The sequence below is a fragment of the Sarcophilus harrisii genome, chromosome 4 (assembly GCF_902635505.1).
Source record: "Sarcophilus harrisii chromosome 4, mSarHar1.11, whole genome shotgun sequence".
Lineage (NCBI taxonomy): Eukaryota > Metazoa > Chordata > Mammalia > Dasyuromorphia > Dasyuridae > Sarcophilus > Sarcophilus harrisii.
In genome coordinates this window covers 40,312,771-40,456,949 of record NC_045429.1, presented here as the reverse complement: position 1 = coordinate 40,456,949, position 144,179 = coordinate 40,312,771, and the positions used below count along the sequence as shown (strand labels likewise).

The 144,179-nt window shown below is 36.6% G+C and overlaps 2 protein-coding genes across 2 annotated transcripts in view; both read right to left on the bottom strand.

Moving 5' to 3' along the window:
- The window catches only part of MCOLN2 (mucolipin 2), a 76,091-nt gene extending 7,630 nt beyond the window's left edge, over positions 1-68,461 (bottom strand). Inside the window, exons 1-12 of the mRNA XM_012547603.3 lie at positions 68,169-68,461; positions 53,664-53,826; positions 41,702-41,875; positions 38,745-38,898; positions 32,645-32,729; positions 31,624-31,720; positions 26,450-26,549; positions 15,603-15,715; positions 14,262-14,411; positions 8,815-8,916; positions 8,608-8,730; positions 877-1,083 (exon numbers count right to left, since the gene is read on the bottom strand). Coding sequence (XP_012403057.2) covers positions 877-1,083; positions 8,608-8,730; positions 8,815-8,916; positions 14,262-14,411; positions 15,603-15,715; positions 26,450-26,549; positions 31,624-31,720; positions 32,645-32,729; positions 38,745-38,898; positions 41,702-41,875; positions 53,664-53,826; positions 68,169-68,266 — 1,566 coding nt within the window. The 5' untranslated portion in view covers positions 68,267-68,461. The remainder of the gene's footprint in view (positions 1-876; positions 1,084-8,607; positions 8,731-8,814; positions 8,917-14,261; positions 14,412-15,602; positions 15,716-26,449; positions 26,550-31,623; positions 31,721-32,644; positions 32,730-38,744; positions 38,899-41,701; positions 41,876-53,663; positions 53,827-68,168) is intronic.
- A 27,091-nt stretch (positions 68,462-95,552) lies between these two features.
- On the bottom strand, positions 95,553-141,927 carry MCOLN3 (mucolipin 3). Its single transcript, XM_003767343.4, has 14 exons — positions 141,563-141,927; positions 136,362-136,591; positions 130,027-130,194; positions 123,939-124,092; positions 118,409-118,493; positions 118,231-118,327; positions 112,180-112,279; positions 110,742-110,854; positions 110,462-110,611; positions 107,797-107,898; positions 107,544-107,666; positions 103,130-103,336; positions 98,982-99,112; positions 95,553-96,966 (listed from the first exon to the last, which is right to left on the bottom strand). The coding sequence occupies exons 1-14, from the start codon at positions 141,915-141,917 to the stop codon at positions 96,960-96,962; spliced, it is 2,022 nt and encodes a 673-aa protein (XP_003767391.3). The 5' UTR covers positions 141,918-141,927; the 3' UTR covers positions 95,553-96,959.
- Positions 141,928-144,179: the final 2,252 nt, after the last annotated feature.

Here is a 144,179-nt window from a genome sequence, read left to right as displayed (position 1 = left end):
GAATTCTGTGATTCTGTCTAAGCACAGAATGTTTTCCATCCTACTGGTCACTCTTCTGGAATAGTTCCTAGCCTGTAAATGTTCTTCCTAAATATCGTATCTAGTGTTGAGCAAATTATTCCAAATAGAAATTGTCTACTCTTCTTACTCTAGGACCATGAACAATAATCAACTAAACTTTGGCATTGTTCCTGGACAGGGTGTGTCAATCTCTGGAAACTCTTACCCAACTCAAAATTAGCTATGAAACACAATGTTACATAATAAATTTTAAGTGTCTTATCTGAATTTTCTTCTCTCCCCTCACCACACCTATTCCCCAACATAGTGCTCTGTATATACACAGGTGCTTAGCAAGCCTTTATTAATTTATCCATTGGGAATTAAATAACAGGAACCTCTTCTCTTACTCAATTTTAACCAAACTTTTAGGACTAAGTACCTCTGGAAGTCCTTTAAGCTTCATGTGAAGAGAAAGAAAATCAGTATCTGGCTAGTCATTTGTCAAAAGATACTCATACAATATTACTGCAAAAATTAATATCCAGTATTTAGCTCACAAGTAACCATATCCAGCCCTATCTGAACTGATTACTGGAATGTTACCATTTTAGTTTGTATTTGTAGTGGGATGAAAATCTAGTTTCCTTTCAGATCTGAACATGAGATTACAAAGTACTGCTGCTTTGAAAATTTACCTCCCTGGAGCTTCCATTATCTAGAAAATAAGGAGGTTGAACAAGATGAGCTTTAAGGGTCTCTCCAACTCTCTGCTTCCACTCCCTAATCATCTTCCAACATCTTCCAAAAGAAAACATATAGCATTTGCTGATAACAAAAGATTGAATAATTGATTAAGATGAAATAACAGTTTACCTTAATGGTGTCATAGGAGTCTGTAATAAGTGCAATGAAGAGACTGAGAATCATATATATAAAAAGGCTGATGAAAGAATATAAATACACACGACTGAAGAGCCACACCAAGATGCTCTTTTGCTGGATTTGGGCAAAGGTTGCGAACATGTCATCACCATTCACCAGAGAAAACAAACATTCGGCCACTGTGCTCAGGTCTTCAAACTTAGTTGGGGTAGAGATGGGAAAGAAGAAGAGAAGAGGTTTTAATTTGCAAATCCATTTACACAGTAGGAAAAGTAGTTCAGGTTTGCTTTTAAAAACCATTAGGAATTCAGAAATCTACCGGCAATGAAAACATATGAGCTTCTGCCCAACTATGCATGTTTCTGATTGGTTATGCTAGCTTGGATCCTTTCCTATGTTAGCAGTAGCTCTTTCTGGTTGTTCAAATAGTTGTTATCGTTGAAAGAAAATCGATGGACCCAAGGGTTAAAACACTAGAAACAAAGTGAAACAGGATCATGCTATTCAGAAAACAAGGTTCCATTAGGTGAGATAATTTAGCTCTTCTTTCAGAACTCTATTAGTCCAAACGAGGTATCTTCCCAAACCACTGAGCTCTTATTGTTATCCTCTCCTACTTAAAAACATGCAATGACTCTCTAATGGTTAATAAACAAATCCAGACTTTTCTGCTTGGCTTTTCAAGACCTTCAATAATCTAGCCCCCATTTACCCACTCAAATTTATTCATTCATTCATTCACTCACTCACTGCCTACTTAAATTTATTTTTTAAAGTTTCATTTTTATTTAAATTATGAACTACATTTAATCAACATCATTATTTCAGCATACATTAAAAAATCAAACATAAAACCCCAAATTTCTGTTTCCCAAAGCTTTTTAAAAAATAGAGATTAAATTTAACAAGAGTAGTAACAAAATTGCCCTGTTTGTGTCCTCCTGACCTTTTTTTTTTGTTGTTCTAATTCACAGATGACTGTACTTCAGTCATGACTATCTCCTTATGACATCCCTTCTCATTCCCGTTGTGAAAGCCCTTCCTCCACACCCCAGCTTTTTGCTCTGGCCATCCAGTTTTAACCATTTTCAAGGCCTTACTCCTTCTACCTCCTCAAGAAAGCATTTCCTGGCTTCCTTCAGTCCATTCTCATCTCTATTTCACTCTTGCTGCATTCAGTCATGTTATGGTGATTAACAGTTTTCTAAATTATTTTTTATCTCGCCGTTGGGATCAGGACTACAACCCATTCTTCTTTGCTTGCTTAAAAAAAAAAAAAAATCCAGCGGGGACTAGCCTCAATACTTACTGATTGATTTAAACTGATTTATTTTTTTTTGCTTAGTGTTAAGATGATTAATATTTAGAGCGAGAAGGAAGCTTGGAAGTCAACTAGTTTAGTCCATTCATTTTATAAAAGTAAGGTGCCCAGGCTGAGTGATTTACCCAAAGTTTCATAAGCAGTGTCTAAACTAGGTCTTGAACCCAGGTCCTCTGGATTCAAACCCCAGTGCTCTTATTCTGCTATCATCACATTATTTTCAAATAAAGAGCCAGAATTCAAATCCAACAGCCAAGTAAAATAGCTGAAAAGCAGGGCTACACTAAGTCTTTTGGAGTGCTAGAGAAAATGGGAAATATGAAAAGGGAATTCTGCTAATAAAATAAGAAGCAGATCTCTTTGACTTGTCCTTCCACGAACAAATACACATTGTCTGGATCCTAGGGTTTTTATACAAATTTTGCATTTTTCTCTATTTTGAATTCTATCACACCTCTGCCTTTTGTAGATAAAGCTAGAGGTCTCTGGCCTTTGAGCTGTAGCAAAGTATCCCTCATGGATCCATATTTACCCAACTACCACTGAACCTAGGCAATGGACTAGGAACCTCAGGGGATACAAAATCCCCCCTATTGTCACCCAGAAGCATTTGTAGCTTGGCTGATAGTCTGACACCATGAAAGGGGAGGAAGTAATTCTTCCACAAAGGAATCAGACCAAAGACATGTACCTCATTAACAACAACTCCAACCAGCCAAGCTAACCAGGACTTCTGTTAACGAGCCAGAGGGCAGTGTTAAAGAAACACATACACACACATGGGAATGCACCAGTAAGCAAGTCATTTAACAATGTGCAAATTTTTATTTAACAGTAAAAAGGTCAGAGCTTACGGAGTAAATCATTTCCATTCCCACCACGGGCCTAGAGCCAGAGAATTTAAAACAGTTCTCTGTAGTTGTCAGTCATTGCTGGACAGCTCCATCAATAAGTCATGTTTATTTCCTGGAACTCCATCGAGCCAATTAGTGTTCCTAATTGCAAAACTCAAGAAAATTCTAGTCTTCATAGAATGTCCAAAATTGCAAGCATCCTAGGCCTGTCTGGTAAATAGCAGTACAAGGACACTGATTGGGTTGGAATGGAGGTCGGCATCAGATTCATTCCTCCTGTTTCTTCCGCATTAATTAAGGCACAGTTAAACTGAAAAGCATTAAAGAGATTTATACTCATGAAGCCTCCCCTCCCCAGTGTGTGTTTAAGACTTAGCTCACCCCACCTATCGGCTGTGGAGAGCAAAGCCCCAATAAGTTACAAACGACTGGCCCCCACTCTCTGTCATTTCATGCACTGTTACCTAGGGATCTCACGCTGACAGCAGAAGGAGCTGGGAGTGGGAGCCAATTTCCGCAGCCAATTTCCTTGTACTGGGTGGGGTGGGGGGGAGGGAGGAGAGAGTCTCATGATAACAAGTAGATTTTTATTTTCTTCTTTTTTTTTTTTTAAATGTACAGAGGTTGGGAGAGGAGACAAGATCCTATCTGATATGCTTTGGGAGTGTGAGAACTACTTCTTAGAATCTATAGGATATTTCCTTAAAGCATGGCCAGTGTATGACACCCTCCACAAGCCTAACATTCTGCCCCCTCCACCTCCCACTACACCCCCAGCTACAGGACAATGAGAAAAACACAAGTAAGTGGGCTAATAAATGACATTGCTTGCACGATTGAGTCAGAATTACCAATTGTTACTATCACAAAAATATCTCCTGGACCTCTCAGGTTCGTTCCAATATTCACATTCAATGGTTCCATGACTCAGACCGGCTCACAGCCAGTGGGCAGAAAAGGAAGACATGCAGGGTAGAGGGAGGATCTTGTTTCTTCCTTCCTTTCTTTTTTTTATTAAAGCTTTTTATTTTTCAAAACATAGGCATGGAAAATTCTTCAACATTAGCCCTTGAAAAACCCTGTGTTCCAATTTTTACCCCCCCTTTCACTACCCCCTTCCCTAAATGGCAAATAGTCCAATATATGTTAAACATGATAGAAATATATGTTAAAATCCAATATATGCATACATATTTATACAATTGTCCTGCTGCACAAGAAAAATCAAATCAAACTAGTAAAAAAAAAAAAAAAAAAAAGAAGCAAAATAAAATGCAAGTAAACAACAACAAAAAGAGTGAAAATGCTATGTTGTGATTCCACAGTCCTCTCTCTGGGTGCAGATGACTCTCTACATTACTGAACAATTGGAACTGGTTTGAATCATCTCACTGTTGAAGGGAGCCACGGAGGATCTTTTTTCTTAACTCAATATTGGTGCCAGTACCAGCCCTGGGGATCTTGAACCACAGTACAGTGTCCATCTAGCAAGCAATTTTATTTTGGTTTATTTTTCTAAAGATTGGTACAAGGCTAGAAAATGGCTTAATTAAAAGGAGTAGAAATCTTTGAGTAGAGAAATCAACTAAATTCAACCACTAACTCTACCCATCACTGGACAAACAGTTCAATTTTCCTGGATCAGCTCTAAAGATGACATGAACCTCTCAAAAACAATCACTTCCATCTGTACCTCAGCACTACCTCATCACCTAGGCTAATAGTGTTAACAATCTTAATAGTATCCTTGCTTCAAATCTTTCCTCCTCCAATACATCCCTTATAGAGCTGCCAAAGTGGTACTCATGAATCACAAGTGTGGGCTATGTCAGTCCCTACTGCTCTTTCAAACTTTCATCTTGACTCCAAATCCCCAGTTCTTCCCATTGTATCAAGGTCTTCCCAGGATAAAATGCAAAATGCTCAAATTAGCATTGGAAACCCTTCACAATATGGCTCTAACCTCCCTTTCTGACCTTATTATCATACTTTATACTACTCTATATACTCTAAGTAGTTTAGTTGTTTTTCCCTGCACATAAGCTTCTCCATCCCTAGAAGACAATTCTTGCTCACTCTGACTCTTAGAAACTCTAGTTTCTTTAGAAGTTCAGCTCAAATAACTTTCCACTCCTTTTATTTTGTATGTTTTTCTATATATCTCATGTTAACTTATATGTGTACTTGTCTTTCCTAGGAGAATATAAGCTTGTTATGGACATGTTCAAGTTCCATTTTTGTCTCCATTCCCAGAACTCCTAGAATGTTTTTTCTCCTAAAAGAATGCAAACTCCTTGTGGACAGCTACAATTTCCATGTTTGGTTACATACCCAAAACACAAGCTCCTTCTGGGCAGGCACAATTTCCATTTTGTCTCTGTATCCAGAGACCTTGGAATACTGCAGGACACATGGCAAGCATGTAAAAAATGCTTGCTGAATAAGTGAATGAATGAAGAAATCACAGGTCCTTTGAGGACAAGAACAGTTTTACTTCTGCCTTTATATTCAGGTTTTTGGGGACAGGGACATTCACAGAGTAGGTGTTTAATAAATAGTCCATAAATTGGACTATTGAGTAATGAGCATGGATCACCCTGAAAATCTAAAGCTAATGAAAACTTAAAGTTGAATAATTCAAGATGCAGTTTCAGAGAACCTCAATCACTTTTCCAGTTTTCTGTGCCCAGACATAAAGATCTTGGAAGGAGTTTGATACCAAAGTACATTAGTTCCAAAGCAAAGAATCTGCAATAAGGAGGGAGTCCATCCTGTCTCTATTCAATTGAATCCCTGATGTTCAGTGACAGTGGAGAGAAGGTCAAGAAATGGATGTAGAATTCCTGTTACTGACTGAATGGGGGCCCAAAAAGATAGTTTTCCCTTTTCCTTTCCTTCTTGCTTGGCAAAAAGACATACTTAAGCATCTACTGTCTGGACTAGAGCTATTTTACATTAATTTATGAAAGGGGCTTTGGGGCTAATCTCTTTAAAGGTTTCTGGAAAATGCTTTGGTTCAAACAGACACTTAGTGATTTTCTCAATTTATATTTGTGGGGGAAGTGTTGAATACTTCATTTTAAGGCTGGCTAACACAGGGCAGAAAGTGGTAACAGTCCAGTGATGCCTACAGGACTGTTCCCAGAAGTCAATGATCAAAAGCAAATTCTTCACTCAAGGGTTTTAACTTCCAAACTGGTATAAACTAAAAGACAAAAACAAGAATCTAAGGGGACTTCAGTGCAATCATGAATACCACCCCTAACTAATCACCTCTCCCTAGACTTCCACAAAGACTACCTAGTAGGAAGAATAGGGAAGAGGCTTAACAACTTAGGTTTTCCTCTTGGGGTATGAAGGGGGACCAGGTACAATCAAGCCTAGGGGGAGACTTAGTTATCACTCCTGGCTAGTGGAAAAGGATGGAAATCATTGAACCAAAACAAATGAATCCCATTCCTATGTCAAAGAGGAGGTCTGGGCAAATACTTAGGGAAAACAAAAACGTTTGGTTATGTGGTTTTATAGCTACTGTTGAAATGTGAAATGGAGATCTTGGGGGATATCAAAGCAAATGAAATTTGGAAACTTCCAGTCCTGAGAGTCTGTGATTCTATTCCAAAATAATTGGAGCAGATTTTCGGGCAGGGGCCAAAAGGAAGGGGAAATGGGCACTAACATCTTAGGGGCAAAAATGGACACTGCAACCCCATCAACCCTCTCCTCCCTTGTCCCTACCCACCCCCACCCCCCAACTACAATTCTGGGGTCTCTGAGCCAGGGACTGCATTGACAACTCCAGAATGCACCAAAACTAAGTTGCAGAGCTCAGTGAGAATTCCATGAAGTGCAACATTGCCCCCTAGTGACACATGGAGCTAGAGGCTCTTATTTTTCTTTTTTAACTGCATTTGTGGGGGCAAAGAGAAAAATCAATGTGAATTTTTCCGATGACTAATATATTGAGTTCTCCAAGTCGGAGAAGACTTACCAGAGACTAATCTAAAAACATCAGTCATCTTTTTAATTTACTTGTACCAAGTCATCTTTCAAAACAAGAGGCATGAAGCTGGAAAAGCAATAGAAAGCATGACTTTGGAAGCCATTTCTTAAAGGCTGTTCAAGCCTGGAGGGCTGCTAACCATCCCAGGACACTTAATAGGGACTAAATGGGACACTTAATAGGGCTAGCAGTCACAGGGTGATAGGTTCCAGGGCTGATTTATTTACAGGACAAGGACCAAATTTGGCTTCTTTGAAAAGGATGCTGAAAGAACTGCAAAACCAAAAAGCTATCCATGTCTTAGGCAATCATTGAATCTGGAGACACACAGGGAGCTCCCCTGCCAACTTTAAGAACACTAGTTCTGGGGTCAAAGGAATTGGATTCAAATCCTGCCTTATGAGCAGGTCCACCTCACCCCTCCAAGTCTCAGTTTCCTCAGTAAAAATGAACTAACCTCTGAGTTGAACCAGCTCAAAACCTCTGAATGTTCTAAACATAGGAAAGAACAATATGGTAAAATAGATAAGAGTGCTAGATTTGGGAGCCAGGGAAGAGTTGGTGTTCAAATCCCACCTGATACTAGTAATATGGCCATGGGCAAGTCATAATATCCCTGAGTCATCCAGAAAATGAGGAAGTTGGCAGTAATGGTCTCTCCAGTTCCTTCCAGCTCTAGTTCTGTGAGTCAAAGACCTTCATCCATGGTTTTGTTTGAGTGAAGCAGAATCCTAAGTAAAGTACACTCTATCAAGCAAAAGTCACACATCTCTTTAGTTTGTGGACAAGAGTAGGAAGGAGACAAAGTCTCATTTCCTGTCTCAAAAGCTGCGAATCATATCTTTAAGGGTTCACACTAGGCAATAAGCTCTGAGCATAGCTATGAAATCTCCACAATCATACAATATTGACTTATGCACTATATCAATTTAAAGTTCAGATACCAATCTTTAATAAGACACCAAAATTAAACTGTGGCCACAAGCACCTATAAAGATAAGGCATATTAGCACTTCATATTCTAAATTTCATACAACCAGGGCAAAGCTGCCATACCACTGACACCTTCCCAGTTTAGCTCAGATGCCAATCCTAAGAGTTAATTAAAAAAATAAATTAAATAAAACATTAAATGCCAATTAAATAGTATAGTATATACATATAGTATAGCATAATTTCTCTCACTGGATTTTACTTTTTACTGTAACAGCTTCTTATCCAAATATCCTTGGCAACAATGTTATTGACTCCTTAAGCTAGCCCCAGACTGCTATGAAAGATCCCTACCCCTACGCCTACCACCATAATCCCCTTTGTAATTCCTATTTCAGTATCTCTCAGTTTCTTCAATATCCTGCAGGGGAAAAAAATAAAGCTTATAATATGAGTGTTTGGAAGATGGAAGTAGAGAAGGGATACTCTAGCATAGCCTCCATCTATCATGTCAACTCTTGCCTAAAGGTGATGGGCTTTTTGTATTGGGACCACTGATGCGAGAGGATAAGGGAGGGGAGGAAGGCAGGGATGGGGCCCTGCTCCCATACCTTCTCATGATAGGGTCCTATGACAATCCAGCCACAGAAAGTGTATCCCAGGTAAATCATCCCAGCACAGGCACAGAAGCGAAGGACTTTGGGTAGTGAAGCTTGCATCGTCAAAATGAGCACCTAAAAAGTCCAGAAGTATCACTGAGTGGGGCTGAAGCTCCATTAACCAACCCAAACCCAGCCAAAGAGGGGTAGGATACTTACATTGTATGCCTGGAAATAACCCAAGTATCTGATGACTCCAACCCAAGCAAACAAAGTGGATGTTCCAAGCAAAATGCTGCAGAGATCATAATTTGTGAGATTCTAACACAGAGAGGAGAAAAACAAAACAGACATGACAACCAAATTCCCTCCTGCCACTTAACAGTATTTTATTTTTTCCAATGACATGTAAAGATAGTTTTTAACATTCAAAAACTTGGGTTTTTTTCTTGTTAAAATTTAATTTTTATTGATTTGATTTTTTGTTCTTTTTTCTCAATAGTATTTTATTTTTCCAACTAGATGTAAAGATGGTCTTTAATATTCACTTTTATTTTTTTCTTGTTAATGTTTACATTTTATTTTCTGGGTTTTTTTTTGGTTTGTTTTTAATTCTCAATAATATTTTATTTTTTCAATTACATGTAAGTTTAGTTTTCAACATTCACTTTGGTAGGATTTGGGGTTCCAATTTTTTTCCCTTCCTCTTTCATCTCCCCCAAAAATAGCAATTTAATATAGGTCATATACAACATCCATTTTTATAAGATTTTGAGTTCCATATTTTTTTTCCTCTCTCCTTTCTTGCTGTACACACACACAATCTAATCTAGTATGTGTGCATATATATATATATATATATATATACTCTGTGTATGTATACACACATACACATATACAAATGATCATTTTAAACATTTCCACACTAGTCATATTATGAAAGAAGAATCAGAACAAAAGGCAAAAGCTATGAAAAAGAAAAAAAGTGAATGTGGTATGCTCTGATCTACATTCAGACTCCATAGTTCTTTTTCTGTATGTGGATAGCATTTTCCATCATGGGTCTTTTGGAATTGTCTTGGATTGAATTGCTGAGAAGAGCTGAGAGGGCAACCAACTTTACTTTGTAGAACCTACAATTTTGAATTGGAAGGAGGTTCAGAGATCACTTTTTTCAACCTACTCCCTCACTAAATGCAGCTAGATTGTGAGTAGAGTACCAGACCTAAAGTCAGGGAGACTCATCATCCTGAGTTTAAATCACCTTAGAATACTTAATCAGTGGTCTGATCCTGGCAAGTCACTTAACCCTGTTTACCTCAGTTTCCTTGTCTGTACATTAAAGCAGAGAAATGGCTGGTATCTTTGCCAAGAAAACTCCAATTGGGGTCATGAAGAGTCAGACATGACTGAAGAGGAACAACTTTCTAAATGCATGGATGAAGAAACAGGCCCCCAAAGTAGAGCTAATAGGGCACAGAGCCAGGATTTGAATACAGGTCTTGACTCCAAATCTAAATTCAGTACTTTCTAAATTACAAAATGAAGTAGATTTACCAAGTAATTAAAAACAGACTTCTTCAAGGGTTTCAGAAATTACTTGCTTCCCTCCAGGCACTGCTGTGATTACGTACAATAAAAAAAGCTCAGTTCTTTAGATTTGGTTTTGTTCTTTAAGTAGTTGTTCCTCACCCCCTAAAATGTTTAAAGAAAATTGCTTGCTTTACTTTTAAGTGATATATCTCAGAGACATTTATGTCAATCTTAGGCCCTTTATTACAAGGGTTTTTGTTTTGTTTTGTTTTGACAACATATTGCAGCCCTAACAGACACAAACAAACACTTATCAAGCATCATTTATGTGCCAGGCAGAGCAATCAGACAACAATGCAACTCCAGTCCCTGCTCTCAAGGAGTTTCCATTCCATTAGAAGAAAAAACATATGCAAAATATACATAGTAAATATGGTGATTTTGGGGGGGCAGAAAGGAGGAAGAAAAAGATGGTGGCACTAGCCCCTTAGAGAAATGAGGAGAAGCTTCTTAAAGGAAGTGGCAGAGATGGAAAGGGATGATGATTTAAGTCTTTTAAGGCAGGATTTCTTTATTGGAGACCAATTTTCTCCTGATAAATTTTTACTTAACCCCAGGTCTATAGGTATATAAAATAGGTATACAAATCAAATATTTACTGATAATAAATCACATAATTTTAGCATTTATTAAAGACAAAAGCAAATTTGCATGCTAATGAGTTGAAGGTGCTAGTTTATTTTTATATAAAGAATTAATTTTTTTTTCTTTTTCTTTTTTTTGCTGAGGCAATTAGGGTTAAGTAACTTGCCCATGATCACACAGCCAAGAAGTGTTGAGTGTCTGCAGTCACATTTGAACTCAGGTCCTCCTGACTTCAGGGCTGGTGCTCTATCCACTGCACTACCTAGCTGCCCCAAGAATTAATCCTTGAAGAAATATCTGATATCTTTTACTGTTGCTAAATTTTTTGCACCCCCTACATTCAGTTATGTAATCCCATATAGAGTCACAACCCATAGCTGAAGAAGCTTTATTTTAAGAGAGGTGGGCACTGGACTATGGAGGAATGTAAATGCTAAAGAGAAATGACTGTATTTGATTATAGAGACAAGAGGAAGCATCTAGAGCTTCGTGGGTGGTATACTCAGACTATAATCAAACTTTTTCTTTAAAAATATCATTTTGTGCCTAAATAATTATTGATTAGAGAAATGCAAATTAAGACAACTCTGAGGTACCACTTCATACCTCTTAGATTGGCTAAGATGACAGAAAAGATAAAGATAAAAGGAAAAGGATGTGGGAAAACTGGGATACTAATACATTATTGGTGGAGTTATAAAATGATTCAATTATTCTGAAGAATAATTTGGAACTATGTCAAAAAGGGCTATAAATAAATCTTTGCATGCCCTTTGGTCCAGAAGTACTGCTACTGGATCTGTATCCCAAAGAAATCATAGAAGAGAAAAAAGGACAAACATATGTAAAAATGCTTGTAGCAGCTCTTTTTATGGTGGCAAAGAAGTAGAAGATGATTGGATACCCATCATTTGGGTAATAGTTAAATAAGTTATGGTGTATGAAAGTAATGGAATATTATTGTTTTACAAAAAAAAATGAACAGGCTGGTTTAAGAAAGACTTATATGAACTTATGCTGAGTGAAGTAAGAAAAGTATATGAAACAATTCTGATAGGCTTAGCTCTTCTTGCAATGCAGTGATCAAAGACAATTCCAATAGACTTGGGATGGAAAATGCCATCCACATCCAGAGAGAGAACCATCAAGACTGAATGTGTATTGAAACATACCATTTTCAGCTTTCTTTTTTGTTTTCTTTCTTTTTGATTTCCCTTTTGTTCTGATTTTTCTTTAACGACATGACTGATATAGAAATATTTAAAAGGATTTGCACACATATAACCTATATCAGATTGCTTGCTGTCTTGGGGAGGTAAGGGGAATATTTTGTAATACAAAATCTTACAAAAATGAATGTTGAAAACTTCCTTTTAATTGTATAATTATGTATGAATATATTGGACTTAATATATATTTTTGCCATGTTTAACATATATTGGATTACTTGCTATGTAGGTGAAGGGGTGGGGAGAAGGGGTAGAAAATGGAACACAGAATGTTGCAAGGGTTAATGTTGAAAAAATTATCAATGAATACCTTTTGAAAATTAAAAAGCTTTAATAAAAAAAGAAAATTATTTTTACATGTAATTCACTGGCTTTAGTTTTAGTCCAAACACAAGTTAAATGCAAAGGATCCTGGAAATAGACTCAAAGGCAAGTAATCCATGTCTATCAGTAGAATAAGTTTTCTTAACAGAAAAGTTCCCACTAGGCAGCTAAGAAACCTTATTTACAAATACTCAAGCCTTGTGGGCACCCAGTAAATGTCTGCCAAGAAGAACAATAAGGCTGAGAAAAAGGGATTTACCGAGAGAGATTACATTGGCTAATAGAACTATAAACACAAACCCTCAGTGATGAATTTTCTATTTGTCCACTTGCCACACTGATCCTACGACTATTCTTCTGGTGGTCACAAGGACTATATCTGTATAATCCATGAGAGAAATCGAGTACTCCCAAGACCCCCTTATGAACTCAGGATTTTTAACTTCTAACATATAAATCTTTACTCCCAATAAGCTTTGAGTTTTGTAGGATAGAAGTTTTGTCGGATTCTTTAGCAATATGTAATTCCTGCTCAAATAATATAGTATTGTAAAGCACAGTGCCTAGATTGTAGTAGGTGCATAATAATTTCTTCCTTCCCTCCTTTTTCCTCCTCTCCTTCCTTCCCCCTTACTCTCCCTTTTTCTCCTTTCTTCTCTCCTTCCTTCCCTTCTCCTTTTTTCTCCTTCCCTCATTCCCCTTTTCCTTCTTTCCCTTCCCTTTTCCCTCATTTCCTTCTTCCTTTCCTTCTTTCTCTTTTACTTCCCCCTTTTCCCTCCTTTCCTCCTTTCTTCCCTCTCTTTTCTTTCCTTCTCCCTCATTCTCTTCTTCCCTTATCCCTTACTTTCTCCTTTCTTCTTTCCTCCTCATTCTCTCCTTTCTTCACTTTTCTCCTTTCCTCTTCCCTCCCTTTCCTTTTGATTCACTTCCTCCTGCCTTCCCTTCTTTCTTCTTCCCTCTTTCCCTTTTTCCTTCCTTCTCTTTTCCTTCATTCTTTCTCCTTCCTTTTCTTCTTATCTCCAGACAAGCTGGAATGACTCTATGAGGTTAAATGAGGTTAAATGGATTCAATGTGCCCGAGCCAAGAACTCAGAACTCCCATTGCCATAAGATGCAATAGAGAAATACCCTAGAATTCCCTCAACAGACTTCACAAGACCTACAAGGGGGCTGGATTTGGAAGCAAAGAACCTGGATCTGACTCTGAGCTCTATTTCTTATTCCTTGTGTAATCCTGAGTACATAATTTCATTTCTCTGACCTTGTCCCCTCACTTACAAAAAATGGATGTTGGACAAGATGGTTTCTGAGTTCCCTCCCAGCCCTAAATGAAGGGAGGCAATACAACATGGCAGCAAAAATGTGGATTTGGAAACCAAGGGATCTCTGTCACCTGTACAACTTTGAATCCTGCCTTAACATCTACAGGTCTCAGTTTCTCCATATACAAACAAGGAAGCTGGCTAAATGACCTCCAAAACACCATCTAGTTCTGTATCTGCAATCCTATGAATTGATGTGCCATCACAAACTACATGAATCTTTGGTTATATAAACTTTGCAACAGAGAACAAAGATTTTAAGGTTAGCTTCTCCCCAATAAAGCAGATAGATCTTTGAAGAGTCACTCTTGCTGGGGGGAAAAATAGACAGCCTTTTCACCGAAAAGCATTTTTCCCACTTCAAGTCTACTCAGCAGATGCTGCCAAGTACTCAGTGTAATCAGGAGAATATTATTTTCCACAGTGTGTCGGCCACTTTATTCTACCTTTCTTAAGAAACCGGAGCCCAGAAGTGATTCATTTGTATGTATGTGAAGGCAGACTAAATAAAAGAAAGTATTCCAGACAAAGCTACAAAGGAGTATCCGTTTTCAAGATAAAAGTTTGTCTGGAATAATAGCTTCAGGCTAGCTCAGAATTCATATATCCTTACCTTTGCTTTGATTTCCATTTTTAATATTGATCCAATGATGGTCATTAGGTCACTGATGATCACAAGAATGTACCATCCGTTGATAAACTCCCAGCGGTCAGCATCACTCACACGTCTTTTATATTTCTCCAGGAAGAACCTTATAAATCTCTGAGGCAAATATTGTTAAAGTGTTTCTTACAATCCTGCCATCTAGGAAGTAGGAGAGAAACTCTGAATGGTGTTCTAACCCAGATGTTACCATCGGTATCACAACACTCCCAAGGGAGACCAAATGAGATTAAAATGTAATTGAGAAATATTTAACAAAATAAATATGAATGCCATGGGACATGGATAGTATTAATATATGGTTTTCTAAATTTTTATGTATGATTTAATGACCCCCATTTCTTGTTGAGTTGGATACCACTTCTCTGGCTTGGAAAAGCATCTGCCACCAAATTTCCCAACTAGAGTGCAAGTACGTTGAGAGCAGGAATTATCTTCACTGAATGTCAATCCCCTGCAGAACCTAACTTTGTCCTAAGCATGACTGATTTCAACCAGTTACTGAATTAAATCAAATTTGAATGTCAAATTGATGACTCTAGTTAATAGATCAACTGTAACAGAAGAAATGCATCATGCTCTGATTAAAAAGATGCTGGTTTTAGATAAAAGAACTGGATTTCAATCTTATCACTGCCGTTTGTGAGTGACATGTCTCTTAATAACCATGCTGGATTTCCTCACATGTAGAATGAAGGGGTTGGATTATATGATTAAAGAATCATTGAACTTGGCTGGGGAAAGGACCTCAACAGCAATTTAGTACAACTTCATCACACAGATGATGATGCTAATGAGCTGCCCAAAGTCACTTAGGTAGTAAGCAGTGAAGATGAGTTTTTAACTCACTTCCTCTGACTCCAAAGTTATTACTCTTTCCCTTTTAAGATTCCTTCCCATTCTAAACCTTATTATAGAGGGAGAACATAATATAGTACAATATAGAGAGAGGTGCTGGAGAGAGTAGAAAAGGAGCAACTATCTAGAAAAGTAGCTCTTCAGATTTGGGACAAAGGAAAGAAGAAACATCTTTTCTGTGGCCTTTTCCCATGAGTTTATTAATTTGGTAAAGGAGCACCAATTATCTGAAAGAGCCTCACTCTTCAAAAATCTTTAGTTACTTCCTACACCCCAGGCTAATTAAATAGTCTGGTGGGGAGGCAATCACTCTCCTCCAGGGATTTAATCCATTGGAGGGACTTCTGAAATAGAAGGATGACACAGCATCAATATTCTGTCCTTTGAGAACACCAAAGGGAGGGAGGTGAGAATCAAAATGCACATACTTACTTTTTGCAATCGGAGGGCCAGCACGATGGATCTGGTGCACAAAATAAGTGAAGAAAAGCAACCCAAAATAACAAACACATCGAACATCAGGATGTATTGGGTATTTTTCTGACCTGGAAAAAGCAAAAACCCAAAATGTCACCTCTAGGCATATTTTACTGAATATTGATTCTCAATATGCCTGCTGTTCTCTGACGAGTTAGTGTGAGACTCTAAAAGTTCTTTGGGATGAAGCTGATAAATTGTTATAGCATTTACAATTTGGTTCTATCCAATAAAAGGCAGGAGGTCACCTGAGGTAACGGTTAAAAGCCCACAAGTGGAGTCAGATGACTGGTCTCTTGAAACATACTGGCTGTGTGATTTTGGGCAAGTTCTTAACCTCCCTCAGTGCCCCCAAGTGAGTCTTCTAGAGAAAGTCAATCATAGATGCAGGCTAAGAAGAGCATATCATATTATATTATATCTACCTCGACATATTCACTCAGTAACCTACAAGTTAATGAAAACATTTCCCCAACTAAGCAGTTCTGCATCTTATTTAAACTCCACTAGAATCTCCTTTTAACTACTTAACAATAAAGTCAAAATTCAATATATGAGGGTCCATCTTGGATGTCACTCAAGGGAAATTTAATTAATGAAATTCTCATAATTCTCATAAGGTACAGGCACAGGGCCATAACACATAATAATGTTTTGGATTTAGCAGATGCTTAATTAATGTGAGTTTTTTTTAATTGAAGCAAGTGACAGGATCAGAGTATTTGAGGTTACTGTCTCACTTAAGAGTATCTCAATTGTGACTGGAAGCTTTTTCCCCCATCCAATCACTTATATTTATCAGTATACTATAACTATTCCTAGGGATCCATTAAGTAAAAAAAAAAAAAAATTAAATTTGGCTTTTTAATTTTTTTCTTCTCTCACGGTTTTTCCTTTTTGCTATTTTTCTCTCCCAACATAATTCACAAAGAAATAGGTATTTTCATAGTTAATATATATGTTAATATACATACCAGAAAAAAAACAATTTTTAAAAATTAAATTTAAAAATATATTTTGCCATCTAACTCTTCCTTGTTTCACATATTCCTACCAGGTGAGGAACTCCCAGTGTACAAATTCCTTTTCAGAATCAGATCAACAATTCAACCAGACTAACTTACTGAAGGAAGCACTCAGGAGTGAAACAGTCTTGGTCTCAAAGCCAAGAAGAGAGAGGAAGAATTTGACTCCAGGGTCCAAAATACAAATTCTGTCCCCCTGTGCCCTATAGCAGAATGCTTCTCTTTATAGTTGGAATTCATAAATTGAATTCTAGTGCTTTCCCTTTGCTTATTATTTCCCTTTTATCCTGTATGTAACTGTTGTTATTTGCATTTAGACAGTAATCTCAAGAGTAGGCATTTTTTTTTTTTTTTTTTTTGCATTTCTTTGAGTCTCCAATGGTTAGTACAATATCTGGCACATAATAGTTGCTTAAGAAATGCTTGCTGAAGGAACTAGAAATTGAGTTGATGCTAATCAATTGGGGAATGGCTGAATAAGTTATTGTATATTAACGTAATGAAATATTACTGTTCTATAAGAAATGAGCAAGCTGCCTTCAGAAAAACCTGGAAAGACTTACATGAACTTATGCTGAGTGAAGTGAGTACATAGCAATTGTACATAGCAATAACAAGATTATGTGATCATCAACTGTGATGGACTTAACTCTCCTCAGTAATGTAATAAAAGACTCATAGTGAAAAATGCCATCCATGTCCATAGAAGAACTATATAGAGTTTAATGCAAACCAAAGCACAGTATTTTTATCTTTTTGTTTTGTTGTTGTTTGCTTATTTTTTTCTCAAGGTATTTTGCCCCTCTTGATCTGATTTTTCTTGTATAACATGGAAATATGGTTTTTAAAATTGCACATATTTAACCCATATCAGATTGTTTGCTATCTTGGAGAAGGTGGAGGGATAGAGGGAGGTAAATTTGGAACACAAAAGTTTTACAAAAATGAATGCTAAAAACTAGAAAAATGATTGCTGACAAACTGAACTTGATTTTTTTTAATATTTGGAGACTATTGGTTTCTTTTAAAATTCTGTATATTTTCTTTTATGCATTTAAAAGAATCATTCTGAGAAGGGATCCATCGGTCTGGTGAAAGGCATCCATGATACAAAAAAGGATTAAGAAGTCCTGCTGTTGGATAACATTTAAGGTGCCATTTTGATCTGCCAAATCAAATGCTATTTTTCAGTCAAACAATAATCACAGCAGGATCTGGTATTTCTTTCTCAGACAACTGTGTATTCAAAAAGGTCAGCTGTGGTATACTACTTGTGAAAACCTGCCTGCTGCCTTCTAGCACCTTTATCAATGGAACCATCATATGTACATAGAGGATTCTCATAAGAATTTTATAGAATGAAAAGCAGACCCATGAGTCAATAGTTACTCTCAATCGCATTTTGTAGTTAACTATATATCTGAGTTTTCCTTCCAAGTCTTTGGTGTTAAGCAATGAATCAACAAATATAACAGTGTGTCACACACTGGGCATACAAATACAAGGAAAGAAATAATCCTTTCACTCAGGGAGTTTATGATCTCTTTTAGATGCCTTGTGAAGTGATACTTTTATACCTTTTTTTTCAGTCATGTCCTTTTCTTCTATAAGGATATCTAGGGCTGTGATTATAGAGTCCAAGGCTTCAGGGTCCACTGTGTTTAGTGTGCTGGGTTTTTTTTTTTAAGTGGAACAAAAACTTTTGTCATTCTTGTCCACCATCTCTTATTTTTCCAGCTTTATGTTAAAATGCTCCCATGATGACTTTGCATTGGGGGTCTCAGCAAGCATTCTTTAAAAAGTGATTTTTTTTCTTCTCTACAACTGAGCAGCACTGTGAAAAGACTGCTGATCTAGGAGTCAAGAATTCTCTCTCAGACTCATTTTCCTCATCTGCAAAATGGAAATAATGAAAGCATCTGCTTCACAGGATTATTCTGAGGATTAAATGAGATAACGCATAGGAAGTTACTCTAATCAATATTATGAAGCAATACAGAACATAATTTTGCATAATCTTTCTCTGTAAGATTTTTATGACTTGATTTGTATTCTAAATCACTTGTTATTACCTGCCACATCTCGCTGAGTAGAAAATCAGGGCTAAGAGAGTTTTAAGTTTCTGTTGTTTGCCCAGTTATAGCAACTGATTTATGATATTTAAATTCCTGTAAGGAATTGCAATGATCAGTATTGTGACCATTCTTCCATTTATTTCCAACTTTTTGACATTAAAAAAAAACATTGTTTAAATAGAACCGATTGGGGCAGCTAGATGGTACAGTGGATAGAGCATCAATCTTGGAGAGAGGAAGACCTGAGTTCAAATCTGATCTCAGATACTTAACAGCTCCTAACTGTGTGACCTTGAGCAAGTCACTTAACATCAACTGCCTGGCCAAATAAATAAATAATAAATGAATGAATAAATCGATAGATTAGGTTGCAATTGATCCAAAAAAATTTGCAATGACTATGCACAGTAAATAGACATTCATTAAACATCAACGAGCTATGTACCAGGAGTTGGTTTAATTCTTTGGACACAAAGACAAAAGATAGTGTCTACTCTCAAGAAGTTTCTAGCCCAGTGGAGATAATAACATACATCTTATACAAACACGATGTAGGAAGGATAACTAGGGATAATCAACAGGAGGAAGGCATTTGAAGTAAGAAGGATCGGGAAAGGCTGCTTGTAGAAGTTGGAATTCGAAAGTACAAGGGAAAGATGAAAAGGAGAGAATTCCATACATGGAAATGGGAGGTGAAATGTCCTCCACAAAGAACATCAGAATAAGAGGAGGTAAAGTGTAAGAAGGAAGACTGAAAAGTTAGGAAGGGGCAGGTGCTGAAGGGCTTTGAAAGTCAAACCGAGGATTTTCTATTTGAAGCTGGAGATGATAGGGAGCCACTGGAGTTTATTATAAGGAAGTGACATAGCTAGATCCATTCTCTGGGAAGAGTATTTTAACAGATGGACCAAAGTGAGATGAGATTCAAGAGAAGGAAATCATCTAGAGGGAGTGTACCAGGGTGCTGCCATATCAGAATAGAAGTGGGAATACGTGTGTGATGTTACAAAGGTAAAATTGATAGGACTTGACAACAGATGGGATAGGAAGACTGAGAGAGAGGAATTGAAGATAATACTTAGGTTTCAATGCAGAGTGACTGACAAAATGACAAAATGACAGGGAAGTTAAGAAGATGGAAGTGTTTGGGGAAAAGATAATGAGTTCAGTTTTGGACCTATCGAGTTTAAAATATCTAGGGAGCTTCCAGTTCAAGATGTCCAATAGCTAGTTAAAGACTATGAGACTGGAGATCAGCAGTGAGGTTAGGGCTGGATAAGTAAATTTAAGAATCATCTACTGATGATATAAGAATTCATAGAAGCTGATGAGACCATCAATTGAAATAGTATAGAGGAAAAAGGGAAAGGGACAGAGGAATCAATGGGGTGGGGGCAAAGGGGGGAAGGTTTTCCTTAGCAATGTATGGGACCATTTTCATGTGAGAAAGATGAAGGAAGAAATTGTTGCAGAAAGCATTTGGGTAATATGAGATGAGGAAAAGGGGAGAAGATGCTCACTGTAAATGTTCTAAATTTTTTTCAGTGAAAAAGTTCAGGTAAAGTTCTAATTGGAGAAGGTTGGGAAAGGGAAAGCCATGAGAGATTTAAGAAGGGATGACAAGGGTTAGAAAAGCCAAGTAGTGAGTGGTATGCAGTCCCTAAGGAGGTTGCCTTGTAGCAGTGAAGGCTCAGTTGAGATTATGTAATATACATTTATAGCGGATCAAGTTAGCAGTTTTCATGATTTTCTCCAGTTTCTAGCAGTAACACTAGAGTGCAGTGGATAGTGGGAGTAACCCAAAATAAAGGCTTGGCAGAGCAAGATCATCAATAGGATCAATAGCAAAGGACCTGAGAAGGTGGAATTGAAGTGGTTCATCAAGGAGTCACAATTGGGGAGGGAATAGCATAACTACTGCAGAGATGATTGCCAAGGAAAGATCTGAGAGAGTCAAGGGATTAGAGGTCACAGGAAAGATAAAGAATGTGGTTGAAGTTGCAAGGCAAAGGAAGAGTTGGAACATCACCATATAATGATCAGACAGAGAAGTTTCAAAATTTACAAACATGAAAAATGGTGCATTTGTGAAAGATAGCAAGGTCTAGGGCTCCACCATTTCTGTGTGTAGCTGAGGTAGAGTGAAGGAGTAGGTGAGAGAAAATAAGTACAGGAAGTTGATGTATAGGGTATTTGACACAGACAACTGAATCGGGAATAACTCTGAAGTCAGTAATAAATAATTTTTTGTTCCTTAAAATACAAATTTTATGTCTTATATAATTTCACATGTGAGGAGAAAAGGAGTCAATCTGGAACTCAAAGTTTTAAAAACAAATGTAAAAAATTGTTTTATATATAACTGGGGAAAATGAAAAAATATGAATTTTAGTGTTCCTAATATTTTTAAGTGTTCACTCTGTCTTGTTTATTCCAAAAGTGTTAGCACAGCTTTAAGTTTTAATAGCTATTAAATAGCCTAAAGTTTTATTAGCGATCAATAGTTTTAAGATATTAAAGCTTGAAATAGGAATAAGACTTTTGGGACATCCCATCAAGTGTGAACTTCTTTTCTCATTCTTTATTCCTGAAATCATGCTTTCCATTGTTTTTCACCCTTCTTATCTACATTCACTCTTTCATTTAAGTTGCTGTGTCACAAAAATACTGATTTCATCTGAAAGATTCTGCCAAATTCACCATAAAATTTCTCTCCCTCTTCTTCATCTTTAACAGATGCTGGTGAATGAGTCACAACTATTTTCATGGTGGTCTTTTTGCAAATACCTATCACATGCAATATGAGATCACCAAAGCTCCCCTTAAATTATATTTCTTGTTATCTTTGTACAGAAGCAACTTTACCAACTTCCATATTTAATGCTCCAATGACTCCAATGACTTCTGTTTAATCTGCAAATTTCTTGTTTTCTGGTTTCATTTATAATGAGAATGATAAGATAAATGATATTTGTTTCTTCAAGTTGTAAGTTCACTAGTTGCTCTCCTTTAGAATACCAGTGGCATTTAGAAAGCCAAGTTAAAATTTATAGGTAATCTAAAAATTACATAAAACTTTATACCTTTGCCCCGTTTCCCACTGCTTCATCATTACTGAAGAAATAGAAGGGTACCAGATGGCACCAAGGGCCATCTTGCATTTATTTTTCTTTATTTCATTGGTTGCCATGGACAAAGAATTCATCTCCCAGAATCTACTAAACACAAGTCTCTCTATACTGCCTTACTCTTCAAAAACCAGACAACTCTGTTACACAACTGGTCTCAATACCTATTGAGTGTGGTTGAGAGCCTGCTTGAGCACAGGCCATTATACTGTCTTTGAGAACTCTGGTTTACCAGCACACCTCAAGGAAGCAATAGATTAGGATTTTGTGGATGTCAGGTCAGCCTATACAGGTGCAATCATGTATCCACTAATTGAATTTGATGTATTAAAATGGATAAAATACCTATGGGGCAAGAGGCATGGCATTCTTTCCATGATACCTTGCCTAATATACCTAACAATGAGATAAATAATATTTTCTGCATTTCCCAAAGTCTTTTCTATGATACAGAAACAGGGCTTGGTATAAGTGTCAGAGCCAACCTGACATAGGCATTTTAATTCAGGTGAAATCTAGATCAAATGAACATCAAGGGTTGATTTGAAAGGAAAAAGAAGTTATAGTCTGAGGTTTACTCAGGGAAGGAAAGGGGGCAGTTTTGCATGATCTGCCTTATTGATGAATGGATAAAGGGGGGAAGATGCTAGGGGCTGATTCTATATATATAGATAATTATAGTGAGGGCAGGTAGCACTTATGAAGAACAGATGGACCACCCACCTTATATATACTGAATCTCCTGACACCACAGATAATTAAATGAGAAGTCCCAAACTTGATGGGATGAACCAATAGTCTGGTGGTTTGGACTGAAATGAAAATCATAAACACAAGCTCATCAGTTTGAATATTCAGTTGTGTCACGTCCAACAAAACTTAACTGAAGCATGTACACATGTATTATGAATGTGAACTTCCACTGGACTTGTTCCTATACCCATTCCTGATTGCTCCCCAAATGCCAAAAGTATGTTTTTGAAGGGGAAAAGGACCCTTAACAGATGGCCTTGATGTGGGGGGGTAGGTGGAACAGGAAACCTGTTGATCTGCCTGGTCCAAGCTTGGGGGTAGAGAGAACAGAAAACAAGGAGGACCAATATTTTAATGAATGGCAAGGGAACAAAAAATAGATAGAAAGAGAAAGGGGAGAGAAGAAAAGGAGATAAGAGGGTAAGAAGAGGGAAGGAAGAAAGAAAAAGGAAGGGAAGGAAAAAGGAAGAGAAAAGGAAGAGAGCAAAAAAAGAAGGGAAAGAAAAAGAAAGGATTGCATCTGGTTTTAAAATACAAGTTGGTCACATTTTAAAAAAATTTTAAATTTTAATTTTAAAGGTTTTTAAAATTCTAGATGTCTAAGAGGTTCTGTTGTCTACCTACCCACAAGAGGGAGCCCAAGTCCCTCTTTTCTTGTACACGTGGGGAGAAGGAAATAAATTACATCCCAAGCCTCTTAGAAAACAAAGGAGAAAAAGAGAGAACGCTGATTTCCCTGATAAACACATTAGATTTTTTAATTTTAACCAATATCTCACCAAATTTGTCCCAAGGTTAATAATCAAAAGTAAAAGCTTCATATATGCCAGTTATAATATTTTTTGCAATAGAAAAGACCTCAGTAGAGTCTGATGCCAAAGGGACATTTTTGACAGTTGGATAATATTCTTGACTATATTTAGGGATTGGCCAAGTAAACTATGGTACATAAATGCAATGGAATACAACAGAAATACAATACAGAAATAATGAATGTGGAGTATTCAGAGAAGCATGAGAAGAATTATATGAACTGATGCAATGCAAAACAAGCAAAATCAGAGAAACAATACACACAATGACTTCAACATTACAAATGGAAAAAAAATAAGAACAACGTAAACTGAATTCTGTGAAATGATAATGGCTACTATTGGCCCTAAAGAAGAAATATGAGAAGCTGTCCACTTTGAATGTCTTTTCCTCTCAATTTCTTTCTCTTCTGTGAACTTAAAAATTTTTTCACTGATCCTTTCTTTTCTCCTTCTGTCCATCACTATTAACCCTTTCTCACCTACAAAGTCTTCACTTATGGGGGAGAAAAAGTCCCTGTGTAAAGATATATGTCTTGTTCTGTACTTCAAGTCTATCACATCTTTTCTTCACTGTATTTGACAAAGAAAGGAGCTTTTTTTCCCTTTTTTTTTTTTTTTTTTTTTGAAGAGGTCTGCATTGGTAAAGGGAATGTCTTTGTTAGCAGTTTCTTACACCAATGAAATAACATATTCAATGCAAAAAATTCAATCAATCAATAAACCTTTATTCGGTACCTACTATGCGCAAGTACCAATTAGATGAGAGAGGAATGTTATTTGGAGTAAAGAAAGCAAAAGACATAGGATAATGCATTAGAAACTGGAAAGGATCACAGAGACTGAAGGCAATCTTTTCATTTTATCAATGAGGAAACACTACAAGGATAGAGACTTAACAAAGAAATAGTCCACAGAAAAAGAACTTGGAAAAAAGAGAATGGCATGACAGATAGAAATTATGAACTCATCATCATTTTTAGGGGAATGCATTTTGCTTTAAACACAATTTGAATTTATGTCTTCCACCCACTGATCTCAGAATTAGAAAGGCTGCCCTTTTGAAGTACTACTCCCCCAGTCAGGGGGCACAGTAGATACAGCAATGGATCTGAAGTCAGGAAGACTTGGATTCAAATCCAACCAGAGACATTTACTAACTATGTGGTTCTAGGATAGCTACTTAATCTCTGTCAGCCTCAGTTTCCTAAAATGGAGCTAATTATAGCACCTTACCTCCTAGGGTTGTTGGGAGGATAAAGTGAGATGATAATTGTAAATTATTTCTCCAACTATAAATTCAAAAATATAAATGCAAGAAAAATTATTATTGTTATTCTTAAATGATCATGGAGCCCTCTTGCATAATATATATACACGTACATAAATACATGTATATAGGTATATGTATGCATATTGTATATTTCCTGAGGCAACATATTAAATTTGGAGTTAATCATTAATAGTCAGAAAGTCTTTCTAAGTTCTCTATCGCAGAGTTACAGCCTCCTTTTTTCCTTCTTTCTTTTTTTTCTTCCTTTTTTCTTTCATTCTTCCTTTTGTCTTTCCTACTACTATATGTATATATGCATGCACATACACATGCACGTGCTCAGACATATTTCTTTAAAGCAGTTTTCAGGACTTCACCAAAATTTAAGTTTGTGAAGTCTTAGAAAGGAACTCTATAATCATAATAACTTATAGCTTAAAAGCAACTGACATGTTCCAAATAAAAGGGAATGCATCGAGAAAGGCAGTAAGACATTTAGAAGAGTAGAAGGCGTAACGTTCTGGACAACTTGCTAATGCACTCTTAGTTTAGCTAAAAGGCCTAATCAGAGAATTACTTAAAGTGGCAAAAGGCACAGTCTGGCAAAGCACCAGAGGAAAACTCAATTCAACAGCAAGAGTACACTAAAATATTAGTCATGTTGAAGTCCATTAGAAGGAAGAAAATGGCAAAGGACATGGAAGAACCCAGACCCTTGAGTCATATAATCAAAAAACCTGCGTCACACACTGTCCATTTCAATGTTCTCCTTTGGAGTGTTTATGTTCTCCCTCGGTTTTGGAGTGACTAATAATCTGAAAAATAATCTTTGAAATATGGGCTTTTGATGTAAAAGAAACTTCATGGAAAGAAGAATGGCCATGAAATCAAGAGAGAGCTGGGTCTGAATCCCACCTTCTACCCTCATATACTACCAGGTGTTTGGCCATAGATTTGTCATGGAAAATTAGCATTTGTTAAGGGATTTTAAAAATGCTAGTTACTACTATTAGTTATCACAAGTTCACAGGACCAGCACTGGAAGAGCCCCCAAGGGTGATCTACTCCAACTCTCATTCTGCCGATAAGATAATAAGAGAGATCAAATTATTTCCTTAAGATTGTCCAAGAATATTTAATTTCTCTGTTCATCAATTTATTCATCTATAATGTAGAGATAACAACACCTGCAGTAATTGTCTCAGAGAACAGCTAGGTGATGCTGTGGATAGAGTGCCAGGGCTAGAGTCAGGAAGATTGGAATTCAAATTTGGTCTCAGATATGTACTAGTTATGTGGCCTTGGGTAAGTCACTTAATCCTATCTGTCTCAGTTTCCCCATCTGTCCAATGAACTGGGGAAGGAAATGACAAACCACTCAGTATCTTTGCCCAGAAAATTCCCAGTGGGGTCATAAAGAGTCAGCCATAACAACCAAGTCATTAAACAACAATAAAGTAACTGTCTCTTAGGATTATCATGAGGATCAAATAAACAAACAAAAAAAAGGCACATAAAATATTTTGCAAACCTTCAGGCTCTTAAAAAATATCAGCTTATTTATAAAACCTGAAACTGGATTTTCTGAGCAAATCTCTTCTCTACACAAATAATACATACATATACATTCTTGCAAAGGAAATACTTCACAAACCTTTAAAGCACTACAAAAAGTTATGATTATCATTATCATTATTAATGAAATTACCCATGATTCATGTGTCTGCCACACTTACTTGATCCAGATATGTGCAGACCTTTGCACTCCTGAATGTTGGCCTCAGTATCAAAATAGATTTTTATTCTACCACTGTGAGCTTTATTGTTAAAGGTAATCTGTAGAGACAAAAATATGGAAAGAATGACTTGAAGAAAAAGAGAAACCCTGGTACAGGGGAATGGAAGGGATGGCAAAGATGAAGGACCACAAGGCTATCTGTCCTGGGTGTAGCCCCTTTGTGGCTTAGGACGGGCTCCAGGTGTGCTTTCTCACAGCCTGGGACTGAAGAAAGGCTACTGGGTTCTATATTTCCAAAAGCCTGGGGCAATCCTGCTCTACCTCAAGAACCTCAGCTCACAGGATTTAATGGCAGGGAAGTAAAGCTTGGAGATTATCCAACCTAATCCTCAGGTAATTATTATTTCATGTATTGTATTTGTGTCTAGGTGGAACAGTGGATACAATGCTAAGGCTAGAGTCAAAAATACCTGAGTTCAAATGTAGCCTCAGACACTTATTAGCTGTGTCACCCCAAGCAAGTCAATTAACACTGTTTATCTCAGTTTCCTCATCTGTCAAGTGAACTGGAGAAGGAAATGGCAAACCACTCCAGCATCTTTGTCAAGAAAATCCCCAAAGATTAAGTCAACAACAAGAGACAAAAATATGGGAAAAATGACTTGTTACCTATAACAATGGTGTCTCCCCTCAAAAAAATTACTTGAAGATCCAGACACTATTATTCTAAGATTATACATTCATAGAGGAGAAAAAATTTTTTTTCATTTGCATTTCTCTGCTTTTTTTTTTTTAGAGCAATTAAATAATTAAAGTCTAAATAAATATAATTCAGGCAACTCAGTACCTTAGGACAGGAATTCTAATCTGAGGGTCTAAGAATTTATTTTTAAAATATTTTGATAATTGATTTCAACAGAATTATTTTCCTTGTAATACTTCGTATTTCATTTTATGCATTTAAAAACATTCTGAAAAGGAATCCATAGATTTCACCAAAGTGTTGAAAAGAGATAAATGACACAACAAAGGTTGCAAACCTTTTTGGGTTTTAAAAGGGCTAGGAGAAAGGGGTCAATATGACCAAAGATCAGGGCTGCCATGCAGGATGTAAAAGGGCTTCCACCTTTGCTCCTTCCTCTTCAAAATCAAATGCTAACCCAAAAGCCAGTTGTTGTACTAAACAGAACTAACAAATATTGACATTATTTAGTTGTGAAAAAAAATTTTTTTTTTCTCACATTGCTCCCTTCTCCTTCACCCTTGCACATGAAGCTCCAAAAACTGCATGGAATCCAAGGATGGCCTAGTCTGTTTTCATGATACCTCCAAAGATTTCAGATGGTGTCACAAAATCCCTTCCAAATTCTTTAAATTTAATACTAAATCACTTTAATTGGAAAAACAAAAGCAGATTATGACATTTTGGGAAAGGTGATGGAAAAGCATGCTTTAAAAAATCAAATAAAATGATAGGATATAATGATTGAGAAATGCTGAATGTTGGTTATACTTTATCTCAAATTGAAACTAGATATTCTGTATTCCCAGTCAAAGAAAAGCTACCTTTCTAAATACGCATTCAGCTTGCTCTCTTTCTTAAACCCACCTTAACTGAAAATTGTATTTTTGGAAATTTGGAAATTGCAAAATTCCTTAAATGTGGGACTTGTGTGTCCATTTCCATCTTTTAATTACTCCTACCTCGCACAATACTTTGCATATAATAGGAGCTTAATAAAAGTTTATTGAATTGAAGATTGAATGTAAGTTGCAATAATCAGAGAGCCCAAATTTACCAAGGGAATAAGGTCAGATCCCAAATATATAGGGCACAAATTGTGACTATATATTCATTTTTGCATCCACAAAGATAAGCCCTAATTGAAAAGCTCCATCTACAACTGAACTACTCTATCCTTAATATTTCATTTAATTCTACTGATCTAGACGATCAAATTTTTTCTGCTTATTCTCTTTCCCACTGCCCCATCTCCAAATGGCTATTCTTCAATTTGTTGAGAATGAGAGCCACATAAAGCAATCACTACTATCTTCCCGACATCTTTTAACACATTTAACATGAATGGTATCAACCAATTTTAAAAATGTAATCAGCTGATTCTAAATAAAAGAAATAAAAGCTTGAATTTAAGGTGGAAAAGTGGCTTCTTTTCATGTTCACGATAAAATGTGTCTCTTCTAAGATTGAGGACAAGAAGAACAAAATATCAGAAATAGTCCCTGAGAAAAATACCACTTTTATATACATAAAAATAGACATTTTGACTAGGTTAGTCTCCCGGAATGTAGCACCCACAGTCTGTAGTTCTTTTAGTCCAAATCCATAATTTTATTAATACAAAGAACTCTCAGGACAGAAACTCCTTCTACTGATGCAAATGGATGATATGTTTGTGACTTGAAGTTTTAGTTATCCAGGAAACTGAAATATTAAATGACTTGCCCATTCTCAAAGATCCAGCCTATATCAAAGGTAGGAATGCAATCTGGTCTTCTTAACTCGAATACTGACCTTCTATTCACTACATCATACTGTCTTTCCTTAAGCAACATTATTGGTTGAAAAACACTGGCTAAATGCTGAAAAAAAGCTTCTGATCCTCAAGTATTTTCACCATAACAAAATTCAACAAATGTTTATTAAACACCTACTATGTGAAAGCATTTAGGCAGTACAGTTTTCTTTGAAAATTTTTCTTTTCAACAGCTTCATTTCCTCTTTCCCTTTTCATTTTCATGTTTGTACCACTAGAAAGGTCATGTTTGCTTTTGAGCAAAGAAAATTACATTTCATGATAAAACACTGCCTTCTGTAATAATAGCTGTCATTTATATAGTGCTTCAAGGTTTGCAAAGTGCTTTAAAAAATATTATCTCATTTTATTTTTACAATAACCCTGTACAGTAGGTGCTATTACTATCCTCACTTTACAGATGAGGAAACTGAAACTGAAGAGATATTTAAGTGATTTTTCCCAGAGCTATACAGTTGGCCTGGGCCAGAATTTGAACTCATATTTTTTTGCATTTGCACTGTGCACACCTATTAATATCTGGTTTAAGTTTAATAGTTTAAGTGTATATAAATACATAAGACATAAATCATAGAGATTAAGGATCCCCCCCCCTCCATATTTACTTCTACATAGAGCTAAAGACTCCCAAAGATCTAAGCTTTGGGGACAAAAAATCATTATTTAACAAAAACTGATAGGTAAAATGGAGAACAATATAACAGAAGCTAGACATTTCACACTGTATTCAATTTAAGGTCAAAATGCGTACATGATTTAGACATAAATGGTGATACCATAAACAAATGGGGAGAACATAGAGTACTTTACTAGTCAAATTTATGGATAAAGGAATAATTTAGGACCAAACAAAATATAGAAAGCAATACAAAATCTAAAATGGATAAATTTGATTATATGCAATTAAAATTTTTTTGCATAAACAAAACCAATGCAACCAAAATTAAAAGGAAAAGATAAAACTGGGGGGAAATTTTATAGCTGATTATCTCTGATAAAGGTCTAATTTCTCAAATATATAGAGAAATGAGTTAAATTTACAAGACTACAAGTCATGCTTTAATTGATAAATATTCAAAGAATATGAACAGGCCATAACAGTTTCCAGACAAAGAAACAAAAACTACCTACAGTCATGTGAAGAAATGCCCTAAATCATTACTGATGGAAGAAATGCAAATTAAAAGAACTCTGAGTACCACCTCATACCTATCAGATTGGCTAATATGATAGAAAAGTAAAATTATAAATTTGAGGTTATGTGGGAAAATTGGGATACTAATATACTATTAATGGAGTTATAAACTTACTCAACCATTCTGGAGAGCAATTTGTTTTTAAAAAAAATTTTAAAAGTTATACACGTACATTCATTTTTTACATATTTCCACACAAGTCATTTGCAAGAGAAAAATCAGGACAAAAGGGAAAAACTACAAGAAAGGAAAAAAAAAAAAAACAGAAGAAAAAAGTTGAAAATAGTATGCTTTGATCTGCATTCAGTCTCCATAGTTCTCTCTCTGGAGTGAATGGCATTTTTCATTTAAAGATTATTGGAAATGCCTTGAATCACTGAATCACTGAGAAGAGCCAAGTCCATCACAGATGAACATCACACAATCTTGCTGTTGCTGTGTACACTATTTTCATGGTTCTGCTTGCATTATTCAGCATGTTCATATATTTCCAGAATTTTCTGAAATCATTCTGTTCATTTCTTATAGGACAATAATATTCCATTACTTTCATAAACCATAACTTATTTAGCCATTCTCCAATTGATGGGCCACCACAAATAGAACTAGTACAAACATTTTTGCATATGTGGGCTGAAGAGCAGTTTGGAAGTACACCCAAAGAACTATAAAACTGTGTATATTCTTAGATCTAGCAATACCATTACTAGGTCTATATCCCAAAAAGATAGAAAAAAAAGGCAAAGAATTTATTTGCACTGAAATATCGATAGCAGTTGTTTTGGTGGTGGCTATAGAACTGGAACCTGAGGGAATGCCCATCAATTAAGAAATGGTTAAACAAGCTGTAGTACTGATTTTAATGGAATATTATTGTGCTATAAGAAATGACCAAAAGGAAAAACCTGGAAAGATTTACATGAACTATACAAAATGAAGTGAGCACAACTAGGAGGACATTGGACACTAATAGCAATACTGTATAATGAATAACTGTTAATGACTTAGCTATTCTCAGCAATATAATGATCCAAGACAAATTCAAAGGACTCATGATAAAGAATGCTATCTACTATCAAAGAATGAACTTGTGTTTTATGAATACAGATCAATGCACTTTTTTTTTCTTTTCTCTTTTCCTTTCTATATCTTTTTCTTTTTTTCCTTCCTTCTTTCTTGAATTTTCCTGTACAAAATTACTAGTATGGAAATGTTTTTACATGATTGTGTGTGTGTATATATAAAATCTATATTAGATTACTTATCATCTTAGGGAAAAGGGAGAGCAAGGAGGGAGGCAGAGAATTTCAAATTCAGATCTTAAAAATAAAATGTTATTTTTTAAAAAAAGATTTGAAAACTACTCTTTTTAGAAACTAGCCTAGAAATATATAGGATAAAATGGAAAACACACTTACAGTGTTATGAAAGGCATAACAGTCTGGTAGTTCCCGAGAATGGATTGTCTGTAGGTCAATGCCTTTGAGGTTAAAGGAGATTTCAACTTGTAAAAGCCTAAATGGAAAACAATATTGATTCGAAATCAGAGGAGAAAAATAACTCACAGGTTCATTCCCTTCCACTCAAGTTAAGATTCTAGAATAATAATACCCCAAAAGAGGTCAAAGAAAGAACTGGTTCATCTAAGATAAAACACTCAAATCAGTAGGTTTGTTCTTTTTTTTTTTTTTGAGAAACAAAATTAGATGCTCACTGATCGGAAAGTGGCTGTGAACCAACTGTGGCATGTGAATACAATGGAATGTTATTTTGCCAAAAGAAATGAAAAAATGAGAAATTTCAAGATTTGAGGCAAAACTTGAAGAAATGAATGCTGGGTCAGAAGAACAATTTGTTCAATGTCTATAATGATACAAATCAAAACAATATTAAAAGACAACTCAATTCAGATAAACTGCAGTGGCCAATCTTGGTCCTGGAAAAAAAGATAATGAAATGGTCTTTTCTTTTGGTAGAGAAGTAGGTGACTATGAGTCCTCAACATTGCATATATCATCTGGGTTTGTTTTTTCTTTTTCTTTCTTTTTTTTTTTTCCTGAGGCAATTGGGATTAAGTGACTTGCCTAGGGTCACACAGCTAGGAAGTATTAAGTGTCTAAGACCAAATTTGAACTCAGGTCCTCCTGACTTCAGGGCTGGTATTCTATCCACTGTGCCACCTAGCTGCCCCTGGGTGTTGGTTTTTAACCAGTTTTCTTTGTCAGAAAGAAAGGCTCATTCAATGTGGGTGCAGGTGTGGTTAAAGAAATGATTGATGGGTAAAATATGTAAGTATGTATGTATGTATATATGTATATAAACACATATCAATAACACTTTTTCTTAAGAACTAATTATGCAATTGTCTTTGCTTTCTCAAATATATCAACAGATTTCCTTTTTTTAAGCTGAAAAAAAAAGATTTTTAAATGTAATTACCGATAAAATTCTAGACTGAAAAATGAAGAATTCATCCAATGTCCTGAATTCTCACTATTAGGAACTTGGTCTAAGTAGATACAATCTGAAACAATGAAAGAAAAAAAAAAAAAACAACATTAAACATTAAACAAAGAAAGGAAAAAAAAAAAAAACCAACCCAATGCATTTTGCTTAATGTCACTATGGTTTTTATTAACATGAAAATACTGCCAGTACATTTTAAAGAAAAGCTGGGAAAATGTCTGTTTGGTCCTTTAATAACTGAGGAAATGTAACTATGAGTTCAATAAATTTGGTACATTTTATCCTTTAAAATCTTTTTAACTATTTTCTATTTCAAATTAATTGTACTGTTTTTTAGATGATGTGTTAATATGGTATAGGGAGAAGGGCTGAATTAGAAATGAGAAGCCCTGGTTTCAAATACCAGTTCTGCTACCTACAACCCATGTGACCTTGGGTCAGCCATTTAATTTACGGGGGCCTCAGTTCCTTATCTGTAAAATTAAAGGGTGACCCCAAAGATCCTCCCACATGGTTCTAAATTCATAATCCCATGACCAGGTTCAAATGCAACCTAACACTTAAACAATTTGTAAGATATTAAGCAAAATCACTTTAGGTCTTTGGACCTCAGGTTCTTCATCTGGCTTTGGAAACCTCTTGAATCTGTAATTCAATGATTCTAATTGCTTATAAAACCAGTACCCAGAGTCCTGATTCATATTCTGAATCCATTATCCATGCCTAAGGCTGACAGATTATATAGTCATGAAAAGACTTTAATAGAGTATTGGACTTGAAGTCAGGAAGCCCTGAGTTCAAAATCAAGCCTTGGACACTTACTAGTTCTGTGACCTTGCACAAGTCAATTAACCTCAAATTGCTTCAGTTTCTTCAATGAGGATGAAAATATGAAGATTATAATAATAGCACCTCGTAAGGACCAAATAAGATATTTGTACAGTGCTTAGCATTGTAGCTAGCATACAGTAGGCACTGTATAAATGCTTGTTCTCTTCTTAAGGATATGGACTGTCAAATTTTTTTTTTTGCATCCCAAAGCCTGCCTGTAAGCATTTAATGAATGCTAATTGACTAATAATAACTCACATTCATATAATAATTACAATAAAAGTTTACAGGGTGACCCTGCGAGGAGAGAATACAAGCAATAGTAGCATACCCGTTTCACAGATGAGGAAACTAAAGCTTGAAGATGAAATGCCTTCCTTGCCTCACAGTGCAAGTAAAGATTCCTACCCAGATTTTCCTTCTGCCTTTAAGTTCCAGATCTTTTCATCGCTCTCTGGGTCTCTTCATGGATACTGACTGTACCTGCTTCAAATTGCAGGAACTTAACAGCCTCATCATTCAAATGTAACTTCTTTTCCAAGGTTAAAGGATGCCCTCAGGCTGAAGAGGCAAATGCTCTTTTATGAAGATAGAAAGGATTGCTTTTGGAGGATTGCCCTTTTTGAAAGGAAGGTGAGGAAAGGAAAGGGACAAAATGTTCCATATTGTAATGTACAGAAAGTGATTTAATGCTGGTCATTTTTGTTTAGGGAAATCAAATATATCAACATTCCCTATTCGGTCATCCAATAAACATTTCTTGTGCACAGCCTGTATGGCAGGCACTGCGCTAGGTACTTTAATACAAATTTATTCATTCATCCATTTTTTAAAAAAATTTGTTCTTTTATTCATTCATTTACTGAGGCAATTAGAGTTAAGTGACTTGTCCAAAGTCACACAGCTAATAAACATCTGAGGGTGGATTTGGAATTTAGGTCTTCTTGACTCCCTGTATCACCCAGCTGCCCCTCTATGAATATATTTAGAATGCTTTACATTCCAGTTAAGCTAGTCAGAAGACCACTTCTGGGAAGAATTCAGGCAGACGCACCATACTGAGAAGATAATTAGTTGGACCACCATAAATCTACCTCATCTGTAACTCATAGTTTTAGAAAGTTGCCTGACACTGAGAGGTAAAAGAGCTTATAGGATGATCAGTTTAAAGGTGAAAGGATCCTTCAACCTTTTCACTTAACAGATGAGAGTCCAAGGTCCAGACAATGTAAATTATTAATCTAAGGTCCCATAGTAAGTAACAAAGACGATTTGAATCCAAGTCCTCTGACCCCAAATCCAGCATTGCTTCCCACTGCCCAAGCTCACACAGAACATATAGATCAGAAACAAGACTTAAATCTAGTTCTTTATGACTTCTGCCTCTTTATCTACTATGCCATGTTAACTCTCTAGTCATACTTCTGTCACTTTTTTTACATGTAAATAATTCAAGTAAATAAATATATATATGAATTTATGTGTATATGTGCATGTATATAACTATGCATCTACGTGCATATATATGCATAAATGTGTCAGTGTGTTGTATGTGCATATATATAGTGCATGTGTATGTATGCATAAATGTGTGTTTTTGTATGCATTGTGTATATACACATATAGAGTATGTGCAAGTTCATGCATGTATATATTTGAGTGTATGTATACATATGTATAATGTATATACATGTCCTATAGTATATACATGTACAAGTGTGTATGTGTAAAGTCTGTATATTTGTGCATGTATATGTATATATGTATATAGATGGGACAATTAGGTGACTTAGTGGATAGAGCCCTGGACTTGGAATCAGGAAGACCCTTTGTCTTGAATTCAAATCTGGACACAGACTGTTATCAGCTGTGTGAGCCTGGGCAAGTCATTTAACCCTGTTTTTCTCAGTTTCCTCATCTGTGAAATGAGCTGAAGAAGGAAATGGCAAACCATTCCAGTATCTCTGCCAAGCAAACCCTAAATGGGGACACAAAGTTACACATAACTGAAAAAAATTGACTCAACAGCAACATATGTATAAATATACAGTGTTACAGGAGATATTATAGGGTAGATAAGAATCATTTTATCTAATGACATTACACAATTCTAGGACAGTAATATTAATTTCAATGTAAAAGTCATGACTATAGGATTTATGTAATAAATTGTACAGCAGTATTCATCGCAATCGACATAATTGCATAGCAGTATTCATTATAATTGACCTAACTTTTAAAATTGAATGAGGCAATGGTATTTTGAAAGCATTATTTTATCATTTGGAAACTTCCCTCTACTCAATCTGAATGGAAATCCACAGGTCTGAAGTCCGGAGAGTAACCACAAGAAAACAAAAATAGGAGTATCAGAAAGAATTCTTTCACACATTATGACTGATTTCAGTGAAGGACATGAGTAGCTCGAGTTGCCAAACTTTGCTTTTTGCACAAGGACATCTAGCTGTTTCATCTCCTAAAAGTTTCTCTTTGCAAAGAAAATACAGATAATCAAGTCCAGCAATGGCCACGTGGTAAAACATTTTATAAAAGCAAAGAAAATAGCTTAGAATTACAGAATTGGCAACTATCATCAAATAGTCCGAATACAAAACCTGTTTTTCCATTAGATATTCATTTAGGCCAGATTAATTTGTTTTTGAGGGGAAAGACTGATAATACTACAGAGCTTTGTGAAACATTAGAAATAGGTTATGAATAAGAGGTCACTCAGAAAATCTTCAGAGTCAGCCTGTATTCCTATCATAGATACTCCTATGTGGAGGAGGAATCTAACAGTCCCTCACAGTTAGGCATGAAGGTCAGGTCTGTGGTGTGCTCCGGGTCTTTTGTAGAATGGGGCTGAGTTTCACCAAACAGGCAGAAATCTGACAAATTCAAGCATCCATCACCACCATGGTGTTTTCTAAGACATCATCACTGACCAATAAAGGGTGCCCCAGCCAAGGTCTTCTTTAGCTCTGAGAGGGCTAGCTCTTCAACTCATGGCTACATGAACAATAGCTGGCTGGCTGGCTAGCTGGCTGGGAAGCACAGAAGTAGGCACAGAGGAGCAGGACGTAGGTTTTATGATTGTGTACCTATGTCAATTTACCAACCCAAGTTAGCCACCAACTTCATGAAGACCTGAATTTGAATCATGCTTCATTTACTAACTGCGATCCTGTTAGAGTCATGTTCACTTCAGCCTGTTTCCTCATCTGTAAAATGAGTATAATAACAGCACTTATTTCATAAGGTGGTGGTAAGAACCAAATGAGAAATCTAGGGAAATCCTCATAGGGAGTAGACAACAGAAGATAGGGTTTGAATCAAGGTTCTCCTGAATCTAAAATGGATGATGCTGTATCCCATAATGTATACAAAGCCCTTTGCCCAATATAATTCAAAGTAAATTTACATTTTAATGCTATACCAATCAAAGGGATTTGATAGAACTTTTAAAACTTGATAAAATAATAACAATTAATTTAGAAGAATAATATCAAGAGAAATTATAAAAAGATGCAGGGATTGAGGGTAAATAATACTTTCAATACCCCAAAATGTGTCATAAAGCAGCAATCATCAAAATAATCTGGAACTAATTAAAAAATAGAAAGGTAGGCTGATAGAAGAGATTAGACAGGGAGAATCAGAAACAAAGAAATTCAATGATGTAATGTTTGATGAAAATTAAGATATAAATTACTTGGGGGAGGAGGACTCCTTATTTCATAAAAACTGTTATGAAAATTGTATAGCAGTCTGGCAGAAATTAGGTTTAGACCAACAACTTACACTACAGGCTACAATATTCTAAATGGATACATGACTTCAACAGTAAAGATAATACTATGGGGAAAAAATTAGAAGAGAAAGAGATCATATACTTCTCATGATTATGATAAGAAATATATTTTTAACCAAACAAGAAATAGAGGCAATTACAAAAGATAAAATAGATAACTTTTACTACACAAAATAACACATAAATAACTTTTACTACACAAAAAATTAAAAGCTTCTGCACAGATAAAATGAATACACATAGGATAATAAGGAAAGTAGTCAAATAAGAAAAATATCTGTGTATCAGATCTCTCTGATAAGGGTTTGGTATTCAATATATATAAATATAAATAAGTGTAAAAGCTTTTCTTCAATAGACAGCTGGCCAAAGGATATGAATAATAATAAAGATAACCAAAATGGCAATAGTCAATATAGAAGTGGTTTTGAAATGTAAGGTATACCAATGCATTATTGATGGAGTTGCAAATTGGTACAATCATTTTGGAAAGCAATTTGGAACTGTGTAAATAAAATGAGTAAGATGTCCATATTCTTTGAACCAGAGGTTTATATTCCAAGTAATCTATAGATAAGAATATTGATAGTAGCATTTTGGGAATGGCCAACCAATTGTGATACATGAATTTAATGGATAACTATGCTGGAAGAAAAGATGTATGTAATAAACAGAGAATCATGGAAAGATCTTTATGAACTAGTTCAGAGTGAAGAAAACAGAGCAAAAAATATATATATATATATAAAATAACTACAATATAAAAGGAAAAAAAACAACCATGCACCAAAAAATCAAAAGCCAAGATAGCAAAACTGTAAAGATCAAATATGACTCAAATGAAGAAATATAAAGACATACCCCTCCTATCCCTTCATGGAGATTGGAGGGTGCATGTGTTACACATTGCTTCAGATTTTAATATATTGATCAGTTCTGAATTTTTCCTCTTTTTTTGTCTGTAAAAAATACTATTTGTTAAATTGGATGGCTCTCTAGGAAAGAAAATGTTGGGCTACTGGGAAAAACTGAGGATATTAAAAAAAGACAAAAACTTTTATAAAAGCTCTTTGAAAATTTTAAAGTATCAATTAAATGCTATTATTGTATGTAAATTATTATGATTGATTACTATTATTGGGGTGAAGATCTGTCTTCAAATTACACCTAAACTATGTGACTTAACTTTGTGTCTGAGGCGGTGGGAGTTCTCATATCTGGTATTCCCTCCACCACCTTGAATTTCCCTCACCAAAGTCCTTTCCATGTGAATAACAAAAAAGATTCTTGTCAGAGAGAATAAGTGCTGCTCCCCTCAGTGATATGCAAAATTATGTGATCACCCCAACAATTCAAAATGGCAGTTTATTATGATTCTTTTATTTTTTAATAACTTTTTATTGACAGATATTATGATTTTTGATACATTACCTATTTCAACTTCACTGTCTATATTGAGGGTATAATTGGATGGGAGCACAATGCCTTTCTTGTAATACTGTTTGCACACTTTCAAGCCCATTGCATCATCTTCATTTTTTTCATAACCAACCATGCCCAAGGATATAGTCTTTAAACGATGATACTGTTTAAAAGAAAGGAGAAAAAACAAACCAGCACCCGTATAAGATGGAAAAAAAATAAAATCCAGAACTTAAAAAAATTTATAAAACGATAAAAGCATTCCCCTTCTTGCCCCTGCCAATTACAAGAGCTCATTTGTGCTTCCTGCCCCTCAATGTTAATAAGTTATGGCAATAGAAATTAAATGAAATGATCTCAAAATGTTTTGCGGACCACCAAATGCCTCATGACAAATATTTGAAAGTAGAATGTGCTTCTCACACAATGGGGGAAAAGGGAAGGCTATAACTGTAAAGGTGATATTTTCTTATACCAATCAATGTATCTTCCTCCCAACTCCCTTTCAATAATTTTTCTCACACTTCTCTAGACAGTCTATTACCAATTAAATATACCAGTACATTTAAAGTACCAAGCACCAATTAAATATACACCTAGGATTTTTCTGCTATGTTAATGCCTAAACTTACATCAATCCAGAGGTCCCAGGGTTTCAGAACAGCATTTTCTTTTGAGAACTGTTTAGGGCTCTAGGTTAGGGGTTCTTAACCCAGAATTCTTGGATTTGCCCAGGAAAATCTTTAACTAATCTCTGACTGAAATTTAGCATGTCCTTCGATTATGGATAGAAGCAACAAAACACAATAATATTAAGTGGTACCTGACCGTTAAAGGGGTTCTTTATCCCAACAGGAGAAGAATGTGATTAGGTAGTCAAAGGAAAAGTAGATTAAAATTTCACCCTGAAATGAAAGTTCTTCTAGAGCTACTATTGTTTCACTTTTGCCTTTGTATTCCTGGAGCCCAGCAGCTGGCACTTAATAAACACTTAACAAGTGCTTGATTGAAAGATCAGAGAGTTGGGGAAGGGATCCAAATTGGAAAACAATGGGTCTAAGGGGGATATAAGGCAGCTAAGTGGATTGCGCACTGAGATCCGGATTCAAATTTTCCCTCAGATACTTCTGTGTGAGCATGGGCAAGTAACTGAATCTCTGATTGCTTTTAATAAAAATGCAGGAAAAAATGGCAAATCATTCCAATATCCTTGCCAAGAAAACCCCATGGAAAGCATTTGCATGTTATGGTTCATGAGGTCACGAATAAGTAAGACTCAATTGAACCACAATAACAAAATAAGAGTTAGGCCAACAATTGAGATAGTACCAAAAAAGCCCTTTCTAATTATTTTAGATATTTTTACATGTTTATTTTGGCAGATGTATAAAAATTCCTGAACATATTCCCCTCTCTCTTCAAAAAAACACATACATATAGAATCAAGCAGAATATTTTAAAACTTTATGGAAAATATGCTACCCCAAAGTCTCCCAAATCCCCAAATTCCAGAATTGCAAACATTCATACTAAAAAGTTTCTCAACAGGTCAGGGAGCACAAATGTAAAGAAGGCATCCATTCCCTTTTCTTTGTCCATTCTGACGGAAATAAATCTTTCTCACTAAAATCCCGGCAGTTTCCAAACTAAGTCTTACATCAGAGAATAAAAAAGTAACTATGACCATGTAATAGTCCTTCAATAAAATGACACCTTGCACAGAACTAAAGGAAATTCAAGAGTTGGTTCTGTCAAATTACCACTTAGGGCTGAGAGATGATGTCCCCAGGGAGAAAAACCTTAAGCCTCTGGGGGTTTTAGGACAAAGTAATTGCACCTATTTCACATCTACAATTGGGCTATTATCCATTTCCTTTTAGCAAAGGATGTAGTGAAGGGATTTGATTGAAGGGAAAATGCACTAAAGTGCTCGTATGCATTAGTAAAGGAGGCAAAGTGGAGCCCAGAATGCATTTCTCCATAGAAACAATGGTATAGGTGTGGGTTAGGCTCCTAAGGGCAGTCCAAAAAACTTGCTTAAAGATAATGTTCCTAACTTATGTGTAGTACAGCACCATAGGACTTGATTACTTTGCTTAACAACATCTCTTTAGGAAAATGGATTCAGAAGCAACAGACTCATGGAATTTCAAGAGTCCAAGGGATCTCCTTTTGCCATGGACAGGCAAGTCCCTGACTGGTGGGCTTGAAGACCATCCTCCAACTCGTAAGCAGCCAATTTTATTACTTTGGGGAGGGTTCTAATAAGACTTTTCCTCCCTTAGAATTGAAGGCAAACTCTTTTCCATAACCTCTACCCCAAATGTTCAGATGGACTATTTGTGTCCAACCTGTAGCAGCACATTCAGAGCTCATATTGATCTGATCAGCCACAACTGGACACACTGTAACTCAACTCTAACACAGGGATGTCATTTTGGTCCCCTTCAAGAATGAGGGATAACAATAAACCACCAATCATATCAGAAACACTTTTCTGTCCCCACCTGTCCCAAGTCCCATGCCAGAGGAGAGAGAATTTTCCCTTCATTCTCATAAACTTTTCTGGTCAAGGGAATAGGAAAATCTACTTTGTAGAAATATAGGGTAATTCTACTTTGGGGTAGAATCTTGGCTTGAGGTGCCAAAGAGCAGGCATCAGTGCTACAAAATTCTAGATGTTAGAAAAAGGGGTTCAGCTATCATCTACTTCAACCTATACACAAAAAGAACCAACATAATGGAGTGACCATGCAGAATAAACCGTTACAGGTGCAAATTGACAATATGGAGATGTTTACAGAAAGAAGAGGAAAAAAAGTTCCAAATGGGAGAATGAAGACAGAAAAAATTCCCATAACCCAGCTAAAGTTATTCCCAGATAACTACTGCATGTAAAGGACATTTCCAGGTGGTCTACAAGGGCTTACTTTTTTTTGTGGACAAATTCCAAGGAGAATACTTACCTGGTTAATGACAAAAAATATGCTTTCATAGACATCTTGCTGGGTATAGACACTGCAACTGTAGTCACCTTCATCTGTACCAGAATATCCCTTTAGAAACAAGTGCTTAAAAGCCTCAGTATTATCCTCTTTGAAAGAGACCACCAGCTGGTTATTCAGACCAAAAAGAACTAGCTGAAAAATACAACATTAGGATAGAAATGCAATCATTAAACTATTTACCAGTGGGAATTTGATTCATTCAATTCAATAAGCATTGGTTTAAGTTCTTGTATTGACTAGGTAAGGAGAGTACTATGACAAAAATTAAACCAGTCTCCCTCCTCACAAAGGAGAAATGGGGGAAGAAAGGCCAGATAAGTAAACAAAACTACACAGATAAGAAAACATAAAACAAATACAAAATAATTTTAAGGGGATTGGGAAGGATCGACAACTGGGATGAACCAGTAAAGGCTTTATGTGTTATTAATCATGATGAAAGATGTTCCTGACTTTACAAAATAAAATACTTTTTAATATGATAGAAAATATGTAACCCAAAACCAAAAGTTAGTATTACTTATAAGGGGAAAATATGAGAACCCTTCCTAATAAATAGAGGAATAAAGCAAAAATGTCCCTTCTCCCCATTATTTAACATAGTGCTAAAGTTGTTACTGACATCTTTATTGACAGCGATAAGACAAAAGAAAAAAAAAAGTAAATGTATACAATGCAAGATTTTGCTTTGCATGGCCATGAATACTTATCACAAGGGTTTGGTTGTTCAATTTTCTTCCAATTTTTTTTTTTTGGGGGGGGGGGGGGGCAGGAGGTAGAAAGAGGAAAATAAATGTTAATAAAAAATAAATTAAGAGAAAAGATTTTCAAAAAGCAATAAAAATAATCAGCATTGGCAAAGAAATAAAACCATTTCCTACTCCCCTGCCATTTCCTGATGGCATGTTATTTGTCTTTCCTTCTTGAAGAGGACCAGGAATCAAGGAGGAGGTACCAAGACCTCAGTATCTTTACCACTCCTTTCCCCAAACTCCCCCAATTCTTTATATAAAGTTTTCCCTTATCAGAATATAAGCTCCTTTAAAGGCAGGGACTGTTATTTGCTAGTATTTTTATTCCAACCACTTATCTTGGTGGTTGAAATAGGATGTTTAATAAATGCTTTTGTTTATTAAAAAAAAAAAAAAAAAAAACCTAGTGAATTAGATTTAAGTGAGGGTAGGCTGTGCAGTGACCAGCCTCATTTTCTCCTCCTGAGACATCTGAGTCTAGTGGCAAGATATAGATCAGGATGATTGGCAGTGGGATACTTTGGCCTTTCTAATTTAAGGTTTAACAGGTTTGTTTGACTGAGGCACTGCCCGTTCATCGATTAAGGCTAGATAAAGAAACACTAGCTTAAACCCAACTTTTGCCCCAGGGCAAGCCTAAAATAATACTTCCATTCATTAAGTCTACAGAAGACAGGACCTAGGTTCCTAATAACACAGTTCTAGGTTCCTAATACAACTGCTCTTTTGATGAGGTTAGTCTTCAGAGCTTCTGGGTTATTTTTTTTTTTTTCCTTCCTTTTGTTACAGATAGTTCTTCCAATTCTTAAAGGTAGACATTTCTTTCTTTTCCCCGTTTTCTTTTTTTAAAAGCACATACAGTAACAAAACTACCCTTCTCATGATGACGGATTTCTTAGGAATTTGTGGATTCTATCAACTATAACTCTGCTGTGTTTTCAAAACTTCAGATCCTAGCTCTCACTAGGTGGGAAATTGGGCAAGTTATTTGGCTTGTCTGATCCTCACTTTGTTATTTGAAAAGTGAGGATAAGCTCAGTAGAAATTTTACCAGGATTTAAATTCCAACTTTGATGGCATGATGGTTTACTTATAAAACTCCAGGAAATCATCAGCAGTGTGGTTTCCTCTTTGTATTCTTCAAAGTACACCAGACTCCAACCTTGTGAATCTGAACTCTGATTAGTCCCCTTTCACCTTACCTTGTCTTATTGAATATCTGCTCCTTTTCCTATCCTTTGCTAAGCCATGTCATTTATACTTTTGCAAGGGGGAAACCCTAGAACTTTTCCTATGAAATCTAGGAGAAAATCTAAGTCTTCTCCTCCTCCTCCTCCTCCTCCTCCTCCTCCTTCTTCTTCTTCTACCAGAACTCCAATCCCAACCACGAGACTCCGGATTATGATTCAGAATCAGAACTCTGATTCAGTTTTGACTTTATTTTGCCTGGTTCTTGTTCCCACCATGGCACTTCTTGGCCATCTCTAAACCATAGGGCGAAACCTAAGTCTCTTCACCAGTCCCTTCCCAAAACTCCCCCCAAATCCTTATGGAAAGTTCTGCCTTAAGAAGTAAGCTTCTTTTAAGGGAAGGGGCTGTTATTGTTATTTGCTAGTATTTTTATTTCAACCACTTATCTTGGTGATAGAAATAGGATGTTTAATAAATGCTTTTGCTCATTTATTTTAAAAAAAAAAAAACCTGAGAAAATTAATAGCTTCAACAATGCAGCAGGATGCAAAATAAATCCACAAAAAATCATCAGCATATGTATAAAGCAATTGTTAGTCCTTCCTTCTTTTTTATAATAGATTTTTATTTTCAAAATACATGTAAAGATAGTTTTTAATATTCAATCTTGCAAAACTCTGTTCTAAATTTTTCTCTCTCCTTTCTCATCACCCCCTCCTCTAAACAGCCAGAAATCCAACATATGTTAAACATGTGCAATTCTTCTATTCATTTTTCCACATTTACCATGTTGCACAAGAAAAATCAAATCAAAAAGGGAAAAAATGAGAAAAGAAAAACAAACAACAAAAAAGGTAAGAATACTATATTGTGATCCACATTCAGTCCCCATAGTCCTTTTTGTGGATGCAGATGGTTCTCTCCATCTATACAAGTTTATTGGAATCGGTCTGAATCACTTCATTGTTGAAGAGTCACATCCATCACAGTTGATCATCATATAATCTTGCTGCTGCTGTGTACAGTGTTCTCTTGAATGTACCACTTAGCATCAGTCCATGTAAGTCTCTCCAGGCCTCTCTAAAATTATTCTCCTGATCATTTCTTACAGAACAATAATATTCCATAATATCCATACACTATAATTTATTCAGCCATTCTCCAACTGATGGGCATCTACTTAGTTTCTAGTTCTTTGCCACTACAAAAAGAGCTGCTACAGAGGTAAGAGATGGAGGGAGAAAAATTTAGAACACAAAAGTTCAAGAAATCATAAATTTAAACTTCCCAGATTTCTTAGGTGAAAAGAGAAAGCGTCTTTTGGTCACCTCCTAAAAGAAATCCTAAAATTAAAACATCTAAGAACATTAAAGCAAAAATTCAGAGCTTTTAAGTTAAATTTAAAAGTCCTACAAGCAGCCAAATAAAAATATTCAAGTTCTAAGGAGCAACAGGAGCAACAGTATTCCATAAGATTTAATAGCTGCAACTCATGGCAAAAGAGGAGAATTTGGAATACAACATTCAAAAGGCAAATGATACAGCCTTAATTTAGCTTAATTTATTCAGAAAAACTGGGTATAATTCTATGGATGGAAAAATGACCTTTAATGAAATAAAGGTTTTCTAAATGTCCAAGATCTAAAGGCCAGAATTGAGAGGAGTTATAAGAGCAGAGCTTTGGAGGAGTGAAAAGATTTTGGCAAAGAATATTGAATAGGACATGAATAGGAGATGAAGTCTACATATTGAGTTGTTAGTAATTAAGTATGACTAGTGCCCCTCCAGAAATGGAGATTAAGCAATTATGGGAGGCATCAATCAGAAGAGCAAAGTTTTGAGGAATAAGGCACTCTACAGAATAATATTTAAAGAAATATTTTTAGGAACAAGTACAATTAATATTTTTATTTTTTTGATTGAAAATAATTGCATAAAATTAACTCACTTTATTTTATATTCAAGCATATTAAAAACTTCTAAATCAATCTGAAAATTTCTTTAGAATTAAACATCATCCCGATTATATAAGATTCTAGCTCTGATGCTCTGGGTCTTCAGGAAATAAATCTTCAAATGTTCAAGAGTCTTTAAGATACTTTCTTTTCAAATTGGAAATTGAGTGGATGGATATCCATCAATTGGAAAATGGCTGAATAAGTTATAGCATATGAATGTAATGGAAAATTATTGTTCTATAAGAAATGATGAACAAGCTGATTTCAGAAAAGGCTGGAAAGATTTATATGAACTGAGACTGAGGGAAGTAAACAGAACCGGAAGAATACTGGATACAGTAACAGCAAGATTATGTGATGATCAACTATGATAGACTTAGCTCTTCTTAGTAATACAGTGATCCAAGATAATTCCAATAGACTTGAGATGGAAAATGCCATCTATATCCAAAGAGAGAACTATGGTGTCTGAATGTGAATTGAAGCACAGCATTTTGACTTCTGTTTGTTACTTCTTTCTCATGCTTTTTTCCCCTTTTGGTCTTATTTTTCTTGTACAACACGATAAATATGGAAATGTTTAAAACTACTGCACATATCTTGCTGTCTTGGGGATGAGGGAGATTAAAAAAAAAGGCAAAAAAAATTGAAATTCAAAATTTTACAAAAATAAATGTTGAAAACTATCTTCATATGTATTTGAAAAAATAAAATATATTGTAAAAAGTTTACATTAAAAAAATTTTTTTAAGATGCTTTCCTTTCAGTACTAGGAAATCTTAATTCAAATTTTAATTTTTTGTTAACAACTTATTAGTGGTGAATCCCTTTCTTAGAACTCCCAAATTGGCTTTCTCTGCATTATCTAGCCCTTCTGACTCTTCCTGAATTCTTTTCCTTTTGGCAAAAACAAAAGAAAGAGGAGAAAATCTTGTTATCTTGAGAAGATCTTTTTTCCCTGAGTAGAGGAGATTTCCAAGATAACTTTATTACCTTATCCCCAATTACTCTTTGACCCACCTAATATCTTTGTCACACCTAAATACAATTGGTCTTTTTAGTAATAGCTGAGGGTGAGTCCAACAGTTTTACAATCTGGTTTTTTTTTCTTTTTTGAAGTTTACTTTTTAAAAAACTATGTTTTTTGTTCTTGAAACAGTTAAAAATGTTTGAAAAGAATATGATAGTTTGTAAGTATAAATATCAAGTTATTTCTTCACAGAAATGTTAATAGTGAAACCCTAAAGAATTGTCTAAGAGGGACTTGTAGAAATCTTTGAGCACAATAACTTCCGGCTAGGGACTTTGAAACTAGATTCATGAAAATTTAGCAAGAGAAGATGAGAGCAGAAAAAGTCAGTGGATGAGTCAGAGAACAGGCAGAAAGATTGTCTTAAGGGAAGAGATATGGAATGAAAAAGTTTGGGTTTAAGATTTTTACTTTTCAGGTGTAACCAGACTCAACAATGACAAAGGCTGGATTTTTCAAAGTTTGGACAACTAGATCAATCCTTAATGTTGATTGGCTGCCAACTTTAGCTCCAGAAAAAAGTTGGAGATAAGAATCTCTTTTCATTGCAAAGGTGGGGAACTATAACTGTGTATGAATATCATATTACTACACATGGCAGATATATGGATTAGTTTGGCTGAATTTCTTCTCTCTCTCTCTTTTAAAAATCTGCTACCACTACTATTATTACTACTATTACTACTAAGATAACTTTTTATATATAGTGCCAACTATGTGCCAGAAACTACATTAAGTGCTTTACAATTATTATTTCACCCTTATAAAAATGTTGAGAGATAAGTGCTATTAGTACTCCATTATTTTATAGTTGAGAAAACTGAGACAGAGTTAAAGCAACTGGTTGAATAGAACTCAGATTTTCCTGACTCCAGACCTGGCGCTCTATTCACTGTACCACCCAGCTAGCTGAAAAGGAGTGGGGGCTGGCTATAGGGTTAGTGAGAAATATATTCAGAAAGGAATGTGATATAAAAGCAAAAGGGTAAGTTTTAAAATAAATACAATTTTTATTTAAATGTTAACTTAGAGATAGCAACAGAATGGTCAGTAAATAACATGTCATATGATTATGAATGTATAAACTCTATTATTAATGGACAAGCTCTGGATAATTATACAGACACTTTAAAAAAGAGAGAGACTTTAACATAACTATGGCTATAAGCATTTTTCACAGATGTGATAGTAATAAAGAATTAGGGTGTACTTTGAGACATTGTATTCACAATATTACAACTATATTAGGAACATCGAAACTAGGAGGAGATAAAAAGGTGTCCAGTTTCCTCAATCCCTTATGTGTTTGCATCTAAAAATAATTTTCTGGTAGCCAAATCTGGATCTAAGGAAGGAACTTAAAAATCTTCCCTTCCAACTGTAGCTAACTAAAAAGAAGGTCAAAGTCTCAACAAAGAAATTTAGAATAAAGGAGTTCAAAGAACATTGCAATCTGATTCCCTATGAGTAATGAAGAAATATTTGCTGCAGATAAGTTTTCAAGGAGCAATTGCATTGAATTATCAAGCACCAGCTTTTTTCTGGCAAATAACATGGAGGGCAATCTCAGATTGTGAAATCCATGGAGGAGAGAGTTTTCTGGTACCAGGAAAAGTAGGGCCCCACTGGGGCTTCTGTAAGGAGAAAAAGGGAGGGGAAAGAGAGGGCCATTCCAAGGAATGCTGCTCCTTCCTTCAAAGAGATACTAAGGCTTAGAGCTGGAGAAAAGTCAAAAATGGGAAATGGAACAATTTCCTTTCTCACTAGCCCTGGACACCAAACCATCAAGGACTGGAGGTGAAAAGGCAGGAGAATGCGACTAAGAAGAGAAAAGACAGCATTTTGTAGTTGGGAGAGCCTCTTTTCCCAATCATTCCCTTCATGGACTAATGGAAAAAGTATGGATTTCTAATTAGTGGCAATGGGCTGTATTCTCACATCTTCCTCTTCCTAACTCAGTGACTTTAACCATGTCACTTAAACTCTTTAGTCCCAAATTTCTCACCTTCAAAATGAGAGTATTGGTCTAGACCCAAGCTTCTTAAACCCCATATGGGGTCATGGAAAAATGTGGGAAAGTTGTGAAATTATGATTTATTATCACTAAATATTTGTTGTATATAACTATTTTATATACCTACATGCCTGGGGTCACGTAAAAATTTTAACAAGAAAAAAGGGGTCGAGAGTGGAAAAAGTTGAAGATGGCCTGACGTGACCTTCTGGCTCTAAACCCATTAATTCTCTGACCAAAGATTTTATCTTGTCCAACCTGAACTTGAACAGGAAGCCCTTCCTATTGAATCCCTGGCAGGCAGGCAGTCACTTAAAAGAAGCCCTTTATCTCAAGCCTGGGCAGTTTTGTCCTGGCACTCAAAGACATTTACATGGTAGCTATGTCCAAGCTACACTAACTATGTCAGGAGTTTCGGCCCTAACAGGAAGTGTATAAAATCTCACGAGCTAAAGGAAACATAAGGCTTTTGCTATTACTGAGTTCTTTCAGTACCCCATTTGGGGTGATATCGGGATATTTCTTGCTGTGGGTGCTACAAATCTTTAATCCAGGATTTCATGGGTGCCTGACCCCTTGCTTAGTTTTGACACAGTATTAGACTCCTACTTTATATTCCCAATCCTAGATATTAAGACTATCTCACCTAGCTTCTGATGATTGCAGCCCTTCTATCTGTGTGGCAGTTTTCATGCATGCTCCAGTGATTAGACTAGTTTAGGAGGATCTACCAGCATCAAGGTCCAAAGAAATCTGGTTGAACTTGACCCTGATGCTGTCTTCCACTGGACAAATAAATCACCTTCTCTCTCAAATGAGGGGGTGTGTAAAGAGCTTACTAAAGTGCCTGGGATGTAGTAGGTGATACATAAATGCTTCCCCACAAGATTAAGTAGAAAGTATAAAGATTCTGGCTTGGGGGTATGCTAGTGAGTAGCAAGAAAAGACTATACTTTGAAGGAAAAATGAAGAAAATCTTTGGAGGGCTGAAAAGTGAAAAAGAAAAATACTAGGGATCTTTAACACCCAAGATAAAAAAGAATTAAAGAGAAGATAGCTACCTTAAAGCAATGCAAAATGAGTAAACCTTAAATCTACTGCATTCCCAGTTTCTGAAAAAAATGATGGATGTCAAAACTGACCCAAGATCAGAAACTTATGAAAGATTTTAGAGGGGCAAGGTCTTTGAGAATGTCCCAATTCCACACCTCTCCACCACTTCCCCACTATCTTCCCATCACCAAAAATAAGGAAGCAAGACTGACAAGACTGACAAGTCTATGAATTTGACCTTTATTTGGATGATTTCTAGAAAACATTATCAACTGAATGCTTAGTGACCATCTAGAAAAGGAAGTGTGATTGCTGTGATCTGATGCAGCGTGACTCTGTTAACATGTCAGATCTTTATTTCCTCTTTTTTTTTTCTTTAAAAACAGAATTTCTTAGACCAGGAGCCTCATACCCGGGACTTTTTCAGATACTTGACTCATCCTGAACTTTTAAAGGACAAAATTATTCAATGTTCTGCAACATAGGGGGAGGGACCACAGCTGGAGACACTGCTTATCAAGTCACATTGTTTTGAAGTTTTCATTGACTTTGCTCATTTTTTTTCCTTCTTCCTATTTTTCTTTTGTTATTAGGAAAGATTTTCTAGGTGAAAGGAAGGAAAATCTAGGCAATATAAAAAAGAAATAAGTAAAAATCCATTTTTAAAATGGCAAAGGTTAAGAATTGAATTCAGTTCTCCTTGCCCCCTCCCCTTAGCTGGTGATGTCTACCTACCAAGTATGTATCATGTGTGTACATGTTGATGTATATATATTGTTCAGTTGTATCCAATTCTTTGTGACCTCATTCGGGGTTTCCTTGGCAAAAATACTGTAGTAGTTTGCCTCTTCCTTCTCCAGTTCATTTTAAAGACAAGGAAACCAAGGCAAATAGGTTAAGTGACTTGTCCAGAGTCACACAGCCAGGAAAATCAGATTTGAACTCAAATGAGCTGTTCTGACTTCAGACCTGGTACTTCATTCACTTTGCCCCCTTGATGTCCCTAATGTATGTTTATGTTGTTATTCCTGTACAATAGTTTTCAATCATGTCTGATCTCAGTTGGGATTTTCTTGGCAAAGAGAATACTGAAGTGATTGGCCATTTTCTTTTTTTACATTCATTTTACAAGTGAGGAAACTGATACAAAAGGGGTTAAGTAATTTTCCCATAATCACATAGCAAGGAAGTATCTGAGATTAGATTTGAATTTAGTTCTAAGTCTGGCACTCTGTCCCTTGTGCCATCTACCTGCCCATGTATGTGTGTGTATTTGTATACATACATATAGAGTATATACTTATATATACAAACATGTGTAAGTTGATATATAAATGTATATGTATATATATGCATATATGTGTATGCATATATATATGCACATCTTACTTAGACACATATAATATATAATTTTATATTATGTATATTATATATGTGAATATTTAAGGTATATATACATATGTATGTATGAAGCTTTGGGAGGCTAACTGATTTGTCCACGTTCACTCAGTGAAATAATGAATGTCCAAGGCCATAGTTTATAAGGAACAAATATAGGAACTAAAGCAAGGTCCATTAGACCCAAATTCAGTGCCCTTAGTGATGGATCCCTGAATTTTTATTTGACATTATGGAACCCAAAAAGATTTTCAAGTAAAAAATCATTCATAGGAAGTGGAGAAGGCCGTTATGACTTCCAGAAGTGTTGACATCCAATTTCTGAGACCATGGGCACATACAAGCTTATTTCTAGTGACACTGAACTGGGACTATTGAAAGCCTGAATATTATTCAGATACTTCTTTGACATCTACAATTTTGCTGTATATATTCCCCAGCCTTACAGATAATTGCTTATACTTTCAGAAGGATCTAAGGAGGACTGGGGAGTAGAATGAGTTACTTAGAATCAAGAGTTGTTCAGTCATTTTGGTCTTGTCTGACTTTTCGTGACCCCTTTTGGAGTTTTCTTGGCAATAATACTGGAATGGTTGGCCATTTCCTTCTCCAGCTCATTTTACAGATTAAGAGACTGAGGTAAATAGGGCTAATGACTTGCTCAGGGTCACACAATTACTAAGTGTCTGAGATTGGATTTGAACTCAGGTATGTCTGATTCCAGATCCAGCAATCTATCCACTTTACCTCGTAGAATACAGAAGCAAAAGTTAAATATCTCCTCACATCTTCAGTTAGCCAGGAAATGCAGGACAAGTCCATTGAACCATGATGATTACTTAATTAGCTATATCAGTATTCCAATGCTTAGAATAGTGATAGCACATAGTAGGCATTAATAAACGGTTGTTGATTGATTGATTGTCATTTAAGGAATGGAGAAGTTAATCACCAGGTGGTCCAGAGACTAATTTACCTTTTTTGGTTTCATCAATTCCTGAAAACCATCAATTAGCTTGTAGCAATTTGCCTTGGTAGCACAGCAAACACTTAATAAATACTGATTGATTAATTGAATACAAGTGCTTATACACAGACAAGTCCATGAATCCTAAAGAAAGTCCTAAAGAAGCTGGGAATATAAATATACACCCTTCTAATGAAAATCCCAAATATCAGTAAGAATTCAGAGTCTTTTTAAAAACAAAACCCAAAACAAACCATTTTTCTGAGAGTAACTATAAAAAAGTGCTCATGCAATTCTCAGCTGAAGAAATTGAAACTATTTCTAGTCATATGAAAAGATGCTCCAAGTCATTATTAATCAGAGAAATGCAAATTAAGACAACTCTAAGATACCACTACACACCTGTCAGATTGGCTAAGATGACAGGAAAAAATAATGATGATTGTCGGAGGGGATGCGGGAAAACGGGGACATTGATGCATTGTTGGTGGAGTTGTGAATGAATCCAACCATTTTGGAGAGTAGTTTGGAACTATGCTCAAAAAGTTATCAAATTGTGCATACCCTTTGATCCAGCAGTGTTACTACTGGGCTTATATCCCAAAGAGATCATAACGAAGGGAAAGGGACTTGTATGTGCACGAATGTTTGTGGCAGCCCTTTTTGTAGTGGCTAGAAACTGGAAACTGAATGGATGTCTATCAGTTGGAGAATGGCTGAATAAATTGTGGTATATGAATATTATGGAATATTACTGTTCTGTAAGAAATGACCAACAGGATGATTTCAGAAAGGCCTGGAGAGACTTACACGAACTGATGCTGAGTGAAATGAGCAGGACCAGGAGAGCATTATATACTTCAACAACAATACTATATGATGACCAGTTCTGATGGACCTGGCCATCCTCAGCAACGAGATCAACCAAATCATTTCCAATGGAGCAGTAATGAACTGAACCAGCTATGCCCAGAGAAAGAACTCTGGGAGATGACTAAAAACCATTACATTGAATTCCCAATCCCTATATTTATGCCCACCTGCATTTTTGATTTCCTTCACAAGCTAATTGTACAATATTTCAGAGTCTGATTCTTTTTGTACAGCAAAATAACGTTTTGGTCATGTATACTTATTGTGTATCTAATTTATATTTTAATGTATTTAACATCTACTGGTCATCCTGCCATCTAGGGGAGGGGGTGGGGGGTAAAGAGGTGAAAAATTGGAACAAGAGGTTTGGCAATTGTTAATGCTGTAAAGTTACCCATGCATATAACCTGTAAATAAAAGGCTATTAAATAAAAAAAAATTGATAACCCATTATCTAAAGAGACTCTGGGAATAATAGTTTTTGCCTTTTAACATGTTTCTGTTATGGACAAATGTGCAATTTAGAATTTTTCTGTATATTGGGCATTTTAAAAGCAAAATGATTTGTGTAATGTTGAACTTGACCATCTACTTAGATATGAAAAATAAACTATGAATGTTTTACTGTGAAAAAAAAAAAGTGCTCATGATGGACAGAAAAAATGTTAATATATTAGAAATTACCTGTGTTGTCACCATTACAATCTTTAAAATCTGCAGTCCCAATTTCCATGGAATCTGGTGTCTGGCTCGATACTTTTCACATGGATTCATGAAGTAAAATCTCAAGTCTTCTTTCAGGCACTCCTCCATCAGATCAGATTCTGGATGGGCCGCCATCATGGTACTGACAAGAAAAGGATTCATTAAGGCCCTTCCAAAAAAATCTGATCTCTATCCACTGTGGTATATGCTCTTCTTGTTCTGCATAAAGTTGGAACATAATAAAAATATTTGTTGATTTGAATCCATCCACTATATCTCAAAATAGCCACTTCACAAACACCAATATTAAAAAAAAAAATTGTAACTCCTAAAGAAAAACACTAAACTTGTAGGTTTTTATTTGCAATTTGCTTTGATAAAAGCTCTATATGTAGTCATGGAAGCCTAAACTACAATGATGGCTATAGAATTGGGGGGAAAAAAACAAACAAACAAACAATGCTAAGAGATAGAACTGATTAATCAGATTTTTGAGGGGGAAGGTAAGAGGAATTGGAAGATAATTGAGATTTTGAGTCTGGATGAAGGGAATAAATTGTGTTGTTATTAATAAAAACAGAAGGGTTCCTTTTTTATCTTTACATAATCCTCAATGGTAATACAATGCCTCATACACAGTAGGCACTTAAATGTTTGTTGGGTTAAATTAACTACTATGAGAACTTGAGAAAGAAAATAGATTCCTAGGGAAAGATAAATTTAGTTTTAAGTACATAAGTTAGCCTTTGAAACTTCACTATGCCTTAATTAAGAAATCATTTGGCTGAAATGAACCCCTACTATTATTATTACTTTTATCTAGATTTCTCCTAATTAAAATATCAACTGATAAAAGTCAGTGACATAATTGTAAAGGAAATAAAAGGAGGCATTTTTGAGTCAAAGATACTGTACCAAATAAATAAAAAAGGAAAAGTTTTGCTTCCTACTACTTATAAGGAGCTGAAAAAATTGTATTAACTTTCTGTAGGTAAATCTAATAGAACTTACATATTCAAAAATTATAACTAATTCTAAACTAGTCATTCAAGTTTTAAAAGTTTTTAGAATTTTGAAATAACTCATTTATAGTTGATCCAAGCAATGTGATATAATAGATAGCCTGCCTCAGAATCCAAAAGAACTGAACTTAAGTACAAATTCTGATACATTCTGGCTATGTGACCCTGAACAAGTCACCTAAAATTTTAGTACCCCATGTAACACATCTCTCAGACTACAGAATAGTTGTTAATCTGCATTGGTAAAAGGAGTTTGATAACTTGAGAGTTGCTCTCCCAATGAAATAATAGGTCCAAACCAAAAAACCTTCAAAAAATGAATCTCTTTATCTGATTTCTACATCATATGACCAGCAAGATGGTGGACTAAATAATCTTGTGGAATCCTCAACTTAGAACTTCCAAAGTGACCCAAAAGAAAAATGAAATCAAGAGCAGGAAAAAAAAAAAAAAAAGGCAGGAAGATGTCAGAAGGTCTGGTGCTCAAGACAATAATAAAAAACTCAATTAGCAGACAAGAAAAAAAAAAAGGAATCCACAGTGTAGAATTTCCCCTAAAGATCAAAAGACATTAATAAATTCAGAATTTTAAAAAATTTTAAAGTAGAGAAAAATCTGACAGAAGAGAGGCAAAAGGAAAATCTATTTTGTTTTGTTTTTAAACAGCAACAATAAACACATCTGCTTTCTGTATAGATCAAAGCCATTAACTTTGAAACCAATTTAACAATCATAGATCTTCCAGAAGAACATGACAAATAAAAATACTTGAAAACAATAATGCAGAACAACACAAAAATATTGCCCAGAATTTTTAAATATTGGGGTAGGGGGAGAGAAATCAAAAGCACTCATAGATTCTCTCCAGAAAAATACAACACAAGAACAACAACAACAAAAATGCTTGAAAGACTAGAATATCTAGTGGCTAAATTTAACAATTCCAATGACAAACAACAAATTTTGCAAGTGCCAAGAGAAAGACCTAGAAAAATAAAGAAAATTTGAATACAAAGTTATTACATAACCACTAGAACTATAGAAAGAGATAGAAGCAAATAGCTGGAAAAGTAAAATAAAGGACCTTAAGTTGCAATGATATATCCTGCAAACCTGAGCCTAATCAATGAAAAAAGATGGACAGTCAACCAAAGAAAGTCAACATTTGAAATATTCCTGGAATAAAAAGATATGAGAAGAAATAACATGTCCACCTCTGGAGTAATTTCTTCCCCCAGGAATATTAAGTTCATATGTTATTGTTAATTATTTTTTAGCCTATATTGCCTACTTCGATGAGTTTAGAAGAAACAAAAAAATAAATGCTACCTTAAGGTTCATAGATTATCCATTATTTTTTATTTCATGAAGTTGTTCAATTAATTTTCTAAATTAATTTTCTAAATTGATTTTATTATGTTAGTCAAGGCACTTAAGAAATAATGTTTCCTCTCAACAAATTAGTTATCTCTTTAGACTTTCAATGTACATAATAATAATCCACTTGCTGATTATCTGAAGCCAGTTTTTAGTCCCTGAACAATTTCATTTTATTAATACTATCCATTATGTTGCATAGGATATATGTGTATATATGTATATGTATATGGGTGAGTGTATGTGTGAACAAACAATTATTAAGTACTTATACGATAGGTGAGCAACTGGGTGGCAAAATCAATTAAGTGTCAGGTCTGGAGTCAGGAAGACCTAAATTCAAATCTAGCCTCAGACACTTATTAGCTATGTGACCCCTCCACAGGCCTGCTTGACTCAGTTTCCCCATCTATAAAATGAGTTGAAGAAGAAAATGGCAAATCACTCCAGAATCTTTATCAAGAAAATCTTATATGGGATCATGAATAATTGGATGCAGCAAAAGAACAACAATTTTTTTTTGTTTCTTCTAAACTCATTAAAATAGACAATACTAGCTAAAAATAATTAACAGTAACATGAATTTAATATTCCTGAGGGAAGAAACTGCTCCAGAGTTGGACATGTCAGTTCTTCTCATGTCTGTTTTTATTCTAGGAATGTTTCAAATGTCTTTCTTTTGTTGACTGTCCACCTTTTTCATTGATTAGGCTCAGATTTGCAGGATATATCACTGTGTTGCAACTTTAGGTTCTTTAAAGGGCTCACATCAATTACTAGTCATTTAAGGTAAAGGGGGAAAAAAGGGAAACACATTTGTTTCAAAATGCTGATTACCTATTACAAATAGTGTAAACTGAAGTTTTCCCAATTCTTCCGTCTGCTCTAGCTTCCTAATAATCAAGTGCTAAGGGCAGTGATTAGCCCTCCATCTCTACTGTTAAAAAAGAATTGGGAAGAAAGAGAAGAGATAATTAATTTACAGTTACATTATGCTTCTCAGTTTTAAGAACTTCCTCATAATTATCACGTGAGGTTGGTAGTACTAGCATTGTTATCTCCACTTTGTAGACGGGGAATCTGGAATTTACAAATTGAATGCTTCAGGATCAAAAATTATACATTTAAAGTTGAAAGTGTCCTTGAAAATCACTTTGTCCAATCCTATCATTTTTAAACAGAAGAAACAAAAGGGGTTAAATTACTTGCTCAAGGTCAGTACTCAGTACTTGTCTGACTCCAAATCCAGCATACTTTTCAATGTGCCATGTCCAAGTTCACAAATACAGAACTATTGGAACCCAGTCAAACCCAAGTTTTTTCTACTATATCATTCTGAAGGAGCACAGCGTAGTGAAGACATCACCAGACTCCAGGACAGGAGGACTCAGGTTAGCAGCGAGGTTACTCGCTGGATTTGGGTGTAAGACCTGAATTCAAATCTGACTAAGACCAGTCACTGTGACTGGAAAATGATAAACAGAAATAGGGATACAACTATACACACCCATAGAGGTCTTAAACCCAAATCGAGCATTATCTTGAAAGTGAGAACTCTAATACCATCACTAAACCTTAACATACCCTAGAAAGAAAAAAATACCTTAGAAAACTAAAAATTAGTTGTCTCAAAATAAAAGGAGACCCAAGAACTGAAGCGTACCCATAGATCTGTAAGGAAATACAGAAGTAGAAACTGAACAAATGGAAGTCATTCTGTATCTTTTAACCACAGAAGGATGAGAAAGAAGAAAATGGTGGAACAGTGGGCTAGTCACAAACTCAAGGTGGAAGGAACAAGGGGAAAGGAAAATCTAAAAGTATAGACCCAGCAATGAGTCGATGACATTTAAGATCTCTTCATTGCAATGCGCTCAGCGGAAATGAATAGAAATAACTATGCACCTTATGAATTATTTACTTTTCTTTATAAACTAGAAGGAGCAAAAACGAAGACCTTGGGGCTTTATAAGTTCAATCCATCCCAGGCTGCTAGAAGGAAAATCTACTTTGAAACTCTAAAACAAAGCTTACCATGGTCAGGCTGACCACCCACACAGTTGACTTAGAGTTGGAGGAAGGCTGACTTTGAAAGGGCCCATAAAACAAAAACCCTGAGGTTAGAAGTGGTGGGAGTAGAAGAAGCAACTCAACAGTGACTCTGAAATCAGGTTATTTTTTTTTAAAGGAAGGTAGGAAGAGAGAAAGAGAAAGAGAGAATGGAAGGAAGGAAGGGAAGAAGGAAGGGAGGGAAAGAAAAGGAAGAAGAAAGAAAGGAAAGAAAAGAAGGAAGGAGGAAAGAAGAAAAGGAGGTAAAGAGGCAAAAAGGAAAGAGAAAGGGAGGAAAGAAGGAAAGGGAGAAAAGGAGGAAAAGAAGGAGGAAGTTAGGGAGACAGGGAGGGAAAGGGAATAGGAGAGAGGGAGGGAGTTAGGGAGAGAGGGATGGAGGAAAGGAGGGAGGGAAAGGAGAATGAAAGAAGGAAGGAAAGAAGGAAAGAAGGAGGGAAGGAAGGACGGAAGGAGGGGAAGGAAATGAAAAAAGGAAAGAAAAGAGGGAGAAGGGAGGGAGAGAGGAAGGAATACAAACAAATCCAACATGGTTACTCAAACTGCCTTATGGTAGTTAATGAAAAATTAACCTAGCTAATTGAGCCTTCTAATCTTAGCAAATCAGTTACTTCTTGGTTTATACATAAAGATACTGAGTTCAGTTCTGAACATTTGAAGACAGACAAACACAAGCACATCTTTTTATTTTGTTGTTTAGTAATTTTTCAGTTGTGTCCGACTCTTCATGCCTCCATTTGGGGTTTTCTTAGCAAAGACACTCAGGTGGTTGGCCATTTCCTTCCCCAACATGCATTTTTTACAGTGGGGAAACTGAGGCAGTCAGGATGAAGTGACTTGCCCAGGTTCACACAGCTGATAAGTATTTGAACCTAAATTTGAATTCAGGTCTTCCTCACTACAGTCCCTAGTAGTCTATCATTGGGTTAAGGAACTGAAGAGATACATTAAAGAAAAAGGCACAAAGACCTCAATACTGGAAATCTATGGCCTCTCAGAGAAAGGATGGATACTATCCAGCAATACAAGGTAGCTACTTTCATGTCCTGGCTAATTGTTTCTCAGCCTTCCAACTGAGCTTCTAGCTCGGCTGTTTCCCTCTTTCTAGAGGCATAGTTAATGATCAGGCAAGCCAGGCAGCTTACCGGCCAGTCCACACACTTTGGGCTGCTGTAGAAATATTCTCATAGTCTTTCTGGAAACCTGGGCAATATCCAATTGTTATTTAAAGCAGGTGTGTCCAACTCAAATTGAAATAAGGCCGCAGATCCATACCAAAAATCCCTATGGTTCGTATAATGACAGTTTAAAAATGTGATATTATCTACAGTTGGTTGTATTTTTATTTATTTTGCTAAATATTTCTCAATTATATTTTAATCTGGCTGAGGTACCAGCTATACATTTGATATTTTCTACTTTAAAGTTTTACCCATTTGCTGACATAGATCATGTTTTATCTATGGAATCTTATTATCAAGACTTCCCTCAATAAATAAATAGATAATAGACCCCGGCCAGTCACTAAGGAAGGAGGAAGCCAAAAGTCCAAATGGGATTCTCCCCTTTGGCCAAACTTAATTTTCTGAGTGTTCCGAGGATGGCAGCAGCAAATTGTAAGGAGCAGAAGGTCTGTGATAAGCTTTGGGTAGATAGGGAACCTCCTTAGTTTATGCACCTCAATTCAGCTGTCACATCCTGAAGAGAAATTAGACTTTTTCAGCTTGCTCTCAGAGGGCAGAAAAAGAAGTAATGGTTTTGATGCCAGAGAGGTAGATTCTGGTGTGATTGTTCATAACCACAGCTGTCTAAAGGGAGAATGGACTGCTTTGAGAGGCAGTAGGCTCCCTATCACCGAAAGACTTCAAGCCAATTGCTATAAACACAAGACAGGAAAGTTAAAAGGAGAATTCCTATTTAAAAATGAGGTGAATTTCTGAAATTCAATTCAAATTCTTTAATTTTCCCTACTAGAAGTTTTTAAGAACATAAGAAAATCTTCTGAAAAGAAATATGAATAATATGATTTTTTTTGCACTTTGAACCATAATCTAATTGGGGTATTTCTTTTGGCTCTTTTTACAGAGACTCCAATGAAATTAATGCAAATTTCCTCCCAAGTTTGAATTTTATTGTATGAGAAAGCAAAGCTAAGAATGGTATCTTTAGGAAGAAGTAAAACATTAGGACAATTAGTTTTAATTTTGATTTAAAAGTCAAAGGGTTTAACAAAAAAAAGTCTTTTTAATTAGATTCTCTATTTGATGAATATTCCTAGATAACCATGGGTAGAGAGAATGCCTCTCTATAGCCTATGATACCATCTGAGTCAGGGTTGCAAGATTCTTCATGATGAAGTCTGTAAGCTTCTTAAAGACAGGAACTGTCTTTTGTCTCTTTCTACATCCCAGGTCTCTTAATAAGTATTTTTGGATCAGATTATTGGATTGTCAAATTCTGTCAACTTTATTATATGTTATCTCTAAAGCAGGGTTTCTTAAACATTTTCCACTTGCAACCCCTGGGTATATAAAAGTGTACAAATCAAATACTTACTGATAATAAATCATAAAGAAATTTATTTTAAAACAATCTGTTTGTATACACATAATATTATCATTTAGTAATGATGAAGGCAAGTTTGCATCCTAATGAGATGGATGAGCTTATTTTTACATGAGGAATTAAAGCTGGGTGGAATATTTGATACCTTTTACTCTTGCCAAATTTTTCATGACCCCCCCAAACTCAGTTATGCAATCCCATATGGGAGTCTTTAATATATTATTTACTAATTCCACGCCCATTAACTCTCCCTAAAATAAGCCAAACTTAAGTAGTCACTAACACCCACTTTTGTCCTGCCTTTGTTTGTCTACCTTTGTTTACACGGTCTCCCATTTAGGGAATGAAGTATTCCTGGACTGTGCTACATATCTTCCTCACATGTCATATCCATCAATCAAGCATTTAATGTCCCTCTCGGTGCCAAGGACTGGATGAGCTGAAGGTACAATGACAGAAATGAAAAGTCTTTGTTCTCAAGAAGTTTAAAATTATCATGTGACACAACACAGACACACGTATAAAGTATAAGCATAAAAAAATACCCCAAAAATACAAGTTGGCTGGGAAAAGATGGCATGAGCAGCTGATAGGATTAAGAGAAGTCTCATGAGAAGGGAGCACTTGAGATGAGCCTGAAAGAAAACTAGGGATTCAGAATGGCAGAGAGTGAGGAAAAAATGAATTTCTGGCATGAGGAATAGCTAGGGCAAAGGCACAGACGTGGGAAATGGAAGGCTGTAAATGAGGAATAGCAAGAAAGCTGATATGATGGTTCTCTGGGTAAATACGGGGAAGCCACAAATAAGGCTGGAAAGCCCTCCAAGGGCTTTAAATGTCAAACAGGGAAATTTGTATTTGAGCTTGGAAGTAATAAGGAATCACAGTGTAGTCTGATAGGAAGGGGGTTATGTGAAGGATGGAATGGAGTGGAAAGGGACTTGAGCCAGGGAAAACAATTATAAGGCTATTCTAAATAGTCCAGGCAAATAGGGATGATTGCCAGTCAAATCTAACTCTCCTGAGAGAACAAGAATAATTAAAGATCTGGAGGAGGTAGAAATGATAAGTTTTAGCAACTCATTGGATATGTGATTTTCAACAGACTTAATAAACTTAAATAATGGATTAATTTTCCACGAAATGTAAAAAACAAACAAAAAAAGAAAAAAAAATTAGAGACAAGGGCTCTAGTTTTTCAGGGGATAGAGTGCCATAGCTAATCAAGAAGACTCTGGTTCACATTTGAACTCATTACTACACTCATACTCTAAGTATAAGCTTCAGCAAGTCAACTCACCTTTATCTGTCGGTATTTGGAAAATTTAAAGAAATTCAGGCAAATACCACAGGATATGTAAGGGTTGCAATTCCTATCTCTGTAGGAACCACCCAAATGGATGCCTTCACAGATTTCACTACAGCAGTTTTAACAAAGTTTCAAATGTGATAGCTCAACTCGACCAATAACTTGCCTTTTCATTAAATATAGAAAACCCTGACCTGTGATAATTTTATTCTTAATAGCAAAGGTTAAGCATTTTACAAAAAAAAAAAAAAAAAAAGAAAGAAAGAAAGAAAGAAAGAAAGAAAAAAAGAAAGAAAGAAAGAAAGAAAAAGAAAGAAAAAAAGAAAGAAGGAAGAAATTTGTAAAGGTCTTTCCTCCTTCCTTCCTTCTCTGATTGTAGTTTTTATTTTGTGGATGAAGATGCTCAGGGAATACTGGCTGTGCATCTCATTAGCTTGTGGGGTTTATTTGGAGCTATCTAGTTTGAAAGGCCTTTTTTTCTCCCCGGACTAGATCTTGATGTCAAAATGAGGAAATTCTCTCTACAATTGGAGGTTGGTTCTTACAGGGATTTTCTGGAGAATTGAAGGGTTTAGTGACAGCCAGCATGTGTTGGAGATGACATCTGACCAAGTCTTGCTAGTTCTCTCCACCACATCATACTACCCCTCATTTAAGGGCTATCTCCTTCCCGAAAAACTTGTTTTTCAATTATAGTTAAAAAATTCTGAAAATCAAATTTCTAAAACTAATAAAGCCCCTGGCCCCTTTTGAATAAGTTAGTATCTGACCAAGCGTATTTATTTGATCGTCACAATTAGTTTGTGAGTCAACAAATATATTTTTTTAAGTGCTGGAGATAATAAGTCAAAAATATGGTCCCTGACCTCAAAGAGCACAATTCTAACAAGAGAGAAAGCACAATATACCTACCTTGTCACACATAAAAGCAAAAAAAAAATCAGATTATATACAATGTAAATGGGAGATAATATCAACGAAAGGTATTTCTCATTCATCTCACTTTGAAAAACAGCTAGGTGGTGGATGGGAGAGTGCTGGTCTGGAGGCAGGAAGATCAGAGGTCAAATCTAGGCATACTTCTTACTCAAGGCAAATCATTTAATCTCAGTTTGCCTCAACTATAAAATGGGTATAACAACAGTACCTACCCAGAAAAATTTTGTGAGGATCAAATGAAGTAATCTTTGGCTCTCTATAAAAGCATAGTCCCTCCCTCCTTTCCAAATAGAATTGAAAAAGAAAAAGAAAAAAGAAAGACTAAAAGAACAGGAATTTCCCTAAAAGAGAATTCTCATTACTATCTCTGACCACCCATTGTCCAGAAAGCAGAACTCCAGTTATGAGGTAACAAAGGTCATGTCACAAAAAAGAGTACCCTCCTAACGGAAATATCCAACTAATAGGAAAAAGGGTAGATTAATTCAGCAAGGGAAACTCCATTCTCAAGCAATACTGGATGGAGTAAATCTTGACATAAATCAGCTGACTTGATAGCTGGGATTTTTCTCCTCCCCTAAACTTTTTTTTTTTAATTTCTTTTGATATATTTTGTTTTGACTTCACAATAATTTCTGAAAATACAATTCCTCTCCCTTCTTTCAGAACAAGCCCCTCCCTTTTAACCAAGAATCGCCCCCCCCAAATACTTCTGTTGACCTAGTCTCCCCACCTCTGCCCAAGAATGACAGCCCTGAAACTTTTTAACAATTACCCAGAAATGTTTTCAGTGATTCTCTACAGAAATACTTAATGGGGAAAAAATAGCTATACTATACCCCTGAAAGCCCCAAGAAGGAATGAAGAATTATAATTAACCCCTTTATGGAAGTACTCAGCATTATTTCAGAATGAATTCTATCTATATAGATTTTGATATGTTGGTGATCCTCCAGGAATAGCCCCCCATGTTTTATCTAGGCTTCAAGAAGCTTTCCATTTTCATGAAAGCCTACTTAAGGAGCTGAAAACATTAGAGAGATCATAATTAAACAGGATTGAATTATTTTTCTTGTATACATTTTGTGCGTACATGTTCAGTCTTTTTTCCCCCACTCATGCTCGACTCTTTGTGACCCCATTTGGGTTTTTTGTTTTTCGTTTTTTTGCAAAACAGCAGACACATCCTCTTACAGGACCACAAACCAGAACCATGAAGGAGTCAGAACATATAGATTAAAAAAAAAAAATCTCCCCAGATTAGATCAGAGCAGGAAGGGGTAGGAGATGGCAGCAGCAGGACAGAAAAGAACAAATTAACCTAGAGAAGAATGAGAAAAGTGAGAGAGGCATAGCGGCACTTATCTCAAGTCCCACTTAAAACCCCACTTTACTGGAAGCCTTTCCCTTCTTAATTCTAGTCCCTTCCATGGGTTTGTTGTTTAGTTGTTTCAGTCATGTCCAACTTTTCTTGCAGAAATACTGGAACATTTACCATTTTCTCCTCCAGCTTATATGACAGATGAGGAAATTAGACAGGGCCAAGTGACTTTTCCAGGGTCACACAGTTTATTTCCCTTTTTCCTAGGTTGATTATTTTCAACTTATTCTGTACCTTACTTGTTTATACTTAATGGTTGACCTGTTATCTCCCCATTAAATTGTAAGCTGCAGGAGTTTCTCTTTCTTAGCATTCCCAGTTTTTCTAAGAGTGTCTAAAGGTAAGAGGTGCTGAAATGTCCCTTGATTGTTTGCAAGTACAGTGGGGAAAATGCAGGAGTGGTGTTCTGATAATTACTGCCCAAGTGACCTACTGCAAGCCACTTAACCTCCATTGGTCTCAGTTTTCCTCATTTGTAATAACAAGTATATTGGGCTCCACCCAAAGTCATTTATGTTCAAATTCATCTTGTTAAAAAGGAGGGAATTACAGCAATTCTCAAAGTATGGTCCAGAGAATCCTGGGAGTGGGAGGGGCATCTCTGAAATTTTTAACTCAAAATTAGCTTTTATTTCTAACAAGATAAATATCTATTAATATAGCCCACATAAACAAAAACTCTTTGTCAGAGTCTCCATAAGTTTTAATAGACTGAGAACCAAAGTTTGAGAACCACTGACCCAGATGATGCTGAGACTGGGGCTTAAAAAACTTCTCTCTGGAAGGGATGAGGTTAAATTTAGGAAAACTACTCTTACTTCAGTGTTCTTTCCAGAAGAGAAGAAACAGGTCTCCCCCTTTGTTTCTTCACCCTCAGTTTAACTTTTGCTGGCCAGAGATTAGTTCAGATGTAGTTTTTATTTTTTTAATTTGGGAAGCTTTTCTTTGGGAGGGAAATGGTCTTTTTTTTATCTTTTTTCACTGTTTACATGTTAAATTTTATAAATTTAAAGTTGTTACATTTCCTGTGGTTCTCAAGCAAGAAGGAGGAAGCTGGGGGAGGGAAAGGCTGAGGACTCGAGGCAAAGCAGAATGAAACACTTGCCTGATTTCAGATAGTGAACAGGGAAGAAAAATCCATACCTAGGCCATTGGCTATCGGGGTGAAAGTCTGGAGAGCTTGGGAAAAGAAGTCAGTTTTGGAAGGAGTTCCATTTGAATGACCTGGTTTATATCAAAAGCAAAGGGTGTGGCTTTTGCAGGTTCATTATAACAAGTTTTTGAGGCAGGGATAATTTTTGCATGTTTTTGTGCTTTTTAAGTAAAAATTGCTGCAAAGGTCTTAAAAAAGGATTACATACCTAGGAAGGCCCTATTTCCGTTGCCACCAAGCTCAAATCAAATCAAATAAGGTCATTCCCTTGAGATTGGGAGCAGCTATCCTGGGTCCAGAAGGGGAAAATCATGGACGCTAACTAATTTACCCCCCCCCCCCTTCTCTATTTTACAGAATAGGAAACTGAGGTCAAGAGAGCAGGATCTCACTGTTCTAAAGGACAGAAGCCAAATTGGAATTCTGGTCCTGTGTCTGTGTCAGTTAAAATAACATTTTTAAAATTTAAACAAAGTGTAGGGCACCGTCCTCGGAGCAAGGTAAACAAACAAACAAAGGCAAAAATTAGACCTTCCTTTCAAGGAACATATTAAAGAAACCTGACTTTCCAGAATTTCAGCCATCTGGTAAGAAAATTCTCATGGTGGCCAGAGAGCTGTTGAAGTAAATCATCTTGGTCAATTCCTGGCTCGGTGCCAGATCAGACAAAGGTGGAACTACTTTGTATTTGAGGGCTTCTACCCAAAGTCATTTATGTTCAAATCCATCTTGTTTTTTAGGAGGAGGTTACCTAAAGCCTTTTCTGTAAACACAGAGAAAAATTACTAGTATTTAAATAATTATTTGTGTTGAGGCAAAGATACTTAAGGCTAATATATGGAGCTAACCTTATAAGGATTTAATTAAATTAACTTCATCATAAATGAGCATCAATATTTTCAGGCCATTTCAATCTACCAACAACTCTGAAGCACTTATTCTGGATGACAGGCCCTGCCTTCAAAGAGCCCACAGCTCTAAGGAAAAAATGGATCCCAAACAATTCTGTTCAACTAGCATTTATAAAGCAACTATTATGCACCTGGTTCTACCAATGGGCTTAGAGCTTTTTTCATGTCTATCCTGTAGAGTCAATAATCATTTAAGGGCACTAGTGCCAGGCACAATGCCATACAAAGAAAGGCCAAAAGGGCCACTATCAATTATCTCGGCCCATAGCCATGTGCAAACAATTTTGTGCAGAGCAACAGAAGGAAGGCACTAGTTTTTAGGGAATATGAAATGTTTATTTCTCCCTCCCTGGTACTTCTTTCCTTACTGGTGGACGTTAAACATCTGTAATACAGCGACTCTGTTCTGGAGGGAAACAGGAAAATCTCCAAATATTATTTAAAGTAAGTCTAACAACCGAGCACTGTATTTGCTTTGGAGGAAGGAGAGAGAACGTATGCGTGTTTATATACACTAACCTTCTGTCAGCTAAGCTGCTAATAGAGCTCTTTTATAGGTCTGAACTACGTACTCTCTCATAAAGAACAGGAGGAAGGGGGTGGGCTTGGGCAGAACCAGCCTGGTGGCACAGAGAGGGAATTGGGGTTAACCAAATCAAAATTCACCAACCTAAGTGAAAGACCAGTTTGTTCCAATGGGGACAGTTAGGATTTGGTTGTCTGATCGAGTGTGATATATTTAGCGGAGCCTCCAGAAGAATGAAGGTCAACTTTGGGGAAAAAAATAATAAATAAAAGCAGCAGAGGCCTGCCAGAGGAGCCCAGGAAAGGAGGCTCACCTGATGGCCAGCCAGGAAAAATTCTATCTGTGCCCCTTGCCTGAACGATAAGATAAGGCTTCCTTTGGCTTTCAAAACTTTCCAAGGCTTCCTCATTCAGAAAAGAGGGCTAATCGGGATGGACCGACACACGGACGGACACGAGATTTACTCGAAAGCTCCCAAAAAGTCAAACACCCAGAAGGGAGGGAGGGAGGATCCCATCCTTCTGGGCTCACTTTTTACCCGCGGCCCCGGGGCTGACCCCTTGGAGGGAAGCCATCTGAGTAGAGGGGTGAGGGGCGGCCCGGAGCTTGGGAGCCCGGAGGCCCAAGTATCCCGACCGAACCCCACTCTCAAAGGCTTCTCTGTGCCCTTAGCCGCAGGGTAGGGAGCTTAATACCGGTTTCCGCCCCCGGCTGTAAATTACCACCTCACTCCCCAGGCTGCAGCTGCAGGCGTGGGGAGCCTCAGGGGGAGGACCCGGGCCGGTCGTGAGCTTGAGGAGAGACTTTGAAAGTTTCTCCACTTCGCGCGGCAGGCCAGCCAGGGTCCGAGATGCATAAGGGAAAAGCCGGATAGAGGTGGGAAGGACCGAGGGAGTAGTGAAAAGGGGATTAAGGGAGTCTTCAGCTGGCCGGAGGAAACCCGGGCGCTGGGGAGAAATGGCCAGAAAGGAGATGGGGAAACCAAGTAGGAGAAACCAGGCGAGAAGTTCAAGAGCCAAAGGATTACTCTCCGTCTGAGGGCTGGGGGAGATGGAAAGGGGAGGGAGGGATTTCTAGCCCTTCAAACTCTTCATCCAGTGCTGAGCTCGCCCAAGTGACTCCCCTCCCCGCTTAGTCCGAAGGATCCTGGGGCGGGAGGGCCACGCTCTCCCTCGGTCCCCTCCCCATCCCACCCCGCGCCCCTAAGCCCGGGGCTCCGCCGAGCGCCACTGACCTGTTGCTGGCTCTCCAGGAGTTGCTTTTAGGAGGGAATCTCACGGGCAAGTCCATCGCGTCCGGCCGGCTGGGCAGCGGGCGGCAGTACTGAGACATGGGGGGCTGGAGGTAAAGGTAGGGGAGGAGGAGGAACTACAGGAAGAGGAAGGCACACCCGGGTTTAAGCGGGCTATTAACCCAGCAGGTGTCACGTGAAGGCCCCTCCAGCGAAGGAGAAAGCCTGAGGCAGCACCTCTTTCTCCTGCTCTCCCCGCCGCTCCCCGGGTCTCTGCGGGGGGTGAAACCTAGCTTAGGACTGTCGGACTTGGAGGAGGAGAGGAGAGGGGAAGGACGGAAAGGGGTGAGCAGGGGCAGAGATGGGCGGGACGTCTGTCCAGCAGCTTTCCAAAGTTTCTCTGGAAGTGAAGTTTCGCAAAAGCGCTTTGGGACTTTGGAAAAGTGCCTGGGCTGTCTTCAGTCTCGGTGAGTACGTCTAGTCCTGGCCCGCCCAGTCCATGAGCAGTTTACGCTCCTGATTTCTAGCCCCCGCCCCAGGATTCACCCTGACACCCTAGTTGGGAGGGCCATTACCCTCAGGAACAGTTTCAAATCACCGGATCTCGTCCCTAGAGGGGCACAATCCGAACAAACTAGAGCGATTTCCTTTATCTCAGAGGGACTAGAATATCTTCCTGAGAAAAGACTAACACGTTCCTCCCCCGATTATTCCTTCTTCCAAATAGTCGGAAGTGGAAAGAATCCTAGGCAAAGAGATCTAGAGATCTAGAGGATCGAGATTCAAATTCTACCCTCTCCACTTGTGTGCCTGTGATAAAGCACTGAGCCCACTCGCTCTTCTGTAAAGTGAGGGGTTACTGGATGGGAGATGACACACACTCACCTTCATCCTCCCACACTACTAAGAGCAGGCAAAATCAGATTAAAATGTAACGGGGAAATAGTAAACTAACTAAATAAAAATGCAATGCAATGGATAAAATGCGTGGTTTTCTAAGTAAATATCTAGCCTGCTTTTAACTTGAGTTTAGCACCACTTCACTTTTCAAAGTGTAAGGAAACTTATCACTATTTTAATCTGACAGGTTGTGATGATTTGGGTCTCTAAGGAAGCATGAAGAGAATTTGGGGATAGATTGTTGAGGTCAGGAACAAGAGCTATTCAATCATTTATTTATTATTCACTCAGTTATTTTCAATCTTATCCAACTCTTTCTGACCCCATTTAGGGTATTCTTGTCAAAAATAATGGAGTTGTTTGCCATTTCCTTTTCCAGCTCATTTGACAGATGAAGAAATTGAGGTAGAGTTAAGTGACTTGCCCCATGTCACACAGTAAGTGTCTGAAGTCGAATTTGAATTCAGGATGAGGAGTCCTCTTCACTACAGTCTCAGCACTCTATGCACTGTGAACCCTGAAACTGTCCTCCTTGACTTTTGAGGTGAGTCCTAAAACTCTCCTCTGACAAGGACCCTCCTTGGGGCAGTTAAGTGGTTTCATTAAGATTAGCCCAGGACCACTCTCTACTTAGCTGGAACTTAAGTAGTTTTATTCAGCTGGACTTCTGGACCTGATATAACTTCAGTGGTCTCATTCAACTGGAAATCTAGGCCTGGGGGCAGTGACAACATTGAAGGAATCTCATTCAATAGAAACCCCAGTCTCAGATTTCCTATAAAAGACAGTTTTAAATTCCAAATCCTTGCAGAAGTCCAAAGTAGGAATTATGCTTTGCCAAGGGACTTCTCCTCTTGGCACAGCTACCTATCAGGACTCTTGCCCACTGTGAAGGGACCTTCTTCTCTGCGATAACCTCTTGTTATTTCTCTGCCAGGACCTCTTGCAACTGAGGAATCTCCGTCTTCCTAGCAAAGCTGGCTTCTCAGCCAATAATAAACTTCCCTTTTGGAGACCTGTGTCTCCAATCAAAGAGGGGATTTCCACAATTCTGCACGGCCACTAACCCAATCAGCATCTCTTAGCTGTTCTTATTTATTATTAATATTTAATAAGTGGTCATCTGTCTCTTCTGAAAACCTCTAGTGAAGAGGAAGTCATCAACAATTGTAGGTAATCAGCCCTCTCTTTTAAGTAGTTCTGAGTTTAAATCCCTCTTCAAATACTTAGTAGGTGTGTGACTCTGAACAAGTCATTTAACCTTTATCTCCTTCAGAATAATAGCACTCCACTGGCTGGTTAGGGGATAAAATGAGGTATCTGTAAAGTCCTCTGCAAATATTAAATTGTTAAATAAATGATAACTATTATTCTTCTAATTGGCAGAACCACAGAATTTCCCCAGAAGGAAATGGCAAAGTACTCTAGTATCTTTGCCAAGAAAACTCCAAATGAGATCTTGAAGAATTGGACACAACTGAGAAATGATAAAACAAAACAATTACTGATGACTTCCTCTTCACTAGGAGACTTCAGATAAAGGTGGATTGACCACATCTCTAGTCAATCAAAATTTGTTAAGTGCCTACTATGCACCAGGGACCATGTTGAAGGCATATTCTTGTTCAGATTTGTGTTGGAATAAAGAGCCTTTAAGGTCTCTTTCTACTCAATTTTTGTAAATTTACATGTGTAATGTTAAATGGCAGTCCCCAGATGAGATGGTCTTCCTTAACATATTGTAAAAGTCAGGCTTGAGCACACAGAATGTTGCCTTTATAGAAGGCAAATGAACCCCTGTTACACAATTAGAGTCAAACAGCATGGAAAGTTATGACTGTTCTCAATAGTAAAAAGTTCAAAGGTTTCTGGTCATTTAACCCAAGTCTCGGTTTCTTATCTGTAAAATGTTGGAGCTGTATGAAATGATCTCTAAAGTCTCTCATCAAACCACTAAATCTTGTGATTTAGAAACAAGTTTATTCAGGCTTGATGTGGGAGAAAAAAACTTCCTAATAATTAGAACTATTCAAAAGTAAAATGGAGCAGCTAGGTGGTACAGTGGCTAGTGTTGGGCCCAGAATCAAGAAGATTCATCTGTTTAAGTTTAAATCCAACCTCAAACATTTACCACACTTATCAACTTTGTGATACTGGATAAGTTACTTAATACTGTTTGCCTCAGTTTCCTTCTCTGTAAAATGAGCAGGAGAAGACAAAGGAGCTTGGATTACAATCAAGAATCAACTACCCAGTAAAACTGAGCACAGTCTTTCAGGGGAAGAGATGGATTTTCAATGAAGTAGGGGACTTTCAGTCATTTCTAATCTAAACAGAAAATTTGGTCTCCAAATACAAGATTCAAGAGAAGCATTAAAAAATTAAACAGGAAAGAAAAACATATATATACCATGTTGTTTAAAGACTAAACTGTTTACCTCCTTACTTGGGAGGCCTTTCCCCTATGAGAGGCCTTTCCTGATCCTTCCAGTTGTTAATTTCTAACCCCTTTCCCTCAATCTCATCCTTTCCATTGCCTAAAATGACTATATTTATTCAGTTTTTCTTTACCTGAGTATAGAGCAAATACATAGTACAGGCAATGGAGTGCCAGGCCTGAAGTCAGGAATAGCTGACTTCAAATTCAGCCTCGGATATTTTACTAGGTATTTACCTTATTTGCCTCAGTTTCTTCACCTGTAAAATGAGCTGGAGAGGGAAATGGCAAACTACTTCAGTATCTCTGCCCAGAAAGCCGCAAATAGAGTTCAAAGAGCCAGATATGAGTGAAATGACTGAACAACAACAACCTGAGTACATGCCATTTGCCCCAGGAATAATAATAACAGCAACATTTATAGAGAACCTTAAAATTTTAAAAATGTTTTCCGTATGTTAGCTTATTACAGCCTCACAAGAACCCTGTAAGGTAGTTGCTAATATTTCTGTTTTACCGATGGAAAACAAGAGATAAATCAATGGTTCTCAAACTTTTGTTCTCAGTGTCTTTATACTTTTAAAATTAAATTAAGCATATGTTCAAAGGGTTTTTGTTTGTGGGGCATATATTTACCACATTCAAAAGAAAAGCTAATTTTGAATCTGTAGACCTTCTAAAAGGTTTCATAGACCACAGGATTCTGTGGACCATACTGTGAGAACCACTGTATTAAATGACTTGTGACAGAGGTTAATAAGCATCTATGTCAGGATTTGAACTCAGGTTTTCATGCTTCTAACTCCTAACTCTCCCTACTGAACCACTATTCTCAGTAGAATGGAACATTTTTGAGGGAAGGGCTATTTCATCTTTGTTTTTTCTGTCTTAACTATATATACCCCATCCTCTCCCAAAAAAGGCAAGAAAAATTAAGTGAAAATAATATGTTTTGATCTGTATTCATATTTCATCAGTTCTCTCTCTGCAGGTGGATAGCATTTTTCATCATGAGTCCTTTAGAATTGATTTAGGATCATTGTATTGATTAGAATATTTAAGTCTTTCAGAGTTGATCATTGTTACAGTATTGCTCTTGTAGTATATAACTTTATGTGGGTTCCACTCACTTCACTCATAAATCTTTCAGGATTTTTCCCTGCTCATCACTTTTTATAGTATTCTGTCGCAAATATATCTCATAGATCATAAAGGAGAGAAACGGACCCACATGTGCAAAAATGTTTGCCGCAGCCCTTGTTGTGGTGGCAAGGAACTGGAACCTGAGTAGATGTCCATCAGTTGGACAATGGCTGAATAAGTTGTGGTATATGAGTGTTATGGGGATATTATTGTTCTGTGAGAAATGATCAGCAGGATTTCAGAGAGACCTGGAGAGACTTACATGAACTGATGCTGAGTGAAATGAGCAGAACCAAGAGATCATTATACCCACCAACAAGAAGATTATACAATGATCAGTTCTGAAGGGCGTGGCTCTCTTCAACAATGAGATGATTCAGTCCAGTTCCCATGATCTTATGATGAACAAGAGCCCAGAAAGAGGGCTGCGGGAACTGAGTGTGGACCACAACATACTATTTTCACTTTTTTGTTTTTGTTTGCTTGCATTTTGTTTTCTTTCTTATTTTTCTCTTTTTGATCTGATATTTCTTGTGCAGCATGATAATTGTGAAAAAATATGTAGAAGAATTGTACGTGTTCAATAAATATATTGAATTATTTGCCATGTAGGGGAGGGGATGGGGGAAAAGGAAGGAAAAAAATTGGAACACAAGGTTATTCAAGGGTGAATGTTGAAAATTATCCATGTATCTGCTTTGAAAATAAAAAGTTAAAATAAAAAACAAATATATCTGATATACACACATATATACATGTATGTGTGTATGTATATATGCATCTATAGCTTTAATAGCTTAAAAACACATTACGACTTTTGGAACACTGTGTATGTATATGTAACTGTATATTATATCTATGTGTGTATATATGCTACATCTGTATGCTATATATTGTATAATACTCTATACTGTATAACATGTATATGTTTATATTTATACCAGACCTATGATTTTTATTGTTAATGTAATGACTAATTGGGAATCCCATCCATCTCATCCTCCACCCTCCTGTTATTGCAGATAAGTCCTTGCTCTACAACCCAGAAAGTTTTCTTGAACATTGAGATTATGTGCTTTGCCCGGGGGTCACAGAGTTAATTTTTTTTAAAATCTTCCTTACTTTGAGATTACCTGTCTCTGAACTGTGCCAAATGGATTCATTGCTATCTGTCACAGAGAAGGGACTTCATAAAAGTCTGTGATTATTAGCTAGTGGAAAATTTGGGAAGAAGACCTTTATCTTTTCATCCTGAACCTAGAGTCCTTTTCTCTATAGATAATGCTTAAGGACATAAGTCTCCAAAAGGCATTTCTTCATTGGAACATTTCATTGATGTCTTCACTAATGACATTATCTTATAAGCTCCCAAGGATCTTCCCTTCAGAACTCCCAATATCAACACTGTGGACACGTCAGGCAAAAATGTCCCTGTCTCTCCTAGGTGCTCACATCAGATAGCACTAGATTTATGAAGTGCCTAGAAAGAGGCCAAGCATCCTTCTCAAGTTCCATTGTTAAAATTTTAATAAACAAGAGCCACTCTTCTACTACTGTTGCTTTTGAGAGGATATAGCAAAGAGGGGAAAAGAGATGGACGAAAGGGGTCCAGAATGTAGGTTGATTTAAATGGAGTTTGGAGAGAATGTAAGACAAGAAGAGGGGGGAAATAATATCAAGTAACAAAAGCTTTTTCCTGTTTCAGAAAAAAACAATTTTTTGGACAAATCCATTAGCTCCAAATGCTGAGACTTCATGAAGTGCCAAAAACACAGCTAAAAAAGATGATAAATTAGAAGACTTTTTAAAATAAGAGATTTTCACAGAATATTTCTTAAAATTGTCCAATATAGAGCAGAAAACTTTGTAGTGAGAAAAAAAAACCTTGCTACCTTGAAGAATTTTGAAGCCTGATCTTTACATCTATACACATTTAAGAACTAAATAGATGCTCAAGGGATATAGAGTTTATATAAGACATAGTTCCTATCCTCATGGAGTTTACAGTCTGAAAGATAAGAACAGTGTGTACATACTAAAGTATATTCATGTAATAAGATAGGGACCCATATATGTAAGGGTCCACCTCTAGGAAAGGAGGGCAGAAGAGACAACTTTAGCCTTTTCTCCTTATACCTTTCTTCAAGGGAGACTTTCATTCTTGCCTGGAGGGGAATCAGGAGTAAACCCGCCACTCTGCTCTCTTCAGAGAGAGGAAGTCCCAAGCTAGAAACTCTCTTAAATAGTATTGATACAGCCTTTACTCCACCATCTTGGCTCCATCTCCCCAAATATTGTTTATCCAAAGGATGTAACTGAGTTCCAACTAACTTAGATTGCTTTGTCACTTCTTGGGGGGAAGGGGTCCCAAATTCTATGTCTAAGCCTTTACCCCTTTCCCACCAAATACAATTCCACAATGAACATACACAAGAAATAGTATAAAAGGGTAAGACTTTCATCATCAATGAGGAGATAATCCAATAGACTTTGAAATGGGAGTTGTATACATTATGGGATTTTATTTTTGGTCTGTTCCTGTGATTTTATCAATATTGTAGAATAAAAAATATTCATTCAGTGAGATTTTGATATCCTTTAAAAATGGATATCTTTACAGTACACTCCGTTGTAATGGGGGAGAAGGAAGACCAGTAAAATCAGTTAAGACAACAACTACAGAGCATGTAACATTCAGCACAAATAGTCTGCCACTTCTCTACTGAGATCCAACATTGTTCTTCTGGAACCAATTTTCATCACTTGAGTTAAGTGAAGTATGTTGTCTTGTACTGCCTTCATTATAATGTTATTAGTTATTGGATACATTGTTCTTCTGGCTCTGTTCTTATTTTTTATCACTTCAAGAGTTTCCATGTTTCCTTTAATTCATCATATTTATATCTCTAAAGATTTTTAGGTAGAAGGGTAGAGAATAAGCATTTATTAAGTATAAAGGCACTACACTAAGTGTTTTACAAATATCTCAATTCATGGAGTGAAGTAGCTAGTTGTCTGTCTATGGAAGATTGCATTGGAAGAGGGAGAGAGAGGATGCTAGAAAATTTATCAGGAAATTATTAACAAGATCCTGGCATATAGTAATGAGGGGCTGTGTTAGAACAGCAAAACCAGAACAGGAAATGGATACAAAGATGTTTCTGAGAAGTAATTAATAAGATTTGGAATAAATTGGAAATGGAAAGAGAAGCAGAGAGAAGAGTCTAAGGTCCCAAATGTGAAAGAGTTTCTTCCTCTCTTCTTCCTTCTTTTCTTTTGTCTCTCCTCTCCCTCCTTCCCTCTCTCCTTTTCCCCTCCCGTTCCTTCCTTCCTTCCTTCTCTCCTTCCTTCCTTCCTTCCTTCCTTCCTTCCTTCCTTCCTTCCTTCTTTCTTTCATTCTTTTCTTCCAGCTGAACAGTCTGCCCAGCAGAGAGCCCCAGAGAGAGCAGAGAGCAAGGGCAGCTGCAAGAAGAAAATGACTTCCAGTACCAGGAGGTGTGAGTTACCCTTTGCCACATGTAAAACTTACATGTGGGAGAATTCTGGGAAGATGGGGAAATAGGTCAGTAAATTTCAAGTTCTCAATTTCCCCCACAATCAGAACAAATTTGCACCTCAGGATAAACATAAACTGGTGAAAAATCAGAAAAACTTGGGGCAGAATAGGGGTCCACCCAGGACAACATGGAAAACTTGAAGAAAGACCCCAGACTGGTGATTAGCCAGTGTGCAGTGTAAACACCTCCAGGCTAGCTCTATAGAAACACCAAGTGGGGACTCCTGGGGGCTAGCTGGATTTAAAGAGAACCTCAGCAGGAACCACAGGAACTTGCACCTCCTTGACAGCTTACGGAGTCTGGGTCTGAGTCCCGAGTCCCAGCAGACTGAGTTGAGTGAACCTGGGCTGATCAGAATCACCAAGCCCATATATGCTGCAGAGATGCAGCCGGGGCAAGAAGGAACCAGCATACTGGGAGTGCAAGAACAGCAAAGCAAGAACACTGCTGGGTGTGGGCACTCATAGGAGAGGAAGCTCTTGGTTTGGGATTCCAGGTTGGGAAGGAGAGCTGAAGTGAAGCTAGAGATAACATCCTCCCCCACACACAAATTAGAGGTAATACTTCCCATTAAAAAGAAATGAGGCAGCAAAGAAGAAAGAACCCCACCACAGAAACTTTCCATGGGAATACAGAAGACAGATTCATCTTTAGAGGAAGACACTGAAATTAAAAAAAAAAAAGCTTCTTCTATTCCAAAGAGTAATGTGAAATGACTCCTTGCCTAGAGAGAATTTGTAGAACTCAAGAAAAATTAAAAATCAAATGAGAGGCATTGAGAAAAAACTCAAAAAGAAAAAGAAAAACCATACAAGAAAAAGAAAAAGAATAGGGAAAAACGTTAACCAACTAGAAGAGGAAATACAGAGTCTTAAAGATGAAAATAACTATTTGAAAATTAAAATTGTGGAAGGGAAAGTCAGTGAAGCTATAAGAGACTAAGAAAGAATATAAAGAATGAAGAAATAGAAAAGAATGTGAAGCATGAGAAAAACAATAGATCTGGAGAATAGATCAAGAAGAGAAAATATAAGAAAAATTGGACTACCTGAAAGCTGTTACCAAAATAAGAACTTTGATACAATATTGTAAGAAATAATCCAAGAAACTTTCCTGGAGTGATAGAATATGTGGAGAAAATAGAAATAGAAAAAAAAAAATGCACCAATCACCATCTTAAAGAGATCCTTTGTGGAAAATACATAGGAACATTATTGCCAAATTTGGAAAACCCTAGATCAGAGAAAATCTTCCAAGAAACAAGAAAAAAAAATTCAAATATCCTGGAGCTACAATTAGAATTGTACAGGACTTAGCAGCAGCCACAATAATAGACCACAGGTCCTGGAATCATATATATATATATATATATTGGCAATCAAAAGAACTGTAGCCAAAAATATCATATCCAGCAAAATTATCTATAATATTGAATAAAAAAAGGATATTCAACAAACTTGCAGATTTTCAGAACTTTCTTTCAACCAAACCCAAACTCAATAGAAAATTTAACACATAAGAGCCAATATCAAAGATCAACTTCAAGTTATTTAACAAGGAAAAATTGTTTATGTTTTTACATGGAAATATATACCATATGTCTAACACCAACAGCAATTGGGTAACTCAAGAGAAAGATTGAGGCAAAGTTAAGGTAAAAATATTAATTATGTTATACAGATGAAGAAGAATAGACATAGAGGCTGGTGGGGAAGAGGGATTGTAGTTTTGAAAACCTACTCATATCAGGAATGGGTTAAATATGCAACACTTTATACATACTATGAAGGGTATAGCACCCTCCAAAATCTGTAAAGAAATAAGGGGAAGAATAGACAGAAAGGGTAAAAAAAGAATAAAGTAAAAAAATAAATGTGCAGCAGAAAACGAAAGAACTATCTATATATGGAAGAAAAGATAGAAACTCAAATATAATTTCTTCTAGATTATATATCCTTTCTTGAACCAGCAATTTATTGTTATATATTTTGAATCATCCCTGGTGTTCTGCTAGACAAATGACAATGTTCTGTTTTGTCTTGCCTTGTTTTGTTTTGTTTTCCTTTTTTCTTTTTCTTTTTTTAATAAAATAAATATAAATTTTAAAAGATGAGGGATATTTTTTAAAAGTTCTGTTTTGTTTTGTTTGGTTTGGTTTGGTCTTCCTTTTCTGTTTTCTTTTTTTATTGTTTTTTAAATAAAATGAATAAAAATTTTAAAAAGAGAAAAAAACCTTACATGTGTGTCCCCCCTACCATTGTATTCTAATTCTGAATCCTTTCTTCCAATGAACACAATGTTCTCCTTTTTTTGTAGGAGAACATGCACCAGATTGGAGGAGGGGAGGACATGTTTTTCACTAACTGTTCTTACATTTTAGTATTTCCCCCACTGAGAATCCTGACTCATTAATTTTGCGGAAGTATATCAACTGGGGGGATCTAATGAGCAATAAGTATTAGAATTAGTCATTTAACCAAGGTGGCCCTAGAACCTAAAGTAGCAGTCACCTTCTGAGGGCCCAATGCATAATTATGAATGCAAGCTGGGGGAATTATATATCAAAGGGGTGATACACATGAAGGCATAGAGAAGGGGTAAAGAATATTGGGTTTGGAGAATAGCTAGGAGATGTAGAATATACAGAGTAGGAAAATTAGACATGTACATAAATAATTGTCAAACAAAATAGAGCATGATTAGCACATGATGGAAGTTGCAGAGTATTACAGGAGTTCAAAAAAAGGGAGTTTCTTTGCAGTTTGAGTACAAAGGGGACAAAGAGTACATTCAAGATGAGTGTCTCAGAACGAAGAGGTAAAATGGATCTGAGCCATGAAAAACTTACTGGTTTTCAGTGGTAAAGTTAGATAATATGAGCAAAACCATAGAGGCAGAAAGCATGGAGCATAGAAAGGGAATTAAGAATAGCCAAATCCAATTACAGCACAGAGAATTTGAAGGATAGCAGAATGAGATAAACTTTGAAATGGCAGGAGCATCCAGATTGCTAAGAGCCCTTAGTTCCATGTGAACATGTTTGGATATTATTTGATAAGCTACTGGGAGACTTTTAAGGCTCAATGAAAAGTAGAGTTAACATTAGCACACCTGTGCGTTAGACAAAATTAAATCTGTAGAGGTTGGACTGGATGAGAGAAGAAGCTATAGGTTGGCTCTGGAGGGAGAGTCAAAAACCAAGAGCAGTTCTCAGCTACTTTTCCACCAAGTTTGGGAGGTGTATAGAAGAGTAGCTTGAAGGGTTAGTAGTATCAAGGGAAGGCTTTTCTTAGAATAGGGGGGTGATGTAGGCAGAAGGGCAGTAATCCATAGAGGGAGAAAGATTTAAAAAGGAGGATGATTGATGCACTGTGGCCAAGGAGTTGACAGGAAGAGATGGTATCAAAGGCAGAGGGGGAAGGTTAACTTTGGAAAGGAGAGTCACCTATTTTTCTCTTCTAAGAGGAAGGGTAAATGTGAGAAGTTTCTGACATATGTGAAAGTAAATTAGAGAGGTCTAGTGGAATGACTTCTATCTGCTCAGGAAAAGAGAAGATAAAGTTATCAGCTCAGAATGGTTAAAAGTGAGGTTAGATATTGAGAACAGAAAGTTTGGAACTGAATTTTTCAGTATCTCCCTCTCAAATCTATTTTTCTTTCTCCAACTTTACCATTTCAGTCAGTGGTGCCATTACTCACCTAATCAATTAACAAGTATTTTAAAAATAAATTTATTAATGTTTTACATTTACAATCTGTGCATCTCAGCACTTCCCCTGCCCCCAACTGAGAAACAACAAAAGAAAAATAAAACCTCCACCATAAGCATGCAAAGTCCAACAAAATAAATTCCCACATTGGCCAAAATGTCTCTGCATTTTATCACCTCTCTGGCATGAAGTGGGTATTGTGATTTATTTTCACTTTTCTGGACTCATGGTTTATTATTACATGGACATGATTTTCTCTATGATGTAACCAGTGTATAAATTATTCACTTAGTTCTGCTTATGTAATTCTTCCTGTTGAATTACTACACATCTTTTAAAATCAAATTTCACATCCTCTACGAAGTCTTGATTCCCATCTCACAAAGAATACCTCTCTTGTGTACTCATATTTAGTCTTTTGTATATATGCTACATACCATTCCCTCCCCTATATAAATTCCAAGAAAGCAGGATATATTTTCTAAATTTTTTTAAAGTTGATTTTCTCTATGATGTATAAATTATTCACTTAATTCTGCTTATGTAATTCTGCATCAGTTCATAGAGGTAGGTATTTCAAATTTTCTTTGAACTTGTCCATTTTTCACTTCAAATGGCACAAAAATATTTCATTACATTCTATTTGTTTAGTGGTTTCCCAAACGGAGGATACTCTCTTAGTTTCCAATTTGGGGCTACTTGAAAGAAATGATGAGTTTGTTGATTTTAGAAAAACACAGGAAAACTTATACAAAATAATAAAGAACAAAATGAGCAGAACCAAGAGAATGCTGTACACAGTAATTGTTATGATTCTTACAAGGCACTAAGACAGTAGAATTGATCTGATCCTACAAGGAGATGTTATGGGCCAGAACTTGAAACAAGGCACTAAGTGGAATTGAGGAGACAATGGTTAAATCTAATTTAGCAATGATTTAATCCTACAACAAATAATGGTTTCCTAGTGATATAATGATTGATGTATACTCAGTGTACAGCATATAAGCAAGAAGCTCTCAGGGCCAGACACAGAAGCCTAGTAGAAGCTCTCAGAGGAAGAGACAGATTCATTCCAATTTCTACCTTTCTGCTGGCTGGAGGCTTTGGATTCAGGGAGAGCTAGAGGCTGAAGCTGGAAGAGACAAAGGACTAGTGGCAAGAGTTCTCGGAACCAAAGAGAGAGATAGGCCTCTAAGAAAGCTAACGGGGCTATTTTGGAAGAAACAATAAAGGATCTGAACTTTCAACAGCTGGCTGCATTTGGGGTGATTATTACACAGAACTGAAACTAAGGCTGCCTCCAGAAGCTCCCCAAAAAACCTGCTCCCAGAGAACGATTACATTTTAGAGAAGAGAATATTACAAGTAATAGCAATATTGCTTTAAGAATAACTGAGCAACTAAGTCATTTTAACTATTATAAATACTCAAATTAACAACAAAGGACATATGAAGGAAGATAATTTTGCATCTAGATTGTTAGAAATTATATAGAATCATTCTATATATATACATCTATATACATATAGACTTTTTCTAATAGTAGCAATGGGGGGAGAAAAAAGGGAAAATTTTACATAATATTATATATTTAAAATGAATAACAAGTGGTACATAATAAGTTTGCAGTTTCATGTCCAATCATCTTTTTAAAAATTCTGCTACATAATGGAAATGTTTGTTTTAGTTCATACATTTTAAAAATAAAAGAAACCAAAATTTTAAAAATAATATATAAGCAAGTAATTTTTTTTTTAAAAAGGGCTACGCTAAGTATTATTTATATATGGAATATTTTCTCTTTCTTTGATCTCTTTGAGGTATATGCCTAGTAGTAATATAGTTGAGTCAAAGGGTATGTATAAGTTTAGTAACTTTGGAAGCAAAATTCCAATTCCATTGCTTTCCAGAATGGCTGAAGTTATTCACAATTCCACCATCAGAATACTTATAGGATTATTTTTGCTATCAACATCTATATAAACTATACAAATATTATTCCCCACTTTGACAGCTGTTGAAAGAGATACAAAACTTAGAAGATACACTCTGCTTTCTTGGAATTTATATAAGGGAGGGAACAGTATGTAGTATATATACAAAAGATTAAATATGAATATACAAGAGAGGTATTCTTTGTGACTTCTTTGTGAGATGGGAATCAAAACTTCCTGGAGGATATGAAATTTTAGTTTAAAGGATGTATAGTAATTCAACAAGAAGAGGACATTCTAGGGCTATTTGTTGGGAGCAAAGCAAAGCAAAGAGGGCAAGAAAATGGGGACCATATCGAGGGGCAGCAAGTAACCCAATATGGCTATTGCATAAAATATGAGAAAAGTAGTATGAAATGACTTTGGAGGAGATATGTTAATCCCCTGTTAGAGAGGAGTTTGAGTGCTGGGGAAATGAGCTTGAGTTTGGCTCTGTAAACAGTGGAGAGTCCTGGAAAGTTTTGAGCAGAGAGGTAACTTGACCAGATTAGACTGGTAAGAACATGAAAAGATGAATGGAGGCAAGAAGATCCATCAGGATGTTGTTGTGACAGTCCAAATGTAAAACAATGAGAGCCCACATTGAAGAAATGATGGCAAGAAGAGAGAAGAGGTCATGGAGGAGGGAGAAATTCTGAGGTGGAATCAATAGGAGCTGGCAACTTCCTGGATGTGGGAAAGCAAAGTTTGGAACATGGGAGACTGGAGTATGTTCCCTCCTCATATCTAGAATTTCTCTTTTCCTTCAAGAAAAATCTCAAATTCTTCCTTCTACAATGAAGCCTTCTTTGACCCACCACATACTAATTCCCTTCCCCACAACTACTAGATAGATATATGTATTTATGTTTGTAGATGTATGTCTGTATTTATATATGTGAAGATATATGCAGATATAAGATATGAAAATGCATGATGAATCATATATGTATAAATATATTTTAATGGGCTCATTTGTTAAAAATCAGATTAAAACTCAAAGATTAGAGAAACTTTGAACTGAAAACTCCAATGGGTCACCTAAATTGACCGCTTTGATTTGATTAACATAAATCATTTCCTTTAAATCTATTCGTCTAAGTGATCACACAAGGAATTAAACCCATGGCAAGAGCTCCCCTGAGCTGTTACCAAGAGAACAGTACCAGTGTTTCCACATTTATCCAGGTCTCTTTTCTGTTCTCATGGGCTCAGCAGATTTTGCAACCACTCCATTTGCCATCATTCTCATTCCCACGATGCCTACTCTTGTGCACTTCTAACAGATTCCTGCAGTCTAATGAGTGATAAAATCCCATCATGGTCCTCCTCTCCCTAACCACAATCCCTCTTTCTCCCCAGAGCTTTAACTACATGGAATAAAAAGGAGTGTTTATCTCAAGGTGTTGAGAGGCAAGGGAGCACGCTGCCCCCCAGCAATAGCAACCTCTGCAAACCTCATCAGTGGTTCTACCCTGTTTTATACCATGGTGAAACTCCAAGGGTTCTGTCACCATAGGGTCCCTTTTGCACCCAGTCAGGTATTCTCTATCCTGCTGGTCCTCTCTGGATTATCACTGGTTTTTCTCTGGGTTATTGCCAATCCTTCTTCCTTTTTTACCCCAAAGGTGAAAAAACAACTTTTATGGCTCTACCCCCCTTCCTTGGAGGTCATATGTGACAACTTTCCCAATATAAATTATTAGACTTATTCTACTTGCACCAGAAGGAAAAATAGAATCAGTGGGCAAAGCAGAGAAGATTTATTTCAGCTCAGTATAGGAAAGAATTCAATAATGAGAATTGTTCAAAAATGGAAAGGGTAGTTTGAATAGTAGTGAGTTCCCTGTCACTGAGAGTTCTCACTGGAAGATTGAATGACTACTTGTTGGAGTTATTTAGATTAGATCACTTCCAATCCAGCTCTATTATATGATCCCAAAATAAAAAAATATGCCTAATATTTATGGACAATTTACTTTATTGGTTAAAAAATACTTTGTACACACTCACTTGAATTTTACAATGATGCAAGCAAAGTTTACATACCTAGAGTAATCTTGAAAGTTAGGTTTGAATCAATGTCTTTTTTTTCCTTTTATGTATTTTGAATTTTTAAAATTTAAATTTAGTTCAATTTTATTTTATTTTAAATTTCAAATCTTCTCTTTCCATTCTTTTCTCCCACTCATTGAGAAGGCAAGAAAAATCCCATTACAAAAGGTGTATTCATACAAAATAAATCTCCATACTAATTATATTCATTCTCCTATATAAGAAAGAGTAAAAAGAACTGAAATAAAGGAAGGAGGAGGAGGAGGAGGAAGAAGAAGAGAAAGAGGAAGAGGGAAAAAGGAGGAGGAAGAGGAGAAAGGAAAGGAGAGAAAAAGGAAGAAGATATGATTCAATTTGCCCTCTGAATCCATACACTCTCTATCTGGAAGTGGATAAATCATTATGAGTCCTTTGGAATCGTGATTTATTATTGTTATATTATTATTAATCAGGATTTTTAAATCTTTCAAGGTTGATTTTCTTTACAACACTGCTGTAATAAATTGTTCTTCTGGTTCCACTCACTTCATTTTGCATCTGTTTATACATGTAGTCCCAGCTTTTTCTGAAATCATTCTTTTCATCATATCTTATAGAACAATTGTATTCTATTACATTCCTCTGTGTATGTGTATGTGTATGTGGGTGTGTGTATTAACTTGTTCAGTCATTGTCCAATTGATGGGGGTCCCCTCAGTTTCCAATTCTTTGCCACCACAAAAATTGCTATAAATATTTTTGTATATTTGGGGCCTTTTCCTCTTTTTTTTATCTCTTTGGAGCATAAACCTAGTAGTGTAGCTGGTGAGTCAAAGTGTATGCATAGGCTAATAGCTTTTTAGTCATAATTCTAAATTGTTTTTCAGAATGATTACATACATTTGAACTACACCAAAAATACATTAGTACACCTCTTTTCCCACAGAGCCTTTAGCATTTGTCATTTTCCTTTTTTTTGTCATCTTAGCCAATCTGATGGGTTTGAGTTTGGTACCTTAAAGTTGGTTTAATTTGAACTTCTCTAGTTAATGATATGGAACATTTTTTCATATAGCTATTGATAGTTTGGATTTCTTCCTCTGAAAATTTCCTATTCTTGTTCTTTGACCACTTGTCAACTGGGGAATAGCTTTTATTCTTCTCAATTTGATTCAGTTCCCTGTATGTTACAAAAGAGACCTTTATCAGAAAAAATTGTTTCTGAGACCATCCCCCTTTCCCAATTTACTGTTTTTTTTTCTCATTTTAGCTGCCTATCTCTTCTAAGTCCAAATGTAGCACTCTTTTCATTATTAAAAACACAGTGAGATTTCAATTCAAAATTCATTTGTTATTGCTAAAATCTCATAATTCATAAGGAATTCTGTTTGAAGACCAGGTATTTGGTCTTCAAAGTCAGGAAAGCATTTATTAAGCTTTTACTGCATTCCAGGTACTGTGGGCCAAGTCCTGGGGATAAAAGTATTAAAACAAAACCACCCTTGTCCTCAAGGAGAGACAATTCAAATGGAATAGTGGAGGACTAGGAAGAACATTTTGTTCTGGGAAGATACAAAGATAGTGACTGGAACAATAGGACAGTGTATTGACATGCTCTTTTCAGAGACATGAGTAATAATTGACGATTTTATTCCAGGGAAAGAGGGTAAATTCAAGGTAACTTCTTGGAGAAGGGATTGGAGCTTAGTCTTTTTATTTATTTATTTGAACTTAGTCTTGAAGGAAATCAGGGAAGCCAGTTAGAAGAGATGAAGGGGGAAAATTGCATTTTGGGGGGATTTGTATAAGAAAAAAAAAACAATGTGATTGCCTGAATCATTACCATATCTTCCTAATTATTGTCTGTTCCTAGATTCATCTGTATTGCATCTAAGCAATAAAACACTACTCAACTTGGCATTTAAAGTCTTTCATAATCTGCTCCAATCTATCTTTCTAGATCCATTTCTCATTACTTCCTGTCCTTTACTCTTTCTTCCAGCCAAAATGACCTGCTTACTTACTATTCCAGGATTCCAGAATTGGAACCGAGTTCAAATTCTCCTTTAGACACTTCCTGGCTATGTGACCCTAAACCCTTCACTTACCTCTATCTTTCAGTTACTTTACCTATAAAGATGAAGAGATTGGATTCAATGGCTTCTTTTCCACCTCTAATCTGGGATTCTAGGATTCTCTTCTCCCTACTTTAAGATTAAGAATGCCTTCTTTCTCATCTCCATTTAGAATCCTTGGCTTCCCTTGGGGCTAATTTCAGGCACATGTTATTTCCTCAGTCCTGTTTTTGCTCTTAGTCCTTTAGGGCTTTCTCAGTTTTTAAATTATGTTGTATTTATTTAGTAGGGGGAAAGAATGTTAGACTTGGAGTCAGAAAACCTGACTTCAAATTTCACTTCCACCACTTGCTACCTGAGTGATCTTGGACAAGTCACTTACACTCTGAGTTTCATATCCCCATATGTAAAATGAGGGGTCGAAGTGGACAATTTCCAAGGTCTCTGAGCTCGAAATAGAGAGTGTATCTTACACCAGGCACTGTGTGAAGGGTTTAACAATATCTCATTTGATCCTCACAGCCCCAGCTTTTAGGTGCTATTATGATTCCCATTTTATAGCTGAGGAAACTGAGACTGACAAAGGCTGACTTGCCCATCGTCATACAGTGACTGTAGCAAAATGCAAGCAAGCTCCTTGAGGGGAGGAAGAACTACTTAGTCTTTATCTAGTTTTCACCCCAGTGCCTAGCCCAGCACCTAGCATTTAGAAAGTACTTAATTATTGTTTGTAGAATTAAATGTAACAGTAAGATCTTGCTTTATTTTAAACCTGAAATATGCTTAATATTTTTATTTTTGTTTTGCATGTGTTTTTTTTCCAAGAGAAAAGTATGTCATAAAAGCAATTTCCTTCCAGGATAATTGCACCATTATTATCCACTGTGTCATAATAATGGTCTCGGTTTTCAGCAATTTGGCTTGAAGACACCCAAGGGGCTGGCCAAATGCACCCAAGTTAGTTAATACTGAGGAAGTTAATGGAGAGACCCTGCAACTAGGTTGCTTTCATTAGCTGAACTTTGAAACATCTATTTCAATTCAACTCAACAAATATTTGTTATGTGGCTGTAGTCCCAAAGGGTTTCCAACATGTGTGGCTTACATAAGCCAGCAGATCATTAGTGTAGACAATGCAATTCTGCTGTTTTTCCATACTCGAGCAAATTCAATTCAAACGACCACTCATTATGTGGTGATTGTGAGCTAGGATAGAGATGAAAAAAACAAACAGTTTCTGTCCTCAAGAAACTTACCTTCTACTGGAAATAGGTGGTGCAGTGGCTAGAGTCCAGAGTCTGGAGTCAGGAAGACCTTAAATTCAGCCTCAGACACTGTGTTATCCTTTGTTGCCTCAGTTTCCTCATCCATCAAATGGGGATGAAAATAATATCTACTTACCAGGGTTGTGATGAACACCAAGGAGATAAGTATAAGGCACTCAGTACATTGTGTGACATATTGTAAGCAAGTAAGTAAGTAATCTATGTAGGTAAATGTTAGTTATAATTATTCCATGGTATTGATGGTAATAGGCTATGGTGGCAGTGTAGGTGATTTAGTAAGAGATATGGTAGAAAAACACAGTTGTTGATAGAGAGAAAAAAGGTATTTCATTAATGAGCCCATTATTTGATTCCATATTTTAAACTTAAACATTAAAGATAATTTTAACAGGTAGCATTTCCTAGTTTCCACCATCCTCTCCTTCTACTTGTCTTGTATCTATTTGTTTCTCTCTTTCTCTCTCCTATCTCTCTTACTTTTTCTTGCTCTCTCTCTCTCTTCCTGACTTTCTCTATATTTCTCTCTTTCCATTATTTATCATCTCTCTATCCATCCATCCATTTGTTTATCTGTCGAATGCCCAAATGCGGCTGCTTCCCCCCAAAAAAAATCCCCATCACTTTAATATTTCTTTTATCTACTCATTATTGTATTGATATGATAAGAGCAAAAAAAGGCTTCTATTCTTGTTAAGAATAAAGAACATGGTATAAATGTAAAAGTAACTCCACCTTAAATGAGAGATGGAATGATGTAGCCCAATGGTTCTCAGACTTTTGATTAGGATCTCTTTACATTCTTTAAAATTATTGAGAATCCCCCAAAGCTTTTGCTTATAGGAGTGATTATCTATTTATATTAATCATATTAGAAATTAAAACATCATTATTAAAAACAGTTGTGACATCACAGATCTTCAGAAGGCTCTTGGGGGCTCCCAGAAGTTCCTGGACCACACTGAGAAGCACTGGTGTAATGGGAACTTTCTGGCCTTAAAAATGGGAAAAACCTAGGTCAAGTCATCTCTCTTTATACTTACTAGCTGTGTGACTATGGGTAAATCACTTGACATCCCAGAGGTAACTAAAGAATATGACTACTTTTTAAGGATTAGCAGCTAATTTCCCTACTGGTGAGTTTCCCTCCTGGGAGTGACCCAAGCCAATGTAATCTCAGGTCTAAAGCCAAAACAAAAAACTCCCAAACAAAATATTTTCAGCTGATAGCTGAGCCCTCTTGTTATTAAATACTTACAAAAAAGAAAAATAATTGGAAAATTAAAAGGGGAATTCCTTCTACCACCTTCTCTAGATGGCCTTCCTCAATTTGGCAAAGGGGAGTTTCAGATTCAAAACCAAACTTCATTCAAGTAGTACACTTCCTCTTTGTACTATGAATGAAGCTGAAAAATCACAGAGCATTTGGTAATTTTAAGTAGGTTTATTTCTGAGGACTATTTACTTAGAACTACTAGGAGATAAAGCCACCTAATACACTCTCCCTCCCATTTTATAGATGAAGAAACTGAGATTCAGAGTAGCCAAGAGTGCCATGGATAGGAAACAGAAAAGCCAGGATTTGAAGCTGTGTCTTCTGACTTCAAATCCACCTTGTACCACACTGTTTCTCATTGGTCGTTTGTTTGAGTGACTTCCAAAGAATGAGTGACAGATGTTCTAGTTCCGTGCTCCATTAGAGTTACTTCTCATAGCACGGCGGTGTATTATCTAAGCATCATTAAGCTTGCATTAGAACTTTACAGCTTAGATATGAGTCCCTTCCTCCCAAAAACCCAGCCTGAAGTAAAAGCTCCTTTTACCACATCCTTGGGACAAATCTGTCAGGATGAAATATTCCGTTCAAGTGAACAAATATTATGTGTCAAGCGCTGAGCTGTAGATACAAAGCTAAATAAAAATAAAAAACAAAGCAATCTATGATCCTAAGGAATTTATAAAATTTGACTGGCCATTTCCAAACTCTGCAGGACAACTTTCTGCATATTCAGGTCTCAAGCACCTAAATCCTTGTATCGCTTGGAGAAAGTGCCATGTTCCATGACCCTTAATAATGAAGGAACAAATGAATGATAAAGCATTTATAAGGGGAAAAGGAAATAAGCATTTATTAAATGCTTACTGTGTGTCAGGCAGAAACTGTTGTCAGTACTTGATGGAGTCAACAAATATTTATTAATCACTACTGTGTGTCTGGCATTGCAAAGCACTAGGGAATATAAAGAAAGGTACAATAATCTCTTTCTTCAAGGAGCTTACAATCTAATGGTGGAAGACAACACATAAACAGAAGCTGGAAGGGGAGAGAAGCAGGGGAATGAAATCTTCCAGTTAGCTTAGGACATGACCTAAGGAGGTATGAATTGCAAGTTGAATTCATCTTGCAGGATGATGAGTCTCTGGAGATCATGAAGCCAGGGAGAGTTTCTTTTAATCCTCACAACAACCCAGAGAAGTAGGTGCTATTATTATTATTCCCATTGTGCAGTTAAAGAAACTGAGGTAAATTGAGATTAAGCAAATTGCTCAGACCAAATAGTTGATATATGTCTGAGGTTGGATTTGAAGTCAAGTCTCCTAGATACAGTCCTCACTAGCACTTCTTGTTTGTTAGACTTTGTACAAGTGCTAGAAATATAAATATAAAAGAGGAATAGACCCTGCCCTTAAGTATCTTACCTTCTAATGGGGAGAGACAACACATGTGTACTAATGAGTGTTTAACAATCAGATCTCCATCCCTATCCCCCCCAAAAGTTCTCATGATACAACTTTTAAGTTTAATCTGTGATGTTAACATTTTTTCCATCACTTTTTAAGCAATCAATAAAATAATAAATAAATCAAGCTCTGACTTATAGTTTGTTGATTTCCAAGATACAAATATTCACATTGAAAATTTTACATTCAGCTCATGTCTTAGCTACCTGGAAGGACATCCTTGCAAACAGAGAGTGAGACATAGAGAAGGGTGAAGTTACAGGGATGGTACACTTAAATATTAGTGGGATTGTGCTTTGTAACAAGGGAATTCACATTACACAGTAAGGATAATCTCATTCTATCAGTTATAAGGTTGAAAGTAGAACTTCATCCAGCTTACAACTAGGAAAACTAAAAAGAGAGGGGTATAATTTACTATGAGGAAATTTATTAAAGCTTACAGATGAAACTTTAAAAATGGAGATTGACATGATTAATTATTGTGTGATTTCTCCCTCTTCTTCCCCTCAAATAACTCCAACATGACTCAGGTTTATCAAATTTCCACTGCATGAAAAACATTTTTCATTTTGCAGCAGGATAATAGTGCCATTACCACTCTTTATTAATTAGGAAATCAAATAACATACCTCCTTTTCAAACAATTAGTCACCGGAAAATTAAGCATAAAATGAAGAGTACTTATCAGTTTTGCAGTTCTAGTCTTCATGCAATATTATCTGCTTTGGAATATGAAACTTTAGAATGATTAAAATGTGTGGGCTGTAATATTAGCCCATGGTATGTCCTATGACCTATCACAAAAACAAAAAACACCACATTATTCAGCTAGGTTAAAATATTGCACTGATTTAGTTCATAAAACTGTGCCAACAGAGAAATTATGAAGATGTCACATGTTTTAAAGCATTTTAATGTTTTATTACCAGTGGAAGGTTAAATTAATTCAGAGGCAGGAGAATGGGGTGGGGTGAGAGTGTCAGGGGATCAGGAAAAGGGCATAAAATGACATGAAGAAAGTGGGAGTTCTCCAAAATAGCCTTAAAAGTCACATATAAGAATGGGTACATTATAATTTTAAAGAAGTATTTGTTGTTCATGACAAATAAGGAAATATGTTTAAAAGGATTGTATATATTCATCCTATGTTGAATTGCTTGCTGTCTGGGGGAATGGGAAACTAAGGGAGAGAGGAAGAAAAATTTGGAACACAAAGTCTTACAAAAATGGTTGTTGAAAACCATCTTTACATGTATTTGGAAAAAGAAAGCACTAATGAGGAAAAATAGAAGTATTTGTTGTCAATTTTGTTACTATAAAGGAATATGAATAAATTTTACAAATTCATGAACATATAATGCTATTTTAAAATTAAATTTTATATTATTTTTAGTTATAAATTCTCTTATTCTCACCGGCTTGCAAGAAAAACAAAACCCAGTATAAATATGTATAGTCAAGAGAAACCCAAATTCTTACATAATCCATGTCCAAAATCCAAATATAGTTCAATCTTCATGCTGAATCCATCCCCTTACTATCTGGAGATGGATAGCATGTTTCATCACAAATGCTTTGATTCCATTGTGTTAATCAAAGTTCTTAAGCCTTTCGAAGTCAGCTTTCTTTACAGAATTGTTATTGTAAAAATTGTTCTCTTGGTCCTGCTTACTTCAGTTTGCATCAATTGATACAAGTCTTTCCAGGTTTTTCTAAAACCATACCCTTCATCATTTTTTTAGAACAGCATTCCATCAAACACATATACCAAAATGTGTTTAGTCATTTCCTAATTTATGGAAATCTCATTCATTACCAATTCTTGACACCACCAAAAATGCCACTTTCAATATTTTTGTATACACAGATCATGCCCTTTCTTTAACCTCTTTGGGGTATAGATCTTGTAGTGCTATTGCTGGCCCAAAGGATTTGTATAGTTTGCAGATTTTTAGACATAGTTCTGAATTGATTTCCAGAATAGTTAGCCTAGTTAATAATTCTACCAACAAAGCACTGATGTGTCTATTTTCTCACAGCCCCATTGGCAATTATCCATTTCTCTTTTTTTGTCATCTTAGACAATCTTATAGACATCCCAGAACTATTTTAAATAGAATTTCTCTAGTTATTAGTGATTTAATACATTTTTTTTACACAACTATTGACAACTGGAATTTCTCTAATTTGAAAATTGCCTATTCATGTCCTTTGACAATTTATCAATTATGAATTTGAATTTGTTTTCTATATCTCTTAGAAATGAGACCTTTATCACAGAAATACTTAAAAGGTTTTCTTTCCCAATTTTCCGCTTCTCTAATTTTAGTTGCATTGATTGTTTTTGTACAAAAAACTTTAATTTTGCGTAATCAAAATTATCCATTTTACCTTCTTTAAACCTGTTTCCTTTTTGGTCATGAATTCTTCCTCTATCTGTCTATCTATCTATATTTGATAGGTAATTTCTTCAATACTTCTAATATGTAAATCATTCTTTATGTCTGAATCATTGTCTTGGTGTATGATGTGAGTTATTGGTCTATAGCTAGTTTCTGCCAGACTGTTTTTCAGTGAGTTCTGGCTCCAATGCCTGAGATCTTTGGGTTTGTCCAACATTAGGCTACTGTGATCATTTACTTCTATATATTGTGTACCTACCCTGTGGTATTGATCAATCTATTTTTTACCTACCACTGAGTTGTTTTAATTTTTATGGCTTTATATAATTAATTAAAGTTAGAGACTATACTGCTAGCCCCTTTTGTTTCCACTTTTTTCATTAATTCCTTTTGTAATTGACTTTTTGTTCTACTGGATAAATTTTGCTATTTTTCCTTCCTACTCTGTAAAGTAATCCCTTGGAATTTGTTGAGTATAGCACTGAATAAATAATTGAGGTAGTATTGTCATTTTTATAATATTGGCTCTGCCTACCTATATTTAATTAATATTCTCTAATTATATAGATGTCTATTTTATAATTGTGTTTATATAGTTTCTCTGTGGTTTTTAGCAAGTAGAATCCCAAGTATTTTATACTATCTGTGGTTATATTAATTGAATTTCTTTTTTTTTTCTTCTTGTTGGCAATATATAGAAATACTGATAATTTGTGGATATATTTTGTATCCTACAACTCTGCAAAAGTTAATTGTTTCCATTAGTTTTTTAGTTAATTTTCTCAGGTTCTCTAATTCAACTGCAAAAGGTAATTATTTGGTCTTCTCCTTGCTGATGTTAATTCTTTCAATTTCTTTTTCTTGTATTATTACAATAGCTAGCCTATCTAGAACAGTATCAAACAGTAATGATAATAACAGACATCCTTCCTTACCCTTGATCTTACTGAAAAGGCAAGCAACTTAGCCTCATTACAAATAATACTGGCTCTTTGTTTTAAATAGATACTATTTATCATCTGGAAAAAAGCTCCACTTATTCCTAAGCATAATAGTTATTTTAACAGGAGAGGGTGTTGTATCCTGTCAAATCTTTTTCTGCATCAATTGATGTGGTCATATGATTTTAATTGTTTTTGTCATTAATATGGTCAATTATATTTACAATTTTTCTAATATTAAGTTAGCCATGCATTCCTGGTATGAATGTGATATGTTACCATAGTCACTTTATTAATATTTTATTTAAAATTTTTACATCAATATATTTTCTTTCTCTGTTTTGATTTCTCCTTGGTTTAAGTATCAATACCATATTTTGTCATACAAGAAATTTGGTAGGATCACTTCTTTTTCTTTTTAAAAAAATAGTTTATATTAAAGATTAAATGTTTAATAGAATTTGTTTGTAAATCTCTTTGCTTCTGGGAACTTTTTCTTTAAAAGTTCACTTATGGCTAATTCAATTTCTTTTACTAAGATAAGATTAATATGGGCAATTTATACCTTGGTAAATATGCATCCATTTCATTTATATTGTCAGTTTTACTGGCATATAGTTGGGCAAAGCAGTCCCAAATAATTGTCTTTATTTCTTCTTTATTGGTTATGAATTTATTTTTTTTATTTTTGATACTGTTGATTTGGGTCTTCTAAAAATCATGTTAGCTAATAACATCTATCTTATTATGGCTTTTAATATTAGCTCTCTCCTAATTATATTAATAATTCCATGTTTTGTTTTGTTTTTTGCTTTGAATTTTGTTTACTTCTCCTTTGATTTACAGTATATTTTAATATTTAACAGATGGGATCACTCTTAATTATATTCTGAACTAGTTTTAATATTCTTAGCCCATATGCACAGCCTTTTTTTCTAAGAATTAAAGTCGATGTGATATTTGCAGGAAGGAAGTATGCAAATTTGGCTACTGGATAGAGAAACTATGGCTATCTTTCGAATCAAGAATATCTGTGTTCAGGTTCTGCCCCAGACTCATAATGATCATGGATTAGTCACATACTATCTTAATCCCCAGGCAACCTTTTAAAGTTATAGAAGAATTGCCAATCTATATTGAGAAAGGAAGTTTCTTCAGCAGGAACTTCCTGCACTATTAAAATCACATGTTTGAGACAACAACAATAAAACCAAGTGCATGATTTACAGCAGGACAGACCTGAACTTCTCTTTTTTCCAACCTTAGGTCAAGAAACTCTAGTTTCCCTTAGATTAACTTGACATGGACTCTGCATATGTGGACAAGGATGTCAGTGGAAGTGGGAAGGAAGGAAGGGAATAATTGCATTTTGTTCCAGGTATTGTACTAAATGCTTTACAAATATTATCTCATTTGAGAGGCCAGTTTAGATTCAGGTGAATCTGCCCAAACTCTCACTCACCAGTATGAATCCATTGGCTCAAACCTTTACATTTATAATGAAATATAAAGCAAAATGAGGCAGTTCTAAGTGCTGAATATTTCCCTGGGGTTTTAATTTGTTGTTGCTGCTGCCGTTCAGTTATAAGCAGTTCTTTGTGACTCCATTTGGGGTTTTCTTTGCAAAGATACTGGAATGGTTTGCCATTTCCCTCTCAAGCTTATTTTACAGATAAGGAAACTGAGACAAAAGGGTTAAAAGCCTTTCCCAGGGTCACATAGCTAGTAAGTGTCTGAGGCCAGATTTGAACTCAGGAAGATGAATTTTTCTGACTCCAATTATTCTAAAGCAATTACAGCTTCCCTTTCCTGCCTTTGCTGGTACAGCAGACCTACCTAACCCTGCTCAAACTTACTCTGCTCATGGTCTCCCAGATTGGAGGATGAACTGATCTTAGAAAACTCCAAATCTATTTCCCCTCTCCAGAAACCCGTCTTCTCTACCATTTGGCAAAGATGGCAACATTCTCACTGGGCTGATCACCCTGTTGTTTCCTTGAAACTGTTGCCTGAGCAAAAGATGGCATTATTTCACAGTCCTAGGGGATGACAATGTCACCTCTCTCATATATTCAGCCCAACCAAATGGGATATTTGTAAAGCTTTTAACACAGTTAAAATAATAACTAGCATTTAAGTAGCACCTTTATGCTGTTTAAATGTTAGTTATTATTATTATAAATAGTGCAAAGGTGCTATTTAAATGCTAGTTATTATTATTATTTATCTGTCATTCATACCAGAACATTTCAGTTTGAATCCAAGTCTAAAAGCATATTTAATGATCACTTCCACAGTTCCTAGACAGAATCTCAGTCTATAAGAGGCCATCACCTCTCTTGGCAATGGACATTACTATTGAAATTTATTATTCTCTCCTCATCATGGACTTCTATCATCTTAAGGAAGCTAAGCATGTGGAGAAGGGGGTGAATAGAATAGAGAAAAAATAAACCCAGCAAGGTAACATGATCCCCAACCAGCAGCTCAAGCCCAGAAGGGTAATTCAAACTCCAAATTTATAATCCAATTAAATTATATTCAAAAACATTTATTAAATGCCATCTATGTGCCAGATGAGATATGATCTGGATAAAGAATAGGCTTCAAGCCAAGTTCAAGTTGGCTCAAATCTGACTTTTGATAATTAATTGATCCTGGGCAAGTCACATAACTCTCATTATAGGACAGTTTTCTAAGACTTTCCATTTTAAAGAAGGTACTAATCTACATTAGGTAGGAGGAGTTTCTTCATCTTGGAGTTCTCTACCATAATAAAATCACAGGACCATTCACTGTTCCTGTTCCCTATGTACCAAGGAACTTTTCTAGGCCTTGGGGATCCAAAGACAAAAACCTAGTCCTAGCCCTCTAAAGTCAGTGTTTTCTGTTTGAATCTATTCCATCTAAACACCATGGACATTTCTGTAGTATTGCTCCTTCTCCAGAAGACCCAGGGGGATAAAAAGAGAGTAGAGATGAACTAATCAAATGATTTTTATCTTCCCATTGATATGGTTTCTCACTGTGGAAATGTCCTTCAATAGCACAGGTTGTAATTTGTGATCTTGCTATACATATTTATAATGTTTTCACTTTTTCTTGCCTTCTCAATGGATGGGGGAGTTAAAGGGAGAGGAAAAGATTTGAAACTGAAAATAAAAACGGAATTCTAAAAAAATTGTACTCTTGGTTAAGGAGTTTCCTGGGACACTGAGAAATTAAATGAAATGCCTATGATCATATAATGGCAATATTTCAGAGGTAGGCCTTCCTGGACATCATCCCCTATGTCAAGCTGCCTCTCCAGCAATCTGAACCACACAATTTCAACATATTTACTCCATCTCTGTGCAATTTAATAATGATTATAATACAAATACCATAACTTATAGGCCTAGGAAGATGTAACCTGAAGAACATAACATTTATTTTCTACTTTTCTGGGTTTGTTTAAACACATACACATATGTAAAATATTCTATATTCACTTTTCTTTAAAACCTTCCATTTCAAACACATTCAGTCATTATTGCTGATCATGAAACTTGATAATATCAGGGAGATTTCAGAGCTTCAAGGATTTCATCATTAAGACCTTCAAAGATAAAACATAGAGAGAACTTATCAATTTCCTCTTGAAAAATAACAGTCACTTTAATACAAATATCAGAAGTTTTAGACCTAGGAAGATGTAACCTGAAGAAAATAACATATTTATTTTCTACTTTTCTGGGTTTGTTTTTAAAAAATGCACACATGCATGTAAAATATCCTATGTTCACTTTTCTTTAAAACCTTTCATTTCAAACACACTCAGTCATTATTGCTGTTCAATACTTGATAATAGCAGGGAGATTTCACAGCTTCAAGGATTTCCTCATTAAGACCTTCAAAGATAAACTATACATGGAGCTTGTCAATTTTCTCTTGAAAAAATAATAATCACTTTGCTGCTTAATAAACTCCTTATTTCACTATTTGAAAGTCATTCAAATTAGTTTCTACTTTAATAAATGGCATCCTGTCACTTAAGAAATGTTCCACCTTAAGTCAACAAATTATAAAAGAACCAAAAATCAAATTATTTTCATGTCTTTATATTTTTCCCGAGACATGTATTTTCAGGAATCTCAGAAATGGGAAGACAATTTTTTTTTAGTTTCAAAAGGTAAAGTCCCTGTAAAATAACTCTGACAATTTATCTTTTAAAACATATCTGGTATACTCAAATACCAATAACCATAGAATCTCTATCCTATCCCCAGTATATCCTAACCACAGGAACAATTCTTACTTGTAAAAATTTTATCTTAATAAATTTTCAGTTTAATGTGCAATCACTTTTTTTAAAATTATATTGTGGGGGCAGCTATATGGTGCAGTGCATAGAGCATTGACCCTGAAGTCAGGAGGACCTGAAAGTTCAAATCTGACCTTAGACACTTAGTACTTACTAATGTGTTATTCTAGGCAAATTTCTTAGCCCCAATTGTCTCACCAAGAAAAAAAATATACTGTGTTGGAATTTATATATTGGTTAGAAATATATATTAGAATTGGTAGTTTTATAACATAAATCAAAAAGAAAAAAAATTTTAAAAATTTTAAAAATCTTATGTTACTATTTACCTTGAAACTGAAATTCTAAGAAATCCTTTTATATGATAAGATCATTAATTATACAATTTTCACAACCCATAGGCCCAGATAAAAAAGGTTTTAAGTCACTTCCCATTTCTTGGCCTCTGTTTCCCCATCTTTCAAAAGGAGGTTTCATTTATTGTTTCTAATATTTCTGATGCTATGAATTTTTCTATTTCCTAGCTATCACAGAACTGAGAGCAGAGATGAATAATAGCTAGCTTTCAGGTTCAGATCAAATACTAATAGTTGTTTCTGTCTTTTTCCCCCCCAGATCACATTTCTGATCTCAAAGTCTATTTATAGGAGAAAATTAACCTAAACTTTCATCGGGGACTTGTGCTTTTCCTGTTAGTCACCTTTTCATTTACATTTTGTATTTGCATTGTATTTGGGGGGGATGCTTCATCAAGGAGCAATGACATTTATAGGAAGCAAGACAGAAGTAACAACTAGACAAAAAATGAGCCTAAATATGGCAGAAAAGGCAAACTTTAAAATAAGACTCTTTAATTGTTAAAAAGAAACTGTTCCTGTCTTTCAAAGAGCATCCTATCAAAACACTCATACAAACCCAAAGCATTCTAAGCCAACATACATGTTCTAAATGAACATGTGCTGATTGTACATGCTTAGTTGATATTGGATTGCTTGCTATCTGGGAGAGGGGGAAAGGGATGAGGGAAAGGGAAGGGGGGAAAGGGAAGAGGGAGAGGGAAAGAAAAGAGGAAGAAAAATTTGGAATTCAGAACTTTACAAAAATGAATGTTGAAAACTGTCTTTCCATGTAATTGGAAAAATAAAATAAAATATTATTTTGGGGGGGGAAATATGGGGGGGAAAGGAGCATGTATAATCCAACAAGTGAGTATCTTCTCAAAGAACAGGGATCTCACTTCCACCACAGGTTTGTGATTTCTAAATTACCTGTCCCTTTGTACTTGTGGTAATTAGGAGTTTGAGACTTACGATTTACAGCAACAAAAGAGAGACTTCCTGGTTTCTTCTTCCAACCCGTATCTACCAGAGTTGGGCAGATCTTTACATTCAGACATAAATGTGTGCAGTTCAGTCTCTGGAAAGCCATCTTGTTGGTAATGCTAGAGAGAAAAGGGAAAGGACTCATACTTTTAACACTCCCTAGAAAATAACTCTAAATCCACTCTAAGAAAGATTGCTGAAGAGATTTCCTCCAAGTAGGTATCCATGATTCATTGGAAAGAGTAGTGTTATGTTAAGGGACCTGGTTCTGCTACTACCTACTTGTGGGACCATAGGTAACAAGTCCCCTTACTTAATTTCCTCTTCTGTTAAATAAAAGGATTGGATTACATGCTAACACTACAACGACTAGAAGTAGCATTTATGTAGCACCTACTATGTGCCTGCCACTTTACAAATATTATCTTATCCTCACAACTCTGAATGACAGATGCTACACCCACACCCACATTTTTTAAAATAGATCAAAAAATGGAGGCAAAAAGAGTTTAAATGACTTTAGCCTTAAGACCTAAGTCTCAATGACCCTGATCTGAAAAATGAAGGGGAAGGGCTAGACAAATGATTTTTTGGTAAATCTCTTGCAGACATTTTAGCTCTGTGGTCTAATCTTCCTGGGTATTAATTATAAAGAGTTTTGGTCAGATTAGAGTGAAACTGGGAGAAAAGTTCATTTTGCAACAGGGCATTTCTTCTGGATGCAGGGAATCCTTCAATGAGTGGTGCTATCTTAACTTTCCATGTAGGGGAGAGAGGATGAAGAGTTTGTGGGTTGGAATGATAACAACAAAAGTAACAATAAATGATCCATACAAACTTTCAAATTCTCAAAGCACTTCACATACATTATTTCACTTAAATGAGAAAGATAGTAAATAGTGTCCCATTACAAATCCAAAGGGGTGGGGAAGCTGGAAATGAGTAAGGGGAGAGGAGGAAAACTACATCTTTTAACAAAAGCTGTTAAATTTCTAGTGTGAACATTTACACCTCAGAAATCAGCAAATGCCACAAATCAGTTTGATTTATTGCTTTGTTGATTGTCTTATCTTAAGAAAGTGACAGACAACATGTAAATAATGTAGATTAAACAGAAAGCTGTATTGTGTATATATTCTCCCAGAGAGCCAGCTGTGGAAAATATTGACCAGCACATTACTATCCTAGCAATCTATCCTTGGAAATTCTTCCTGATTTCCCCATCAGCTTGAAGGAAACTGCCCATAAGCCATTTGGTTACCAGGATTCTAGCTAGTTTAGTGCAGAGGAATCAAACTCAAAACCTGCAAAACTCCCCAAATGCCACTGGAAACAGATTAAAATATAATTGGGAAATGTTTAACAAAATAAGCAAAAAAAATAAAATAAAATAAAATGAATCATGGGTAATGTAAATTTGTGGTTTTCTAAATCAATAGGCAGTGAGGATTTCTAGGTATGTTTCTATTTGAGTTTGATATCACTGATGACCTTCTGCCAAACAGCATAATTCACTGACTATAAGACTGTAAGATTGGGAATCAAGAAAACCTGGGTTCAGGTTCAAATACCTCCATCCCCACTTGACCCACTTGATAGGGGGTTGATGGTGAACAAGACATTCCATTTCTTATTCACTTAGTTATTCCTCAATCTTGAAGTTAGCTTCAATTGTCAAGTGTGTGAATGCAAGGGCAGAATCTAAGGCTCACAGGCAGATTGTAGGACACATTGGAATAAACATGGTGTCAAGAACAAGAGAAATGACTATTCCACCATACCCTGCTTTGGTCAGAACCCCATCTGAAGGCTCCAATCCTATCCATTGTTACCAGGATCTCAGTTTTCTTGTTTGTAACCTGAAAAGGGCTGAATTATGGGGTCTCCTCCCAAGAGGAGTATCATATGACCAAGAATTACTTCCCAGTAGATCAAAGAATATGGACGATATTCAAAAATTGCAAACTATAAGCAATTGTATGAAAATGTATTCTAAATCAACCTTTACAAAACAAAATGCAAATTAAAATTATAGATATAGACACCACCAAACAAGCAAACTGAGAAACTAGAGAGAGTTCAGGATGGTCAATGGTCTTGCTCATAAGATCATGCTATTTATGGATGGGGAAACTATAGATGTTTATACTGGAGGAAAGGTTTTTTTTGGGGGGGGGAGGAAAGTGGAATTGGGAATTCAAAGGCAATGATTTGGGATGTCAAATTCTAAAGTATTACTAAGTAGAAAAGGAATTAGGTATAGATAAGGTATAGTCTACCTGGCTTCACAGGGGCAGAAATAGGGACAAGAGACAGAATTTTTAACATGACAAATTTAGACCTAAAGGGAAAATTTCCTAAAAATCAGAGCTATCCCACACTGGAAAGGCCTTTATTGGAAGGGAATTGAGTTCTCCCCATAATGAAGGTCTTTAATCAAAGGTAAGAGGGAAATATCTGAATGTTCATGTAGAGACTGGACTAAATGGCCTCTAGGGTCCCTTCCTATGAATAATGAAAGGCTTTTAAAGTCTCTTTTCTATAGGATAGCCTCACAAATATCTCTAAATAGCTCAGTATTATAATTATGAAGAATATTTATTGAATCAAATCATACCTAGTTGTATTTTATTTTAACATGTGCATCAAGACAAGTCTTCGATATTACTGTCAAGTAATAGATTTAGGGTTGGAAAGGGCCCATAAGGTAACTTCACTTCACAAAATCGAAAACTAGAGAGTTTAATGAGTTATTCAAGATCACTTGCATAGTAGGAGAGCTGGGATTCAGACTCAAATTCTCTGCCTTCCTAAACTGGAACTTTCTAATTTGGCAACAATCAATTGTAATCAATTTCTTGATTGAGCAGCTAGGATTGAGAGAGAGCAGCACTCTCGTGCATAGAGCACTACACCTGGAGCCATGAAGCTTCATCTTCTGAGTTCAAATGTGGCTTCCTAGCTGTGTGATTCTGGGCAAGTCCTGTTACCCAGTTGCCTCAATTATCTCACATATAACATGATCTGAAGAAGAAAATGGCAAATCATTCTAGTATCTTTGCCAAACAGAGTCACAAAGAATCAGATACAACTGGAAAATAACTAAAACAATTTGCCACCATTATACCTTCCTACAGTCAATTAGTCACTCTTATATTTATATTATATTTATTAACTCTGGGTCCAAACACATTTTATACAACATGATTTAAGAAATTTAAAGTCTGAGTCACCATGCCATCTTCAAATCTCTTCTACCCATCTTTAGGCATGGAAGGTGATCTATGGACACATAACCATATAATAAAGTGTTTTCTAGTCTGGTTTTCAAGTAACTGAATGTAACTGAAAGCTTTCCCACTACAAAGGATGAGAGCACAGTTGACCACATGAAAGACTGGATTAGACTTTTCTGATCTTCCAGATTTTATATCTGATGATCTCCACTCTCTACAATACCTTTTAGAACAGAGGGCCTCAAACTACAGCCCGAGGGCCAGATGCAGCAGCTGAGGACGTTTATCCCCCTCACCCAGGGCTATGAAGTTTCTTTATTTAAAGGCCCACAAAACAAAGTTTTTGTTTTTACTATAGTCCAGCCTTCCAACAGTCTGAGGGATAGTGAACTGACCCCTTATTTAAAAAGTTTGAGGACCCCTGTTTTAGAAAGTTAGAAAGTATGTCAGAAAGGAAATGGCTGGCAAAGCTCTTTGCTCAAAATAGGCTTGTGAGATAGGTGTTATAATTATCCCCATTTTACAGATGAAGAAACTGAGTATCCTGCTCAGAGTCACCCACCTACCAAGTATCAAGTGACTAAGAGGGGGTTTTGAATCCAGGTCTTTTTGATTCCCAATTTTTCATTCTGTGAGCTGTACCATGTGGCAGAGGCTTTGAGGTAAAACTCTGAACATGTCAGAAGCTCAGGGTTTTTTCCTCCTTCACTACTCTATTTCATTATTTTTGAGATGGCAGTTTTTGTTCTTTCCAGTGAGGACTGATCGTTTCATGCTTTCCCCCTGCCCTCCAGTCCCACTTCTAAAATTCTAAGTCCCATAGCCAAGTAGCATTCTTCTGAGACTTCCCCTTCATTGAATACCCTTCTCAATCTGGAATTGTGGGCTAGTCAGACTTACCTTAATTGTTTCATAGGTGTCAGTAATCAAGGCAATGAAGAGACTTAAAACCATGTAGATAAAGAGGCTGATGAAAGAGTAGAGGTAGATCCGACTAAACAACCAAACCAAGTAACTTTTTTGCTGCATTTTTGCAAATGTGGCAAACATGTCATCTCCATTTATGAGAGAAAAAAGGCACTCGGAAACCATATTCAGCGACCGAAACTGAAAAGACCAAACAGACAACATACTCTTTAAAATCCACAATCTTGGGTGAGGAAGATGAAGGGAAGGGAGGGAGAGAAATTTGGAACACAAACTGCACATACCCTTTGATCCAGTAATAAGTCCCAAAGAGATCGTAAAAAAGGGAGAAAATGTTTGTAGCAGCCCTTTTTGTAGTGGCAAGGAACTGGAAATTGAGTGGATGCCCATCAGTTGGAGAATGGCTGAATAAGTTACGGCTTATTCTTATGCAATATTATCGTTCTAGAAAAAATGATGAGCAGGCTAATTTCAGAAAAACCTGGAAAGACTTACATGAACCAATGCTGAATGAAGTGAGTAGATCCAAGAGAACACTGCACACAGTAACACAAGATTACGTGATGATCTACTGTGATAGACAGCTCTTTTCAACAATGGGGTGATTCTAGGCAATTCCAATAGATTTGTGATGGAAAGTGCTATCCAGATCCAGAGAGAGAATTATGGTGACTGAATGTGGATCAAAGCATAGCATTTTCACTGTTTTGTTGTTTGTTTGCTTGTTTTTTCTTTCTTTCTCATTTTTTCCCTTTTGATCTGACTTTTCTTGCATAGCACAATGAATATAAAAATATGTTTAGAAGAATTGCACATATTTAACCTAAACTGAATTATTTCCTTCTTGGGGTGGGGGAAGGAGCGAGCAAGAGAGAAAAAATTGGAATACAAGGTTTTGCAAAGGTGAATGTTGAATTTGGAAAAATAAAATATTATTAAAATAAAATTTAAAAAAAAAGAAGGAAATAACAACTCATTCCAGTATCTTTGCCAAGAGAACACCAAATGAGGACAAGAAGAGTTGTTAATATTATTGAAATGATTGCACAACAACACAGTTTATCTAGGCCAATGGTGCTAAGTTCACTGAGGTCAGCAAAACTCCTAAATGCTTTCCAAACAGTGTAAAATATTTAACAAAGCAAAAACACAATAAATATAGATATTACATTTTAAAACTAAGTTAACATGGGACCTGTGGGGATCCTTAGGCATGAATTAGTGTCCTCCATTTATATTTGGGTTTGATACCACTGGTCTAGGCCAACATCTTCAGTTTACAGAAATCAACAACCAGCAATTTAAATACCTTGCCCAAGATCACACACCAAAGCTAGGGTGCAAATTCACTGACTCCAAATCCAGTGCAACATGTTTGTCCTAATACTAATAGCTCACCTACTAGATTATATTTATATAATGCTTTTAAAAGTTTTCAAAATACCTTAAAAATATTATCTCATTTTATCCTCACAACTACTCTGATATGGAAAATGCTATTATATTCCTGTTTTACAGATGAAAAACTGAGGTAGAGAGAGGTTAACTAACTTGGTCTCCTATTAAAGTGTTTGAGGTGAGATTTGAATATAGGTTTTCCTGACTTGGGCAGCGAGGTGGTGCTATACTGCATAGAGTACAGGGCCTGAAGTCAGAAAAACTCTTATTCTTGAGTTCAAATCTGGCTTCAGACATTTATTAGCTGTGTGACCCTGGACAATTCATTTAACCCTGTTTGCCTCAGTTTCCTCATCTGTAAAATGAACTTGAGAAGGAAATGACAAACCCATTTCTGTCAAGAAAACCCCAAATGGGGACATGAAGATCAGATATGACTGAACAACAACTTCCTGACTTAGGGCCAGATATATACCAGATATCATTCTATCTAATAGACATGGAAGTGAATTGGTTTAAAGAAATTTTAATTAAATTTAAAAATTAATCTGGAATCTGTGGATTTATATACATATATATGTATATTTTAAAATAATTGGTTTCTTTTATAAACCTGTATTTTATGCATTCAAAAACCATTATTTTCAGAAGGAGTCCACTGGTTTCATCAGACTGTGAAAGGAGTCCAATACCAAAAAATAGTGAAGAATCCCTAGTTTAAATCATGATAAGAGGGACAGGGCCAATGCTTACTGCATCAATCACGTCATATGTACAAGTTTATTCTATCATTTCCCCAAGACAAGCTGTTTCTTTTTCATGCCCCATTTAACAGAAGCCTGAACTAGGCCAGGCCGTAACCAATCTCATCATGCTGCCAGTCCAAGCCTTGTTCCTACTTTTTCAAAGAGTGATATTTGGATCTATTTCAGAAATGATTCATGAACCGGAGGAGTTATAAATCCAACTAAATCAATCAATCAAGAAGCATTTACATACCAGCTACATGTGCCAGGTATTGTGCTAGGCATTAGGGACACAAAAATGGGTTTTAATAGTCACTACCCTCACAGAATTCACATAGAAAAGACAACTTGTTAAAAAAAAAAAAAACTAGGTTTATACAACTCACATAGAGAGGAGATAGAAGGTAATATGAGAGGAAAAAGTCATTGCAAATTGGAGAAATGTGGTAAGATTTCCTTAAAAAAATAAATAAATAAATAAGATTTGAACTGAAATTTAAAGGAAATCAGATGAAAAGACTAGTGATTCAAATGAATGAATTTTCAAAATCTGCAACTTAAATTTTTAGCTAATATCTACATGATTGTTTTTGTACATTTTAAAAAGAGAATAGAATGATTTAACTAGCATCTACTATGTACCATGTCTATGTTAAGTTTTTTTTTTAAACAAATATTATCTCATTTGGTTTTCAAAACAACCTAGGGAGATTGATAGTCCTTTTATAGTAGGGGAAACTGAGGCAAACAGAAGTGAAGTGGCCTGCCTGGTAGCTAAGAAATATCTGAGGCTGGATTTGAGTTCAAGAAGATGGGTCTTCCCCATTGAAAGCCCACTGCTTGCTGTGCCATGGCACCACCTAGATGCCCTGACACATAGTAAGAGCTTAATGAATATTTACTCTTGGCAAGTGATCTAGGAATACATTGAAAGCAGAAAAGGAACATTAGTGGTTCAACTAGTCCAACTCCCTCTCTTTCCAGAGAAGTAAACTGAGATCCAGACGCTTTGCCAGGGTGACATGGGTAGGACATGCTATAGAGCCAAAATTCAGACTAACTTCTTTTTTTTAAACTTTCCTCCATTTTACCAGGCTGTGATCTCAAGACCTGTGAAATGGTGATGATAAGTGAAGTATAAAATGAAATGATGAGTTGTAAAGTGCTGGCCAAACTTTGAGGCTGAGAGCTCTTATCCTCAGTTTTTTCAGCTATGAAATGGAATAAGTACATCATCAAATAAGATAATGGGTTGTAAAGGACTTTGTAAACCTTACATAAAGGCCAGCAGTAACTAGTTGTATATACAACTATTTATATTCTTTCTTGATTCTGAGAACAACCATTCAATGTTTCTCAACCTGGTCATAAATTAAATTTTGAATTGCAAATGTTACTTCTTAAAAAGTTCTTATTGCTATGTCTTGCTTATACATTATTTAATTTTTCCATCTGACCATCAGCGGATATTTAATGACTTGGTTTGGGGGGGAAATTGTACATATGGCATAATTTTAAGCTTAATTTAATAAAATTAAGTTTAATTTAAAGAGAATTAAAGTTTAATTTGGATTGAGCTCTGGGTTAGGAGTTAGGAAGACCTGAACTGGTCTTAGGTTATAGCTGTGTAACCCCAAGTCTTTTAATCCTTATTTCCCTCAATTTCTTCACCTGGAAACTCAACACAGCATCTACCTGGTAGAGATGTTGTGAAAACTAAATAAGATAGTATTTTGTAAAGCATAGTTTCTGACACATAGTAAGAGCTGGCTGGGGTAAATATTTCTTTCTTTCTCCTACCCTCCCCTAATTTGCATTATTAACAGTTTTCCATTACTTTCTTAAGCCTAAACAATCAACAAAACAATAAATTAAGCCTTGACTTGTATTGCTCACAAATTTTCAAGATTCACACTGACAAATGAGCAACTGACTGGGAAAGCAGATTGGAGCTGGCTCCAGCATGCCTCCATCTGTTCCTCCTCCCAAGAGTCATCCCTTTTAACAAGGATTTTCTTTTTTAAAGAAGTAAAGACGAAAATTTAAAAAGTTAGCAAATGAGATCACTACATTGAAAAAAAATAAAAATTCATGCAATATTGTCCACCCTTGGAGCCCTCAAATCCACAAAGGAGGGACTAATAAGATTTTCTAAACTGTTATGTTTGCTTGTTTTTTGCCTCAGGAGTCTTAAGCGACTGGCATTCAGGCATGATTTAAGAAATGTGACTATTTCTCCACACCTTCACATGATAAGGTCCCAAGACGATCCAGCCGCAGAAACAGTAGCCGAGATAGATCATGGCAGCACAGCAGCAGAATCTAATGACATTCGGTAATGCTGCCTGAAGAGTCAGAATGAGGAGCTATGGAGAGAAATAACCATTGGTGAGTTCTTTACCACCTGTTCTTAGGCTCCTATAGTTCAATGAATAAGACCAAAAAAAAAAAAAAAAAATGCCAACCTCCCCGGAGATCCTGAGAAAAAAACCTTACATTGTACTTCTGGAAGAAACCAAGATAGCGAATGGCTCCGAGCCACGCAAGCATCGTTGAGGTCCCCAGAAGGATGCTACAAACATCGTAACTGCTGAGGCTCTAGACAGAGAGACCCAGAGACATTGTAAGCACGGGGTCCTACCTCTTACATGCTGTACCTTAGGTTCATTCATAAAGCTATAGAGAGAGTTCTTTTTTTTTTTAATTTATTTAATAGCCTTTTATTTATAGGTTATATGCATGGGTAACTTTACAGCGTTAACAATTGCCAAACCTCTTGTTCCAATTTTTCACCTCTTACCCCCCACCCCCTCCCCCAGATGGCAGGATGACCAGTAGATGTTAAATATATTAAAATATAAATTAGATACACAATAAGTATACATGACCAAACTGTTATTTTGATGTACAAAAAGAATCAGACCCTGAAATATTGTACAATTAGCTTGTGAAGGAAATCAAAAATGCAGGTGGGCATAAATATAGGGATTGGGAATTCAATGTAATGGTTTGTAGTCATCATCCAGAGTTCTTTCTCTGGGCGTAGCTGGTTCAGTTCATTAGTGCTCCATTGGAAATGATTTGGTTGATCTATGGAGAGAGTTCTGAGGAGAGGACTCAAGATTGTTGAGGGCCATCAGACCAGGCCATATTTGGATATATATTATATGTAATAATCATTTGTGTGTTATATATGTATATCATATATGTGTACATATATATTATACACATGTCATATACACATGTGTGCATATTATACATGTGCTATGTGTATATGTTATATATAATAATGATATGTAATAAATGTGCTATATTTATTGTTATATATAATAATTATGTATAATAAAATACTATGCATTATAAAATATACCATAATTCTACACTATATAAAATATTACATATAACATCTAATGTTTTATTTTATAGATATGACACAATACTATATTTAAATGTGCTATTATACCATAAATTTTTATAAATTATAAAATACAAGACATAATATTTTGCAGAATTTATATAATATACACATGCATGATTTGTAGTATTCAAAGTCTTTTTACAACTTATGCTCACCATAACCCTGGGAATTTAATAGGACAAATGGCATTATTCTCATCCAACCAATAAGGAAACTGAGTCAGTTGCCTAAGGTCACATGGCTAATATATGGAAGAAGTGAAACATAAATCCAGGTCTTCCAACCTACAATTCTGAATGAATAAATTTTCCTGGATTATAGAATCAAGCAAATTGTTACTGTTTTTGTCATTTGGTAACTTTCAGTTACATCTGACTTTTCATGACTCCATTTGGGGTTTTCTTGGCAAAGCTACTGGAATGGTTTGCCATTTCCTTCTCCAGGTCATTTTACAGATGAGGAAACTGAGGCAAATAGGGGTTAAGTGACTTGGCCAGGATCATACAGCTAATCCAAGTCTGAAGTCATATTTGAACTAAAGTCTCCTTGACTCCAATCTGGGGGTGCTCTATTCACCAAATCCCCTATCTGCCTCTTATACCAAGAAAATGATCATTTTACAAATGGGAAAAAAGAAGCACAGGGCAGTCAAATAACAACTCAGAGATCAAACACTTCTCATGCTTACTATTGCTTGATATTTGTATTGTATAGGAGATGAGCTTCTAGACATAGAAAGATATATATATAAAGCACACAATTTTGCAGTCGATGTTAAGAACCCCTCTGCTGAGTTCTGCCATTATTTTTTTCAGGCTCAGTCAATGCTACTCAACAGTGGGACACTTAGATGACACAATAACTAGGGCATCAGACCTGGAGAAAGGAAAACCTGGATTCAAATCCTGTCTTAGACAATTACTAGCGGTTTAAACCTGGACAAGGCAGAATTTGCCTCTGTCTACCTCAGTTTCCTTATTTGTAAAATGAGGGAAATAACAGCAGTAATCTTATAGCGTGATTATGCAGATTAAACGAGATAATATTTGTAAGGTACTTTGTAGTTCTAGAAATACTTATCATTACTGACACAACAGGTAACTCTAAAGGATATTAATAGAAACAATAAGCCACTAGAAACATTCTGATCTTAAGGGGGAAAGGTACAAATTACACATTAAAGAATTGCATCATTTAGCATCTTAATGTTGAATTGAGCTTTTTTGGAAGACAAATGAAGCAGAGAGAAAAAAAAATGTTTGATATACATTCTCCTTTGAGATCCCTGAGCAAGGAGAGGAACAGATATTTATTGGGTACCTACAATGATTAGAATTTTGGGCCGAGTTCTTTTACAAACATCTCTGAGCTATAACTCTGCTATTACCATTCTTGACTCAATTTGAGGTTTCCTTGGCAATTTACTGGAGTGGTTTGTAATTTCCTTCTCCAGCTCATTTTACAGATAAAGAAACTGAGGCAAACAGTGTTAAGTGATTTGCCCAGCTGGTAAGTGTCTGAGATCAGATTTGTATTCACAAAAATAAATCTTCTTGACTCCAGGTCTGGGGCCCTATTCACTATGCCACTGAGCTATTCCACAATGGAACTATCACTTTATTCTCCCAAGCTGTGCCTTTCAATAGAGGTCCAGATCACATTTCAATGGTTACGCATATTTTTGGACAACAGTGAATACAAGTCCTATACTGAAGCTCTTTGTGAACAGCAAAAGTGTCTTACCTTAGCTTGAATTTCCATTTTCAGGACCGAGCCAACAATAGTCAACATGTCACTGACAATAATCAAAATGTACCATCCATTAACAAATGCCATTTGATCAGTAATGGAAACTTCCTTCTTAAAACGGAGGAGGAAGAAGTTGACATATTCCTTTAGAGGAGAATTGAAGATGTCAAAAAGGGAGCGAGGAGGAAATAATAGTCAATATAAATTTTTTAAAATCTTTATACCTAGAGTGTCATTTTTAGAAAGGAACAAACATCTAATACCCAGTACACACCCGCTGGAGTTGAATTCCTTTAACCACCGACCGGGTGCAGAGAATTAACGAAGTTAAGCAAGTCAGGATGACAAAGGCGTCGAAAATCATCATGTAATGAGTATTCTTCTGTACTGCAAGAGATTAGCATCACACACTTACAGAATTGGTCCATGAAGTTACAGAGGCAACACTCAGTTTGATGGGGATGTCAACATGGGCTCCCTTTGTTTGATGCCAGATAGAAGATACAAATTTGATTGGGCACTCTTCCCAGGCATGGGGAGTTATGTGCTCAAAGTAGAGAGGTGGTAAAGAGGTCCCCATGGCTAGAACTTCCTCAATATCATTACGCAAACTATTAATCTAAAACACAGTAGCTGAAGTGGGGAGGGGTACAAGGGTCTTTTGTTTTTAATATAATTATCCCTCCTGAGTCATCTAACAAGATTCTTATTTATTCATTTGTATGTAGCAGACTCTGGGAAGCTTTCATAAGTGTTTAAAAGCACTTATGAATACTAGAATCAAATACTTGAAATGAATTTCAAAATGCTAAACAAAATTACATTTTTCCGTTCACCCCCCAACGCCCCCAGTGTTTCATACAGTGCCTGGAACATAATAGACCCTTTGTAAATGCCTGTTGAATTGAATTACCCACCCAAATGTCAAGTAGATTCTAATAAAGATGATAAAGATGGCTTAGTGGATGCAGAGAGGGAACAAGAAGACCCAGATTCAAATCTTGCCTCTAACATGTAAAAGTTGCATTACTCTAGGCAAGGGCCTCAAGTAATTCCCATGTCCCAGGCAATTCTCAAAGACTAAATTGCAGTTGAGATGCCAATCTGTATGCCCCATATTGGGAAAAAAGAATAAAAAAGCATTTATTAAGTGCTATGTGTGAAAGGGACAGAGAACAAGCCTCAAAATTAGGAAGATTTGGGTTCAAATCACCCTGCTGCATAAAATCATTTAATGTTTTAGATTATAAATTATTGGAAAGATTCTGATCTGCCTTGGTGGAAGGTATTTCCTCACCTGGGAGTTCCCTATACCTATGAAATCACAGGTCTAGGACTGATCTCTAGCCAATCCCTTATTATGTGCCTGGCATGTTTTAGGCCTTCAATGTTTTCATGTCCTTAGTCCCTGAGAGTTCCCTAGTGATTAAATCACATCCACTTACACCATTTTTCAGCCAAACTATAATATCCCTGACCACATTTCTTCTCAAATCCAAATTACTGCCATCCTACCTTGGGGAGGTGAGGATAGGAATGGTGAAAAGATAGGCCATCCAAATGATCAGCGATGGCCTGCCTCCCTAACCTTCCAGACTTCTATCTGCATTTGGTATCTAGAGACATTTCTTACATGGTACCCTAGAGATCTTGAGAGTGGTAATAGAGAAGATTTTCTACTCAGAAATTTATCTTAAAAGCTTAACACTCACTTGATCCAGATACGTGCCAATCTTTACATTCCCTGATGGCAATATCATTGTCAAGACTGATTTTAATTCTTCCACTATGAGCTTCATTGTCAAAAATTATCTGTGAAAAACAGGGGGAAAAAGAGGGTCAGAGAGATACCAGCAGGTTTTGAAGAAAACAAAAAGTCACTCACATGAAAAGTTAAAATCACATTTTTATTTAAAAAAAAAACAGTCTATCATTGCTTTAAAAATTCTCTTGAAACAAAAGAACATAAAACTTATCTAATCCCTCATGCAGAGAAGTGGGGTATTACAGAGGCAGAATCTCATGAACAAGGTGGAATACTGTACACATTACCTGGTAAAATTTACACAATAATAGCCAGCATCTACAGAGAGCTTTAAGGTTTGCTAAACACTTTTTATGGATTATGTAATCTTCACAACAACCCTGGGAAGTTAGTACTCTTGATCCTTCTTTACAATTGAGGAAACTGAGTTTGGAAGAGATTAAGCGGTTTGTTCAGGGTCATATAGCTAACAAGTGTCCAAAGCAACTTTAGAAGTCAGCTCTTCATGATTTCAAGTCTAGTCCTGTACCTACCATGCCACCTGGTCCCCTCAAAAGAGGATTCAAGCAGGAATGAAGGTAGTAAATGACTATTATGATAATGACAAAAGGCATCAATAAAACATAAATTTTGAAAGCTTTTAACAATGTCTACTCAAATCCTGCTGTAATGCTACATAATAATAAATAATTTGGCTCCTGGTTCCTGGGGGTGTTACTGTATTCTTTTTTTTTTTTTTTTATTTAATAGCCTTTTATTTACAGGATATATACATAGGTAACTTTACAGCATTAACAATTGCCAAACCTCTTGTTCCAATTTTTCACCTCTTACCCCCCCACCCCCTCCCCTAAATGTCAGGATGACCAGTAGATGTTAAAATATATTAAAATATAACTTAGATACACAATAAGTATACATGACCAAAACATTATTTTGCTGTACAAAAAGAATCAGACTCTGAATTATTGTACAATTAGCTTGTGAAGGAAATCAAAAATGCAGGTGTGCATAACTATAGGGATTGATTGGGAATTCAATGTAATGGTTTTTAGTCATCTCCCAGAGTTCTTTTTCTGGGTATAACTAGTTCAGTTCATTACTGCTCCATTAGAAATGATTTGGTTGATCTCATTGCTGAGGATGGCCTGATCCATCAGAACTGGTCATCATCTAGTATTGTTGTAGAAGTATATAATGATCTCCTGGTCCTGCTCATTTCACTCAGCATCAGTTCGTGTAAGTCTCTCCAGGCCTTTCTGAAATCATCCTGTTGGTCATTTCTTACAGAACAGTAATATTCCATAATTTTCATATACCACAATTTATTCAGCCATTCTCCAACTGATGGACATCCATTCAGTTTCCAGTTTCTAGCCACTACAAAAAGGGCTGCCACAAACATTCGTGCACATACAGGTCCCTTTCCCTTCTTTATAATCTCTTTGGGATATAATCCCAGTAGTAGGTGTTACTGTATTCTCAAGGGAGTATGAAACCCAAATGGAAAAGTTTTGAGCACAGACCCCTACAATGAACTGTGTGTCTTACTATGAAGAAATATAGTACAGTTAAATCTAGAGAGATTGACAATCCGTTATTCATAGGTTGATCAACCTTTTGGTCACAACAAGTCTCAGAGAGCACCTTTTAAGAGTAGATTCAATGTATAACAGTGAGAGTACCATATCTGCCATAGGAGTGAACCCTACGACAAAAGCTATTATTATAGCTTATATTATAAGCTATATATATATATATATATATATATATATATATATAAGCTATTATATTATAAGAATATCAATTCTGGACTGAACCAACAATGATCTGTTTTGGTCTTCAGAAGTAAAAAGTCTTCCTTAATTATTTGATTGCAGACTATGAAAGACAAACATTTCTTTTCCTTTGAAAGGTTGGGGACTACCATAGAGAATGTCATGTGCTTTATTGCTTGATTTTGTTGGACTATTTTCCTTTGTTACAAGGGAGAGTTCAACTGGACAGAGGAATTTATTGGGAAATCATTGGTATAAAAATGGCTCAGTGAGAACTTATATATTTAGGCTATTGTAATATTGTAGTATTTAGATCACATGAGATATTTGTAAAAAGCTTAGTACAGTGGCTGGCACATAGAAAGTACCATATGGATGCTTATTCCCTTCCTCTCATTAGAAATAAGGCTTAAATCCAAATACTGCTGTAAAAAGGTAATTCCGGGCTTCAATTCTTCTCAATACATACATAACTGATGTCAGATTCTTTCCTGAAAGTAGGTTTTGCCATCCGGTGGGAAAAATGACCATCATAACAAGAAATGATGATTGGGAAAAAATCCCAGAGATCATTTAGACCCAGGATTCTTAACCTGGGGTCAGTGATTTTTGGATTTTAAAAAAATCTTCAATATTGTTTTTCAGCATAACTCGTTTCCTTTGTTATACTATATGTTTTCTTTTATGCAGTTAAAAAATTCTGAAAAAAAGGATCTTTGACAGAAAAAAAAAGATTAAGAATTCCAGTGGCATTAGTTCAATGTTTTAATTTTAAGGAAGGAGAAAACTGTGGTCCAGATAATTTAAATGATTTGTTCAAAGTCACCTACCTCAACAAAGCTAACACATGGTAGAGCTGAGATTAAAAAGCACGTTCCTTCAATGTTCAACTCTCAAGGCCAGGGTTATTAAATGGAAACAAATTGAAAGGAACTTGATTCCAGACTATAAAAGACAAATAACTCATACACTCCCTTCTTAGAAAGGTTGAGAACCATCACAAGGAATGTCAAATGCTTTATTGCTTGATTTTGCTTGACTGTTTTCCTTTATTACAAAGGAAGATTCAACTGAGCAGAGAAATTGATTAGGGAATCACTAGAGTAAAAACATAAGGCATTGGTGATTCAGTGTAGAGAGAACTGACCTCAGAATCAGGAAGCCCTACATTCAAGTCTTTCTAACATATGATGGATGGATAACTTCAGGGAAGTCATTTAATGTCTATAGGAATTTTTAAAAATGCTAATGCTAGACTGAACTAATAATGCTCTTCAGAAGTAAAAGGTCTTCCCTAATTACTAAGATTCTCAAAGACTAAAAATGACAGAGAAGTCTCCTGCATAGGACCTGCAGGGGCAGAGGAAATTCCCCAAATCAAAGAAATCACACATCTGGTTCAAACAAAAAAAAAAAAAATTAATAAGAAATTACTTTGAATGTTCTCCTACTATACACAGATGAAAAAATGTATTCCCTGGATATCCTACTGAGATCTCCCTATTTATCTCATAATTATAAGTAATTCAATAAACAATTTGGTTCTGTGATTTCTTAACTGTTATTCATTTTATTTTCTATAAATAAGAATTGTGAAATACCCTGCTTATTATTAAAGCTATTAAAGCTTTAAACTGCATTAAGATTTTGGAGACCCTCTGTGATTTTGTCTTTCTTCTGCTGTCACTCAATATTTCCTGCATGAATTCAGCTATTGAATTGTGTGGTGTGTATAAATTGAGAATTATATATTTGTTATTCAGTTGCTTTCTTTCTGAATTTTATCTTATTAAATGTCACCATTCTTCCTTTTTTAAAATCTCCCAGCTGGCATAATATGTTTTAGATCAGTCTCTTCCTTGTAATCTAACTATATCTTTTTGCATTGTATGTGCTTCTTATAAATGAAAAAAAAAGATAAGGAAAGGAAGGAAAGAAGCAAGCAAGGAAGGAAGGCAGGGAGAGAAATAGTGAAGGGAAGGGAGAGAGGGAGGAAGAGAGGAAGCAAGGGAGGGAAGGATGGAGGGAGGAAGAAAGGGAAGAAGGAAGGAAGGAGGGGGGAGGAAGAGAGGGAGGAAGAGAGAGGAAAAAAGGAAGGAGGGAGGAAGGAAGGGAGGGAGGGAAGAAGGGAAGGAAAGGAAGGAAGGAAGAAAGGAGGGAGGGAGGAAGGAAGGAAGGAAGGAAGGAAGGAAGGAAGGAAGGGAAGGAAGGAGGAAGGAAGGAAGGAAGGAAGGAAGAAAGGGAGGGAGGGAGGAAGGAAGAAGGAAGGAAGGAAGGAAGGAAGGAAGGAAGGAAGGAAGGAAGGAAGGAAGGAAGGGAAGGAAGGAAGGAAGGAAGGGAAGGAAGGAAGGAAGTTAGGAAGGAAGGAAGGAAGGAAGGAAGGAAGGAAGGAAGGAAGTTAGGAAGGAAGGAAGGAAGGAAGGAAGGAAAGGAAGGGAGAGAGATGGAGACAGAGACAGAGAGACTGAGAGAGACAGAGACAGGAAGAAAGGGAGGATGAAAGGAATAGAGACAGAAGTTTAAGAACTCATGCTCCAAAGAGAGGAAACAGTAGAAGCCTCTTAGAGAAGAGAAGAATGTACATAAGGCTCTGGAGATGGAGAAACAGGGACTAGGCTATGATATGAAGGTGCAAAAGCTTAGACTTGGTACTCTGTTTCCATTTTGAGTTATTCAGATGATTCCTACATGATTGTAAGGGAGTTTCTCTCTAGCGACCCCACATTTATTTCCTTCCTGAGGGAGGGGGAGAGGAGAGTCCAAGTCCTAAAAACTAGAGGTCTATATAGCTTCTTGATTGGGACTCAATGAGCTATTGAAGAAGACAGATCATTTCTTTAGCAACCCTAATTTCATTTAACTTCTGAGGTGAATCCAAGAGGATGACACTATAAGACCATGTAAGATTCTGATGGGAAGGCAGGACTTAGCAGAGAGGGAGGAGATTTGTATCAGTTGTTACCAGGCTATTAAGATGTCTTTGTTTTTTCTGCATTCTGTACTGTATATAAAGGCATCCTGAACCCAATATAAATTATTGCTTTGAATGCTTTCATGGAACTTAAGCCCTTTTACCCAAATTCATAGAGACCTAGACAGAAGCTATATTCTGATAGAAAATGCATCAAAGATATATATCATTTTTTGAAAACTTCCAATATCAAATTCAATTAGTATAAATATAGAGTTGGGATGCTGATGGAATGTATCTGTTACAGATTATAAAGACTATTGTTCCAAGCATATGCTATATTTTTCTCCTCAACCTAGTGTGCATTAAACTTGACTCCAATCTCCATTTAGTGTCATGCTTTGTTTTATATTTATATATTTTTCTATAAAACTAGATTCCATTTAAAATTATACCTTTTATTTAGACCATTAAAGTCATATTAAGGAGCTGAAGCAAGAGAACTCAGGATGGCATAGAAGTTGTGAGACTTTGAACAAGTAGCTTTTATCTGCAAGGATGTTATTTTCATCTGAAAGGCGGAGTTGGACCAAATGGCCAGTGAGGTTCCTTTCATCTCTAAGTTTAAAACCTATGCTAAATGGATGGATGCTAGATGGAAAATGGATGGAAAATACCATTCGCATCCAGAGAGAGAACTATGGAGACTGAATATAGATTAAATAAAAATATTTTCACTTTTTTTGTTTGTTTTTTTCTTTCTTGTGTTTTTTTTTTCTTTTTGATCTGATTTTTCTTACACATAACAAATAGGGAAATACGTGTAAAAGAATTGCACATATTTAACCTCTATCAGATTACTTGCTGTTTTGGGGATGGGGGAGGTAAAGAAGTAAGAGAGAAAAATTTGGAACACAAAATCTTACAAAAATGAATGTTGAAAACTATTTTATGTGTATTTAGAAAAACAAAATATTATGGAAAATAAAATAAAACCTGTCCTAAGAAGTAATAATAAAAAAACACTCTGAAACAAAATAAAGCCATATAACGATAAGGACGGGGAAGGTGCAGTTTGAAAGTTAATTAAAAACCAAACTTGGTTCTGGCTATTTTACAAGGTAGAAAACAACAAGCCCTTAAGAACAAGCTAACAATACCAGACGTCCTAAAATGGCAGCCTATCAGTCTTTGGGGGCCAATGATCATTTACTCTGCCCTTTTGAAGGACATTGTCCCCCATAAGCTACATAATTACCCCATCTGGTTCTGATCCACAAAAAACAAGTTGAACCTAGCTCATACTCACAGTCAGGGTGAAATCATAACAGTCAGGGAGCTCATGGTGACGGACAGTCTGAAGATTGATGGCCTTCAGCTTAAACCGCAGCTCTATAGTCAGGAGCCTGGAAGGCATGATGAATTACTTTTAATGACTGGAAACTCAGTCTACCAAAGGGAGAGGGAATTGGATTGGTCTCCCTCACCTGTGGAAGTCCAGAGTTAAGTTGAGTTTCATTTCTTCTAATGTTCCTATATCAAAGGGCTGCATAGGATCTACATAAAAACAATCTGACATGAAAGAACAAAGAGAGAAAGTATTACTAGAAGCCAGTGAACTGCTGATGAAATGACCTAGCATATATAAAGTGCTTGGTAAAACTGCTTTGTAAATATTAGTTGTTATTTTCAAACATTTTTTGAGTTATTTCAGTCATGTCTGACTTTTTGTGACCTCATTTTGAGTTTCTGGAAGAGATTTGCTAACTTTTGGTTTTCTAGACAGAGATTTCCCAGTTTCCTTCTCCAACCAACCCATTTTACAGATGAGGAAGTAAGGCAAAGAAGGTTAAGTAAATGCCCAGGGTCACACAGCTACTAAGTATCTGAGGCTGGATTTGATACTCATGAAGACAAGTCTTCCTGATTCCAAACCCACTGCTTTATCCACTGCACTATGTAACTGCCTATTAAATATTTTAAAATATATTGTTATTATTCATAATGACCAAAATCACCTTAGGTTTATTTTATAGGTTTATATAGGTGTATATCTCTCCCGCCTTCATTCCACTAAATGTAAGCTTTTTGAGGGCAGTATATATATATATATTTTTTTTTTTTGCCTTGTATCTCCAACACCTAACACAGAACCAGGTACGTAGTACTTATTAAATGCTGGAAAACTGAATGTTTAAGAAACACAAACCTAAAAATCTCAACCTCTTGAGCATTTATAAAGATACAGTTAAATCTAGACAAATACAAAGTGACTCAATCTTTAAAATCTTAAATTCTTATTTCTTGTCCTGAAAAAGAAAAAAAGAAATTCAGAGAAAAGCTGCTTCAGTTTTCTACCTGATCACAGGTAAAACTTGGGGCACGACAGAAAGAATGGCTTGCCCATTTTATTATTTTCTCAAATAGAGAGTATGATTTTCTACCTGACAAAATGAACACACCTGTCTAGGAAACAAATTCAAATGCAAAATAATTTGAAAAGGACTTCAAGAGGGGATTTGTTAAGTAGCTCATTAAGAGATACCTTCACTCTTTTGATGTTTTCTGTTGAGGATTTGTTCATGACTAACCACTCAGCGGAGTTCGATGTGGAGCAAAATTAAGGATGATGCTAAAGATGGGACTTTTCTCTAATTTCTTGCCACAAATGAAGGAGCTAAGAACTAATGCTGAAGACAAAGCTTAGTTAATTGATGATAGAATCCTCATTCTTGAACTCTGAATCTTCCTTTGCCATTAAACTTTTAATGAGGCTTCGAATGAACCAAAATTGAATATTCATCTGAATATATTAGGAGAAACACTCCAGGGTATCTACCCATAGAGATTCCAGATATTGTGTATCTATTTAAACATACAGACTTGTTTTGTATGACTCTACATGTATAATTTCTATCAAGTTGCTTGCCTCCCCAAGGAGAGGGAGGGAAAGAATATGGAACTCAAAAATGTTTTTTAAATGAGTGTTTAAAATTTTTGTTTACATGTAATTGGGAAAAAATGAAAATAAAATTAAATATAAAAAAATACACAGACTTGTCTTATCAAAATAAAGTGCTAATCTTATTAGTAGTTTTAAAAAAATATTATTTTTTGCTCTGTAATTCCATTGGTACAGACAATTCCTGGCGAGGAAGTAACTACCACCATATAGAAGCAAATATTTACAACTGATGGTTGTAAAGAAGTACCTAGGACAATAAGAAATGACTTGCTCAAAGTTACATAACCAGTATGTGGTAGGACTAGAGTCCAGATCTCCTTATTCCTGTAGCTAACTCTCTACTATACTCTGCTTCCTTTCCCATTCTTATTTTTCAGGCCAACTTCTCTCTAGCCAGGCCTTCTCCAGATTATAATTTGTGAAAGTTCCCTTCTTAATCTTAAATGTAGAATTCAACATTTGTCCCTAGTGAATGACATCTTAGATTTGCCCATTATTCTGACCTATTGGTAGAATTTTGGATCCATCATATTACGTTAGCTATTTGTCATGATTTGAGTTTCCTACAAACCTTATTACCACGGAAGCTAAGTCTGCAAACCAAGCCACTGGCAAAACAAACAAACAAATAAATAGATAAGTAAATAAATAAATATAGAGAGATAAATAAACCATCTCTACATAGAAAATCTAACAGAATTATCATATTATTTCTGTCCCTCAGGCAATAAACATTATAAAGCACCTGCTAAATAATGAGGATACAAATTTGCATACTAGGGATTCAAGGATAAGGACATAAGTGTAAATTACTCTATTTTCTGTCCAAAATACACTTAGTAAGTGTAAGATTATACTGGTTTATGAACTACTTTCAGTAATGCTTCAAAAATTACAAATAACGAAAAAAAAAAATTAGGACTGGAGAAGGACAAAAATTGTACCAATATGCAAAAAAAGGGAAATTAAGTAAATTTGATTTCTACTCTGGAAAATTCTAAGATGCAGCATTAAAGTTGGTTAGTGAGCGCCTCAAAAGTAAACTGTGATCATTAAGAAACGGGTAGGATGGGGTTGGGGGAGGACTTCAGCAAGTACAGATCATGTCAGACTTTGTTCCTCTCATTGACAAGATTACCAGATTAGCAATTTGGCCGGGGCCACCAGGTGGCACCCTCGTGTGTAGAGCCCCAAGTCTGGAGTCCAGGAGACTTCTGAGTTGAAAAGTGGCTTCAGACATTTATTACTACCTCTGTGAACCTTGGAAAACTAACCTCAGCTTCTTCATCTTTAAAATCATCCGGAGAAAGAAATGGCAAAGTACTTTGGTACCTTTACTAAAACCCTAACTGGGGTCAAAGAATCAGAAGTGACTAAAAATGATTGATATTCAGTAAGATTTTAGTTGAGGTTTTGATAAATCTCTTGTGCTATTTTGGGGGAAAAGATGGGTTGATATTGACAAGGCAACAGTATACATTTAGGTGTCTAATGTCCAGACTCTACAATTCAATATCAACTTAGTAGATATCAAATAATAGTTGGAATACTTTAATATCAACTTAGAAGATTTCCAGTGAATTTTCCCCAAAATCTCTGCTTGATTCTCTCTTTGGTTAACATTTCTTTATTTGGTAACGAATAGAGCCACGAAAAAATTCTTATTAAATTTTCAGATGATCTAAAACTAGGAAGGATCACTAAAAGAATAGATATGCTTCAATATTAAGTTAGAAAGAGATTTCCAGGGAAGTTCTCCAAAGATCTATGCTTTATTCTCTATTTGGTTAATTTTTATCAATAACTTGAATAAAGGCATGAAAGCCTTTCTTATTAAATTTTCAGATGATCGAAAGCTAGGAAGAACCACTTACAGAATAGATAACCCAAAAGAAATCTTTGCAGGTTATAAGACAAGTAAGAAACCACGTCAAATTTAATGAGGATGAATGTAAATCCATCCATTTGGACACAAAAAATTTAACTTTAAGAGGACAAAATGAGAGAGATGTGACTTAGCTGACATTTTCCCAAAAAAGTTCTGGGAATCTTAGAGGACTGCAAGCTTAAAGTGGGTCAACAATGAGATACAGCAGTCAAGAAGTAGTCTTGTAAATTAAAAAAGAGAACATGGAACATGATGGCCCTGGTGGGCTGTACTCTAGCTAGCACATATATGGAATATCATATTCAGTTCTAAGCACCTCATTTTAAAGAAAAATACAAATAAACTGGAAAATATCTAAAGGACAGCAACCTGCTGCCTTCAAAACTGCTCCTGTTTCTCCTAACAATAAAAATAACTTCTCATTTGATCCTATCCTACTCTCTAGTTACTGTCCCATATCAATCTTCCCCTTCTTGGTCAAACTCCTTGAAAAAGTCATCAATTTCTTCTCATCTTACTGGTTTCTGAATCCTGTGCAATCTGGCTTCCATTATTCAACTAACCAGCTTTCTCCAAATTTACCTCTAAGAAAAGTTGCCAAATCTAATGGATTTTTCTCAATTCTTATCCTTCTTAAACTTTCTGTAACCCCTGATACTGGTGATCATCCTTTCTTCCTAGATATTCTCTCATCTAGGTTTTCAAGATGCTGTTTACTCTTAATTTGTTCCCCCATGACTGCTTTTTTTTTTAGTCTCCTTTGTTGACTGTTTATCTACATGATATCCATGAGTCATGAGTCTTCCTCAAGGCTTTATCCAGGGTTCCCTTCTCTTTTTCTTTGATAGTAGCTTACCTGGTAATCTCATTAAGCTCTCATAGGTTCAATTACCATACTCTATGCAGATAATCCTGGATCTGTATATCCAGCCCTAGTCCTTTTATTCAGCTCTAGTCCCACATTACCAAAAGCCTTTTGGATATCTCAAATTAGGTGTTCTATGGTATCTCAGATTCAATGTATACAAAACAGAGTTCATTATCTCTCCCTCTAAACTTTTCCTCTTTCTAAGTTCCCTCTTATTGTCAAGGGAACCATCATCCTTCCAAACATGCAGACTCTCTACATTAATGTCATTCTTGAATCTTCACTTAAACTCATCCCACATGCTCAATTTATCTATTACCCCATCTTGTCATTGCTATCTTTACAACAATCCTTATACTCACACAGTCACCACCATCGAGGTCCTCATTGCCTCCTACCAGACTACTAAAACATCTTTGTAATTAGTATCCATGCTTCATGTTGCTCCTGATTGATAACTCATTTTCTGCTCAACTGCCAAAGTAATTTTCCTAAAATATAAGTCTGACTATATTACCATCCCTCCCTCAACTCATTAAACTCCAATGGCTCCTTATTACCTCCAGAATCCAATTCTGTTTGTTATTTAAAGTTCTTTACTATCTGGTCTCTTTCCAGTCTTCTCATATTTTAATCCCTGGCACATGAGACTTCATTTCCAGCCTCCATATCTTTGAACTGGCTGTCCTTCTCCATGCCTGAAACACTCCCCATCCTCACCTCCACCTATTAATTTTTTCCAGATTCTTTCAAGTGTCAGCTCAATTTCCACATCCCAAAGGGAGTTTTCCCTTCAGAGATGAGTCTTTCTTAGCATCTCTAGTGCTTAATACAGTACCTGATGCAGAATCCACATTTACTAAAAATGTATTTTGATTGGATGACTTCTAGTTCATATTATATGATTGACTGATTCATTTGGGGTGGTTTACCCTGAATATGAGAAGGCTAGTGGGTAACATGATATGTGTCTTCAAGTTCACTTGAAGGAAAGTCATTAAAAAGAGAATGCACTTGGTCTGCTCATCCCTAGATGTGGAACACGAGGGAGAAAATGGGCAATGGATAGACATTGTCAAAAGGCAAATTCAGGTGTAATGTTAGGAAAAACTGAGCTAAAAGTTTCCCTTTTACCGGATCCATCTTCAAGAAAAGGCTTGAAAGCCATTTGTCAAATATATTTTAGAGGGTATTCTCGATCAGGCACAGATTGGATGAGACTAAGATCCTGTCATTTTTAAAGTCCAATACAAAACTTGAAAAAAATTAAAGTGTCGGCTTATGGGAAATGGTCACCAGTTTCAATTTCTGGGTCAATATCAAAGGTGTCGTTTCCAGGATAGATGCTGCCTCGCCTGTAGAACTGTTGACAGATTGCCATAGTGGATTGTTTAGCTCCCCTGTTTTCATAGGCGTGATTTCCAACCGAAATGTTTTGGAGTTGTACATACTAGAACCAAAAAGAAAAAGGAAAGATGAAAGATGTGAGGTGAGTTACAACAACAACAACAAAAGACCATGATCTCCTTAAGTAGTCAAGGTTTTTATCCCTCTGCCATAACCCTTGAACATTCTCCCACTGATAAATCACTGGACTAGACCAAATTAGGAGTCAAGCTGGTGAAGTCTGAATTGAGACATGACTATAATAAGGAGGAATAGAGCTGGACTTGTGCTATTGCAGCAATGAGTTCAGACAGGGAAAAGGTCTGATGGGAAAGTGGTTGCCCTTCCAGAAACCTGAATTTTGTTTCCTTTCCAAAGGGAATCTAGAATGGTGCTTTGAGTCTGTTCATCTCTAGAGCAATCTATCAGAAGGGAAAGCACAACATGAATTTCCTAGACAAGAATCATGATTATTTAGGGAGTGTGAATCCTTGATGTATCTTCTGCATATTCTGTGAGGTGAAATAAAAGCTGTGCTGCACTAAATATACCTTTATTAACTGGAGTATAGATCTGGGTATCCTTGACTATCTATGGATATTTACATATAAAGTACATTCCTGCTATATTCTGAGATTTCTTAGAGGTAACCCTTCGTAGGAATAAAAATCAAATAAAGAGATGGTTGTCCTCCTTCATGCTTAACGAAGATCAAAATGACATTACAGTGCTGGGGTCAAGGTACAATGTGTCTGACTGTGGCTGGTCAGACCAATATGAGCTCAGAAGGCTGCACCATGGTTTGGGTACAAATAGCCTGTGTGAACATTAGGAGTGGAGATGTCTCTCAATTTGCACATCTCACATTTCTTTTGAGCTACTGCACCTTGTCTGATGCAGACACACCATGCTGAATGATCCTTGTCGGTGTCTCCCATTTCTCACAACTACTCCAAAGTTCTTCAAAGAAACCCTAAAATTATATTTGTATTGATTCTTCTGACCTTCATGTAAGCACTTGCCTTATGTAAGTTCTCTATAAAACAGTCTTATAGGCAAATATATGTTTGACATTCTAGCAATGTGGCCAGTCCAGTAGAGCTTTGCTCTTTACGGTAGTTTGTATGTTTAGCAGTTCAGTCCAAAGAAAGATCTCAGTGTCCAGTACCTTATCTTGCCAAAAGATCTTCAGAATCCTCCTAAGACAATTCAAATAGATCGGATTCGTTTTCCTAGCATGGTGCTGGTATACTGTCCAGATTTCACGCGCATACAATATTGAGATCAGCACAAAGTCTCTATAGACTTTCAATTTGTTAGACAGTCTAAAACTTCTCTCTTACACTTTCCTTCACAGCCTCTCCAAACTGAGCTAGCTCTGGCAATGTGCCCATTAACCTCATCATCTCTGTGTACATTCTTCTAAAGTGTACTTCCAAAGTAAGTGAACTTATCATAGCATTCAAAATTTCTCCATTTGCTGTAAATGATGGTTTCACATATGGATGTCATGATGCCAGCCGGTGGAGAACCTCTATTTTCTTGGTGTTATCAGCTCAAATTGAGCACAAATGGCAGAGTATCGATCCACACTCTGTCCTGCCTCAGCCACAGAGACTGTATTGAGTATATAATTATCTGCAAACAAAAATTCACATACCAACCAACTCTCCCTCCACTTTAGTCTTGATTTGTAGCCTTTTCAAGTTAAACAATTATTGTTAGTGCAATAGCTGACTTTGATACCATTTTCATACTCGTTAAAGGCATCTGACAGGATTGCTGAAAACATCATCTTAAAAAGCATGGGAACAAACACACAGTCCTGCTTCACTCCAGTGGTGACTGGAAAAACATGAGGGCATCATCCATTATCCAGAATCATGCAAGCATGACATCATGGAACTGGTGCATAATACAGAGCAAACAAATTTTGCCACAATTTTCCACTAATCCAAATAATTAACAGTATCAAAGGCTTTGGTCAGTGAACTTTGTGTACAGATTTCTGTTCTGTTTCTCGAATTTCTCCTGGAGTTGTTACAATGTTGATTCTTCTTGATCCCTTTCTGAAGCCATAGTGATATTCTCAGGTAGATGACCATCTTCCAAGTGAAGGATCAGACTATTAAAAGGGACTCTATCAAGAATCTTTCCAACAATGCTTAAGAGAAAGACCTCTCTGATTATCACAGGACAGTCTATTTTTCTTTCCTTTATAGAGATGTATGATGGAAGCATCCTTAAATTTTGGGAGGATAACTTCTTGCATACAACCCCAAAGACTTCAGTCAATTTTTGTATGAGCAATGGAAACAATCCCCCCCCAACACACACATACTTTGTAAATCTTAACTGAAATAGAATAAGCACCAGGTGCTTTACTATATGAGAGGAGTCTAATGGCATTCAAAACCTCTTCTTCAGTTGTAAGTTTGGCTAGAGAGGTATCAACTTCAGTCTGAGGTATATGGTAAATGGCTTCAGAAATGAGTGATGATGGTCTGTTGAGAACACTATGAAATGTTCAATCCATTTTTCCAGGATCATATCCTTATCACTAATCAATGTGATTCCATCAGTGCTGAGTAATTGAGATGCACCATAGGTCTTTGGCCCTTAGAATGCTAGATAGCATTCAAGGTATCATATAAGTACTTTGGATTATTACTATCAGCATAAAACTGAATTTCATCTACCTTCCTACTGAGAAAGAATGCTACATCTCTCTAAGCTTTTGCTTGCACTTTACTTTTGATGGAGTTAAACACAATACTGAGCACACTATCCTCCTGGTAAACCTTGTGGAATTCTTGTTTTTAATTTAGCAGCTTCTGAATCCCTCCATTATTTTTGTTAAATCAGTTTTGATGTTTATGACTGTTCTGGCCTAAATGAGTATAAATGTTCACCAAATCTCTGAAAGCTGCTCATTCCTTTTCTGCTCCACTGTTACCAAAAGTGTATTGGCTCAGCTCTCTCTAAGTTAGCAACTAACTGTTTACACATGGAGAAGCAATCTAATCCACTGACATTAAGAATTCTTGTAGCTGTGTTGTCTTGAGGGCACTCCTTTTGCTGAATGCGATTGTTTAGCTTAGAGAGGCTAAGTCTATGATTGGTCCAGTATTCTGTGCCGTTTATCACCTACATCACTCTCACATCCTATCTGCCTCTTCTTACAATGACATAATTGATTAAATGTCAATGTTTGCTTCAAAGATACATCCACAAAGTGTTATTGCTTTTAGGCAAATAGAGGAATTGTTAGTGGTGAGAAGGTCAAGGGATGCTCAAGTCTTCAATAGTAAGTGATTGTTGCTATTGCTGTTTCTGACACCATTCCTCCCAAAGACTCCCTGACATGTTTATCAGTCTATGTCCATTCTGGCATTAAAGTAACTTAGAATTTCTAGCTTGTCCTCTTTCAGCATATTGATGACAAGGGTTTCCAGGTCTTCATAAAATTCTTCTTTGACCTCATCAGGGTTTGTCATGGTGGGAGCATAAACTGATAACGACGGCACTTTTCTGCAAGTGGCAATTGTATTATTGTTAGCCTATTGTTCACTCCTTTGGGGAGGCATACAAGTTTCTTGACTAATTAATTTTGATTACAAAACCTACACCAGCTTCTTATACTCCCCTTCATTGTAGCCACTCTAGAAAATCCAGAACTCATTTGCCAGCCTTAATTCACTTAAGGCTGTTATTTGAATGTGATACCTGCTGAGTTCTCTCTCAACAAGAGTGGTTTATTTTCCAGTTCTATTAGATTTTATCTTCATAAGCAGTGTACATCTCACGTACTGATGGTGAGTGGAATCATCTTTGAAAAAAATTTTGTACATTTCTTTGTGTTTCGGCCACAGGTGGGATCCCTGAATGCCAAGATAAGCAGGACAGAGTTAGGCTGAGTGAAGCAGATAATTTCTAGAGCACCTTTTCTAGTCCCTTCCTCAAACAAGAAGTGAACAGTTGTGTCCTTTAAAAAGACACCCACAGAGCTGCTGAAACCTACCGCTGCTTCGGTCAGGTGAGAAGGTGACCCCATAGCCCGAGCTGCTTGTGTGCAAGGTTGTGAACCTGGGGGACTGGGAAGAGGATGTTGGTGCCTTTTTCAGAAACACACTTTTTATACCATTTTCCCTCCTGGTTTTAGTTCATTTCTCTCAGTCATTGCATTATTATCATTATTTTTCAGGACAAATTAGGAAAGAAGAAGTATGTACAGAATTTCAAATAATTTATAAAGTACTAGAAGAGACTTCATTTACTGTCCTAGTCAAAATCTAATCTAAAGGTTGTATGTTTCAGATAAAAACAAATGAAAGAACGATTCCCTAAATTATTGATCCGAGAAGTCAGTTTCAATTGGGACCAACATAGTAAGACCCATGCTTGAGGAGTATCATTTTGGTGGTTCTGAATGGTTATCTGTTCCATTCTGTGAAATCTGTGAATGTATTAAAAAAAAAAAAACATTCAATATTTGCTAGGCTAAGCAAAGCTAGGCTAAGTACCTAAGACAGGGCATAATTTAAGCATATCTACAGTAGAACATAGTATCAAAATGTGAAATTTGATAGAGCATCAAGTAAGCCTCTAACTTCAGATCGAAACTATCAAGAATAGCTGCTTGATTTTTTCATTGAGTATGGATAGAAATGATTATTAATAAACAATGATTTGAGGAGAACCAGAGCTCCCCTTTTTTTCAAGTTTCCCTCTTTTCAAAAGTGCAGTATCTGAAGCACATGTTGATAATGAGATTGGGTTAATGTTTTTTTTTTTTTTTTTTTTTTACAATCTTTCTATCTTAAAGTAGTAAAAGATTACTATTTTATGCCTTTAAGAAGGATAATTCTGAGAAGAATCCCATAGCTTATCAAGGCTGACAAAAAGCTCCACAATACCAAAATAAAATAAAGAACCATGCACTGAGATAAAAACAATACATTCATCTCCTTAAAGGGGAGAAGCTCAAAAGTCTGGAAAAATTTCTTGACACATACTGCTATGGGCCTTTTTCTGTAGGGTCCAAGTTACTTTACCAACCCACAAGTATTCAGATTTGTTTTCTTTTTCACTTTGCAAAAAAGTGGTGCTGGGGGAAAAGCATCCAAGATGGTACCAAAGAGGCCCTTGCCTTCATTGGCAGCTTGACATCTTAAGTCCAAGTAGATTAACTCTAATCAACTATGGACTGTTACTGCAGTGACTTATTGATGACCATCTGTGAAAGTTTCTAAATCTGTACTGCAGCACTAACTCCAGGTGGGGCCAATCTGGCTTCAAGAACACTTTCAGGGTGACTGAGAGAGTAAATCATTAATTTGGAGGCTTTGGGAGAAGTGGTACCATGGAATAGCATGGATCCCAAGAAGTATCCAGGGTGCCTAATTCAGCTTTCAATTACAGACCATATGAGAAGCCAACTACGAGAACTATGAGAACTATGAGAAGCCAGCTGTGCTTGGCAATTAGATTTAATGTCTTAGGGTAAAATTATTTATAAAATCATAGCTTTAAAGCTGGAAGGAATCTTAGAGGTCATTTCGTCCAGTTCTGACAGTTTACGTCACTTAGCACAGTCCTGGAAGTTAGGAGCTAATTAATACTGATTGGTTGGTTGATTGATTGGTTGGTTAACACAGATATAGGAGTTGAGTCCCAGAGATCAAGGTCATAGTTAGGGGTACTAGTGAGAAAGAAGCAGAGCTGAGATGTGAACCCAAGTTCCCTAATTCCAAATGCAGCAAGTTTCAATGATACCATCACACTGGTGCTATTATACTATAGGGCTCTCTCTCTGTTATCAGAGGAAGTAGCCATCCCAAAGAAATCCCAGATGTCTTGAAACAACGGAGTAGACAAAGTAGGCAATATTAACAGCTCTAAGCTGAGATGGCAGTTCTTCTACAATTGAAAGAAAGCTTTATATTCCATTAGCAACTCTCCAGACCACTTGCCCCAAGATCATTGCTCTGCCACTGACCTGTTGAATAGCAAAGAAAATCTGGTCGTAGACATCCATTTGTGTGTACACAGCATAAGTATCGTCCATTCGGTCTGTGTACCCTTTCAAGAAGAGGTGTTTGAAGGCTACTGTGTTCTCTTCCTTGAAGGCAACGACCATCTGATTGCTCAGCCCAAAAACAACCAGCTTTTAAAGAAGGAAAACAAACAGGTGCTGTTAAAAGAAGCTTACTGCTTCCAAGGCAACCTTCCTATCTCAAGGTAGGTACATGCAATAAACTTTTAACTTTGCTTTACAGGTGTTCATCGAGGACTTAAGGTGACACAGTACATAAAGCACCTCGATCAGGAAAACCTGAGTTCAAATCTTAACCTCTTAAGTTAACTTATGTTCTGTCTGCCTTAGTTTCCACATCTGAAAAATGGGAGTAACTATAGCACCTATCTCCCAGAGTCATGCGGACAGAATGAAATAAAAATTGTAGAGTGCTTTGCAAATCTAAATCATTATATAAATGCTAAATATTTAGTTTTGATGAATATGAATGGCAGATTTCCAAGAACAAGGCTTTGTCTAGGTTGAATGCAATATAGCAGGCATTCTAACATTTGAGAAGGAGCAAGGCCCTGGGTTCAAGCCCTGTTTCTGACACTTACCAGTTGGGTAATCAGGGGCAAGCCACTTGACTTTTTAGGGCCTCAGACAATCTCTCAGAAATATCTACAAGCTTGTAATCTGAATTTGTATTTTATCAATGAAATTACAGATCCTAAAAATATTAAGGGACTTTTTGAGGGAGCTGAATATTTGTTAATCGTGACTGAGAAGTGGAGTGGGGGAATAGCACCAGTATACAAAAGTAGCATAAATATAAGGTTTTGGTTTTTAAGGGTCTGGTGATTTTATTGGTCAACTATGGACTGATTACGCATTAATACAAATTAGAATATCAATCAACAAGCATTTATTGAGCACTACTATGTGTGGAGACATTCCCTAGAATTTATCAAACACTTACTATGTTTTGGAGAATATCCCCAAGGGACTGGGGATGTAGACAAAAATGAAACATTTCTGCCCTCAAAATGTTTACATTCTGTGATGAGGGGAGGAAAGGAGGAATAACATGTATGTACATAAAAATAAAGGAACAAAAGGTACTTGGGATAAAGACATATAAGAAAGAAATTTGAAGGAATCCCAAAAGGCTTCAGGTAAAGAAGTATTTGATCTGAGTTTTGAATGAAATAATGGATTTTAAGAGACAGGGGTGAGGAGGGATGGAGAACAGTCAGCACAAAGACATATTGATAGAAGATGGAACATCATACAGGAATGGCAGACTTTAAAAGGTGTGAAGGGTAGGTGTGTAGAACATAAGCTAAATTCATGCCAGATTGTAAAAGGCTTTAAATGACCAAAAGAGCTTATGTTTGATCCTAGAGGTCATAGAATTATAGTCTTGCAACTAGAGAGAAACATTGAGACATCTAGTTCTACCTCTCAATCTTTAGATGAAGCAATCAGAGTGCAGAGAATGTAAGGATGTCCAAAGACACAGAGCAAGTAAGTATCTAAGGCAGGTTTTTCTGACTCTAATTCCAATGCCTTACACATCATACCACCCTGCTCTCTCCAATAGGAAGCCAATGAGGTTTGTTGAGCATGTAAATGATAGGGTCAAAACTATACTTTAAGATCACTTTAGGACCTGTGTGGAAGATGGATTGGAGAAAGGGAAGCTTTGAAGCCAGGAGAAGCTACAGTGATAGATTAGGCAAGAAGTGTTGAGTGTCTGGGTGGAGAGAAGGAAATGGATGCTTCTCAAACTGGTGGTAGATTCAACAAAACTTGGAAACTGACTAAATGGTAGTGATGAAGGTGAATAAGAAATCATGGATGACCCCAAAATTGCAAAGTAGAGTGGACTGGAAGAATGATGGTACTCTCAACAGAAAGAGAAAAATTTGGGAGAAATGATGCATTTTGGGGAAAAGATAATGAGTTCTGTTTTAGACAATCTGGGTTTGTGATTCCTAATGGGTATCTAGTTCAAAATGTTCAATAAGAATTGATCATTTTGTATTAGAATTCAGCAGAGAAAGTAGGGATGAATAATGAATTGGAGTCATCTGCATAGGAATATTGAACCAATGGGGATTGATGAGGTCAATAAAGGAGAGTTAATAGAGAGAAATAAAAGGAGCCCAGGCTTAGCATATGCCCACAGTTAAGGAGAGTGATCTGACAAAGGAAACTAAGGTGCTCTGACAGGAAGGGGGAGAAACTAGAGAGTAATGTCACAAAAACCTAGAAAGGACAGTGTCCAGAAGAATAAGTTGGTCAACGATGTCAAAGACTGCAAAAAGGTTAAGATGACTGAGAACATATCATCAAATTTGGTAATTAAGAAATACTGATAACTTGGAGGGGGAGCAGCTTCAGTTGAGAGGTGAAGAAGTGGAAGCAATGAGTGCAACCAGGTTTTTCTTGAGTTTGCTTGAAAAAGAGAGAGCTAAATAGACGAAAACTTGCTTAGCTAGTTGGATCAGTGAGAGCTTTTTAAGAATGGAAAAGACTGAAATATGAATAAAATTCAGTGCTGAAGTAAATGGTAGACACATAAGAAACATCATTAACAACACCTGAAAGTGCTTTAAGGTTTACAAAATGCTTAGGAAACATATAGACAATGAATAGGAGAGGATCATTTTGGTTTTGGAACTTGCCCACGTTGGACCAGGACTTCTGTTTTCAGTTTCACTCGGGACTCACCGAAACAAGAACAATACCAGTTGGTTTCTTTCCAAAAGGGGGGCCAGCTACTTGATCCCCAAAGAGAGGGTTGGGGTGTTTTACATTAAGAGAATGTTTTCACTCCACTGCCAGACTACATTGCCTTTCAGTAAGCTAAGACGCTTGCCCCAGCATTAAAGACATCTGATACAAAGACGCAAATTATGTCTAAACATCGGATCATGTCTATGCTCTTTGATTGCAATAACCCTACCATGGAGTCTTTCTGGCACTTTTAAACTACATTCAGGTCACTTGCCTGATGCTGCTAAAATGCACATAATGCAAAATTTGAAGATGTATTTGCTAAATAACTAACTGCTCTTAGTTTTCCTTGTAAACACCCTGGGAAGAACAGGGGAATTAAATTAATTTCCTGAAATTGGGTCACTTCTTTGAACTTTCAGCTCTAGACTTCTCAAGCTGTTCTTTAATCTACTAAGTAAGACTGCCTAAGAAAAAGGCATGTGTAGAATGGTATTAATTATTAGGAACCATTTTATTTCCCCCAGGACTTCAAGGCATTTATAGGATCAAAGGCCTTACAGTCAATCAATAAACAAGCATTTATGAAGTGTACTGTTCTCAGGACTTGAAATAGAGATACAAACAGAAAGTCCCTGCCCTCAAAAAGCTTACATATTTATATAAAGAATTTCATTTAAAGCTAAAAGAGATTTCAGAGATCATGTAGTTCAAAGGTTCTTAACCTGGTGTCCATAATTTTGTCTTTTTGATATCTTGATAATATTTTTCAGTATCATTGATTTCTTTTGAAATACTACATATTTCATTGTATGCATTTTAAAATATTATTCTCAGAAGGGCTACACCAGATTTCCAAAGTGCATTTAAAACGTTAAAAATTTATTTTGAATCACTTTCTCATTTTATCAGGGAGGAACCTCAACCTGAGAGCACTGAAGTGACTTACTTGCCTCAAATCATGAAAAAATTATAAATATCAGGAGTAAGGTTCAAACCCAGACTATCTGACTCCAGAGTCCGTGCTCTCACTTCTATACATCTTATTCGATGTAAAGTTGAGTCATCAGAATTTATGGTGAGCTAAACAGGAAGGATCCCTCTACTAAATTGAATATTAGTTATCTTAAAATGAAAACACAACAAAGTGGATCCATTTGAGTATGCTTGAAATCAATGGGGCATCAAATATTACAGGTCTATTTTAAAAATTGTTTGAACAACTGAAAATTGTTCAGTTTCAGAAAATTATAATATTTAGGAGTTGGAGTTCCATGGCCATTTACTCCAACCTAGATGTGAATGAAATACTCATTAGAACATAGCCAACAAGACATCTGATGTACTTCAAGACTTCCAATGGTGGGCCCCACTACTTCTTGATATTATGACACTTTTGGACAAGTTCTTCCAAATTTTTTACTGATACTAGCTCTTATCTGGCTTTTATACTGCTCTCGTTTCTATCCGTTAGAGCCGAGGAGACCAAATACAATCCCTCCATCACATAATAGCCTGTCCAATACTTGAAAGCCATTATCATGTCTATTTTCTTCCCCCCTTCTCTTCTCCTTTTCTTTTATAGGATTAACCATGTCCACTTCATTCAACAGATCCTCAAATGACATGGACTCAAAATTCTTCAACGTCCTGGTTGCCCCTGGACACTCTCTAGTTTGTTGATATCCTTTTTAAACCGTGACACCCAAATATGAACTCAATATCTTTTTATCAAGAGAAAAAAGATCAAAAGTAAAAGGAAGCCTGATATTATGAGAAAGAATACTAAATTTGGACTCTGTTCAAATCCTATTTCTATCATTTAGAAACATTAACATGTTTGGTCTCAGCTTCCTAGCTTGTAAAATGAGAGCTTAATACTAGATGACCTCCAAGGTTCCTTCCAGCTCATAAACCTATATTTTAAAATTTTAAATTAATACAACTTCTACTTTTTTCCATTGAGAAGCATCTTTTTTGTTTTCCTCTGTTTGCACTTAACTCTAATCCCTACCTTATTAAGGAGAAAAAAATACAACTACATCTCCCAATCAATTTTATAAAGAAATTTTCCAATAATACTTAGAAGTTCAGAGTACTAAATTCTATTTGAACTGCACAAGTTGGTGTCCATCTGAAAATGGATCTAGACAGAATATTTTAGGTGGCTATCTTTATTTATAACATATTCAAAATTATTGGTAATTTGAATGAAGACATGGATGGCACGTCAATATGGAGGTAATATGGATGAAGAGGGATTGCTAATAGTTTGCATAGAAGAATCAGAATTCCAGAAGATCTCAATAGTCTAGAATGATGGGCCATATCTATGGAAGGAGTTGGCAAGGAATCAGGAAAAACTTCCTACAAAAGATGAGACTTAAGGGAATTCTTAAAGAAAGCTAGGAAATACAGGAGAGCATCTCAGGCATGAGACACAACTAGTGAAAAAGTACAAAAATGGCAGATGGAATATCATGCTTGAGAAATGGCAAGTAGATCCATATGCTGGATTGTAGAATGTATGTAAGAGAGTAAAGTCTAAAATGAGAGCAAAAAGTAACACAGCCAAAGATAGGATGATGACTCAAAACCATGTTGGATAAAGATGTTGCAGGGATGCGACATAAAGACAAAAAAAGCATCCACAAATTGCATTTTTTTAGGTCACTAGGCTAAATCTGCCTGTACGATATTCTCTACAAACACAGGTGGCTAGGAAATTCAACCACACAGGAACAGAAAGGAGAATCCATGATGACTAAACCTCTCCCTGGGCTTGGAGTAGATTGGTCAGTGACAGTTTCTTCTGCTGATTTGGAAACTTTCAGATAAACTTGGTTAAAAATGAAAAGAGAAGTATGTTACACCATTAACTGAATTTGTAGTCAGAGTTGTTGGTTTGGGATACTTCCTTTGCCAATTAATACCCTTTTTGAGCCTCAGTTTCTTCATGAGTCAAATGTGGAAATGGATAAGATTTCTTCTAAGGACATCAGAGTTCTAAATCTGACATTCCCCTTCCAAAGTCAATATCTTGCATGAAAACTATGTAAATAACAAAAACAAAAATCATGACAAAAATGAAAGATATGAAAAAAGTCATTTTTCAAAAGTATTTAGGACAATGCTAATAATTGACATTTATAAGGTTTTTTAAGGTTTACAAAGCATTTTCTATATATACTATATATATTTATATAGTATATATACTTATAAAATATACATAAAATATATATTTCTATATACTGTATTTCATTTGAACCTCAGAACAAGCCAGGAACAAGGTGGGTACTACAGATATCCTCATCCTCATACTCGCTCCTGAGCTTACCTCTAACTAAGTATCAGAAGCAGTATTTGAACCCAGGTCTTCCTGACTTATCATCCAGGTCCCTCCATCCACTATCCCAGATGCTTCTCAGGATTTCTATTACCCAGATATTCTTTATCTTCCTACTATAACATCTGCCCAGTTTATATATGTAAAACTCTGAGTGGTGGCTCATTTTTACAACCCCATCCTTCTGTTAATAGCTCCTATCATCTCTAATCCTCGAAGAGCCTACCTGGATTGTCACCATCGCAATTTTTAAAATCTGTATGACAAGTTTCCATGGCTTTCTACCCCGAGCCCAGAATTTCTCACAAGGGTTCATGAAGAAAAATTTGAGTTTTCTTCTCATCTCATCTTCTAAAAGCAGCTCCTGAGAGATTGATGTGCGTTGCTTAGTATTGTAGCGACTGTCATCCTCTTGAGAGATACAGCTACTTATAACTATTCCCGAATTTTCCATTTCTAGAATGAAAAGTGTTCATTGTGGAAGTCAGGTAGTTAAAAAAAAAAAAAAGCAAAAGAAAACCCATCTTCTAGCTTCAACAAGAGGTTTGATTTCTGCAATCAATTACTGTCTTTTCAAAACCTATTTCATACATCTGCACACATCCAATAAGTGATGTCCTCTAATATAAAAGACGTGCTTTTCTAACCTGACTCAGATATTGAACTGAGCACTGGGTTAAATGAATTTTCTCCCTACAAAAAAGTTACTAAATGCAAGGGATATTTCTACTTTAAAAAGCAGCTTTTAGTTAAAATAAGAGAATAGCTATGCTCCCAAAAAGAGTCCCCTCCAGAGCTGTGACCAGGAATTCTGCCACTTGGGACTAATTACTTTGGAGGGAGGAGGGTGAAAGGGAAAGAGAAGGAAAGAAAAAAGAATAGTATTTATATAATACCTACTATGTGTCAGCATGTTGGGTGTAGTTTTGCAGGGCATTTCCCAAGAACAGGCAATGGTGGGTACACAGTGATGGACCAGGACACTTATGGAAGTTGAGCTCAGTAAGGGGGCTATCGGGCATAGGAAAGGGATGAAGTGCATGTCCCAAATGATGGATGAGGCCTTGAGACAGAGTTCCAGGTATCCTACCCTAATTATATCTCTAGGTACTTTATAAACTGTTCCTAAAGTACTGCAGGAAAGAAAAAGTACCCATTCCTCAGTTGCTAATTAAGGCATTTTACTCATTGTACTTGTATAAGGGCCTTTATATAGAAAGGCTTGCTAGCTTATCTGTGCCAAATGTAAGGCACAATTTAGAGTTCTAAAACTGGGGACTCTATTGTTCTGTGGTGGAAATAAATCTCAACTTTAACCTCAGATCTAGGAGATGAATTGACTTCCCCTCTGGTCAATATATCAAGGAGATAGACACTGGTCTGGGACAGACTGAAACCCATCTATAGCTAAAACTTAATGGACAGCCGTTTAGGAGGTGCCCATGGCTCACAGAATGATTTGCTCGGGGTCCCATAGTTAGCCTCAGAGGAAAGCTATGAATCTGGGTTGAATAACTCCATGTCTGTCACTCTTCCAGCTCCGACAAGCTTTCTCTCTCTCCAATATGTGGTGCTTGGGGCTTTAAAATCAGAGATTTAACTCTGGAAGATCCCTTATAGGGCAGATAGTGCAACCCCCTCATTTTACAGATGAGAACCTGGGACCCAGGGAGATTAAAAACCCCTTGCCTAGGTCGCAGTAATAAAGAAAAGTAGCATTTCTTCTGAGTCCCAATCCACTGCCCCATACTTTCAAGACTAGTGGTACCATAGTACATAGAGCTTAAAGTGAGGAAGACCCATCTTTCTGAGTTTAAATTGGACCTCAGATACTTATTAGGAAAGTGATCCTGAGCAAGTCACTTAACCCCAGTTGCCTCAGTTCCCTCTTCTGTAAAATGAGCCAGAGAAGGGAATGGCAAACCATTTCAGTGTCTTAGCCAAGAAAACACTGAAACAACAAGAAGTCTAAAATATTGGATCAAGATTTGGACTCTAAGATTTTATTAATCACCTACTATACCAGGTTCTGGTCAAAGAATGAAACAATCTTTTCTCCCAAGGAACTTAAATACAAATAGGCACTTTTTCCTCTAGAGCCATTAAGGTCCAATGGCAAGAAAAAGACTTAATTTAATAAGCACATATTTGTAATGGGCTGAGGTTTGAGTTGATGCACTGAGGTCCCAAGTACGTGAGGCTAAATAGTAATTGGGCTATACTCTATTAATATACATGATTGGACAAAGAATGGCCCCCACCCACTCTCCGTGCAAGTCCTGATGTGTTGTATAGGAAATGACGATTTTGGTGGGTGGAGGCAGAGAGAGACAGGAAGAGAAGCTGGGAGAGATTGGGCCTGGGTTCCATTCTCCTAGCTGCTGGTCGTGTGGCTGCTGATCTAGCTAGCTTCTTGACTCAGCTGCACACATTGCTATCGCCGATTCCCTTCCACCTCTGATCTTTCTTCACTGAGAATAAAGACTGACGATTTTCCCCTAACCTGAATTCCTGACTCCAGCTGATTTTAAAATACTCGATCTTCACACATATTAAGGATCTACTATGTGCAAGGTATTGTCCTAAGTCTTGGAAAAGGAAACAGTATAGGAGCTTACAATCTAGTAGGAGGTACACCTTCTAGAAAAGTTAAGTACAACACAAAGTATAATCTAAGAAGAAATTGAGACAATTAGGTAACGTATTGGATGTCTTGCCTCAGACATTAACTAGCTGTGTAGCCCTAAACAAATCACTTAATCTCTATCTGCCTCAGTTTCCTCAGGTGTAAAATGGGAATAATAGCATCTATCTCTCAAGGTGATTGTGAAGATCAAATGAGATCATATTTGTAAGGTACTTGGCAAAGTACCTGGCACATAGTAGGTGTTTAATAAGCTTTTGTTTCCGCAACACTCCTTCTAAGGTACTGAGAAAGTGGTGAGGGGGAGAGAAATCAAGAAAGATTTCCTGAAGCTGATGGCCTCTGACCATTTTGTTATCGTTTTTAGAATTTCTCTTCCTTTCTCCGTCCTTTTCTAAAAGCTTACCTACGAATCTTAAAGGTGATTCTGTGATGAACAATTCTGGCCTAAACACAAAATTACATAATGACGTTCTTGTCCATTATGCTAAGGGTCACAGGTTTTAATTCATACCCTCTATACTCCCTACCACACTTTTTTAAAGGAAGAAAAAGAAAATTAAGCTTTAAAAAAACCCTACCACACAGCATGTAACTTTAATCCACAGGAGCGAGGAGAAAATGAGCTAGCCACAATTAATTAATTACATTCAGTTCATCTCATCAGGTTATCCCAGAGGAAAGACACAAAGCACTCTTTACAAGGGCTGAGGACTGAAGACCTGGCCGTAAACATTAGATCTAGCAAGCTGTGAGCCCTTGAAAACCACAAACTCTCTAGATACCTATTAGCTGTGCAAGAGTGCACATGAAGCCTGTCAAACACCCACTCCGAGCAGAACCAGACTTGAGAGATGCTGAGTTGGACCACAAGCGGGAGTGGGAGGATGCATTTCAGAGATCAGGTACACTTGAAAACTGCCAAACCAACACACATTACTGGACAATGGAATTTCACCTCCAATGTCAGTAGTTTGGTTGAGATGAAGAAGGACGAAAGAGGACACAATCACAATCACTTGTTTCCCATATAGGGCTTTTATAAATGGTAGAAGTCACATACTAGAGCCCCCGGGTCCAAGGTCACTCTTTCTATAGCTCTTTTGCAAAAGCATTGGTCTCACTTAACCAGCAATATAATTCTGGCTTCCTTTTGTTTTGTTTTTTGCAAATATCCAGACTAACTTAACCAAAGGTATTCCAAAGCAAGCCAGCTAAGGCCAAACAAGCAGAAATTCTGTAAAATTATAGCCAAAAAAAAAAAAAAAAAAAAAAAAAACAACTTTATTCATTTTAAAAGCCAACCCATTGAAGTCAAAGGTAGGTTTTCCTTGAAATTTTTCAAAGACCTCAGAGGATTTCAGGCATAACCAGGACCCTGAGAGGACCTTAGATTTAAAGTTGGAAAGATCCTTGGAAGGCAGCCAGTAGTCCAACTCCACATGTTAGTGACACGAAAGCTGAAATCCAGAAGGTTGTGACAGATTGGCAGGATCACAAAGAAGTAAGTGAAGGAAGCAAGATTTGAATGGGATCCTCTGACTCAGGGGTCGATGATCTTTCCATGGAATTTAAGTTGCCTTGAAGACAGGTAAGGTCGGACAAGTTAGGGGATTTGCCCAATGACACCCAATTATGGTGGTCAGGATCACAGAGTCCATACCTATTGGGAACTAGAGGCAGGATGGAATGAAAAATAAGTATCGGATTTGGAATCAAAGGCTCTGCTATTGAACCCCAGCTCTGGTGCTCACTATCTTCAGTGTCTTGACTTTTCTGGTTATGGACTCTCTCATTAATCTTTTTATACCTGCCCTAGCTTTGGGCAAGGCACCTTCCAAAGGCCTTTCCAGCTTTAAATCTCCAACACTATAGAATTTTGAATCTTCCAATTTGGGGATTTTACCATAACTCCTTTTGTGGGTGGGTAATGACCTCAATCTCCCCAGGTCTCAGTTTCCTCAGTGGCGAAATGAGGGGCACAGATGGACTAAATGGCCTCTGAGGTCTTTTCCAGCTCTGGAACCATGATCTCTGTGAGCTTTAGTTTTCTCATCTGTAAAATGAATCTAGTTGATTTCTGAGGTTTCAATCAGCTATGATCCCATTATCCATAAATGGGGAGGGGGGAGGTAACTGACTCTTCTGGCTCTCAAACTGACGATCCTACTTCTTGAGGCTTCCCTCCTGGGAATATTATGGCAAGTAATTTCTTCCTCCTTTCCCGACAGTTTATCACAAGTTGACCAATACTTCCCTGTGTAGAGAGAGACTATCTCTTTCGTTGGAGATGCTGGGGCAAAGAGCAGGGTACAAGGGAAGCTCCCGGAGAGAGGCAATGGTGTGTGTGGGGGGGGGAGGAGTCAGTTGCCTCCCCCCTCCGGGCTGAAAAGTGGGGGGACGCATCTAGGGAAGATCCTTCCTCTTCCCGCCCCACTTCCCCACTCCCTCCCTGCCCCTGTCCCCTTAGGATCCTCTCCTCTGGCTCTGGCCCCAGCGAGTACACAGCTGCCGCCCTGACCTTAGCCCCTCGCTCACCTTTCCGAGGCAGGCGCTCAGAAGCACCAGAGAAAAGTTGCATTTCCCATTCTGGGCCAGTCCCTGTCCCAGTCCTTTCCATTGCGCTCCCGGCCTGGTGACCCTGACCGGGATATTACTTATTAAACAGCCAGGCTCGGCTCTCTGCCCGCGCACCTGCCCCGGCCCCAAGGCGGGCGGGCGGGCGGGCAGAGTTCCCGCAACACCTGACGCGGGCGGGGGCGGCGGGCCCCGCAGCGGCTTACCTGCAGCCGGGGCCGGGAAAGAGGGCGACAATCTACCGCGGCCACTGCGCACGGGGAGCGTGCCCAGCGCAGCGGCGTCTAGCTGGGGCCTGCCATGCCCCAGGGTCACAGCCCCTCTGGCTGGAGCGGGGCGCCGAGAGTCTGGGAATACCCTCCGCGGGCGGGGACTGTGGGAAAGGAGGCCGCCCCGCTGGGGACGGACCAGCGGGCCTTCTAAGCCTTCCCAGGACCGACGGGAGCCCCGACGTAGCCTGCCTTCTCGGGTTTCTGTTCTGGTGCCCCGGGACAGCGAGCTGCTGCGGGCGAGGCTCAGGGTCACGCAGGGGTAGCTGTGACTGCATCTTCCCCACCCCATCCCTATACACTCAACTCGTGATTCAGGCCCTTCACCCCACCCCTCCCTCCTTCCCCCCTACTTCCCCTCCCTCTCCTCTACCTCCCTCTGCTTTCCAGTCTGTTTCAGTCCCGGGAATTGAGAAGGGCAAGGATCCTGAATTAACCCGTTGTCAACCCTCCATACTCCCTGGAATTACAAGTTTGATTGGGGAGGGGGGAAAAGGTGTGGAAAGTCAGGTCACTTGTTACACTCGATTGGCAGTGAATCCTGGTGGATGGGGTGTTGTTGGATTCGGAGTCAAGAAGAGATCTGACTAATTGGATGACCTCTAAACAGGTCATTTAACTGAACTCTGAGACTCAGGTTCCTCATCTGTAAGATGGGACAAGGATAATCGCAGGATCTACTTTACAGGGTTTTCAAGAGGCTCAAATGAGAAAATGTGGGTAATTTTCAAATATTGCAAGGGGACATCAATGTCGCATATTATCTCTCCTTTCTCTTATTCCATGGAAGAACCATGGCCATTTTCCAGGTTCCTATATGTATACATTCATATATGCATATGTATATATATATATATATATATATATACACACACATACATTTTTACAAAATACATTATATATATGTACACATGCAAATATGTGTGTGTGCATATGTATGTATGCGTGTGTGTGGATTTCAAAGTCCCTTTCAAGAACTGGCCTATCAGAACTCTCCTACAAGAACCAAATCTTAGAATTCCCCACCATCTTCCTTCAAAGTTCAACACAAGCATGAATTCCAACAAGTGTATTCCCTCCACCCGCACCCCTAGATGCTAGTGCCTTATAATCACTTTGTATGCATCTTATATATACATGTACATATTGTTCCTTATTCCACCCCCACCCCCTATATAATGGAAGTTCCTTACTCAAGGGCAGCAACTGCTTCATTTTGGGCCCTATTCCCACAGCAAGTGTCTAGCTCAAAATAAGCACTTCATAAATACAGGGTGTCCTTGAGGGACTGATAAAGTAGAAATCATCGGATATGGAATCAGAGGGTCGAATTTTACCTCTGCTATTCAATCATTTCCCCTCTCCTCTCTGGCTCTTTTTCCTTAACAGAAAAATCAGTATATTAGATTAGAGATGATCTCTAAGGATCCTGGAATCCTTAACTGATTTCACAGGCAATCACAGGCAGCTTCTCATTGCTTTATTATCATATTTGGATTATGTCAACTTGGCTTATGGTCCCATAGTAGGACTACAATTCAGAGATGGAAGGGACCTAGAAAACCCAGAACGAATCCCATCTACAAGATTTTATGGATGAAGAAATTGAATCCTAGGCAGTTGAAGTGACTTGGCAGAGGTCACTTAGTTGGTAAATTGCCAAGCCAAGTTTCCACCTGAGTGTTCTGACTCCCAAACCAGCATTCTTTCTCTTAGACTTTGGCCACCTACTAGGCTGGGGTTTTGAGTTCAAGTTTCTAATCCCACTAATCAGTATGTTAATAGCAGAAATGAAAAGAGGTAGAATCATACTACTTAGAAAGAGTCCTCCATAAATGGCTGTTTCCAGTACTGCTTCAAGGCTTTGGCAAAAGTTTACAAAACCTGAATCCCACACTTGCAACTAGATGTTTTCATTCTGAGCCCATCAAAATACAATAAAAGCTACTTTAAAATACAGGGCAAATGAGAAGGGCCATACCCTTACATTGTCTTCCAGCTAAGTCTCTCCAAGATTATATGAGCAGCAAACCTTTTATTTTTCCCCTCTCAGTTTTGAATGAACAATTATTTATAGTACCGCTAATGACCTATCACACCTTGAGGAGAATAAAAGAGATGATGGATAGAGGCTTTATTATAATTCTACTTTAAGTAAAAAACTGCAATTAAATAAATTCTTTTAAAAAATAACTGGTGATTTGAAAAGAAACTGAGAAAGAACAAACCTAAAGAAAACTGTGGCAATTTTATCTAGAGTTTTGAAAGTTTTTTCCCCCTCAAGTATTTTACAAGTAGGTGTTTGTTTTGTTTTGTTTTTTAATTGAGTTGCAACTCAATATTACTCAATTATTATTTTGGAAATGGAACAAGTAACTTAAAAAGACCCAGGATTCTATAGGTACATAATCTAACTAATATTGAACTTATTGTTTTGTTGGCCTAAACTACTAACTACTAATCAAACCCCTCCCCCGCTTTTTAATTGACAAGCATTTAATTTCTCTGCTTTACTTCCCCCTCAATTTCCTCTCAGGAAAACAAAAACAAAACT

What these genes read in the sequence shown, in the direction of transcription:
- MCOLN3 (XM_003767343.4), bottom strand. Translation starts at nt 141,917, where the DNA reads ATGGGGTGGGGAAGATGCAGTCACAGCTACCCCTGCGTGACCCTGAGC. An exon ending in TTAACTCTGGACTTCCACAG is followed by an intron (nt 118,328 to 118,408) that starts GTGAGGGAGACC and finishes CATGCCTTCCAG; the next exon opens with GCTCCTGACTATAGAGCTGC. An exon ending in AAATGGAAATTCAAGCTAAG is followed by an intron (nt 107,899 to 110,461) that starts GTAAGACACTTT and finishes CTCTCTGTCTAG; the next exon opens with AGCCTCAGCAGTTACGATGT.